The 114,586-nt window shown below is 47.6% G+C and overlaps 3 protein-coding genes and 1 pseudogene across 10 annotated transcripts; 2 read left to right on the top strand and 2 right to left on the bottom strand.

Annotated features, from left to right (window-relative positions):
- Positions 1-7,053: 7,053 nt before the first annotated feature.
- Positions 7,054-53,383, bottom strand: SNAP47 (synaptosome associated protein 47). 3 transcript variants are annotated; one of them, XM_084885190.1, is made up of 5 exons: positions 53,156-53,383; positions 45,125-45,668; positions 29,880-30,370; positions 23,854-23,978; positions 7,054-9,746 (listed from the first exon to the last, which is right to left on the bottom strand). In XM_084885190.1, exons 2-5 carry the CDS (start codon positions 45,622-45,624, stop codon positions 9,600-9,602), a joined length of 1,263 nt encoding a protein of 420 aa, XP_084741316.1. In that variant the 5' UTR covers positions 45,625-45,668; positions 53,156-53,383; the 3' UTR covers positions 7,054-9,599. The 3 variants fall into 3 exon arrangements, with proteins under 3 accessions (XP_084741316.1, XP_084741314.1, XP_084741315.1); XM_084885188.1 differs by having other exon boundaries at positions 45,125-45,663; positions 53,156-53,352; XM_084885189.1 differs by lacking the exon at positions 23,854-23,978 and having other exon boundaries at positions 53,156-53,325.
- Positions 46,002-47,583, top strand: LOC311622626 (beta-1,3-galactosyl-O-glycosyl-glycoprotein beta-1,6-N-acetylglucosaminyltransferase 3-like; annotated as a pseudogene). Its single transcript has 2 exons — positions 46,002-46,011; positions 46,801-47,583. The product of its transcript is annotated as a beta-1,3-galactosyl-O-glycosyl-glycoprotein beta-1,6-N-acetylglucosaminyltransferase 3-like (transcript).
- Positions 53,384-53,394: 11 nt separating the features above from the next.
- Positions 53,395-62,293, top strand: JMJD4 (jumonji domain containing 4). The gene is made up of 7 exons (XM_084885191.1): positions 53,395-53,491; positions 53,725-54,029; positions 54,288-54,453; positions 56,333-56,458; positions 56,802-57,048; positions 57,554-57,700; positions 58,009-62,293. The coding sequence occupies exons 2-7, from the start codon at positions 53,765-53,767 to the stop codon at positions 58,306-58,308; spliced, it is 1,251 nt and encodes a 416-aa protein (XP_084741317.1). The 5' UTR covers positions 53,395-53,491; positions 53,725-53,764; the 3' UTR covers positions 58,309-62,293.
- A 15,433-nt stretch (positions 62,294-77,726) lies between these two features.
- ZNF496 (zinc finger protein 496) lies at positions 77,727-114,344 on the bottom strand. 5 transcript variants are annotated; one of them, XM_084885163.1, is made up of 10 exons: positions 113,201-114,344; positions 112,774-112,979; positions 111,266-111,367; positions 110,510-110,889; positions 109,935-110,118; positions 106,718-106,794; positions 86,533-86,665; positions 85,978-86,085; positions 84,890-85,003; positions 77,727-80,154 (listed from the first exon to the last, which is right to left on the bottom strand). In XM_084885163.1, the coding sequence occupies exons 4-10, from the start codon at positions 110,837-110,839 to the stop codon at positions 79,397-79,399; spliced, it is 1,704 nt and encodes a 567-aa protein (XP_084741289.1). In that variant the 5' UTR covers positions 110,840-110,889; positions 111,266-111,367; positions 112,774-112,979; positions 113,201-114,344; the 3' UTR covers positions 77,727-79,396. The 5 variants fall into 5 exon arrangements, with proteins under 5 accessions (XP_084741289.1, XP_084741290.1, XP_084741287.1 ...); XM_084885164.1 differs by having other exon boundaries at positions 112,801-112,979; XM_084885161.1 differs by having other exon boundaries at positions 110,510-110,936; positions 113,201-114,339.
- Positions 114,345-114,586: the final 242 nt, after the last annotated feature.

Genomic DNA, 114,586 nt, shown 5'->3' with positions numbered 1-114,586 from the left:
GTTTTTGTCTTTCAGTGTATGTGATGTATCACATTTATTGACTTGCAAATATTGTACCAACCTTGCATCCCTGGGATGAATTCCGTGAGATGAATTCTACTTGGTCATAGTGTATGATCTTTTAATATATTGCTGGATCCAATTTGCAAATATTTTGTTGAGGATTTTAGCGTTTACGTTCATCAGGGATATTGGCCTGTAATTCTCTTTCTTTGTAGTGTCTTTATCTGGTTTTGGAATGAAGATAATGCTGTCCTCATAAAAAGAATTTGGAAGTGTTCCTTTCTCTCAGATTTTCTGGAGTGTTCTGAGAAGTATAGGTGTTAGTGAAGCAGTCCAGACGGACCGGGCTTTTGTTTGCTGGGAGTATTTTGATGACTGCTTCTATTTCATCAGTTGATATTGGCTAATTCGGGTTTTCTGATTCTTCCTTATTAAGTTTTGGGAGATTGCATTTTTCTAACTATTTGTCCATTTCATCCACATTTTCTGGCTTGTTGGCATGTAGTTGTTCATAGTATTTTCTTGCAATCCTTTGTATTTCTCTAGTGTCAGTGGTCACTTCTCCGCTTTCTTTTGTATGTTATTTATTTGATTCCTCTTTTCTTAGTTTCTTGATGAATATGGCTAATGGTTCATCAATCTTATTTATCATTTCAAAGAACCAGCACTTGTGTTTTTTTAAATTGTTTTTTAGTCTCTCATTTATTTCTTCTCTAATCTTTTTTACTTCATTCTTTCTACTTACTCTGGGCTTTTCTTATTGTTATATTTCTAGTTCATTAAGTTGTAGGGTTAAATAGTTTATTGTTAATTTTTCTTGTTTTTTGAGGTAGGCCTATAATGCTATGAACTTCCCTCTCAGGACTGCTTTTGCTGTGTTCCAGAGATTTTGTGTTGTTTTGTGTTCATTTGTTTCCAGGAAGTTTTTGGCTCCTTTTTTTTCTTTTTTTTCTTTTTTAAATCTTACTGTTAACCCATTCATTATTTAATAGCATACTATTTAGCCTCCATTTGTTTGAGTATTTTGGGGTGTTTTTACTGTATTTGATTTCTAATTTCATTCCACTGTGATATGAGAAGATGCTTGATATTTCAATTTCCTGAAACTTGTGGAGACTTGTTTTGTGTACTAACATGTGGTCTATCTTTGAGAATGACCCATGTGCACTTGAGAAGACTGTATATTCTGCAGATTTGGGGCGAATTATTCTATAAGTGTCAATTAAATCCATCTGATCCAGTGTGTCATTTAGAGTCAATGTTTCCTTGTTAAGTTTTTGTCTGGAAGATCTAAACAGTGAAGTCAGTAGGCTGTTAAAGTCTCCTACTATTACTGTATTATTGTCAATCTCTTCCTTAAAATCCTGTAGAAGTGGGTTTTTTTTGTTTTTGTTTTTGTTTTTTAATATATTTAAGTACTCCTACATTGGGTACATGTATGTTTACCAGGTTTATATCCTCTTGTTGGATTGATTCCTTTAGTATTAGGTAGTGACCTTTATTGTCTCTTATGATGGCCTTCACTTTGAAGTCTATTTTGCCAGATATAAGTATTGCTACTCCAATATTTTTCCCATTTGCATGGAAAAATTATTTTTCATTCCTTTACTCCCACCCTGTATCTGTCTTTTGTCCTCAGGTAGGACTCTTGTAGACAGCATATAATTGGGTCATGTGTTTTTATCTATTCAGCAACCCTATGTCTTTTGAATAAGCATGTAATGCATTTACATTTATTATTAAATATTTATTGCCTTTTTAATTCTGTATGCATAGGTTTCTGTCTCCATTTCTTCTTCTCGTTACAGCAGTCCCTTTAGCATGTCTTATAATGCTGGTTTGGTTGTGATGTACTACTCCTATAGCTTTTTTTTTTTTTTTTTTTTTTTTTGTCCAGGAAGTTCTTTATTTCACTATTTTGAGTACTAGCCTTGCTGGATAGTCATCTTGGTTTCAGATCCTTGCTTTCCATTACCTTGAGTACTGCATGCATTCTGGCCTGTAGAGTTTCTGATGAGAAATCAGGTATCAGCCTTACTGGAGCTCCTTTGTAGGTAACAGTTTGCTTTTCTCTTGATGCCTTTAAGATTCTTTGTCTTTAATTTTTGGCATTTTAATTATGATATGTGTGGGTGTGGGCCTGTTTAGGTTCTCTTGCTTGGAACTCTCTGTGACTCTTGAACTTGTGTGATAGCAAATGACTGCATGAGAAAGATGACCTCTGCAGCATGAGGGGATGTCTCAGCACAGGATATTGGGGTGTCTGTTTTCTGAGCTCTAACCTTTGAGCACTCCATCCTGGCTTCTTCTCACAGAGCTTCAGTCCACTCTGCCCTCCCTCTGCTGGAGCACAAGGTGATTGACTGCACAGGGAATTTTGTGTGTGGGCCCTTTAAGAGGGTTCCTTCATTCCTAGCCATCTCTCCCTGGTGGACAGTAACCCCACTGCTCTTCACAGCCAGATATGGGTATCCTCAGTTCTGGTGTCCTCTGCTGGGGGCCCCGGCTTGGGGATTAGACCCCAGAGTTCTCAGTGGCAACCCCCCACAGTTGAGATATCCCTCTGGAACTTCAGTTGCTGTCTGTGGAACCCAGCCAGCCCTTTCACACCTCCACCCCTCCTACCAGTCTCTATCTATGCTGTCTCCACTTTCTGTTTTCAGTTACCAGGGTTCTTTCTAGCAAGTCTTCTGTTGATTATTGAGGAAATTTTTCTGTATTTTAGTTGTAATTCCAATTTGGTCCTGGGAGCATGTCTGTGCAGTATCCATTTACTCTGCCACCATTTTAAAATCCCCTCTCCTGGAGTTTTGCACTCAGTCTTGTCCACACTGAGTCTCCAGCATTTATCAGTTATAGTTCAGGGTTTCCTGCCCCAGCACTGGTTCCCCAGGACATTTCTGCTCATGGGTTTCTCTCTGGAAAGTTGTGATTTTTTTATAGGTTCACCTGGAGTTTGTCCTATGGCCTCATTTCTTAAAGGATCAAAGAAGAGTTGTTGATTTTCAGTTTGTACAGCTTTTCACTTGTTAGGATAGAGTGCAACTTTCCAGATCCTCATATGTCAGAACCAAACAGGAACTCGTGCTCTTCCTAATTTTCATATTTTTTCCTCTTTGAAGTAGGAGCACCCACCTCTATATCTGGAAATAGTTCATTTTTCTGACTTCACAAAGTTGGAGAGGAATTCTGCCCCAGGATGAACTCTACTATCACCCATGTTGGACTTAAGAGATAAAGCTGATGATATATAGGTGAGATTTTTGGACAAAGATCAGATGTGTAATAGTTGAAGATTTTGGAGATATTGGAATGGGATAAACATATTTCATATGTAGGATGAATGTGAATTTGGCAAGAATAGAGTGTCGTAGATGGAATTGTGCTCCCCAAAATATATATGTCCAAGCCCTAATTCTAGGAACCTGCAATTTGACATTACTTTGAAAAGGTGTCTCTGCAGATGCACTAAGGTTAAGGTTCTTGAGATGAACAGATCATGAGGAATAATCTGTTGGGAGGGGAGATTCTGAAGTCAGTGGAGAGTGAAGAGCTGAGATGGGGAGACCTCACCATGCTGTGGGGTCTGTGCATAGTGAGGGCTGTGACTTGGAGACTCCATCATGCTGTGGGGTCTGTGTACACTGAGGACTAGGTGGCAGGGAGACCTCACCCATGGTGATGTTCTTGTGTTGGGAAGTGTGATAAAACAGAGCTGAGCAGGCAGTAGGCTGAAGGCAGCCTCAGGCCAGTCTGAGATGCCCGATAGGTAGAGTCTATTTTGCATGATCCAGAGGTGAGAGCTTGGATGAGATCCTATCACACACAGCTGCTGCCCTAAGGTACCAGCACCTTAGGTGATAGGATGTGATAGGGTGTGTGATAGGATGGCAGCCACAGCTTCAGGATGAATGCCCACATCCACAGGAGCCCTGGGTGTGCAGTAGTCTTTCCTTATGACCACACACTCTAGCAATGCACACAGTATGAGGCTGCTGGTTCAGGTATTTCTCTCATTTTGGTTTGTGTTGGAGAGACCAGGACACCCTGTTCGAGGGCATCTTGATCCACCCACCCACCAGTCCCCCCATATAGCTCCTACCTTGTCAGGGCCATGTCCCACGTGGATAAGATCACTGGGAAGAAAGGCATGTGTGAGTTCAGCAGGCAGCTCCCACCTCTGGTAGGAAACCAGTTTACTCTAAGATGGTCCTTGAATAGGTGGTTTGTATCTGTAGACTCTGGTATGTATGTGCACACTAAGCAGCTTTGGCCTGTCCTGGCCATATCTCACAACCTGGGACTCTTTTCCTTCTCACCAGTGTCTACCCTGCAGGCTCACTCTCCTAAGCAGTTGTGACCTAGCGTGTAGATAGAGGACAGAAGCTGCCAGAGACTCAAGCCAGGACCCTGGGCAGGTTCAAGTGTCTGTCCTCTCATCTGTAAGTGGAGTAAACAGATCTCTCAACTGAAAACCTTCTGAGCATTGGAGCAGACATGAACATCTGACTTTCAGATGAAGCACTTAGCGGGTACTAGGAATGGGCCCTGTCTGACCCGCTCCCATCATCCTCTTTTCTAATCTTCACTCCCTAGCAGAGCGTCTTAATGCTGTTGTCCCACATTCAAACCAAACCACCCTGTGGAGCAGTGGTCGCCAGTGGTGGTCCATAAGGTCTGAAAGGTTGGCAGCCGCTGCTCTGGCGCATCATATCCATTGGAAACTGCATCCCAGGGACCTCCTGAGGCTGTTCTTTGTGTCTGTCCTCACCCCCAGGGGGCAGGAGCCCAGTGATAGCTGCTCCAGCTCCCTTTTCCAGGGCATCTGCCCCAGAGCCTCAGGATAAGGGTTGGCCTCATTAACAGCAGCTGCATGTGCTGGACATGGAACAAAACGAGCGCTGAAGCAGTGGGGCAGTTGGAAGTAGGATGAGGAAACCCCCCAAGGGAGCAGCCTCAAGTTATTGGTGCACATCCAGGGACACCCACCAGGCCCAAACCCTCCTTTGCATCCAGCTGGGTTTCTGCAAAAATACTATGGGCACGAGCCCTGTACTCATCTAGGAAACACGACCTTGCTTGAGCAGAAGGCACACTTCCCTCCCCTTGATGTTACCAGGCCAGGGAAGTTTTCTGCCATTATTTCTTCAAACATGTTCTCTATCCCTCTCTCCCTTTCTGCCTTTTCTGGCAAACATGCTATTCGAATTTCATATTGTTCTACAGCTCCCTTAAGCTCTCCTTGTTTTTTGTTTTTTTTTTCTTCTTTATGGTTCTCTGAGTTTTTTCAACCTTGTCTTCTAATTCACTGATTCGATCCTCATCTTCCCCTAGTCTACTGTGCATTCCTTCCAATGTGTTCTTTATTTGTGCTGTGTCATTCTTTATGCTTTCATAGTTACTATATTTTTCTCATGCTGTTGAGCATCTTTACTTCTGAACTCTATATCAGATAAATTTCTTATCTCCATTTCATTTAGCTCTTCTTCTGGAGAATTCTTTTGTTCTTTCATTTGCAGGTAGTTTCTTTGTCTCCTTTTGGCTGCCTGTTTGGGTTTGTGACTATGCATTACATAGATCTCCTTCTCTCAATGTCTAGTGCAGGACAGCATAAAACACTGTTTCTGACCAATTAGATCAGGCAAAGCCTCAAAGCCTCCAGAGACCACCTCTGCCTGCAGACTGATAGGAAGGGGCAGAGGTGGGAATAAGAGATGGTGAATAAAATTCAAGGGCACTGAGGAGCAGATGCTGCTTAAGACTCAATGGGAGACCGTGCTAGAGGATCTTGTGGCACTGGTACCTTAGGGCAGCAGCTGTGTGCGATAGGGTGGCAGCCACAGCTCCAGGATTAGTGCCCACATCCGCAGGAGCCTTGGATTGTGGAGTTCGGGCCATACAGCACAGCCTTGAGCCAGTCTTGCTCCTAGGTCCTGGCCCTGTAGCCCATGTCTCTGTGTCCGGGCTCAATGGCCTTCACTCTAGAAACTATACATTGGCCTCTGTGGCTCTCCCAGCGGCAAGCAGCTCCTGGTGCCTGAGAATGGATGCTTCCCCACTCTGCCTCACAGGCCTGCTTCTCACTGCGGAAGCTGAGGAGAGGATGAGACCAAATGATCCTCTGGGAAGCAGGACCACCCTTGCCTTCAGAGGAGCTGGAGGACCAGCCCTGTGGCTTTTCACTTTCAAAATGAATCAGGGAAAATTGCCTCCTCGACAAGCCCATTGCTACCCCACATTTCCAAAAGGATGCCAAAAGCTGGAAACATGTGGATGTGGAGATCAGTTGCAAATGTGAAACCTAACTACAATTTGGGTGTCTTTCAAGTTTTACTAAAACCTACAGCTAATAATTAAACTGGCAGCAGTGAAAGGGGAGGGGGCTCCTCCCAGGTGAGGCCGTGGGGCCTTGGAGGGGCCTCCTTGTAAAGTGGTCTCACGCCAGGGTAAATGCCTCAACCAATACAGCTGCCTCCTGGAGGGCATTTCACCCAACCCCAAACCAAGTCAAACCCCCACCCTGATTGCATACAGTCGAGTTTTCTGTGGTTTTTGGAAATAGCTCAAGGACTGATGGTTTTTTGTTTTTTCTTCTCTCCTGAAATTTCTGTGTGCTGATGTGGGGCATCCAGGGAAGATCACTTGTGAAAACCAGCACGGGCCTTTCCTCGTCTTGCCCTCCTCCCCTCCCCCTCCACTGTGCCCCTATTCCACGCTCTGCCTTTAACAAGAATGGGACCAAATATCTGCAAAGCTCCGGACAGCTAAGCACAGCCAGAAAACCCGCAAACCTGGATTGGCATTGGCATTGGCAGCAGTGTCCTGCCGAGGGCTCAGGCCGCTCTTCAGTTTGGGGCTAAGAAGGGCAGTGAGTCGCCCTCCAGGACAGACATTGCTGAACTGTGGCTGTAGCCTTGGAGATCACACCTGCTGGGCAGGTGAGCAAGCACAGCAGCCTGCTCCCCTGTGGCCTGCTTGTCAAGGACCTACTTGAATTTTTGCTGGTTGAAAGAAAATCAAAACAAGAATAACATTTTGTGACACGTGGAATTCCAATTTCCCAGGTAGTTTTATTGAAACCAGCATACCCATTGCTCACAAGTCCAGGTCATCTTCACATAAACAGCAGACCTAAGATGTCGTGACAGGCACCAATATGGCTCAAAAGATGAAGCAGTTTCTTCCTGTACTTTTACAGAAAGTCTGCTGACCCCTGCCCTCAGCTAACAAAAGAATCGTCCCCCTTTTTTATTGATTTTTAGAGAGAAAAGAAGGGAGAGGATAGAGAAGAAGGGGAAGGGATAGAGAGAAACATGGATGAGAGAGAAACATCATTGACTAGCTTCCTCCGGGACATTCCTGAGCCTGCAATCTAGGCATGTTCCCTGACCAGGAATCAAACTATGACCTCTTGGTTCATGGGTTGACGCTCAATCACTGAGCAACAACAGCGGGGCAGAATCTGCCTTTTTGATGAAATGTCAGAGCCGTTTCATTTAGTTGCATTCAAAGGACTTGCACTATGTCTACCTTTATAGAGAGTAACTGAGCCCACATTAAGTTTTAGGAACTGCAAACACCTTACAGGATGACAACCATCTGACAAAATACAGGGTAAAGTGCAGACAGATTTTGGTGCAGGAATGATGCATGTAGAAAGCTCAGCCCCGCACACAGGCCCGACGTCAGTGTCAGCGGGTAAGCTCCAACTCGGGAGAGGGAAAGCAGGACCGGAGACACCCTGCTCTATGCCGATGAATGATGATGATGGTGGCTCCAGAGGGTCTAATGGCCTGATCCACTCGGTGGGAGCCATCAGGACACGTGCTACCTGGATGCAAGAGATCACCAGGCTGCCTGCTGACCTCCTTTCTCCGGTCTAGCATCTGAGCATCCTAAGGCCCACTCCCCTCATGTAATTCCCTAGGGTGGAAGAGTAAGGTGAAGACAGTGCACCAGGTGAGGGGGACAGTGAAGATGAAGACAGAGAACTGGCAGTGGGAGCACTGAAGGTGAAGTTGCATTGCCATGGATGTGCTAGTCTAAGGAATTGGAATTTTGCTACTAGGTGGAGGGGCAGGGGAGGAAGGGGGTGTCAAGAAAGATTCATGCACCTGGTGTGGAGGGGCCAGGAAAAGGGGGAGTTAATGCATCTGGAGTGGGAAGCAGTGAGAGGTAGAAGTGAGCACTTGGGTGGGGAGCAGGGGCTGTGTGAGTTCTTAGTGTCAAGGTTTTTGGTGCTTTTGCCTCAGCTTGGTGACTGTTAGTGGGTTTAAATGGGTAGGTTTCTGTGTTTTGGCCTCGAGTCATCAACTCAAGAAGGATTTTCTGCTACTGGAAGGTTCTAAGTGCCCCAGGAGGGAGCATAGCCCTGCAACACCCTGACCTTGTACTTCTGGCCTCCAGACCTGGAGAGCACACTCCTGTTGCCGTACACTGTGTGGACTTGCTGAGGTCCGCTCAGAGATCTAGCACTGCCCAGGGCAGTTCCCTGAACCCACCCAGGACCCGAACACAGCAGCACAGGGCCTGAAGGCGCCGTCCCAGAACTGCAGACACTCAAGATTTAAGGAGCCTCTCTGTGGACAGCCTCCCAGGATGCTCTTCAAAGCGGTCTGTGAGGTGCATGATCCTCCACTTTCCCCTCATCCCCCAAGGGGCCCGCTCATGGACTCCAAACCAAGCAAAAAGCAGCATCAATGCGTATCTTCACAAAAAATCCTAACACTAGCATTTTTCTTTTGTTTCTGGATAGAAATGGGGCAGTAAAAGCAAAAATCAAAACCTTTTAAACAGGCGCAATATTTACTATTTTCACCTTTGGCTAAAAACTGGGCAGTGAAATAGTATTTCAGGAGTTTACTAGTATATGATGAACTTAAGGTATGCTAGACTCTCAGCTTGTTCGAAAATGAAAATACAACCAAAAACAAACTGGCCTGCCCACCAGAGAGATGGAACAAGTGAGGGTGGTGGGTCGCTTAGCGGCCCACAGAGGGGAGCAGGCTCAGGCATGAGGGACTGTGCGGATACAAGGTACACCTGCAGTGTTTAGACCTGCAGTGAGAAAAAAAGCAGATTTTATTCATGGAGGCTTACATCTTTCTTTTTTGCCCAAAAAGCGTGGAGAAAGGCTAATAATGCAGCTCCTGGGGATGCTGGAGACCTGGGATAAAGCCATGCAAAGGGGTCCCTCAGTGCTGGGTGCAGACCAGCCTCTGTATGGAGAGCCACCACGCAGCTGTGCAGGGCTCACCAGGGCTCAGCCACGTGCTGGATGGCATGGGTGCTCCTGACGCACCAGCAGCTCGAGGGGCCTTGGTGGGGTGCTGTTTGCTGTGTCCACAGGCGGAACTCCTCTCCTGCAGCTGCACCTTCAGGGCCTGCAGAGGACCCCTCCCTCCATGGCTGCCCAGAACCTTCACAGCAGCCTTTGTCCTGAGGCAGGTATGCCTCGGAGGCAGGACCACAAGTTTTCTCTGGCCCTGAGAATGGCCTCCTGTGGTCGTAACCGGAAGGCAGCATGCAGGAGTTGAGGACAACATACTGAGATGCGATTCTCATCAAAAGCTCTCACCTCCTCCCTCTCTGTCCTTCTAAGTCAGTTTTTTCATTCGTCGATTGTGCTTGTCAATGGTTAAGGTTGCCCGGTCCACGGCAGTGGCGATGCCATCCAGGGCCTCGTCCTGTCTCTCCAACTCTGCCTCGGCATCCAAGGCAAGACCCTTCAGCTTCCCAAGAATCTGGAGAGAGGCACAGAGACGGGAGGGGCTTACTTTCCTTAAACTCTCACAATGGACAATACTTCTTTCCACCATTCTTATAATGCTTTAGGAATTTTGTAAGTCAGTGGGGATAACCCACCCTCTGTCCCATGATGGAGCCAAGCCAGAGCTTGGGTGTGGGTCTCAGCTCGGCTCTGCTGCTGACTGGAGAGCTGTTGGAAGATGATGCATTTGCCCCTGGCCTTGCTCCAGGCACGGGCAGCAGTCTGACCTCAAGTCCCTGAGGCATTACTGTTCCAGCCCACAGTATGCTGTGTCACCGGTGCCTTACCACATCCATGAGGAATTCCAGCGGTAGGAGAGGGGCGACAGACATAGGAGAACCAGAAAGCTGGGCCAACAACTAGGATCCAAGTTCCAGCTCCTGCCCAATCATTATGTTCATTACCTGTTTGCACCCAAGTACCTAACTGAACACTGAAGCTCAAAAAACAATATGTAAAAAGAAAAGCAAAATCCTTTTGTCTGTGTGTTTGAAATATTTCACAAACAAATACAAAAGGCAAAATAGAACATAGTACTAATAATTCAAATCACATAGCACAACTCTCCCAACCCCCCACTCCATGCCCAGAGCCTGTGAAACTGAGAAACAAGGGAACTAACCAGGAAGCACAGGCCTGGGCTCCAGGAGGTAGAGAGGGACCAGGGTGAGGACACGGAGGGCACAGAAATGCCGCAAACCACAGCAATGCCACAGGGGAGGCTGGTGGGCGCCCACAGGGTGGAGGCTGCACTGAGGGCCCTCCCCCCCTTGTGACTCATGCATGTCAGCCTTCATACTAGTAAGAGTGGTAAACCAGTAAGAGTGGCCATTTTATCACAAGTCTACTGAGACAAACTGCATTGTGAAATGTACTTTAACTATATTCTTACTTGAGCCTGGATTGAAACATTTAATATTCTCAAGCTGACAAAAGGAATAGTTTTAAGAGAAATTATAATGACCAACTACTTGCTATAAATGTTAATGCCTCTTTTAGGGAAACTTTCAATCACTGGTTAGGCCAAGCAGCAGGCACACAGAATAGCAGTATGAGAGACTGTGGAGCCTTGCTTGTCCCAGGGGATCAACTGCCATGTCACATAGAGATGGATGTCAGCAGTTGTCAGCCTGGACGACCACCCCAAAAGACCCCAAGTCCAATCCTATATAATAAAACCCTAATATGCAAATCAACTGAACAGTGGGACAACTGGTTGCTATGAGGTTGCACTGACCATCAGGGGGCAGACACTCAATGCAGGAGCTGCCCCCTGGTGGTCAGTGCACTCCCACAGGGGGAGCACCACTCAGCCAGAAGCCAGGGCTCATAGCTGGCAAGCACCACAGCAGCGGTGGTGGGAACCCTGCCTCCATAGAAGCGCTAAGGACCCCTCAGGGGATATCCAACAAAGGGTCCCGGACTGCAAAAAGGTGCAGGCTGGGCTGAGGGAACCCCCCCTTCCCCAGTGCATGAATGTCATGCACCAGGCCTCTAGTATGTTGACAATACATCATGCCCCACAATGACATCAGCCCTGGATCCCACCAGGTGGTCCAAAGTGAATGACCCCATACAGTGTCAGGAGGCAGGGATGGTACCTGGGCTGTCACATGGCAGCTCTACACTAAGAATCACAAGAATGCCTGATCACCTGGCCACCACCCACTGCCTGGGGGGTCTGCTTTGTCAGGTTAACAAGAAACAGAGTCAAGGCAGAATGATGGCTAGAAGGATAATAAAAGCAGCCAGGAATGAGGTTACAAATGTGAAAACTATGAGGTGCTGTGTGGTACCACAGCCAAGCCTCAGCACACTAGGCTGCGGCGCCAGTGCCACCCCATCTGTGGAAGGGACAGGGACGAGCAGAGCTGAGGTCATCTATGCAGTCACACATAGGTTGGTGGCAGAGGCAGGACTACCCCAAATCTCTCCAAACACAGCATCTTCACTGGATCTTTATCCTGAGACACAGTAGATCATAACTGGGCTATCCAGCCAGGCACCACCTTTCTGCACCCTCTGGGAGCTGGTGGAAACTCCATCAGTTGAATCACTTGAAAAACTGGACAGCGCTTTGGAAAGTATACCAAAGGGTCAACCGGCTCTGGAGGGGCTGGGCTGAATGACTAGTACAGGAGGTCTTTTCCATCTCTCATTCAAATGATCTCACAGGGCTGAGGCCCAAACAGCGTACTAAGAAAATCAGAGCTCACCACCATGTCATGCAGGTCCTTTCATGATGTTTTCTCTCGTCAACTATTCCCTCCTAACTTACCTCCATTGTTAGTGTGAGAAGAAGACTACTCTACCAGATACTTGTACAAAATGTCCATGGAGATTGGCCTTTGCCGCACATGTGCAGCTGGTTTGAAACCCTGAGGTCTTTCTCCTGAGCTGAGTGATCAGGCTGCACAGATCCCTACAGCTCTCTCTGCACCCTCTGTCGTTGTAAATCATATCAAAGTGTGGTCAAGTTCATTTCCAGTTGAACTGTCCTTCAGGCCCTGGATTGTAAACAGCCACTTTGTGCTGTGCTGTGCTGAGCTGAGGGTGGAAACAGGTTCAAAGCAGGCAGCCACAGTTCCCTTCAGTGCAGATCAGGACAGAGAACTTAGAGAAGAGTCCACCGAAATCCACGTCCTGACCAGGCCTATCAGATAAGCACTGTGGCGCCTTCCTTCCACCCCAACAACCACTCCTACAGAAAATTAAATGGGCTTTAGAGTGTGTACACAGATTTGTTTTCTGTTTCCTCATTCCCCAGTCATCCTATATAAGGCTGAGTTATGGGGCCTGGAAGTGTGCCCTAACTATCCTTTCTCTGTTAATTCCCAAAGTCACTCTGCTTCACACACTAGGCTGAGGGTGCTGGGTGACTTGTCTGTTTCCTAAGCTCTCAGGATGCATCTCCAGGTATAACCTTGACATGACTGTCACACAGATAACAGAGGTCACATACCAGGACACTGAGAGAAAGAAAAAAAAAATCCCTAAAGAAAATGGCAAAAGAACTACCACCAGGATTGGCAAGCCATTAGCACACCAACGGAGGACTGTACCAGCTCAGAAAGCCCTCAGCAAAAGTGGCAAGAGGTCCAGTCTAAGGAGAGCCACACTTTTAATTTTTAAAAATTTTTAAACAGTCAAACTGCAGTTAATATCTCCCATCTTGAGTAATTAAGTTCTTAACCAAGTTGTTCACAGAAAATAATGTCATGGTTGTCAAACAAAACTTCTTCCATTCTTGACCTGACAACTGACAAACGAGAATGAGCGAATATGAGTCAGTTTACCGCTTACCTCGCCGTGTTAATATCTCAGGAAATTGTGCTGTGAGTACTCTCTGATGAAAAAAAATGATTTGGTTTTGGAATGAATCACTTTTCAAAAAGCCTTCTGGCCCTGGCCAGTTGCTCAGTAGTCAGAACATTGGCTCTCAGATCAAAGAGTCATGGGTTCAATTCCCAAAGGCACATACTTTGGTTGCGGGTTCAATTCCAGGCCCCAGTGTGTGCAGGAAGCAATCAATTGATGTGTCTTTCTCACATCAATGTTTCTCCCCTCACCCCCACCACCCATCAACCCTCCCTCCACTTTGTCTGCAATCAATGGAAAAAATATCTTCAGGTGAGGATTTAAAAAATTAAATAAAAAAGCCTTCTGGAACTAATTAAGCTCGAGAACCAAGATTCCACTTACATTTTAAAAACTAAAAAATGAGTGTAATTCATTTTAATAATATGTTTTATTTAACCAAATCACCTTCAAATATAAAATTGATATAATTATTAATGAGATATTTTATAATCTTTTTTATATGAAATCCTAGCAAGCTGGTGTGAATGAGAAACAAAGGAAGTAAGCATGTGCTATATATACACAGCACATCTCTACTTGGACCAGCCATTTTTCAAGTGCTCAGTAGCCACATGTGGCTAGTGGCTATTGTGTCACATAGCATTGTACCACATTGCCAGGTGACAGTCCCTGTGTGTCCTACATGTCCCTCAGCTGGCCACTTTCCTTAGGAGGATGAATCGACTGCCTCTTTCCCAGTCCACAATTAAACAGTGGCAAAAGCAAGAATATCTACTTCCCCGAGTCTATGTTTAAGCAGCACAGTAATAATGGGCGCATACCATTTATTTTGTGAGCAAGAACAGCTGACATGCCTAAAGAACTTGAGCATTTTACTGAGTCTGTAGTGCAAACAAGGGCTGGTTCCTGTCAAATTTTTTGATTTGGAAAAAGTCTCCTGGAGGATGGCCTTACCTATAGCACACATTCTATGCAGCCCGTTGAGACCCTTAGATACTCTACCAAAAATGTACTTGAAATAAATTTTTCAAAAATACTAGAGAGATCTTTACAGCTACTAAGTGTACAAAAATAATTCCTGAGTAAGCCTCTAAATTACTATACCTCAGAATACTGGCCCTGCATCTTTTTCCTTTAACACAGGGATTAAAGTAATTAAATGTCATTGCATGCATTCCATATAACATAGGATGGAAAGAATGGAGAACAGGAAGACTGGCCAAACCTTAAACACAGTTGTTACTTCTGTGGCCCAGGATGACAAGCTGTCTAGTCATCTACACAAAACACTGCCAGTCTCTGAATATTAGCTGGCCTCTCAGATGGGCCCTCACTGGGTTCTGAGTCTAAGACAGGCTCAAAGTGAACTCTTCTCCGAGTCCATGTGGCACTGATAAATAAACCAGGAGCCTTCTCTCCAGCCTTATTCATACTTATGTTGAACTATATGGTTTAAAGGACATTGAGTTTTACAAGAAAATAACCTTATAAACACCAAAAAAAATACACAGTGCATTTAGTACAGGAAGACACAAAAGCACATGTGCCAGCACTGCCCGGGCACAGGGTCATGAAGAAAAAGGAGCACTCGGGTTCCTTAGCGTGAGGGTCACAGGCGCCCACAGAGCCAGTGCAGGAGGCTGGGCCCGCCCACCAACGTCAGTGATAGGGGTGGGCCAGCCAGGAAGACTCGGGCAGAAGAGGGAGGCACTGCGTGGCCCAGGGCAGAGCAGACATTACTAGAAGGGTAAGAAACTCTACTTGGGTTACACTCTCTGGCACCTCCATCCTCCAACACCACAGATCTCAGGACTGCAGCACAGGCACTGACTGGGTTAACATAAGAACAGATATGGAGGCATTTTAGCCTTCTAACCATTTTCATTTTGTTTCTAAAAATAAAAAATAAGTTATGGAAAAATAGCTTACCCGGTAGAGCAGGTCCACTCACCAAAACAGACGTGATTACACATCTGTGCCTCACCAAGCCAGCAGAACCTGAGCTCTGCTGGGAGCTGCGCCCCTGAGGGGCTGAGGCATGTGTGTCACTGAAGCAAGGGAAGAGCATGGTGCACAGAAGAGAGCCTTGACATTCTCAAAATACCTACAAAATTCCAGTTGTTGTCTCAACTTACAGTCAGGAAAAAAAAAAATAAGTTTTGCTCTACTTCATGATAAAAATCCAGGATTCTGAGTATTACTATATTAATATTAAAATGAGTTTAGTATTAGTTAGATTGTCTTCCCTCATCTTGTTATTAAGCTGACTCATTGCAAGACTGTGAATTTTCTTGCAGTGAGAAATTAGCAACCATTTAAGAACAGAGCTGGGATAAATCAAGCTGTCTGCAACTCCAAATAGTTCTACCAGTTGGGGCCATTAATATGCTATAGAGAAGGGTAAGAGGGAAAAATTGGCTTCTAGCACAGCTAAAGCTTTGGAGGCTGTAAAGAACATTGTGGGCTACAAACTGTCACATTCAACACTCATAGACCATCCCCCACCCATGTCCTATCAGATCCCCCTGCTGCATTCCTGGGCCCCGGCCCAGGGTTCTCCTGTGGGCCCCCTGCGTGCTCCCTCCCTCATGCCCCCTCAGGCAGAGGGTAGAGCTGAGCATAAACCCGCTTGATGAATCAGGGCTGCAGCTACACAGCAGGGAGTGGTCAGTCCTCAGTTATAAATGGCCTCTCCAACTCAAACACAGGTGAGCACCTCCCATACTGGAAGGGGTCCTGGGAGCCAACCTGCCACCAGACCCTAAACAGAGCTTCCTATGAAAAGAACCAGGTTTTTATGAGAACAAAGAATCCCCACCAAGTAAGACACTCAATTAACTGAAGGTTCCTCTTACATGTGTAAGTAAATGCCTCAGTGGGGCAATTCTCAGAGTATGAAACATATGGAAAATGTATTAAGTTTGTGACTTTTTGGTGCTGACAGGGTCACAGTCAATCAAAGCCCTACTGACATGTTTGTCTAGAGCTCACGAAACAATTCCACCCCACACAGTGCAAGTCTCCTCACCTCATCTCTACCCAGCCTTGAGGAGGAACCCTGTCCTAGAAAATGCGACAGGAACACTAAGCAAACATGCAGCTTGCCGAAGGCCACACAGCTAATGTGGCAAAGATACTCTCTGGCCACCTCAAGCCAAGTCTCCAACAAATAGTCCCCAGACCTCGTGCTATAGATGGGACAGACAGACATATGCCGCTGAGGACACAAGGTTAAGTATTCTCCCGAACACTAGCTCACAAACCATACGAACCAACTTCCCAGCATGAATTAAAAACCACCTAATACCTGCTATTTTTAAAAGTTAATAAAATGACATTGGTAATGGATAAGACACCCAGACAAAAGAGCAGTAAGGAAACAGAGGACATAAACAACATTGTACATCAACTGGACCTAATAGATATGTACAGAACACTCCACCCAAATCAGCAGAACACACACATTCTTCTTAGGGTCTCCAAGACAGACCATGGTGGACCACAAAACAAGCCTCAGACATAAAAGACTTAATAAAAAGTAAATTCCCTTGGCACAGTGGAATAAAACTAGAAATATAGAAACTAAAAAATTCACAAATATGTATAAACATATTCTTTTTTAAATCCTTGCTTGAGGATATTTTTTCCATTGATTTTTTTAGAGTGGAGGGAGACAGGAGGAGGAGGAGGAGAGAGAGAAACATCGACATGAGAAAGACACATGGATTGGTTGCCTCCTGAATGCTTTGGAACAGGGCCAGGGATTGAACCTGCAACTCAAGTATGTGCCCTTGCCCAGGAATTGAACCCGAGACCTTTCAGTCTGTAGGCCGATATACTCTAACCACTGAACAAATTGCCCAGGGCTAAATTAACATATTTTAACCAACAGGCCTAAAAGAGAAATGAGTAAAATTCTTTGAGACAAATCAAAATACACCATACTAAAATACTAGCAAACCAAATCCAGGGATTTATCCCTGAATACAAAGGTAGTTCAATGTACGATAATCAATCGATGTGATAAACCATGTTACTAGAACACCATCTCAATTGATGTGGAAAAGACACCGATAAAACCCAACATCCTTTCATGACAAAATCAGTCACAAAATGAGGAACCAAAGTAAAACTGTGGACACTCAATGCTCAGTGAAGCCACCTGGCTGGTGATCACACTGATGAGCCAAGAAGAGTGGCACAGCAGTTCTACTGGGGAGGGCACAAAACTCCAGGTGGGCCCCTCCCAGACTTCACCCCAGATGTCTCTTTAATTTGGCTGTTTCCAATCTGCATCCTTTGTAATAAGAAGAGTGAGCTCCTAAATTCTGTGAGTAGCTCTCACAGAACTATCAAGCCTGTGAGGGTTTATGGGAACCCCCCTAGATTTGTAGCCTATTGGTCAGAAGGTGGACCCCAGTGCAGCTGATGTCTCAAGGAGGAGCAGTCTTGTTGGGGGCCAGGACCACTGTGGGATCTGCTCTAACAATGGGTAGTTAGTGCCAGGATTGAATTGCAGTTCACTAGCAGGGCTTGGGACCAGAATTTCATCAAAGGGCATTATCAAGAAAGTCAAAAGACAACCCACAGAATGAGACAAGTATCTGTAAACCACAGATTTGAAAAGGATTTAATATCTAGAAAATGTAAGAAACTCCTACAACTTAAACAAAGAGACAAACAGCCAATTAATAAAGGGGAAAAGAACTTAAATATACATTTCTCCAAAGAGGACATACAAAAAGGGCCAATAAAGCCATGAAAAGATGGTTGACAATGTCAGTCACCAAGGATGTGCAAATCAAAACCATGAGATGGCTCTTCACATCCATCAGGATGGCTATAACAATTTTAAATTTTTCAAAAAGGAAAGTAAGTGTTGGTAAGGCAACATTTTGAATGTAACTACTACTACTGAATTGTACACTTAAAATGGCTAAAATGGCAAAATTTGCATTATGTATATATTTTACCACAATAAAAACCATGGTCATAATATATATAATACATATTCATTACATATAATCCTATCTATTGTAATAAAAGAGAAACATGCAAATTGGCCATACCTCTGCTACACCCACAAGCCATACCCACCAGCCAATCAGGAGCGAATATGCAAATTAACCCAGCAAATCTGGCATTGACCATGGAGCTGGAGCAAGCAGGAGGCTTGGGTTGCCCCCAGCAATGAAGGAAGCCAAGCTTCCTGCGCGCCCTGGCCGGCCCTGGCCTCCAGTCAAGGCTACAAAGTTTCAATTATAGAAGATAAATAAATCCCAACAAAGATAGCAGTGGCCACTGAGTTGGAGCCAGCCAGAGGCTTGGGTTGCCCCTGGCAATGGAGGAAGTCAAGCTTCCCACCCGCCCTGGCCTTCGCTCTAGGCTACAAAGTTTCAATTATAGAAGATAAATAAATCCCAGATACCAGGGCTTCCACATGGGTCGCTGGGGGGTATGGTCAGCCTGCAAACCACCACAGGCCCCTCGCCCAGGCTACCCCCACCCTGATTTGGGACACCCTTCAGGGCAAATCAGCTGGCCCCTACCCGTGCACCAGGCCTCTATCCTATCTAATAAAAGAGTAATATGCAAATTGACCATCACTCCAACACACAAGATGGCCACCAGGGAAAGGCAGCTGAGAGGGACCAGGCCTGCAAGGAAGGGCAGTTGGGGGCAATCAAGTCTTCAGGGGAGAGCAGTTGGGGGGACCAGGCCTGCAGGGGAGGGCAGTTAGGGGTGACCAGGCCTGCAGGGGAGGGCAACTAGGGGCAATCAGGCTGGCAGAGGAGCAGTTAGGCATTAATCAGGCTGGCAGGGGAGTGATTAGGGCCATGGTTGGCAATCTGCGGTTTGCCAGCCACATGCAGCTCTTTGGCCCCTTGAGTGTGGCTCTTCCATAAAATACCATGGCACGGGCAAGTCTATTTTGAAGAATTGGCATTAGAAGAAGTTTAAGTTTAAAAAATTTGGCTCTCAAAAGAAATTTCAATGTTGTACTGTTGATATTTGGCTCTGTTGACTAATGAGATGCCGACCACTGGGTTAGGGGATGATCAGGTTGGCAGGCAGAAGCAGTTAGGGGCAATCAGGAAGGCAAGCAGGCAAGCAATTAGGAGCCAGCAGTCCTGGATTGTGAGAGGGATGTCCCAGATTGGAGAGGGTGCATGGTTTCTACCCCTCCCCGTGCATGGTTTCCGTGTACTGGGCCTCTAATATATAAAATAAATATATATAACCATCCAAAGCCAGGCACTCAATAACAAAATAATCAAACAGTTGATTTTAAGATTTGAGGATCATTTAAGTACAGACTGAGAAGACAGGAAAATTCCAGGAAGAACAAGTTATCCTTTTAATCATGCCCCCACGTCCCACCCCTGCAGCCATGCAACTGCTTTAGAAGAGGCTCTCCGGACGCTGGTACGGTCTGGAGTCTTGGAGGTCCTTATCTGGAAGGTCCCTCCCTGTCCACAGTGCCCAGGGCAGAGGAGGGACAAAATGCATCCCAAGATTCATGTGCACAGGCATCTGGACCAGGTAGCCCAGGTTTAGCCATGGCTTCTATGTGAGGGAGGCCCATCACACCTGCACAGCCTCTGTCAACTGCAAGGGACACACAGCCACATGCCTGGACAGGCCCTCCCACTCTTAAACAATCACTGCCACAGACAGCATGGGTCTATGCTAGATAGGTGACCACATTCAATGTGTCAAGAGCTCTGACAGCTGTTCGGGGATTTCAGAGGGACCACAGCAGGCAGGGGGTGGGGTGGGGGGTGGGGGGGTTGCATGTCTGCTGTCCTTCAAAGCAGTGCTTATTGTTACCAATGACCTAGTTAACCAAAATTGCAGGCAGGAAAATCATGAATGGATATTTAAAAAGCTTGGCACTTTTGTAATTCAGCTTTCATTTCATCATGGTAGTTTTGGAAGTAGACAGTGGGAACTGGAAGCCAGAGACTCGCCTTTCAGTGGTGGCGGTTGAGACCAGGGAAGGAGCAACTTGCCTGGGTCTATGGGCCAATAGGACAGGCCAGGAAGAGCGCCAGGTCCCTGATTCCTAATGCAGGGCTCATCCTAGGGCACACGTCCTCTTATTAAAATGTCAATGGTGTGTGGATGTCAGAAGTTACTAAGCGCTTTTTCTCAGTTAAATAGAATAGTTTAACATTTAGAAATGACAAAGGATATAATGTAAGAAACATCCTATATAATAAAAGGGTAATATGCAAATCGATTGAACGGCAGAATGACCAGTCACTATGATGTGCACCAGGGGGCAGACACTCAATGCAGAAGCTGCCCCCTGGTGGTCAGTGTGCTCCCACAGGGGGAGCACTGCTCAGCTAGAAGCCAGGATCACGGCTGTCGAGCACAGTGGTGGTGGCAGGAGTGGGCCTAAGCCATCAGTCGGACATCCCCTAGACTATGAGAGGGCACAGGCCGGGCTGAGGGACCCTGCCCCTGTTTGCAAGAATTTCATGCACCGGGCCTCTAGTTTACTAATAATTTACAATTAAAGTAACAGATATGAAATAAGTGGCCCAGCTCACTGGTAATATCTGTACTGGTATCAAATCCATTATAAAAACACACACACACAGCATCATAACCACACCTCCTCCCCCAATTAATAAATGAAATTAATAGTCTGGAGAAGGTTCAGAAGGCACAGGATAAGAAGACAACCTGAAGAGGTATTCAAGTCTGAAATTTTCCCACTACTCCTCACTCAAAAAATCCTCAGTGACTCCAAGCTGCTTACAGGACACACTTCTGACTCCTTGCCTGGCAGAAAAGTTCCATTGTCTGTGCCACACACCCCTTGCAGGTCATCCCTGCCTATCTACCCTGGAGGGTCCCCTAGCCCAGCCTCATTGTGGCCCTCTTCATTGGAAATGACAAGGACATCAGTTCAAGTCTCCTGGCATTGCTGTCTTCAGTCCTAGGGCTCCCACAGCGCCTTCCCTGCAACCCATCAGGGTGGGAGCCTGCCCCAAACCTCCCTTGATAAACCAAAATACCAGACTCGTGCCAGATTCTCGTCTGGTTCTTTCCTGGTGAAAGAGGGAGGCAGGAAGAAGAAAGACCAAACGCAGGACAAAACAGAGGAGTTGATAGGTTCAGAAGTTACAAAGAAAATGCCATGAAACCGAGATGCCCTCAGAGGAAGCCAAATGTGGTTTGGTTTTGTCATCTCCAAATGCTGCCTCAAACATGTGGCAGTGACAGACTGAAATAAAGAGCCACCACTCTGAGGCAGGGGAAGTCGGCCCATCCCACATTAGACAGGAATCAGGGCACTCTGCCAAGCCCGTCCCAGCCAAACCACGCTCTCCAGCCCCCACAGGGGTCCTCTTGCAGTGACGCAGCCACAGCCACCGCAAGGAGCTGCCGCCCCAGGAAGTCAGGCGCACCATCTCTCAGCACCAACTGCAGTTTAAGTCACCAAGACCCATTTCACATGACTCTAACAGCATTTGTAGCAGAAACCACAGCTGAATTGAGGATGCGTGTGCATTTTTTTTCTCCCCAGAAATTTAACTCATTCCTCCATATGCTTGAGTTTCATCACACAGTGAGATCTCCTCTCTAAATAAGGAAACATGAGATTAACCTCTAAAAGATCACCTCTTGAAACTAGGCTCTCCCTGCAGGAGGGAGAGTGAACAGCTGACAGTAGAAAGCCCTGCCCCTCCTGTAGCAGCCCTGTCCAGGCACTGGCTACCACTTCCTCAGCCCTGAGGCCAGTCCTGACTCACTTGGCCACTGTTGCCAGCACTAATGCACAGGCTCGATAATAAAACTTATTGACCACAGTCAGGACCAACTACACAGAAATGTGCTCTCAGGGGCTGTGGGTGCATTTATCCTGACCTCTCCCATCATTCAAGGTTCTCTCAGATTGCATAGCCATCTTCAGAATTAACAGATAAAACCCCTCCACCCCCATCACAACGTCACGGGTTCCTTCCTCAGCCTCAATAACGTCATGGGGGGAGGGGGCAGCTTCCAGATCCCACCAGCTGAGGCCTATGCTCCCATCCACTCTCAGGAGTGTGGGCATGTCAGCCTTTATAGATCAAGGGCTCACAAGCCTGGAGCAGACAAGAGCCACGTGTTCTGGAAGCAATTAGGAACCTGCCACACTTGCTAGTAGCAGCTATAAAGCAGCATTTCTATGTCATTACAAAAATGACTAAGTTAGACCAGGAGGAAAAAGTGACAAAACATGTATATTTAAATTACCCCACAGTAAAGATGAACACTTTTTTCCCCAAAAGGACTCGATGCCTGGGAAGACACATGTCTGTTACTTTAATTGTGAATTATTAATAAACTAGAGGCCTGGTGCATGAAATTCGTGCACTCAGGGAAGGGGGTCCCTCAGCCCGGCCTGTGTCTGCAGCACCAATGAACTGGTCTCTCCAAAGCAGAGCTGGGTCTGATGGGGCCATAGAGCTATATACTGACCTACAGAGAGCATACTGCTCACCCCGGGGAAACAAGTCAGAAAGATACAAATTGCAAAATGCTGATTTCAATGAATAAACTGCAAAGGAAAAAGAAAAGATGACAGAGGCAAGCTATGCACTAAGGTGTTTCACCGGGCCCTGAACTACAAATGCACAGCACACTCCTGAAGTAGGATGACAGGGAGATGTCTGATGACAGGAGGAATTACTTTTTATTTTTTCTTAAGGTAAGCATGGTATGACATTGGTTTTTATTTATTTATTTTTATTTTTCAAAATATATTGTCATTGATTTTATTTGATACTTGTTTATTGTTACTTTAGGTAAACAAATAATTTAATATTGCTTCATAATGATATATGATTCTATTTATCCAATGTCCAAACTTTTTAAAAAATATATTTTTATTGATTTCAGAGAGAGGAAGAGAAAAGGAGAGAGGGATAGAAACATCAATGATGAGAGAGAATCATTGCTTGGCTGCCTCCTGCATGCCCCCTACTGGGAATTGAGCCCACAACCCAGGCATGTGCCCTGACATTCAACCACTGGCCGGACATAATGTTGGTTTTTTAAAAACAGTTATCTTTTAAAGATACATACTGAAATATTTAAGAATAAAAAAATAATGTCTATGTGTTTGCTTCAAAATTATTTACAAGGGTAAAAAAGCCATTTTATTGCCCAGCAATAAGATAGGGAAGACAAATTAAAAGTATTTCTATCAAATATTATTTAAATTTAAATTTTCTGGATACATAGTAGCCAGTCTCTTCAGAATCTAGTTGAGTACTTGAGATGACAGAACAAATGTCCTCAACTGGACGCGCGCACACACACACACAGCACACACACACACAGCACACATGTGTACAGACAAAAAACAACTCACAGCTCACATACAGTACACATGTGCACACGTACACAACATAAATTCACACACAGCACACACACGTACATCCACAGAGCACACACATGTACACATGTGTACCAACTTAGCACATGTACATATAGCCCATGTGTGTGTCTATGAGCTCTCATACACACATGTGTATACATATGTGCATGGGTGGAAGAACAGGAAGGCTGTGCTGTCTTCATGCTCAGAACACAAGGACTCGGGATGGGCACTTTCTTTCTCAAATGGATGTCTCAATTGGGTGTCTCAGTAACTCCTATGGGTGAGAGGCAAGTACAAGCCAGGGAGAATCCCTTTCAGGCAGAAAAGAGAAGAGAGTCACCTGCAAGGGAGGATGGAGCCCTTAAATGCACGTTACCTGTCTGAGTTCCTGGGTGTCCTCCTCAGAAATGAGTGGCTCGCTCATCTGTAGCTGAAGCAGCCTGCCCTCCTGGCTCCCCGAGGAGGCCTCTCGGTGCCTGTCGCAGTCCACGGGCCTGGACGCTGAAATGCAAGCCAAACAGTAGTGACATCTTCCACAATGCACACAATGCACACAATGCAGAAGTACTCACGACTTTACAAAGATGGTTCCTGCTCTCTGGGCCAATGGCATCTCTCCATCTGCAGGCTCTGTGCCTGCTGGTCCCCTCCCTGAGCCTCTGCTAAGCTGAGCGGCTGTGGGGCCTGCCCAAGTCTTGCCTTCCACTCCAGGCCAGGGTGGTTTCCTTAACCCACCCCAATCTCAGTGAAACACTGTAAATGCCTGGGGTGTGGTTCTATAACTGGCTCTAAGAAAGATCACTACCCAGGAGTAATTGTTTTCTTTATGAGAGAAGACTATAGATTTAAACTTTAAGATAGTTGTTGAATCCTCAGAATCCCTCAGGATGCTCTGGGTCTGGAGAGCACTGGGATGGCCAGCTGACCGGCCAAACAAAGGTAAGTGTGGAGCCACAAGGGAGGGAAAGTCTGAGAGCGCAAGGCCAGGCACTGCTCAGAATGTGTTTCCGCTCAAACAGCACCTGCCTGGCTAATGGCCCTGAGGAGCGGAAGGGCAGCCTGAATAGAGGCTGCTAATCAGGTGGCTCACAGCCTCTCCCGCGGTGTGCCACCTGTCCTTTATTTAAAGAACTGCCTCCACTTGTACCCTGGCTCTGGGAACCCAGATAAGGGCATCACTTAGAGTCTGCTGCCTACTCTTCTGCACAGACCACCTCAGGTACACAGTAGTTACTGATTAGGATGCTGGAGAGGAGAGCAGGTGGCAGAAAGTGCACAGATCTGAGAACCAGCACCAGATGCTGCAAGAGGCCTTCTCTGCTTTAGTGGAATGGGGCAAAGCAGGGTAACAGGTGACCCCCACCTCCTTCCTAGCGCCCTACTGGGGGTGAGCAGAGCTGCGTTCATCAGAGTGGCTTGGAGCAGCTGCTAAGGAATGGAGAAGCAAGTCTGGCTCAGTAAGGCTCTCACTGGGCCTGATGGGCTGAGGCCTAGCTGGTGGCCTTCAGGACACACCGACTGCACAGGCCTCTCCTTGGTGGGAGAGGTCAGCCACCCCCAACTTGCACACAAAAATGCCCCCGCTATTCTTTTTTTTTTTTTTTTAATTCTTACAAGAAGAGTGCCTGCCCTCAGGATAAAAGCAGGTTGAGAAGAGACAGAAAGCAGGTTTCTCAGGGTTCCGGGAAGAAAAGGGCCCAGGCCAAAGGAGGACACTCAGTAACTCAGACAGAAAGAAAAGGGCTCAGGCAACAGAGGAGGAAGTCCGCTGGAGGCAAGACCGCAGCCCTCCCCCAGCCCATCTCTAACTGTACGAGCGAGAAGCGCATCCCGTACAGAGCCACCACACCTGGACCACATCGCTAGGTCTGGAAAAGTCGCACAAGACAAAACATTACTGCAAACCACGCACTCGAGTATCTGCTGTTTTAGGCCATTCTTTAGGAAAATGCTAGTTGGAGCCCTTCTAAACAATGTCATAATTTGTGTTCTACACTTGCTAAAGCCCCACCCACTCCAACATCCTGGGGGGCTTGTTCATCAGAATGGTCCCCATTGTTCCTATGTGGTCTAGTGTCCCTCACTGGGACGTCACATATGAAAAGTCCTTTTCTAAAGTGTCAGTCAGCAGCAGAGCACGGTCAGAGCTGGGTTGGAAGCTATCATGGCAGAACAGAGGGCGTGTCCTCTGGTTATTATGAGCCTAAAGGAGAGGCCTCCTTACGCGTGACAGTAAAGCCTTACCTGTGATGTCACAATGGCAAAGTGCATCTCATAGGCCTGTGAGAACAGCAGTTCTCTGGCCTCAGCATGCACCTCTGCTCAGTCTGTCCCTTACCCCATCCCCAGCATGCTAGCCCCACCGTCTCTCCACCCCACAGGTCCTGCACTTGGCCCTTCCATCTGCAGCAATCCCAGTGTTATTCCATTTGCACACCTTTTAATGAACTTGCTTGGAACTGCCCTGCTGTTTATTTTTTCAGCATCACTCCAGGATCTCTGACTAGCTTCTGTGATCAGGACTGTGCTCTGGTGTCCATTTTACCACCTATAGCTATATTACTGACAGAGGCATACTCTTTTTGAATGTTTAGCCAAAGACTATTATTTAAACAACCGGAAAGCCAAAATGGAGGATATTTCTTCCTAGAACATACTAAGTCAGAGATGTTTTTCAGGACAAGCATGGGCTCAGTGGGGTCCCGCCCAGCACAAGGCTTTGGCCACCCCCAGTGCTGTGTTGACACTGGAGCTATTGACTCAGTTACCTCAATGCTTTGAAATATCTTCTGAGAAAAATTAATTTGGTTCAGTATAAGATGGTTTTTGACTCTAAAGTCATTAATTATCTCTTTTAACCAAACTGAGCACACATTGTTCCAGCTAAAAGGAAACTTACAGATGATTTCACTTCCCAGGAAGGAGGAGACATCGAGGAGGACCTGACTGGGCAGCAGGGGCGGCACCAGAGGGCAAGTGTGAGGCGAGATTTCCATGGGTGAGTGAGCGGGTGGCCAGGTGTCTTCAATTAGGTGGGCAGGGAAGGGCTCTCTCCGAAGGTGACAGCCAGTAAACAGCAAGGACAAAAATCAGTTCCAGAACCCTTAACGGTGCCAGGCATGGCCTGCTCTGCTGGAGAATAATCTGTGGGCTTCCTCCCACACCTGTCACTCCAGGACCATGAGACAACCTGGGAGCATGCTACGACTGCTAAGAACGATCAAGACCACCAAAGCAAGGAGAGTCTGAGTAACTGACACAGTCAAGTAGGGTGCAAGGAGATGCGCTGCCTAAACGTCATGTGGGATCCTGAAAGAGTAAAATGTAAAACAATCTGGATAAAATATGGACTTTTAAGAATAGCAACGTATCTATATAGGTTCATTAGATATGACAATAAAGGACACCAATGTCGGGTGACAAGAGTGTGGAAGACATGGGAACTCTGAACTACCCTTGTAATTTTTCTGCAAGTCTGATACTATTCTAAAATTTGAAAGGTTATTTAAAGATACTATGCAGAAAAATAGCACTTTGCAACTGCTCTTCCCTAAGGTGGAAACTGCCCACCTGTGTCATTCAGGGCCCTCACCGCTCCACACAACACATTACCTCAGAGGTCTCTGGAAAGTTCTACTCACCCAAGGCAAATACCTGTCTCCTGTTACTAGACTGCCACCTACTGGCCACATATTTTACCCAAATACCTCATCAAGGAGAGGAATCCATTTCTGAGATGTCAGTCACTGTTTCCACCTCCACTGTCTCTGCAGTTTCCAGTGTGGAACAGCAAAGACAGAGGTGATGGCAGACACAACACAGGCGACAGTGTGAAATTCGCCCTCATCACTAGGCTTGCAGAGGACACAGAAGTTTCTAGCAAGTCAGATGCCATCTCGCTTACTAAACTCAACATGCTGGCTCCTTCCAAACGCATCACTTCTCATTACCTGAGCCTCTCCAAACCCACAGCTGTAAGGTGCATCTACTCTGGGAGGTAGGGTGGTCTCGCAAAGGGAGAATGGAACTTCTTGTTCAGAGCAGAAGAAGACACTCTGCAGGGATCCCGCCCACCCGGAGGCTAAAGTTAGCACTGAGATGAAAACCCATCTGTCAGCTCATTCCACACACATTGGATCCATTACCGTGAGAAGCCAGGCCACAGCTATTCAATCCAACCCTGATCTAGGTGTTTATGGGAAGGTGTTTGTAGTGTGGAGGGAGAAGGCCTGTAATCATGGACTTTAGGTGAGGGAGACTGTCCTAGGTGATGTGGTGAGCCTGATACAATCAGTTGAAAGGCTTTAAAAGCAGACCTATGGCTCCTGGAGGAGGAAGATGATGCTCGGCCTGTGGTCAGCAGACTCAGCCTGTGCCCAAGAGGTCCAGCCTGCCCTCCCTGACGACAGGCCTGTGGAACTTGCACTCACCTATCTTCCTACAGTCTGCCTGTGACAGCAGAGGCCCTGGACTTGCTTCCTGCTCCTCTCCAGCCCTGTCTGCCACCTGGGCTCTAGCGTCAGAGCTTCCCATCCTACCTTTCGTGGGGTCCCTGACAGCAGGCCCAGAATTTTGTGCAGTGTGACCTCTGTGCTACACACAGCGCGCTCGCATCTGCTATCTCATTCATTACATTCTGTGCCCTATTTTCCATCAGAAACCCCATGCACAACAACCCACCAAACATGGTGGAGCTCCCTGTGACAAGGAGGGTTGTGGGTTTTATTTAGCCTTTTTTCCAAGACTATAGGTGCCGAATACCATGCCTGGCACTGCAGGGTTCTCAGCGCTGGCGGAACTGGGGGCTGATGGTTCTGTGTCTTGTCCCTACAGAGCCTCCTCCTCCTCTGCTGAGGCTTCCCCCAGGGGAAAATGCAGTGGGTGACTCAGTCAAAACTTGGGACATCAGAGCAACTGCCCAGCTGGGCTTGTACGTGGCCTTGCCTGACGGGCCTCTGGTCAGGGTCTCGCGTTGGCTGCCACAGCCCACCATTCTTGGCTTTTTTATGGGCCAGCTTCTGAGTCCTGCGTGAGTGAGGAGCCAAAGAAAAACCAGAAATGCCAAGAAAGTAAGTTTTTAAATTAAGTTTTTACATTACCATTTCTAACATTTTGGCTCTTATGAGACCAGATCTAATACCAAGTATATATATTTTTGAAACTCGAAGCCATCTAGAATAACATAAACATATTCATGTATTAGGAAAATAGGTTACATATTAGAATTAAAATCAATCACTTAAGAGAAAGAAAAAAAGGAACCAGAACAGTAACAAATATCACTCTTACTTTAACAGTCATGAAGGAATCAAAGATACTTTTAAAAAAAATGACATTAAATACAGAAGTAATATTATCTATAATTCTAGTATTAGAAAATATCAGAATATTTTATGACTTTAGGATTTCTTAAATGGGGCTCAAAACAAACTTAAGTGGGGGAAAATGGTGGATTTGACCACAGCAAAATTAAAAATTTCTGTAATGGAGGCTGGCAGCCTGGGAAAGCACTGGCAGCCTCTCAAATCAATAAGGAATGAAAATCTAGAATATATAAAGAACTCTTGCAAATCAGACAAAACAGCAACAGCAACAACAAAAAAACACACAGAACAGGCAATCCACAGAACAAACCTGTGGGATTAAAGAGCAAATAAGCATCAGATGCTCTATCTCACAATCAATGAAATAAATTAAAATACCATCAAGATGCCATAGAATACTGTAGAATGGCAAAACTGAGAGGTCAACTTATCCCATGCTAGGGAGGACACTGGGACCCAAGAACTTGGAGATGTGTGGACATGTAATACATCTGCATGTCCTGCCCCCCACACTCCTTCCCATTGGCCATGCCAGTTACACCCTTCACACCCCAGAAACCTGCAAGAGAACACCTCAGAGAAAACAAGTTTTTCAGAATACCTCACGCATGCCCCATAAACTACCCAAACTATGCTGCATAGTTTTCAAAGATTCTGATATCTGAACACACCTGGAAGGTGGTCTGGGAAGACCTCGATCAAATGTGAAGGAAAGCAGGAGTGAGGCTCAGTAAATTACTGGTGGGAGGAATGGAGACTCAGCAAACCAGGTGGGGGCTGCTGCTAAATAAGGCCCTGAAATGCGAATTCTCAAATCAAATAGAGGGAAGAGTGAAAACACTTAACTCAGACCTTCTCTTTGTTCTGAAAGGGTCATCAAAACCCTTTCTGATCTACTTGGAAACCTCTAAGCTTTCGAGTGTATGATAAACCGAAGTGATTTGAGATTCACAGGTGGCAAGTACTAAGGAAAATGGTCTAAAATTATTTTTATTTACAATGCACCATGTTAAGTACACACCACAGGCAGACTGAGATTTCCCCAATCTGTGCACAGGCTGGGCTGATGGTCACTTACCTGCCTGCCAAACTGAGTAGCCCTTTTCTGCTGGGGAGGAGGTTCCCGTGCTTCTGAGCATCAAGGCATCTTCTAAAAACTCGATCTTCTTGCTGAACTGCATCTCCAAAATGGGGATAACTTGTGGCATCTTGGCAGATATCAAACGAAAAGCTATGTCTGGCTTCCCAATGAACCGCTGGCGGATGCTGACTTCATAATGTGTGTGAACCTTAATGTCATCTACATCCTCTCTTTCAAATCTGTGCAACAGCAAAGAATTTGGGCCATGGATTTCCAACCCAGAAACAAGGATGGTGAGCCTTCCTGGTTTAACGTGCGATTCTGTTCCCTGGGAAATAATAGCAGGAATTCTGATCACTATTCCTTCTTTTCCAAGAGCTTTGGTACTAGCCATGGAGGAACCTGCCCTGGAGTTTGTGTCTGATGGCATCTTCCAAAGCTTGAAGTTAAAGGGCCACCAAGAAGGAGATTCCAGTTCTTTCAGCAACCTAGAAAACGAAACAAAATACAAAAAACTAGGCCAAGCAATTTTTAATACTTTTTAAAACTGCTTTAGCCTTTATAAAGCACTTGTATCATTTTATAGTTTTATTTTCCACAAATACTCAATGAAACAGAACAGAAATGGTTATCCCCACATCTTAAGAAACCTAGGCCAGTGGTCGGCAAACTGCGGCTCTCGAGCCATATGCAGCTCATGACAGCGGTTTGCCGCTCTGTTGACTAATGAGTTTGCCAACCACTGACCTAGGCTAAAAGCCGGAGAGGAGGGGCAGCTGAGTGCCTGGCTGGCGTTCCCTAGCAGGAAGGAGATAAAAGCTCTGACTGTGCTGAACCCCAGACCCGAGAGCGCTGAACCCCAGTTCTAGGCCAAACCCTGGGGACCCAGGTTCAAACAGAGGGAGCCGGGGCTGTGAGGCAGAATCCCAAGGGAGCGGCGAAAGGCAGAGCCCCCGGAGGCTCGCACATTGCACGCAGAGGACGGACTGTAGATTCTGCTGCTAGATTGCCCTGCCAGGAAAGAGACAAAGGCTCCAGACTGTGCTGGGCCCCAGTTCTGACTGCTCTGAACCCCAGTTCTAGGTCAGACCCCGGGGACCCAAGCTCAAACAGAGGGAGCTGGGCTGTAAGGCGGAACCCTGGGGGAGCGGCGAAAGGAGGTCCCAGAGGCTCACACATTGCACACAGAGAAGGGACAGTTGGCTGTGCTGCAGGATTGCCCTGGTGGGAAGGAGACAAAAGCTGCTCTGAACGCCACCTCCAACTCCACTTCCAACTGAACTGAACTCCAGTTCTGGGCTAATTGGGGGAGAGCCTAGACAGTTTGGTAGCAGGCGAAAATCGAGGGCACCTCACTCTCAGAGGTGCTTGCAACGAGTACTGAAGGACCCTGGGGATTACTGAGACTCAGGAGCCGCATAAGGCGGGGCTGAAGGAAGCCAAGGCTGTAGGCTCCACCCTGAAACCCCGCCCCATCAGGGAAGCTGAGAAAATGTCGAGACAAGGAAATAGATCACAAACGAAAGAAATGGAGGACAAAAAGCGACTGGATATAGAGTTCAAATCTACGCTTATAAGGTTTTTCAAGAATTTCCTAGAAAAGATGGATAAGACCTATGAGGATATGAAAAGAGATCAACTAGAATTAATAAGGAGTCAAGAAGAAATGATAAGGGATCAACAAGAAATAAAGAATACATTGTCTGAAATAAAAAATATTATACAGAGTCCTAAAAACAGAATGGAAGATCGCAAGAATAAAGTCAAAGATTTGGAACATAAAGAACCAGAAGACACTCCTCCACAGAAGTTAGAAGGCAAGAGAATCCAGAAAATTGAAGATAATGTAAGAAACCTCTGGGACAACTTCAAGCGAACCAACATCAGAATTATGGAGGTCCCAGAAGATGAGAGAGAGCAAGATATCGAAAACATACTGAAAGAAATAGTGACAGAAAACTTCCCCCACCTGGTGAAAGAATTAGACTTACAAGTCCAGGAAGCGCACAGAACCCCAAACAAAAGGAATCCAAAGAGGACCACACCAAGACACATCATAATTAAAATTCCAAGAGCAAAAGACAAAGAGAGAATATTAAAAGCAGCAAGAGCAAAGAAGGTAGTTACCTATAAGGGAGCACCTATACGACTGTCAGCTGACTTCTCAACAGAAACCATGCAGGCCAGACGGGAATGGCAAGAAATATTCAAGGTGATGAATAGTAAGAACCTACAGCCAAAGATAATCTATCCAGCAAAGCTATCACTCAGAATCGAAGGCCAGATAAAGAGCTTCACTAATAAAAAAAAGCTAAAGGAGTTCATCACCACCAAACCAGAATTATATGAATTGGTGAAGGGGGTTCTTTCAGAAGAGAAAGTAAATAAAGATAAAAATTATGAACAACAAATACGTAACTATCAACAAGTGAATCTAAAAACCAAGGGGAAAAAAAAAAAATCTGATGAACAATATTAACTGTTGAATAATATAGAATCAGAGGTATGGAAGGGGAGTGAACTGACGATTCTTGGGGGAAAGGGGAAAGGGGGATGTGGGAAGAGACTGAACATAAACTGTGCACCTATGGATGAGGACAATGGGGGGTGGGGAAAGGGCAGAGGGTGGGGTGGGAACCTGGTGGAGGAGAGCAATGGAGGTGGGGGGGGGGAAAGAGGAACATTTGTAACAATATGAATAAAAATTTATTTTAAAAATAAATAAATAAAAATAAAAGGAAGATAAATGATCCAATTAAAAAAATGGGCAATGGACCTAAATAGAATCTTTTCTAAAGAAGTCAGAAAGAAGGCCAAGAGACATATGAAAACATGCTCAAAGTCACTAATTATCCGAGAGATGCAAATCCGAATGACAATGCGGTGTCATCTCACACTTGTCAGAATGTCACAAATCATCGCCGAAACCGGTTTGGCTCAGTGGATAGCACGTCGGTCTGCGGACTGAAAGGTCCCAGGTTCGATTCCGGTCAAGGGCATGTACCTTGGTTGCGGGCACATCCCCAGTAGGGGGTGTGCAAGAGGCAGCCAATCAATGATTCTCTCTCATCGATGTTTCTAACTCTCTATCCCTCTTTCCTCTCTGTAAAAAAAAAACAAAACAAACAATAAAATATATTTAAAAAAAAAAAAAAAAAAGAATGGCAATCATCAACAAATCAACAAATGACAAGTGCTGGTGAGGATGCAAAGAAAAAGGAACCCTCATGCACTGCTGATGGGAATGCAGACTGGTGCAGCCCCTGTGGAGAACAGTGTGGAGTTTCCTCAAAAAACTAAAAATGGAACTCCCATTTGACACAGTAATCCCACTTCTAGGAATATATTCTAAGAAACTAGAAACACCAATCAGAAAGGATATATGCACCCCTATGTTCATAGCAGCACAATTCACTATAGCTAAGATTTGGAAACAGCCCAAATGCCCATCAGCAGATGAGTGGATTAGAAAACTATGGTATATCTACACAATGGAATATTATGCTGCGGTAAAAAAAAAAGGAATTCTTACTATTTGCAGCAGCATGGGTGGACCTGGAGAGCATTATGTTAAGTGAAATAAGCCAGGCAATGAAAGAAAAATACCACATAATCTCACTCTTTTATGGAAAATAAAGAACATTATAGCCTGATGAACCAAAAGATAAATACAGAGGCAGTAAAGTATGGAAAATTTCTAGTTCAATTCCCAATTCGATTCCCAGTCAGGGCACATGCCCGGTGGCAGGCTCAGTTTCCCAGTGTGGGACGTGCAGGAGGCAGGTGATCAATGATTCTCTCTCATCATTGATGTTTCTATCTTTCTATCCCTCTCCCTTCCTCTCTGAAATCAACAAAAATATATTTTTAAAAAATAGCTCACAAAGAAATTGAATCTGTAATTAAAGAGCTTTCCACGGAGAGTGAGAGTGAGCTATGGTTTAGGTGGCTTCACTGATGAGTTCTGTAAACATAGAAAAAAATAATAATCATATACCAACTCTTTCAAAAACTAGAGCAAAAAGTGAATGCTTTGCCCATTCAGTTCACAAGACCACTCTAATTCTTACTCCCAAACCTGGAAAGGACATTATAAGAAAACAAGAAGATAGCAATATCCCTCAGTAACACAGATGCAGAATTCCTTATGAAAATATCAGTAAATCAAATCTAACGATATATAGAAAATACTACCTAATGATTAAGTGGCATTAATCCCAGGATACTGATATTGGTTTAACATACACAAATTAATCATTGTATCTCACTGGTGGAAATCCAGAGGGAAAACTAAGAGTTTCACAAAAGATGCAGAAAAGGAATCTGCACCACCCTCCTGCTGATCTGTGATCCAGTCATTACAGGTGGGTCATTAGCTTCATAGTGTTAACGACCATTTGCATATTATATCTTTATTATATAGGGTATTTGTTTGTTTGTTGGAAAATATACTTAAATTTTTAAGAAACAAAGACATTTTTAAAAGAGCTTTGATGGGAGATATAACCGTTCTGGGCTCCCAGTCCACATCGAAGACCAACAATATATATTTTAAATGCCAACTTTTCTAACAAAAAAAGGTATGAGGAAACCAAAATGTGACCTATACACGGGGGGGGGGGGGGGGGGGGGGGGGAGACCCACAAAAAAGCTAATCAATAAAATCCATTTCGAAAGCATTCATATAGTGTAATTAACAGATAAAGATTCAAAACACTTATAAATATTCAAGGAATTAAAGGAAATCAAGCTAAAAGGATTTTTAAAAAACTATGATGATGATGATTCATCAAATAGAGCCTATTAATAGAAAGAAATTATATAAAAGAAATCGAATGAAAATCCTAAAATTAAAAAGTTACAATAACCCAACAGAGAGTCCAGGAGCACATGGTTTTAGTGGTGAGTTCTACAAAACATTTAAAGAAGAATTAATACCAATTCCTATCAAACTTTACCAAAGCTAGAAGAGGAGAAAGCAATTTCAAACACATTTCATAAGGTCAGCATTACCTTGACACTAAAATCAAACAAGGCTACAACAAGAAAAGAAATTTTTAAGCAAATATTCCAGGTGAACACAGATGCAAAAACCTCAACAAAATATTAGCAAACCAAATTCAACAATATGTAAAAAAGATTATATACCATGACTAAGTAAGATTTATTCCAAGACGCAATGATAGTTTGACAACCAAAAACCAATCAATGTGACATTTAACGTGTTAACAAAATAAATAATAAAAATCATATGATCAACACAATAGATGACAAATTATCAACGAAGTGGCTATGGAAGGTTTGTACTTCTACATATTAAAGGCCATATATGACAAAAACCACATCTAGCATCATAAGCAACAGTAAAAAGCTGAAAGCTTTTCCTATAAGATCAAGAACAAGATAAGTATGAGGTATGAAATATATAAAACTACTTTTATTCATTATAGTATTGGAAGTCCTAGCCACAGCAATCAGACAAGAAAAAGAAATAAAGAGCATCCAAACTGAAAAGGAAGAAGTAAAACTGTTTTCATTTGCAGATGACATGACATTATATATAAAACCCCAAAGACTTCAACAAATAACTGTTAGAATAAACAATTTCAGTAAAGTTGCAGGATACAAATTAATATATAAAAATCAGTTGTTTCTATACACTAATATCAACTATCAGAAAAAGAAATTAAGAAAACAATCCCATTTACTATTAAATAAAAAATAATAAAACACCTAAGAATAAATTTAACCAAGGAAATGCAACACTTGTACAATCAAGACAATAACACACTGAATGTAAAGATAAATGTAAAGATATTCTGTGCTCATGGGTTTAAAGAAAACAGTAGTTCTGCTCTTATCTGCTCTGATCACTGCAGAAATTTCCTTTCTGTAGAGATCAGAAATGAACATTCATGAGTTTTAACCTGTATGCCAGACAACTGGATATGCCCTCAGCTTTATAATAGATCTCTAATTGGTAAATCTAAGCTGTAAAGGAGGATGAGGTTAAAAACAGTGACAGAGTAATTCGATGCTGCAGAGACACGATTCCAGGACCAAACTGGAATTACAAATAAAATACAGAAAAACTTCCTGAATAATTAAAGGAAGACTCATTGGAGGTTAGCCCTGATAACCAAAGACTGAAAGTGGAGGCTGCATAGAGACTGGTAGGTGGAACAGATCATAGCTGGGGGTGGTGCCCCTGAGAACTCTGGGATCTGATCCCTAATCTGAGCCCTCCAGTAAAAAACCAGAACTGAGAAGGGTAGCCACATAGCATCTAGCTGTGAAAAGCAGCAGGGTTGCTATCTGCCAGGGAGAGACAGCTGGAAATTCAGATACCCACTCAAAGGGCCAAGGCACAAAATCCCTGTGGAGCCACTCACCTTGTTCTCCAGCAGAGTGGACTGGAGCTGTGTGAGCAGAAGCCAGGATCAGAGACTTTGGGGTTAGAGCTCAGAAGGCAGACACCCAGGTTTCCAACACTGAGTCATTCTCTTATGCTACAAAGGCCATCCTCATGCAGACATTGGCTGTAAAGGCAGCCTTGCCTGAGGGGATAACAGTTGACACACCCTATTGGAAAACACCTTGCCCTTAGTGGGGAGTTAAGGAGGCCCATTAAGAGACCAAGAATAACAATTAACCTCCAGGCAGAAGCAATTGCCCAACCCTATAGAAAACAACTCTTGCCGCACCCATGAATTATTGCCTGAGAGCAATTCAAAAAAAGAAAATCCTATTAGTTGAAGGTGGTCTCCAGAGGCTTTGAGTTTTTGACTGATCTAATTAGTCAGAAATAGCATTTGACACTGTCCTGCACTAGAGATTGAGAGGAGAAGCAGCTCTACCTAATACATTGTCACAAACAGGCAGCCAAAATGAGGTTACGAAGAAACACCCCCATATTGAAAGAACAAGAGAATTCTCCAGAAGAAGAGATAAATAAAATGGAGAAAGAAACTTATCAGATATAGAGTTTAGAATAATGATGGAAAAGATGCTCAACTGCATGAGGAAAAATACTGTCACTATGAAAACAGAAATTAAGAATGACACAGCACAAGTAAAGAACACTTTGGAAAGAATACACAACAGATTAGGGGAAGTTGAGGATTGAATCAGTGAATTAGGACACGGGGTTGAAATAATCACTCAGAGAACCAAAGAGAAAAAACAATTGAGAAATGGAAGCCAGCTTAAGGGAGCTGAGGGACAGTGTGAAATAATAATAATCCTAATATATAAAAAGCAAGGGGCCATCATGACTGAAACAACCAGACAGATGATCCAACAACAGGCTGTGTGAGGCAAGCAGGCAGAGGCAGTTACGGTGATCAAGCTGGCGGTGATGGGGGGGTAGGGGGGCAGTTAGGGGCAATCAGGCAGGCAGGTAGGTAGCAGTTAGGAGCCAGTGGTCCCAGATTGCAAGAGGGATGTCCAACTGCCGATTTAGACCCAATCCCTGAGATCAGACCTAAACTGGCAATCGGACATCCTCCAAGGGGTCCCAAATTTCGTGCACCGGGCTTCTTGTCTATAATAATACAAGTGTAATATGCTAATTAGACCAGACGTCCTTCTGGACAACCTTCTGGACAAAGCTGGGACTGCAAGGGAAGCCTGAGCCCTGAGTGCTGGCAGCTGGAGGGAAGCCTGGGTCCTGGGTGCTAGAGGAAAGCCGGTACTGGCAGCTGAGGAAGGAAACTTACTCTTGCACAAATTTTGTGCATCGGGCCTCTAGTATTCACATAATAGAGGTGCCAGAAGAAGCAGAAAGGGACAGAGAACCTGTTTGAATAAATAATGGCACAAAACTTACCTAATCTGGTGAAGGAAAAAATTCAGGAGGCACAGAACATCCCAAGGAAGAAGAATCCAAAAAGGCCCACGTCCAACACATCATAATTAAAATGCCAAAAATTAAAGACAAAGAGAGAACATTAAAGGCAGCAAGAGAAAAGCAAAACTGTTACTTACAAAGGATTTCCCATAAGGCTAACACAAAATTTCTCATCAGAAACTCTACAGGAAAGAAGAGAATGACATAAAGTACTCAAGGTAATGAATAGCAAGAATCTGAAACCAAGATTACTATACTCAGCAAGCTGTCCACCTCAGAACAAAAGACACACAGTATGAGAGTGGAGGGATAGAAAAAATTCTCCATGCAAATGAAAAAAAAAAAAAAAAAAAAGCTAAAAGCTAGGGTAGCAAAACTCATATCTGACTAACTTTAAAATATAAGCCTTCATAAGAGACAACAATGGTCACTATATAATAATAAAGGAATATTACTCTGGTAAACATATGCACCTAAATATATATAAAACTTCTAGGAAACTTTAAGGGATAAATCGACAAAAATAGTCATAGTAGGGAAATTTAGCACCCTGCTGACTTCACTGGATAGATCTTTCAGGCAAAAAATTAACAAGGAAACAGTGACTAAAGCAGCAGTCACCACCAGTTGGCAACCACTGCTCTAAAATATACACTGGATCACATGGATTTAATTGACATTTACAGAACATTTCACCCAAAACTGCTGAATATACATTCTTCTCAAGTGCACATGTAACATTCACAAAGACAGTTCACATGTTAGTACACAAAACAAGTCTCTACAAGTTCAAGAAGATTGAAATCATATCAAGCATCTTCTCAGATCACAGTGGAATAAAATGAGAAAGCAACAACAGTAAAAACACCAAAAAGCATTCAAACACATGGAGGCTAAATAGCATGTTATTAAACAATGAATGGGTTACCAACGAGATCAAGAAACAAAAAACTTCGTGGAAACAAATGAAAATGAACACACAACCATCCAAAATCTCTGGGACACAACAAAAGCAGTCCTGAGAGGGAAGTTTATAGCGCTACAGGCCTAAGTCAAAAATCAATAAAAATTAATAATAAATCACTTAAGCCTGCAACTTAAAGAAATAGAAAAAGAACAACAAGAAAAGAAGGGAGGAAATAATAAGGACCAGAGCAGAAATAAATGAAAAAGAGACTAAAAGAACAATACAAAAAAAATCAATGAAACCAAGACCTAGTCTTTGAAAGGATTTAAAAAAAATGGATGAACCATTAGCCAGACTCATCAAGAAACAAAGAGAGTAGACCCAAATAAATAAAATCAGAAAAGAACGTAAAGAAGGAACCACCGATACTACAGATACAAAGGATTGTAAGAAAATACTATGACAACTATATGCCCAACAAGCTAGACATGTGGATGAAATGAATTCCTAGAAAAATACAATCTCACAAAACTGAATCAAGAAGAATCAGAAAACCTGAATAGGCCAATAACAGCTGGTGAATAGAAGCAGTAACTAAAAAACACCCAGCAAAAAGCCCGGGTCCAAAAGGCTTCACATGGGAATTGTACCAAAGAAGAACGAACACCTATACACCTCAAACTATACCAAAAAATCCAAGAGGAAGGAATATTTCCCAACTTTCTTTGTTTTGCGAGACCAGCATTAGCCCAATTCCAAAAACAGATAAAAATACCTCAAAGAAAAGGAATTATAGACCAATATCCCTGATGAACATAGATGCTAAAATCCTCAACAAAATATTAGCAAATTGGATCCTGCAATATATTAAAAAGATCATACACCATGACCAAATGGGATTTATTCCAGGGATGCAAGGCTGGTATAATATTCCAAATCAATAAATGAAATTGAAAGACAAAAATCACAAGATCATATCAATACATGCAGAAAAAGCATTTGATAAAATCCAGCACCCTTTTTTAAAAAATATATTTTATTGATTTTTTACAGAGAGGAAGAGAGAGGGATAGAGAGTTAGAAACATCAATGAGAGAGAAACATCGATCAGCGGCCTCTTGCACACCCCCACAACCAATGTACATGCCCTTGACCGGAATCGAACCTGGGACCTTTCAGTCCGCAGACCGACACTCTACCGCTGAGCCAAACTGGTTTCGACCACCACCCGCCCCCCCTTTTTTTTTTTTAACAAAAACTCTCAGTAAAGTGGGAATAGAGGTATCATACCTCAACCTAATAAATGTCATATATGACACACTTACAGCCAACATAATACTCAATGGCAAAAACTAAAAGTGTTCCCCTTAAGAACAGGAACCAAGACAAGAATGTCTGCTTTCACCACTCTTATTCAACAAAGTACTGGAAGACCTAGCCACAGCAATCAGATAAGAGAAAGAGATAAAAAGCATCCAAATTGTAAAGGAGAAAGTAAAACTGTCATTATTCACAGATGGAATGATATTGTACCTAGAAAACTCTAAAGACTCCACCAGGATATTATTAGATTTAATACATGAATTTGGCAAGATAGCAGGATATAAAATTAATATTCAGAAATCGATGGCATTTTTATACACCAATAATGAACTCTCAGAAGGAGAAACTAAAAAAGCAATCCCATTTACCATTGCAACAGAAAGATACCTAGGAATAAACTTAGCCGAGGAGGTAAAAGACCTGTACATGGAAAACTATGACATTGAAAAAAGAAATACAGGAAAATACAAACAAACAGAAATGTATACCAGGTTCATGGATTGGAGGAATTATATAATTAAAATGTTTATACTACACAAAGCAATCTATAGATTCAACGCCATCCCTATTAAAATACCAACAACATACTTCACAGAACTAGAATACTCCAAAAATTTATATAGAACCATAAAAGACTCCAAATAATTATAGCAATCTTGAGAAAGAAGAAGTTGGAGGGATCACAATACCAGATACAAAGCCATTATAACCAAAACAGCCTGGTACTGGTACAAGAACAGGCATATAGACCAATGAATTAGAACAGAGACCCGAGAAATTGACCCACACCATTACAGTCAATTAATATTTGACAAAGGAGGAAAGAACATACAATGGAGTCAAGACAGTCTCTTCAACAAATGGTGCTGGGAAACTGGGCAAAGACATGCAAAAAGATGAAACTAGACCACCAACTTACACCCTACACATGAATAAACTCAAGATGGATAAAGACTTAACTGTAAAGCATGAAACCATAAAAATCTTAGAGAACACGAGCAGTAAAATCGCAAACATCTCACGTAGCAATATGTTTTCAGATATATCCCTTAGGGCAAAGGAAACTAAGAAGAAAATAAACAAATGAGACTGCATCAAAATAAAAAGTGTGTGCACAGCAAAAGAAACCACTATCAAAATGACAAGGGAACCAACTGTATGGGAGAACACATTTGCCAGTGATGCATCCAATTAGGGGTTATAAGGAATTCATATAATTTAGCAAAAGGAAGTCAGACAATCCATTTTAAAAATGAGCAGACAACCTGAATAGACATTTTCCCAAAGAAGACATACAAATGGCCAAGAGACACATGAAAAAATGCTAAAAGTCACTAATTATCAGAGAAATGCAAATTAAAACCACAATGAAATATCACCTCACACATGTCAGAATGGCTATCATAAAAAAATCAACAAACAACAAATGCTGGTGAGGATGTGGAGTTTATTGCTGGTAGGAATGCAGATTGATGCAGCCACTATGGAAAACAGTATATTATAGTTTCCTCAATAAATTGTAAACAGAACTTCCCTTTGAGATAGCAATCCCACTTTTGGGAATATATCCTAAAAACCCCAAAACACCAATGCACCCCTATGTTCACAGCAACGTTATTTACAACAGCTAAGACTTGAAAACAGCCCAAGTGCCCATCAGTAGATGAATGGATAAAAAAAAGCTGTGGAACATTTACACAATGCAATACTATGCAACTGTAAAAAAGAGGGATTGCTTATCCTTTGGAACAGCATGTATAGACCCGGAAAATATTATGCTAAGTAAAATAAGCCAATCTGAGAAAGACAAATATCACATGATCTCTTGTACCAAAACCCATCTTAGTATCTCAGTGCAGGCAGGGGTTTTATAAAGGCACAGAGCACTCACTGCAGCAGCAGGCATGGGAACCTTATGTCTTCTGCTAAGCCTCACTTTACAGAGGTGCAAGGTCTCAAACAGGGCTATTCTTCACTGAACTGGTTATTATATAACTAGTGGCTTGGTGCACGAAATTCGTGCACATTAAAAGGGGATTAATTAGAGGAAATATTTTAATATTGCTATTTGCCCTTTCTCTATAATAGAAATGTCAGAGATGAAAGACTAGTAAAATGCATATGAAAATCTTCCTCCTGTCAGAGTCTGAGGCACATCGTGGGACCCAAGAGTCAAGTCCCCACCCACCTGAGGCACCTCAAAATTGTGTGAGACCCAGTCTGAGCCGGCCTCACCCCTGTCAATCCCCGCTGGGCAGGGGATACAGTCTCAGGTCCCCTGTCAAGCCCCGACTGGTAGGGGCACAGCCTCAGTCCTCTGGCCTGGCGCTGGGTGGGGGGGGCGCAGCACTAGGTCCCCCAGCATACCCGCAGGTCTCCTGGCCCAGTGCCGAGGTAGGCAGAGTGACCTGAGGTCCTCTGTCAAGCCCCACCGGGCAGGTGGCACGGCCTGAGGTCCCCAACCCAGACCAGGGTGGGGTGCGCACCTTGAGGTCCCCTGTCAAGCCCCACCAGGTGGGGGGCATGACCTGAGGTCCCCATCAAGCCCTGCCAGAGGGGAGGGGGCTGCCTCAAGTCCCCATCAACCTGTTGTGGGGCTCAATCTCAGGTACCCTGTCAAGCCCCGCTGGAAGGAGGGCAGAGCCTAAGGTCCCCTGGCCCAGCACCAGGAGGGGAGCACAGCCTCGGGTCCCCGGAGCCGGGGTGGGGGTCATGGCCTAAGGTCCCCTGTCAAGCCCCACCAGGCAGGGGGCACAGGTTCAGGTCATCTGACTCGGCCCAGCACCATGCAGCCTCAGGTCCCTGCCGATTGCTCCTCAAGGTTCGTTATGGGAACTCGGCTTCCCCTGTGGGCACAGCTATCTTGTGTTATGGAAACCCCACCTCCGCTGTGATGGTGTGATGGTCAATTTGCATATTCCCTCTTTATTAGATAAGATAATAGAGGCCTGGTGCACTGGTGGGGTCCCTTAGCCTGACCCATGCCCTCTCAAAATGTGGGACCCCCTTGGGGGATGTAGTAGTGCCAGAAGCAGCAGGTGGCTGGGGAGGAGTGCTGCCATGGAGGCAGGAGAGGCTTACGCCACCACAGTGCTTGCCAGCTGTGAGCTCGTCATCTGGCACCCAATGGTCAGCTGAGCGGCACTACTGCCGAGGGAACGCACTGACCACTAGAGGGCAGCTCCTACATTGAGCATCTGCCCCCTGGTGGTCAGTGCACATCATAGTGACTGATCGACTGGTGGTTCAGTCATTCCGTCGCTTAGGTTTATACACACACACACTCACACACACACACTGAGTGGCCAGATTATTATGCTCTCTGAACATATAATAATCTGGCCACTCAGTGTATATCTCTATAATAAAAGGCTAATATGCAAATTGTCCCCTCAACCAGGAGTTTGACCAGCAGGAAGGCTGGCCGGCCAACCACCCATGTCCCCTCCACCTGGCCAGGCTGGTCGGACCCCACCCATGCACAAATTCATGCACCGGGCCTCTAATTGAGTGGCCAGATTATTATGCATTCAGCAAACATAATAATCTGGCCGCTATATATATATATATAAATTAATTAGAGGCGTGGTGCACGGGTGAAGTACGTTGGGGTGGCCTTCGGAGATCAGGCCCCAACTTGCACCCCTAGCCTCACAGCCACACCAGGCATCCCACCTTGGCCTGGCGCTGCCCCCTCACCTGCTGTATCATCCTGCCTGTGGGATGATTGGTCAGGGCCGAGTCCCCCACACGGTTCCCTCAGAGCCTAGGAGCCTGGTGGCAGCCCCGCTCCCACCACCACCATTGGTCACCATCTGTGGGATGATGGGCAGGGTGATTGGGCCCCAGCTCACACCTACCTTGGCCTGGTGCCAACCACTCACCTGCTCCACCATCCCCCCACAGACCTGCTCTCATTGGGGCCCATGGGGCGGGCAGCACCTCCACTGCCTCCTGCTGTCAGTGCCGCATCACCTACACCCATCATGTTTCCACACCACCCTCTGGTGGTCGGCTCATGTCATAGCAAGCAGTTGAACTCCCGGTCTAATGGTGGAACTCCTGGTCAAACAAGGACCCGAAGGTCCTTTATAATAAAAGCCTAAATGCAAATTGACCAAACAACGGAACAACCACCAGGGGGCAGACACTCAACACAGGAGCTGCCCCCAGCCCACGGACCCCAGGGCAGCCAAGGCTAGTGCTAGTGGAGGACCCCCGATTGTCCCTCCAGTCACCCCACAGATTGGCCCTGATCGCTGGCCAGGCCTAGGTACCCTACCTGTGCACAAATTTCGTACCCCGGGCCTCTAGTAATAATATAATAGTGTAAAGATATTATTTTTTAAATGTCACATTACTAAGTCATGAGTTTATTATTTTACTCTTTAAACAATAATACTTTTAATTTTTTTGCTTTAAAAAACATGGTTAATAGAACATAACCCACGAAAATAAAACCTCTTTGGGGCCTCAATTTTTTTTTTTTTTTTACTGATTTTTTTTTTTTTTTTTACTGATTTTTTTTTTTAATATATTTTATTGATTTTGTACAGAGAGGAAGGGAGAGAGAGAGAGAGTTAGAAACATCGATGAGAGAGAGTCATCGATCAGCTGCCTCTTGCACACCCCCTACTGGGGATATGCCCGCAACCAAGGTACATGCCCTTGACCGGAATCGAACCCGGGACCCTTCAGTCCCCAAGCCGACGCTCTATCCATTGAGCCAAACCGGTCTCGGTAGGGGGGGGGCCTCAATTTCTAAGAGAGAAGAAGAGCCTCAAGACCCAAGTTTTGAGAGTTGCTGGTCCAGCAGCTCAGGTGGTAACTTCTGGAGCCAAAATGCTTCTGTTGAAAGCTGGCTGCTCCACAGCCATATAAAAAAAATAAGCTACTAAAAAAATAAACTGTTAATAAACCTAGTGTGTGTGATCTCAAACAAATTCTTTGGCCTCTCAGACTCAGTTTCTCTCTCTTCTTGGCTTATCTGGTGATTGAATGAGGTATCCTCATTAAAGACTTACACTAAATCTGGCAACAGTTCTTTTACTGTCTATATGCCCAGAGCATCCAGCCCAGCATAACTGTTTCCTGAATGTGTATTAAATATGGGATATGGAAGACACCAAAAGAGCAGCTTACGGCTGCAGTACTTTTCTCTACCTGTCAGCCACATCCAGGTCAGACTCCATATTGTCCAGGCTGCTCGTTATGCTGTCCAGCTGCTCACCCTGGTAGTGTAGGACTCTGGCTGCATCTTCTAGACGCTTCTGGGAACAGGCCATCAGACCAGTCAGCTCCCTTCCCTTGGTCATGGTGGAGGAGGATGCCTCCACAGCAGCTCCTGGCTGAGACAGCAGCAACTCTCTCCAGAAGTGTTCGATGATATGGAAAACAACATTCCGACTAGGCTGCAAGGAACTGAACCAGTGCTTGACATGGTCCTTTTCCAGGATGGTGACAGAACTGAAGATAAAATTAGAAGCTTCTTTCTTGATCTCAATTATATCAGCAAGAGGAAAGCTGACAAGAAAGTCTCCAGTTTTATCAGTCAGAAATTTTAGTGAAAGTGAAGTTAACCAAAGTTTTCCAGGAACCCATCGCTTCTCAAGTTCCAAATAATAGGAGCATGGCCAGGTGTGGACGCAGAGGTCTCTGCTCATCTGGTTCCTGGGTCAGTCTCCACCAAGGCCAAGACCACTCTGCTCTGGAGGAAAAGGGACAAATTAGTGGGTATGTTGGGCTAAAATGTGTCATCACACTTGACCTAGAGACACTAGGACATCAACGGCGAAAGAATGGTTTGGATTCAGAACAAACCTAAGACAGCAGCACATAACAGGATCCTTGCCTAGCAAGAGCTCTCACACATGTGATGAGGTCTTTGTCCTGCTTAGCAGAGAGGACATGGCCCCGTCTCAGACTTGTGTTCTTCCGAAAGCCCCAGGGTCCCTGAACTCTATGCCCACCAGAGCACGCCCCACTCAGACCAGAGTCCAGAGCTGATGTAACTGAAGGAAGAAAACTGCTGGAAACCACTATGCCAAGAGGTGTGAGGACCTCTATCACTACACATTCTTTACAAGTTTCTAACCTAATGAAGAGTCTCCATTTAAAATTTTTATAAACTTAATTTCACAGAGAAAATATTAAATTGATAAGAACAGATACTACACTTTATCTTAGCCAAAAAGCCAAAAAGTGATCACAGAGAAAATAATCTGACAAACTTTTCCACTCTTATAACCCCAAATAGTTTTTATAGAGTTCCATACAATCACGGATGTGTGTACACTTACAGTTTTACTAGAGGCCCGGTGCACGAAATTTGTGCACAGGTGTGTTCCCTAGGCATGGCCAGCAATCAAAGCATGAGCGTCTGGCATGGAAGGGCAGGTCCCAGCTGACCTTTGGGCCCTGGACAGCACCTGGGCCCCTGGGTTCCTATGTACTCCCCTCTGCCTGAGTCACCAGGCCCCCCGCCACCATTGTGGTCGTCTGTGGGGCAATCAGGCCCCACTTGCACCCACCTTGGCCTGGCACTGCCCGCTAACCTGCTCTACCATCCCGCCACAGTCCCGCTCTCATTGGGGCCCATTGGGGTCGACAGTGCCTCCACTGCCACCTGCTGCCAATGCCTGCGTCACCAACACTCGCCATGTTTCACACCGCTCTCTATTGGTCAGCACACATCATAGGGAGTGGTCGAACTCCCGGTCAAGGGGGCAATTTGCATATTAAGCTTTTATTATCCTATATAATAGTTAATATGCAAATTGACTATCACTCCAACACACAAGATGACCATCCCCATGTGGATACAAGATTGCTGCCACAAGATGGCCTGCAGGGGAGGGCAGTTGTGGGCAATCAGGCCAGCAGAGGGGGGCAGTTGGGAGGGGTGCAGGTGGACCTAAACAGTATGGAAGACTTTCTCCAGAGCTCAGGGCTATGGAAATACTTCCTAAATACATGCGGAACAGATTGCCCTATAAAGACCAATGCCAAGATGGTCCTGGCCCTCGAGATGGTGAATGGGAAGAACAGTATGGAGTAGGAGATACCTACCGAGTACAAAATATCTCACCGGCAATATCACTATGAGGCAAAAGACACAATATACATAACCAACATGTATGTATATGGAAGATGAAGGATCCTCCGCCTAATAAATTTACCTTTGTTCATGGGAAATGCCTACATTGTGGCTTCTCGAAGCTTTGTCCAACAGGTCTTCAAGAACCCCAAAGCCTGGCAACTGATTGAGTGGGCAAGGTAACTACAGCCCCAATGAACACTGGACCACGCTTCAATGTGCCCCATGAATGCCTGGCTCTGATCCTGACCACCCCAAGTTTTACCTATCAGACATGGCTGCCATTGCCAGGCTGGTAAAGTGGCAAGGTCATGAAGGAGACATCAGCATGGGGCACCTTATGCACCTTGCTCTGGAACCCACCAGCGGTCTATCTGCATTTATGGCATTGGGGACCTTCATTGGATTCTTCAGAACCATCACCTATTAGCCAACAAGTTCAACCCAAAGGTGGATGATAATGTTCTTAAGCTTAGAATACTTACGGTACAAGGCTATCTGCAGACTGAACTCTGAGATACACTGAGAACTGCTATCTCAGATTGAAATGCGGGGCAAGAATAGGTGCAAAAATGCCCAGAATGTGCTGGGACAGTGTGGGGTGGGAGGCCAGGTCTCTGGAATCTATGGCATCCCGCAGGGTTAGGGTGCTGCTATTGGAGTGTGGGTAAGTAGATCTGCTGCCTTGCAAATTGCTATCCCTAACTTAGCTGAACACTTACTTAGCTCTCCCCATTCCCAGTAGCCTCTCCACTGACTTTCTCATAGAGTGAGCTAACTGTTTGGGAGAGCTAGGGAGGGAAGTGTGACAGGGGACCTTGGACTTTAGTTAAATGCTTGGTGTCCAGCTTTTCTATTCTGTGGAGATGCCATTCCTAATAATTATAGACTCGGTAGTGGGGAGGGGAGTTTGATGGAAAGAGGGCCTTCTTTTATACTATTAACTTAAAAATAAATAGCTCCTGATTCAAACTTCTACCTCCGCTTTCTGTTTGGGAAGCCAGAAATAAGACAAAAGTGTAATACTTTTTTTCATTACTATTGGTGGCATTTAAAATCCCTCGTGGCTGGGCAGACTCCCCATTATTCCAAAATGATCATGGCAGGCTGTATAAGTAGCAAATTCAAAAAAAAAAAAAAAAAAAAAAGTAGAGGTATGGAGCTGATGTTTTCATTATTGAAAGCTCTCCTCATGTTGTTTACATTGCCAGATTCATGACTCTTCTGTATGGGAAAAGGCCGGGTGATTTAACCAATCTGACCATTATATCTTTATGGGGAAATTACAACCCTAATTTAGTTGGCTTCACAGCCAAAGCTTAATGTTCTATAACAAAGATAATAGCTAGTTTAGGTAAGGTTATTATATAATATTTTGTCCAAACTGGAACACTTTTAAGGGAGGGAAGGCAGCTATACTATTAAAATTATGTGGGAAATAAGAATAAACTACAACTGTTTAGCTAAACCAGGAAATCGGGTTATTTCCCATTTACTAGTAGGCCTTTTGAGAGAAAACTCTTTTAAGTATGTGAATGAAAGAGTCACTATTTGTGGGTCTCTGGCTTATACGTTTCCTCATGAGGAGACAATTACGTACGTGTGTATTTGCCACCACTCCCCCAAAATGTTACCCAGGGAAACAATGATCTCTGAAGCCCCAGAGATAATTGTCATATTGGTAACACTCTTCTGTGATGGAAAGGGGGTACTACATAAAAAGAAGCATATCTTGTTGATCTTCTGCATACAATGTGCTTTAGAAAAGTGATTTAAATACAAATTAATTTGTATAATTTGGAAGAAAAAAAAAAAATACAGACAACAGGGAGAACCAAGATGGTGGCATAGGTAAACGCCTGGACTTTCCGCCTACCACAATCACATCAAAATTACAACTAAAATACAGAACAACCATCATTCAGAACCACCTGAAAGCTGGCTGAATGGAAGTTCTACAACTAGAGAAGAAAAGAAGAAAGAAGAAAGCACATCGAGACTGGTAAGAGGGGCAGTGACTTTTTTTTAATCTGTAGGGAGATCATCTCTGCAAAGGCCATCATTGAGACCAGGGGATCTCAGCTGCAACCAGAACGCCAGCCCCAGGTTCCAGAGCTGGGAAGAGAAGTCCAGGAACTTCAGGCTGAGTGAGGTGGAGGCTGTGGGAGAACCACGTGTTCCTTTTAAGAGGCCAGCACACAAACTTACTTAGAGTTGATCCCTCTGAGCTCCAGGCTGGGAGACTTTGGGAAACCCAAACACATAAGGGGAAGAACTGTAGTGTCTGGCATTGGGGCAGGAACTCGGGGGTGGCTTTCTCCCAGATGGGGGTACTTCCAGAGGTCATTGTTCCTGTGCTGGTCCACCCCATTGCAGAGATGGCTGGCAGCCATATCTGAGTTTCCATCAGCGTGACTCACACTTCTCACACTTCACTGAACCCTGGAGATTCCCTGAGGCCCCACCCTAACCAATTTGCAGCCCCACCCAAGCTGTTTGTAGCAGCTTTTCCATATGAATGGCCTGTCTGGCTCAGACTTTGCTAAAATCTCTCAAACAAACTGCAACTGGCATCAGCATGTCCCAATAAAAGGCCCAAGACCCAGCACTAACAAAAGTCTGCCTTGCTTCACAGCTGGGCCTCATCTGGGCATTTCCAAACCCAATACAAATAGCAGCTGTCTGTGGATCTTTCTGTAGCTCCTGCTGGGTAGCCCCAGGCAGTGGCTGACTTTGCACATCTCTGGAGGACCTAAAGCCAGTGCATAGCTTTACACCCTAACAGATTACAACTCTACACAAGCAATCAAGGGGCTGACTCAGTGAGTACCACTGAAGCAAGTCCTGCTCTATAGGGGTGTCTCCTGCACAGCAGCTCTTCCACTGTAGTCACAGCTGGTTCTCAGAGCCAATTGGCCTGGAGGTCAACTCCTCCCAGTGACCCAACAGCAATCAAAGCTCAACTACATAACAAGACTGCCCACACAGGGGTGTACCTAGAGTGCCCAGCTCAGGTGAGGCTGAGCCACTGGGCCCTACAGGACACCTAATACACAAAACCACTCTAAGAATTCTAAGAGATATTTCAGCTCTGCCTAATACATAGAAATAAACACAGGGAAGCAGCCAAAATTTGGAAACAAAGAAACATGTTACAAATGAAAGAAATGGAAGCAAACAAACTAATGGATACAGAGTTCCAAACAATGGTTATAAGGTTACTCACGTATCTTAATGAGAGTTTCAAGGGACTCAAAGAAAGCTTTAAAGGACTTAGTGAGATTTTCAAGGATCTTAATGAGAATGTCAAAGACAGGTGAGGATGCACGGCATGCTCACAACCCTGGTCAACCCTGAACCTGCTGCTCCAGGACACTGAATGGCCTCTGTCCCAGTGGCATCATCTCTCCCAAATTGGAGCCTCATCATGGAGCCCTCATCAACCACAGCACTCACCACAACTCCTAAGAGCCTATCAATGTGCTCACATGAGGGACAATTGGGTCTGCATCCTGGAGAAGCAAGCATCATGCGGAGAGTGCCTTGTGCACAGTGCCAGCACATCCAGGCACCCAGGGAATATCTGCTGAGTGAATCCCATGCCCTGTGGAAACATCAACTGTCCACTGTGGACTGCTGTCCTCCTTCATGTGCTGATGCTGGTCCAACACATGAGTTCTGGAGTCCTTACTTGGTCCTCACCCGCTGTAATCTAGAATCTACATCTTCTAGTGAAAGTCTTACAGACTTGCATGGACCCTGAAAATAGAGCTGAAATGGGAAAGGAAGGTCATGGCAAGGCTCCCCATGGATGTCCAGAGCTCATCAGCAGAGTGATGCTCTAGGTTACTGGACCACACTTAGGATGCACGGCATGTAGTATAACATCTCTTTCAGCTCTTGCATCAGAACTGTGCCTACAGTGAAAAAGTATCAAGTAAACACCTATTTTTAGTTAAATTTCCAGAGTAACAGAACTAGCAACATTTTACACACCTTCCAATAACTCCTGACCACAAGAAGGCTTAGAGTCTGAACAGTGGGAGCAGTGTCTCCAGGTGCCATGGCCAGCCTTTTCCATTACCTTCATCTCCTGCTCCTCAGAGGCACCCACTTTCGACCTGGGAGTTCCAAGTGCTGTTTGGATGTTTTACTGTAGCAGCATGGCGTATTCACAGGGCGTGCCCCATCTTTCTAGCTCCTCGGAGTAAATAGGACTTTATGTAATTCCCACTGCATTTCCTACAAAAGTAAGCACTACAGAGTGCTTACTTTTAAACTCCCTCCTGCTGTTTTCTCGCTGACCCTCTGAGGGGTGTGTCGCAGGGAAGTACCCACCCCCGGGATATGACTCCCCAGGATGTGACCACAGTATGTCTGAGTGGGGCCCAGACATGTACATTTCTCACCAGTTCCAGGTGATGCCAAGGCTGCCGTCTAGTGGCCTCTGAGGGACACTAACTTGCTCTCACTGGTTCTGTTGAGACTCAGTGGTGGTGACACTGCTCGTGCCAGAAGGTCACCATGTGGGTTAGGGAAAATACAACACAAATGCCTGGAACAGCCAATGCTCAAAAAAGGGCCCATCTCCTACCTTGAGGGACAATACCAGGGAGCCTGTGGACCTGCTGGTGCAAAGCCTCCACTTTCTTAGGAAACTTACTCTCAACCACACACCTTCAGGAGCTGGAGTGCTCCCAGGCAATACCCAACTGAATTTCGTTCTCCCATGAGGCAAACTTTGACCTAATCTTTATACTAGTATACTTATGAATACTTTGCCCCTCTGCCCTTCCCGAGATCCACAACTGTGTGAGTGTGCAGGGAGGGAGAGAATACAATGGAATAACTGATCCATATCTGGAATGATAGCTCTACATCAAAACAGAAAACATGGTCCTCTCTGGATGGGGTTATGGGTGACTCTTCTCCATTTAGCCTTCCCCTTGTGTTCTCACTGTCTGCCCCAAACTAACCAGCCCAATGAAGAATGCCACGCCTTAAACACACAGACAGATGGGACAGATGACACACCACCACCCACTGCTCCACTTGCCACACAATATCCACCCCCAGTCCCATTTCTCCCATGTTCTTTTTTGTTGTTGTTAATCCTCACCCAAGGATATTTTTTCCATTTTTTTTAAAGAAGTAGAAAGGAAGAGGTAGGTGGAAGGGGAGAGGATGGGGAAAGAGGGGAAGGGGGTGGAGGGAGGGGGAGGGGGAAGGAGGTGGGAGGAAGGAAGCTGGGGAGGAGGGGAGGAGGAGGGAAGGGGGAGAGGAGGGGAGAGGAGGAGAAGGGAAAGGGGAGGTGGAAGGGGAGGAGGAAGGGGGAAGTAGAAGGGAAGGGGGAGGAGAGTGGAGTGGAGGAGGAAGGGAGGAAGAAAAGGAGGGAGGATGCATCTTTCCCTCCAGGAAAAGAGGTGAGAGAGGTGTTATTTGCTTTTTCTTCAGCCTAACTATGTTGGAAATGTGTGAAGTTCTGCCCAATTCTGTTCTCTCTTGCTGACGCTCCACATACATGTATGCAATCTGACAAGTTCACACAGTAAGGAGTCCGGTTTGTTTCTTTCCACGCTGAGGTGGGTAGGTTTGTGAGGGTAGGACTGATTTCTCCGATATGCCGAGACGTGACATGTCACCCCCACCACCTTTCCACTCGTGTCCCTCCATTGTAGGCCTGCGGTAAACGCAAGCTCACATCCCCATCACTGATCACCACACCCTCTTCAGGTCTTCCCATTGCCCCACAATCCCTCCTACCATCTTCCAGGCACCTACCAGCCCCTCCAAGTCCCCGCTCTCTCTCCAGCCCCAGCCTCCCTCATGCTTCGGGCCTCCCCATCCCCCTAGGCTCCCATCATCCCCTCCAGGTCCCCACGGCTCCTCTAGGCCCTTCATCATCCCCTCCAGGTTTCCACCATCACCATGGGCCCCCATTATCTCCTCTAGATCCCCACCATCTCCCTTATTCCCCGTAGGCCCCCACTGTCCTGTCCAGGACCCCAATCATCCCCTTAGCCCTTCACTATCCCCCTGTACCCCACCTTTGGCCCTTCTGTCGTTTTTCTCAGCCCGGCCCGCAACCCACCACCTACCGCAGTCCCCGGGGCCCTGGGAAGAGGGGGGTCCTCACTGCCAGACAGACCAGGGACGCGCTCCGGAGTCTCGCTTGAGGCGCGAAGATGAGGAGACTCGGGCGGGCGAGGGGCGGACCCGGAGCCGGTCGGGGGTTCGGGGCTGCCCAGCGGCCGCCGCACCTGCGCCGGGAGGGCCGCGCCGTGCGCATGCGCCCAGGCCGCGCCCGCCGCGCCGGCTCCGGCGGGAACTCCGCCCCGGCGTCTGGGTTCCGCTCGGCGGCGCCCGGCGCTGGTGTGCGCCTCGCGGTCCCGTCCCCGCCGCGCGGTACCCCCGGCTTCTGTGCGGAAGGAGTTGTACGAAGTGCTTCCCTTCACCTCCCGGGTTCACGCGCAAGGCAGTGGGAGGCCCGAGGCCGGCTTCCGGCTTCCGCCCTCTCCCGGCGGCCGCACCGGCACCGGCACTCCGTCCTCCGGAGCTTTTCCCCGCCCCAGTCCCAGCCCCAGCCCCTCCGCTCTCGGTAGACCCTCTCCTCCCCTCCGGATCCTCCCCACCTGAAACTTCCCCCTTCCTCTCCCTCTCCCCCCAGCAGCCCCGCACGCGCCCCAGGATGCGGAGCGGGGCTTGGCATGGACCGGGAGACGCGCGTGTTCGCCGAGAGCCATTTCCGAGGCCTCCGGGGGCGCCTCCCCAGCAAGGTCTCTCCGACCCCGGACCGTGTGGACTTTATCGAGAAGCCCGACTCCTTCTCCTACACGGACTTCTTCAAGAGTTACCTGCTCCCCAACGTGCCCTGTGTTTTCTCCAGCGCCTTCACTGAGCACTGGGGCTGCAGGAAGCGCTGGGTGACGCCCAGCGGGAAGCCCGACTTCGACCACCTGCTGCAGAATTATGGTAAGGACGGAGGGCGAGCGCAAGCACAGGACCAGAGCGGAGTCCTCTTACTCTCCTCCTGCCAGTTTCCCTTAGGTCATACCTCCAGGGGCGCAAATGCGGGTAGCCACTGAGGGTTTGGGGAGAAGGCATGAGTGGGCTCCCAGAGGCATTCATGCGGAGACGGCCTGAGCACCGAGCTGGAGGGGTGGACAGGATCGGAGACCATGAAGAAGCTGGAGGACTCGGAAAAGTATGTGCCTGACCCTCCCGTTTCAGGAGATGTAGTTGTGCCTGTTGCAAACTGCGGGGTCCAGGAATACAACTCGAACCCTAAAGAACACATGCCCCTCAAAGATTACATCAGCTACTGGAAAGAGTTCATCCGGGGAGACTGCTCCTCTCCACGGGGCTGTCTCTACCTCAAAGACTGGCACCTGTGCAGGTAAAGGTGTGGTGCAATGGCCGCGGCGCTGCTTTTTCCAGACTTGAGTGAGCCCTGGCCGCACACAGGGGATCGCCTCTTTTCCCCGGTTAGGAATTTTAATCCGTACTTGTAAAATATCCAGCTCTGCGGCACGGTATGGCCATCCCATGGTGTGCACGCAGTTGGCGGCTGTGGAGAAGCGGGATTGGTGGAGGTGCAGGTGGACTCTGGGAATTACATCTTTGTCACATTTGCTCAGAGCTGAAGGCTCCACTTCCCTCTCACTGGCAGCACCCAGCCTGCCTCCCCCTGTTCAGATGCCCCCTGGAATCAGCCTCCCTTTCCAGCCCTCTCTCTCTAGGTCCAGCCTGTTTGCTGCCAGTCTCCTGGCTGGCTGCCTGCCTGCCGGGCCCTGCACCCCACTTCTAGGCTCACTCAGGTGCACCTGCTCTTTAAGCTGTGGCCCACCGGCTGAAAACCTCATCACTGCTGAGCGGCACCAGCTCTCTAAAGAGGACTTTCTTTGCTCCCTCCTGCACACTTCCACCTGGGGAGCTCAAACGCTGCTGCCCCGAAAACATCTCCCTCTCACTGTGGTGACCACGTTCTGAGGGGGTCTTCTGATTTTGTTTCCATTTCCCCCACCCAGGGGCATGCTTTCCACCAGCAGAAACCATCCTAGTCAGACTCCCCTTAGTTAACTAATGTTGGACGAATGAGTGCACAAATTGAATTCTTGTTTTGCTGATGTGGAAACTCAGGCTCAAAAAAGTAAAATGAGACTAGAGCTCAGGCCCATGTGATTCCAAGACCACTGCTAGAGTAACGAGGCATGCCAGCACCAGCCCCCACCACAGCACCCACAGCATGTCCTCAGTGTTCCTGCCATAGTTCTTTGGATTGGGCATGGAACTTTCTGTGTAGACAGTGGTTAAGGTGTGACCAGACACTGACTCTGGCCCTCAGACACTCATAGGCCCTGATGCTTATGCAGTGTGGGTATGAGCTTCAGATAAGCAATGGGGGGAAGGGGGGTGTTTGTCGCTTTTTTGGTGTAAATATATCCCAAGTATTGCATGGGGCACACTTATACTAAAAACTTTATTGTTTGTTTGAAATTGGGTTTTGACTGAGTGTTCTGGCAACAGTAAAATGAAAAGAGCAGAGAGGCCTGGGCTGGGCAGACACAAGAGGCACTGTCTGAGCAGGGCTTGTGAACGGGCAGGAGTCTGGGTGCACAAGGCCTGGTGCTGGGGGAGCTCCAGGTGGTTGGTGGTACTGGGTTCTCCTGGCTGCTGACCAGGCATGATGTGTGAGCCTGCCTACATTCTCCCTGGGCCTGGGTTAACATGCTCCTGTGTTTGAGAGCCCGTGGTCGGGTTGTGGGGTCCACCAGTGGAGTAAGGATTTGAGAGACTGAGGGTGAAGAGGACCTTGGTGTTCAAGGCAGTCCTTGGGCGAGGGCCTGTGGCCTTGTGTCTGCTCAGCAGAGTCAAGGTCACTGGTGTGGGGTGAAAACACCAAAGCAACCCACAAGTTTGGAAAACAGTGTCACTCCATTGATGCATTTAGAACCCAACTCTAAAATCCAACAGTCTGAAATCCCAGACCATGTGCCAGAGGGCCCAGAGCACGTGGGTTCTACCTCCATGGGGGGTCTAGCCCTGTCACAGCCTCCCCTGCCATCTCATCTACTTACCACCCTGGTTCAGGTATTTGGGCAAGCCCAGCTAGGCGCATCTGATGGTCAGACCGGGGCTGGGTCATCTGAGGTGGCCCCACTCAGCCCGGCAGTTGGTGCTGGCCCTGGAAGGCAGCTCAGGGGCCCTCATATCAGTGCCCATTGGGTTTGGGAGCGTAGAGATGGCAGCATCCTCATGTCGCTTGCTCTCTGAAGGTACTCCTCTGCCGAGGACTTATTCACCCTGCCCGTGTACTTCTCATCCGACTGGCTCAACGAGTACTGGGACACCCTGGATGTGGACGACTACCGTTTCATCTACATGGGACCTGCTGGCACCTGGTAACCGTGTGCCCGCTCCCACCCACTGCCCTGCACCCTGGCCCTGGCCACTCTCCTGAACCATGCTGCACTCTCTCAGAGCCTCTGGGAGATTACCCTTGGCCAGGCCATGGAGTCAGCTGCCAGGTCTGGCATTTCCAAACCCATTTCCTTCTTTATGACTCTGCTCAGAACTGGTGTCCCTCCTGCGGGATATTCTGAAGTGGGGAAGGTCTGGCTCACTCCTGGGGCTCACAGATAGGTGTGAGAGCTGGGGACCTAGGGCCTCTGAGTGTGGCCAGTCTATTTGGAAGAACCAAAGCCCACACCCAGACCACGAGACACCAACAGGGACTTTCCACAGGTCGCCGTTCCATGCTGACATCCTCCGCTCCTACAGCTGGTCTGTCAACATCTGCGGGAGGAAAAAGTGGCTCTTCTTCCCACCAGGACAAGAAGAAGCCCTGCGGGATAGCCACGGTGGCCTGCCCTATGATGTGACCGCCCCTGAACTCCTGGAGAGCCACCTGCATCCGGTGCTGGAGGTCACGCAGGAGGCAGGCGAGATGGTGTTTGTGCCCAGCGGGTGGCACCACCAAGTCCACAATCTGGTAGGGTGGGCACACCCCGCTCCATGTGCCCAAGAGGCAGTCCAGGCAGGCACGGAGACATGCCGTGGGGTTTACCAGGCTGGCCTTGACCCCCTTTCGCCTGGGCCCCTCAGCCTGCAGGCTTTTCCTGATGCTTCCTGAGGAGAGAGGGCTGTGCCGTCCCTGCTGGCTCCACGGTTGGCTCTGCCTCTGGGAGAGCCCCGGTGTGTGACCAGGCCGGCCACAGTGAGGCTGGGCCCATGTGTAGGCATGTTGACCCCACTCAGCACAGCTAAGGGTTCCCTCCCTCCCACATTACTTTCCCCAGGGGCCCTGGGGAGCCCCACCTTGGACTGGCTATGGACTCAGGTGGTCCCAGACTCGGTTCTCTCTTGCCTGCTGACACCCCCAGGGAGATAGGAGGGGGAGCCTTTTTCAGCTGAGGAGGGCTGGGAGGACCTCAGGATGGGGGAGGGGACACTGCCCTGTGGGCTTGTGAGGACATCCTGCAATCTGCCTCTTCCAGGAGGACACTATCTCCATCAACCACAACTGGATCAATGGCTGTAACCTGGCCAACACATGGCGTTTCCTGCAGCAGGAGCTGTGTGCCGTGCAGCAGGAGGTCAGCGAGTGGAGGGACACCATGCCAGACTGGCACCACCACTGCCAGGTGGGGTGTTTGGCCCGGACAAGACTGAGGACAGGGAGGGGCCAAGGCATGGGAGGTTGGCGGGAGCTCACCAGAGACAGGGCTGCAGTGGGAGGAGGGGTGGCTGTCTGGTCTGCTGGGAAGAGGGTCAGTCTGAGGCTGAGGCAGATCACCGGGGCTCAGACCACTCCATCACTGGCTGGCCCCCAGGTATCTGACTCCATCCTCAAAGACTGGTCCATGGCTTTGGATCCTGGACTCTGTCCACAATCAGCAGAAACTTGCCTAGAGTTGCAGGTGAGCTCATTGGCCTGTCCTCTCTGCTCCAGGTCATCATGAAGTCCTGCTCCGGAATTAATTTTGAAGAATTTTACCACTTCCTCAAGGTCATTGCTGAAAGGAGGCTCCCCTTAGTGAAGAAGATAGGCCCTGGTGAAGTGCGATGCAGTGAGGACTCTGGCCTGGGCCCCCAGCATGCCATTTTTGACATCAGCCGGATTGCTGAGGTGCTGGCGTCTGTGGTGGTCAACCCCGACTTCCAGAGAGTGGACACGAGCAAGTTTTTGCCGCAGCCTGAGGACCTTCTACAGCAGCTGCAGGAGGCCCTGGCCACCACAGACCCCCTTTAGTGTGCCATGAGCGTTAGTTGGCAGCCTGACAAGGACCCTCGAGGCCCTGCTCCAGGGTCCCTTCCAGAAATAAAGCTGCATCCTCTGTGTGGGCTGGGACATGTGGCCTCCCAGATATGGTTCCTGCTCTTAAGGGCCTGCTACTATCCTGGCATCCCAGACTCCAGTGCCTGTCCAGAGGGTCCAGGTTCCTTGTCCTTGTGAGGCCCAGCAGGACTGGGGACTCAGATCTGGTGAGTGGGTGGGTGCGGAGTTGTTGGTAGCTTGGAGCTGTGGCAAGGCTGTGGGTATGCTGGAATGTGAGCAGCATGTGGCTGATTTTTCTTGGTGTCCCTAGCCCTCCCTTAGCAGAGACCAGCCCCAAGCTGTTGGGCAGCACAGGGCAATGAATTGTCTCACAGGCCCACTCTACAATAGCATCACACACACCCCAAGTCCATGCCGATTCCTCTGGAAGCAAGCCCCGGGGGTGGGGTAGAGACTGGGGCCCAAGGCACCTCCATGCTGCCAGGCCTGTGTCTCTATCCCACATTCGAACCACTGTTTAAATAGCTCCCTCCTTCCCTCCACTGGCCCTTGGCCCCCTTGGCAAGGTCCTGAGCCAGAGAGGTCATACTGGTCTGAGCTCTAGGCCAAGCCTTCAGGTATCACAGGCACTGTATTCAGAGGACACTCAGGCCCCGCTGGCAGTAAGTGGCAACTCAGAACACCCGTTGTCTCCCTTCTGCCTGCTGCGGCAACACCTTCTTCAGAGACTCCATTCACCGAGAGCCCTTCGCTCCCAACCAGCAGTAAGAGGGCCCTGATTGGGGTCTACCTCAGGCCAGATGGAGCCCAGGCCTCTTCCACACCTTGCACATCATTCTGCACCATCCACCTACTTGTTGCATACTTTGCAAACTGATTCAACAACCACTCTGCACGCTCACTTTCCATCCATTTCCCCACCCTTACACATCTCTTCTGTGCCAGGCAAATCAACTTGCACATTTTAACCTGTGCATGCTTATCTGCACCATCCAACTTCTACCACCCTACCACCGCACACCTGTGTGTCACTGTCATGGTGTGAGTGCTCTCCAGGGAAATGAAACCAAGCTGTCTGAAAAGAGATGGGGCTGGTGAGTGCGAGTCTGCAGAGAAGGCTGGACTCAGGCAAGGTTTCTGTGTTGCATCTGGAGGCAGAATTGCTTCTTCATAAACCTTGGTTCTTGCTCGTAAGACCTCAACTGCTTGGACAAGGCCCACCCACATTATGGCAGGGTCATCTGCTTTATTCAGTCTGCTGAGTTACGCATGAATCTCCTGTAAAAACCTTTGACAGCAGTATCCACCCTGGTGTTTTACCAAGTGGCACTGTGGCCTTGCCACATTGGCATATAAATGTGACCAGTGTAATCACTGTTCATTTGGACTCGGCAGTCACTGCTTCTTCCAGCACCCACTTCTGAACACGCCCACACTGACATTCAGCAGTCTCCTTGCACAGTTACTGCGGGCAATCCAATGACCCCTGTGGTGTCCTCACCTGTCCGCATGCTCTTCCATTTGACTCTGTCAGTACAATTCTCTGAGTGTTGTGTTTGTTTTTAGTCCTCACCCAAGGATATTTTCCCATTGATTTTTAAAGAGAAGGAAAGACAGAGAAATACTGATGTGATAGAAACACATTGATTAGTTGCCTCCTGCATGAGCTCTGACCAGGGCTCAGACTGGGGAGGAGCCTGCAACCAAATTACATGTCCTTGACCAGACTCGAACCTGGGGCTCTTTGGTCTGCAGGCTGATGCTCTATCCACTGAGCTACACCAGTTAGGGCTCCTGGGTGTTTTTCAACCACTGGTTTGCCACAGCGTGTGACTTCATGTCACTGTGCAATTCTGCAACCATCCTTTGCACATTCATCCTATACCAACCAACATCCACTATTTGCATGCCCTGTAACATTTAATCACTGCACACTGTAATTAATAAGTCACGGTCTCATTCTCCAATCTCACACTTTGCACACCCAGAGTTTGCCATTCACAGTCAACTTTTACCCACTCACCATGTGCAGCTCAACAACCAATCTGTGTATGCATCTCTCTCGATCCAACTTTTCCTCCAGCATACCCCCTGTGGCATTTAACTGCTCTTCTAGTGCTCACAGACTCACTTTGCACAGCCACCGGGTGCTGTTCAACAGTGTCTTGTTGCACACTCCCTGTGCAAGAGCCACTCTGAACACTTACTGGTTACCAACCACTATTCACCATTCTGCTCTTTCCAGCTCCCATCCTGTACCACTGTGAGCCAGTGCTTGCACTCACTGCAAGTCAACAATCACTGCATGCATGTCAATTCAGTCTTTCCTTGCACATTAGCACTACACTATCCAAGTTCCACTGAGCCATCAATAATCACCTCACAATCACTGGTTGGACAATCGCATCATTTTGCTCTCTCCTGTGTCTAATTGCACAGTCACTGGGCCCTGCACAAGGTGACAACTGTAGCCATCATGGGGGAAGGGATAACAGCTGCCCCACATTTTTTAAAAATATGTTTTATTGATTTTTTACAGAGAGGAAAGGAGAAGGATAGAGAGCTAGAAACATCAATGAGAAACTTTGACCAGCTGCCTCCTGCACACCCCCCACTGGGGATGTGCCCGCAACCAATGCACATGCCCTTGACTGGAATCAAACCTGGGACTCTTCAGTCCGCAGGCTGACGCTCTATCCACTGAGCCAAACCAGTTTCAGCTGCTGCCCCACATTTCACCCTGCTCCTGCCGTTACAAGCTGTATATTCTGGAGCTGTTGGAAAAAAGTAGGCTAGAGCAGTGGTGGGCAAACTCATTCATCAACAGAGCCAAATATCAACAGTACAACGATTGAAATTTCTTTTGAGAACCAAATTTTTTTTTATATTTCATACACAATTTTTTTTGTTTTTTTTTAATTAAATTATTATCTGTGTACATATTTTAACATTGCCCGCCCCCCTCCCATACATACCCTTCCTTCCAAAGCCAAATTTTTAAAACTTCTTTTAATGCCACTTCTTCAAAATAGACTCGTCCAGGCCATGGTATTTTGTGGAAGAGCCACACCAAGGGGCCAAAGAGCTACACGTGGCTCGTGAGCCACAGTTTGCTGACTACGGGGCTAGTGGCTCCCTACTGGGTCTGCTGTTAGCCCTTGAGCCCTGATCCTGGGGGAAGCCCCAGAGAGTGCTCACGGAGCTCAGGACGTGTCTCCCTAGGGGTGGAAGCACTGCAGTGTTAATTGGTAATGATGTGTTCCTGCTGCCTGTGGACATCAGTCCTGCTTGCACCTCCTCCCCTGCCCACCAGGCTACATCGTTCAGCCCACCCACTGCAAAGGTTACACCCCATGACGTAACCAAAGCGCATTCCTCAGGGCCCGCAGGAGGGGAGTGAACACTGTGCCTGATCTGAGGGGGTGGGCGGCTAGGGGCTCTCTCCCAGGACCATTCAAATCTAGGTGAAAGGCCAACTGCAGGGCCCTTGGGACAGGGTGGAGTCCTGCCCGCCTCATTTTCTTGGCTAATAATCTTCCTCTGGCCTTTTCCTTCCTACATTGTATGTTTTAATCTATTTTACAATTTTTCCCATTTAGCGCTGATGAATTCCAGTTTGACCTTAAAAACTACAGTTCCCCAATTGGCAGTCAAAAGATACCTACCTCAGCAAGAGAAGCAGAAAGTGTTCCTTTTTCCTCAAAGTGTAGAAAGGCAGCCACTGTCTGGGGCAGCAAACGATATTTTTAAAGACGCCCAATTTCAGGGGCTGTGTGAGTACCTTCAACCTCTAATCCCAGGAGTTCTGCGGGGCTGTCTCTGCTCCTGGCCCGAGTTCACAACACTGGACTGAACTTGACCTCTAAGGAAGTAGGACTTGGGCATGTGCCTCAGGTCCCGGGAGGGAGCTGGCCCTTCTCCCACCTAAAATAAATTAATGGTTCTGCAAAACTTACAAGGAATGAGTCTGATTTAAATTAACAGGAAATGAAGAGCAAAACCACAACTTCCAGGCTATAGTAGAAACATACTTCAATATAATACTCAAATATAGCTTTCACTTTTTACAACAAATACTGTAACAAGTTTGTGTGTGGTTTTTTTTGTTTGTTTGTTTGTTTTACCTTTTATATAAAAATCCAATCCTACCTCCTCTGAAATCTTCCCTTCCCATTGACCCTGCCTCTTGTGACCTCAAAGTCCTCCGTGCCTGGCACTTGCAGGGAAGCCAGAGAACATCAGTGGGACTTAGCTGTCTCCTATTCACCTGGTGAAGAACCACTTATGTGATGGGCGGTTCTCTCCCAGAGGACAAGCAAGACTTGATGACGGGATCTTGGCAATTCCATGTGCTGACAAAGGCTAGAGAGGTGAGAGGCTGGGCCAGGACCCTGGGAAGTTCACAGGCAGGTGATGTAGACATGAGAACTGCAGTCTTCAGACCTAGTGGGTAAGTGCGTGCTCTGGCTGCCTGTGGGCCTAGGTGACAGGGACCAGCCTGTACCTGCAGAGGGATGATAGGGGGGTGCGGGGAGTGGTTAAGAGCAGTTCCTTAGCTAAAGACAGCTAGTCTCTGGTTCCCAGAGAGCAATAGGCACCCAAAGCAGCAAGTGAGCCCTGGGAATCCAGGTCAGCCTGCCAACAGTCTGGCATCATACACAGCCAGAACAGAGGTCCAATGGTGAGACGAGTCTGGAAGTGGCCTGGGCTGGGAGGTGCCTGGCTGGCTAGGGCCGCTGTTTAGCTAACTGCTGAGCCACACCCTACAGAAGTGGTCCTGAGGCTGGCAATTGCCAAGAGTCAGAAGATGCCCATTGTGAACTAAAAAAATAAAGCTAAAAAATATTAGAGCAGAGGCGAATAATAGAGAACAGGGAGAAAAAATAAAGCAAATGTGTTCTTCTGAAAATGATAATAACTACAGCCAGAGGTTGGGTCTCATCCTATCTCTGGATCCAGTGCTGGAGCTGGCTAGAGCCCAGGAGTGCATGCTGAGGCAGGCCCTGGCTGTGGACCTGGTGCTGGACCTCTGCAGTAGCTGCTAGAGCTGGTGCTGCAGCTGGCATGGGAGGTAGTAATAGGGCTGCCTCTATCTCAGGTTGTTTGCAGACCTGGTGCTGGACCTGGTTCTGGTGCAGGTGTTAGAATTGGTACTGAGACTAGTTCTAGTTCAGGACCTAGCACTGGCTCTGCCTTCGTAGCTCATTCCAGAGCCTCCTGATGCAGAAGCAGGCACTGGTGTGGACTCGAGCTGTGGATCTAGTGTCAGAGTTGGTGTTGGAGTTGACTCTAGCTCAGAATTTGGTGCTGGCTCTGGGTTTGGAGTTAGTTTTAGAGATGATTCTAGGTCTAGAGCTGTTGCTGGAGCTGGCATAGGAGTTGGTGACATAGCATCTCTATCTCTAGAGTTGGTGCCAGAGCAGGTTATAATGGGAGCTGATGCAAGAGCTCGTGCTGAAGTTGGCCCTAGCTCTGGTTTCACTTCAGCTCTGGCAAAAATGGTAAGGCTGGCTCTAACTCCAGAGAAGGTGCTAGAGCTGCTTTAAATATGGCGCTGGAGCTGGCCTTAGCATTGTAGCTGGTGCTGAAGCCAGCTTTGGCTTTAGAATTTGTGCTGACGCTAGAGCTGACTCTACCTCTGAAGCTGTACTAGAGCTGGTGCTCATGCTAGCACTGGTGCCACAAGTGGCTAGTTCTAGAATTGTTGGCAGAGTTGGTGCTGGAGCTGGTTCCACCTATGCTAGAACTTGCTGTAACTCTGGGATGGGCACTGTCTCTGCATCTGGAAGTGGTACTAGAACCAGAGGTGGCTCTGCTCAAGCTGGTGCTATAGTTCCAGCTCTGGGGCTGATGATGGCTCTAACACTGGAGCTGGTGTTGGAGCTGGCAATGCAGCTGACACTAGCTCTGGAGCTTCAGGTACAGGAATGTTCACCAACATGATCATCTTTCCATGAAACTTTTATAAGACATAAAACATCCTCTTGCCTTAAAGAGAAATCCCAGTGCCACATCCAAGTAAGTATTCCCAGGCTGAAGTCCACCACTGAATGGATTCCAGCTGCTCTGCCCCTGTTTGTATGGCCCAGCCCAGTCCCTCATCACTGCAGCCAACCACAGTCCTCCTCAGCCTCTGGCTCCGCCTCAGTGTTGGGCATTGTTTCCCGTCTGAGCCAGACAGGTTAAACTTTACATAGTCCACAGCATCTTGGGAAATAAAGCATGGACACTGACAGAATTCCCCCAGGACTGATCCAGCCAATTGCCAAGAGTGAAGGATAAGTCAGGAAGACGTCACAGCCAGAGGAATCCCCAGTCGCAGGTCCCCAGAGCAGCACTCACAACCCCCCGCATCTCACACAGCCTCGGCTGGGAGGCCAGCCCTTCCATAGGGCTGAAAAGGCCTTCTGAAACAGGAAACAGACAGGTGCTCACTGTCCTTCCCCCACCTAGAGGCCAAGGTGGCACTGGGAGGGCTGCTATCCACTTGTCCAACCAGCATCTCCCCAGGGAGCACAACACTGGGTCCTCTCCAAAGCCTACGCCTGCTTCCAGTTTCATTCTGGGGTTCCCCCAGACGCTGCCAGCTCTGGCACTGGTAGCAGAAAGCCTGGCCTTTGAGAAGAGAGTCACTCAAATACTTCCTTCCAGGCAGTTGGGGCAGAAGCATGGGCCAGGGCCTCACCTCTGCTGTCCCAGCCCATCCTGGTGAGGGTGGGGCCTGGATGAGCCCTCAGCAAGTGCACTGGCCAGCAACACTGACTCCATCACAGACCTCCACTCCCCAATCTCATATCACATGAGCCCTCTTTGGGAAAGAGTTCTCAGACCCTGGAACCTGGTCATAGAAACTGTGAGGTAAATAAGCTGTAAGCTGCTAAGCTTGAGGTAAGGTTGTCACAAAGCAGTAGACAGCACACCCTGTTTGGTGCCATTGGGAAGTGGTTCCCTGGGTCCTGGAGTTCAGAAGAGCGGCCTGCAGGCTCCAGGTGTAATGAGAGGAGCCTCTATCCCTTCTCCATCCCTCCTCCCTCTCTCCTCTACCCCTCATCCCTCCTTCCTCCCCTCCATCCCTTCTCCCTTTCCCCTCTCCTCCATCCCTCCTCTCTCCTCACCCCTCCTCCCCCTCTCTTCCATTCCTCCTCCCTCTCTCCTCCATCCCTCCCTCTCTTCTCCATCTTTGTCTTTGCTCCTCCTTTCATCCATCCCTCCCTCCTGGTCATCCTCCCTCTCCTTTTCTCCTCCCATACTCCTCTTACTATATGCCCTCCTCTCTTCCTTTTTCTTTCTTCTTCCCATTTTCTTCCTTCTCTCTCTTCCTCTATCCCTCCCCTCCATCCAAATCCTCCTCCATTCATCCCTCCCCTTGCTTCCCTCCCACCTCCCTCCCTCACTCTAGCTTTATATTTCACAGCAGCACTTGTCCTTTTCCTTCATAGGCATTCATTTCCTCGCTTTTGACCAACCAGATTGTGAGTGCCTGGAGGGCAGGTACCACCCAGTAGTTGGGCACCCAGGATGTAGAGCCCTCCCCACCTCTGAACAGCCCACATTGAGATGGATGCTAATGAGAAGAAACACCAGGGCCTCCCCAGTCTCTGAACCTGCACACTGAAAGAGAGGACACCCCACCCAACTTTGCTTGTCAACACCCACAAGAACTGACGGATCCCAACCCCTCTCCGTGGACGTTAGTGTTGTTTCCAGTTCCCTGCTATTTCAGTCAATGCTGTGAATGTCTTGATGTCTTGAAAATACATCTTTGAAAATTATTTCTGTGTAAACTCTTTAAGATGAGCACTGCCAGGTGATGGTGTATGCCTGTGGAATTTGGATGGGCCTAGCGCAATGTTCTTACAGAAGGGAGGGTCCTTTCACATGTGGGGGATCTAGTGGGGCCTCTGCTTTCTCACATTGTCCGGTCTGCTGGTGACGATGCTCTCCCCACAGTATTCACATGTGCATGTGTGCCCATGGGGTCAGGCACCTCTGACATACTGGTCATATGTGCTATCTTTTGTTGGAATTGCATGTATTCACTCTCTGTCCTTATTACAGCATTGACTTTTGAGGATTTTTTTGCATCACAGGGATGGTAAGCCTTTCTCTGGCCTTGTGCTGTGTAGAATACTTTTGTGTTTGTGGTTTATTTTTTCCAGCTTTCTACATTTTTCTTGATTTTGTTTGGCCACAAGAAGAGCCAGCCTTTTTCTGTCTGTCTTCTGTTCTTGATGTCACACATAGAACAGTGCTGTTTACCCTGAGATATTGCACATATTTATTTAAAAGGCTAGGTTTTATACATTGTCTTTAATCCATCTGGTATATTACTTTTAAAAAATACTATTTTCAATCAAAGCAGAAATAAAAATTACTGAGTTCCTTCAAAAATATGTGGACAGACACAAAAGGGGTCCTATTGCATGATTCCATTTACAGGAGACATGTAGAATGGGCAAAGAAACAGAGACTGAAAGCAAGTTAGGGGCTGCCAGGGGCTGGGGGTTCGGGGAGGAGGAGGAAGGAATGGGGAGCAAATTCTTTTGGTACAGAATTTCCTTTTGGGGAGATGAAATATTTCACACTTCCATAGTGGCAACGGTTGCAGGGTATTATGAATATACTTAATGTCCATTAATTATACAATTACAATGATAATGTGAAAACGTTATCTTTAATTTAAAATCTAGTCGAGACCGGTTTGGCTCAATGGATAGAGCGTCGGCTTGGGGACTGAAAGGTCCCGGGTTCGATTCCGGTCAAGGGCATGTACCTTGGTTGCGGGCATATCCCCAGTAGGGGGTGTGCAAGAGGCAGCTGATCGATGACTCTCTCTCATCGATGTTTCTAACTCTCTATCTCTCTCCATTCCTCTCTGTACAAAATCAATAAAATATATATTTTTAAAAATAAAATAAAATCTAAAATATGTCACTATATAAAATGTAAAAACAAAATTTTATAAAACCTAACTGCAAACAATAAAAGGAGAAGGGAAGGAAAGTTCTGGTCAGGATGAGGATTAAAGTATAGTTCAGGAAATGGTGCTGAGTGGCTCTCCAGGGCTGGCCCTCCCTGCAGGGGTGCTGGGTCCTGTGTGGGCTCCAGGTCTCCTGCAGTATCGTCTCCAGATGCCAGCTCTTGCCCCAGAACTGCAGATGCAACTGGTGTTGATATTGCCGGCAGCTCTGGAGCAGCTGCTGGAGGTGGACAGTTTCCAGGACCTGCAGGTGCTTTTGATTCTGCCCCTACAGCTGGCTCTCAGGATGCACAGAAGCTGAAGCTGGAACTCGGATAGATCTCTGAGCTAGTGCTAGGCCTGGAAGAGAAGAAAAGCTTAACCCATCTGCCTGCCTTTCCACATGCATTCCAAAATCAGAACATCTTGGAGTCTTCTGGAGAAGTCACAGCCCTGGAACAGACAACCGGCTATCTTCCCTGGCTGCAGCCCGCCAGGTAGGTGGTCTAAGGCCAGTCTCTGCTTCTGGCTCAATATCAGCCTCTGGGGCTCCTCCTTATGTGTCTGGCACTGACCCTTCCCTTGTGCTCACAGACACCTCCCACACGCTTTTCTCCCTGACAGACTCTGCCTCCATGGGGTCAAAGTGATCCAGATGAGTTACCAGAAGTCAAGCAGGATGATCTGGGTGCTGGCTGACACAATGTGTTAGGTGTAATCAAATAATTGAATCGATGCCCCCTCCCCTGGGAACTGACCTTTAGGCCACTTCACAATGGACATTCCCTTTTGCTTAGCCCACATTCCATTTCGCTAAAATCACATTCCACTTTCTACGGCCATTATCCGTCCCCTCTGCATCTTCTTCAGATCCAGACCTGCCCAAGAATGCTCTGCCCAGAAAAAGCCCTCCTAGAGTCCTTTAAAACCTCTAACTCTGCCTCTGGGCCCTGGCGCCATTTTGGGGCTCAGCCCATCTGGTATCCAGATGACCTACTACATTTATAGTCCCTTACCAGGTTGGCCTCATGTGTTACTCCTTCAGTGACCCTAACAGAATGTATTACACCGAGACCCTGGGCCAGGCCCTGAAGTGTGGCCTGGGCAAGGCCTGGACTGGTAAACTTCCCTGGGTATTCCCTGGTCCCAGTTCTGAAAACACCTTGACTAAATTCATCCAGAGCCTGGACTGGCCCTTGTTGGCAGGTGGCTCATTGGCTCCTCACTTCAGGTGGGACAGACATCCCTGCCGACCTGCTCATCAGCAATCTGCATGGAGCTCTGTGACAGTGCCTGGCAGCCATCCTTGGAGCACAGAACCCTGCCCGGCCATCACCACTGTTTGTTCTGCTCACCTGACCTTCTATTCCCAGATTAGGCACAGAACTCTACCCTGGTGAAGTGAGATTCACCTGTAGGGCTTGGGATAAATCTCGGGCAGAAGGGTGCCCCTCTGCACACCACATCCCACCCAGCCAGTCTTGCCTGGGGTATGATTATGACCAGCCCACCAGGCTTCTGAGCTCTCCTCAGCCTGCTCCTGCACAGAGCGTGCTCTCCCTATGTGATCCCCCTTACATACACATATGTAGGGGGACAGAGGACTGCCAGGGGGAAACCACAGTGGTGGTCTGGCCTGGCCTGGTATGCCCTAGGCCTACCTGTGCTACCCTCGTTCACCTCCATGGAAATGGCTAGAGTTGTCTGGTGTGAGCCCTGGCCCACCAACTACAGCAGAGGAAGAACTTCTCACAACATCCTTTCCTGGGGTCACAGTCTCAGAACATAAAGATGTAGCAAATGAACATGTTGCTCTAACTCCAGCACCTCCCAGTCAAGGGAGCTGGTGCAGTGTTCTTACAGAATGGAAAAGGGCCTCTCTAGAACATGGCTATCTGGTTACCAAGGTTCCAAGTTCTGTTGGGCTCTGTCATCAAGAAGTAAGGTCACTGCCTGGGGTTCCCTACCTGGGCCTCCTCCTCAGACCAGAGCTCCCAATGACCTCTCTGGTCTGGTGACTGCTCACCCTCCACCCCACACCATGTCCATATACAGAACAAGCTGCAAACACAATGCTGCTTTCCCCCTAAATATTTTAGTGTATATTTTCTAATATTTTTTATTTTACATAATCATGGTAAAGTGAGCCAAACAGAAGAGTTAATACTGGCATGTCATCATTATTTAATCCATAGTGTTTAATTTGCAGGATTATTCCATTTTTACCAATTATCCTAATAATGTCCTTTATAGATCTTTACAACTCCTCCCACACCCTGTGTAGAATCTAATCCAGGATTACACATAACATTGAGTTGTTACATCTCTTCAGTCTCCTTAATCTGGAACAATTCATATTTTTTACTTTAATGACATTTATATTTTTAAAGACAAATAGATTATGAATTATGTATACCCTGTTTCCCCGAAAATAAGACAGTGTCTTATATTAATTTTTGCTCCCAAAAATGCACTAGGTCTTATTTTCAGGGGATGTCTTATTTTTCCATGAAGAAGAATATGGTACATATTTATTGTTAAATGAAAATAAAGGAAATTTATTACTTATATACGGTACGGTAGTACGGTAGTTGTCAACACAAACCAGACAAACTGTGAATCCTACAGTATCAAGAATTTACTCATTTATTCAATGACAATCATGTCATCATCTTCTGGAACATCATCATAACAATCAATTTCTGAATTTCCTGGTGAATTTATTGTGACTCCATTTCTTTCAGAATCAGAATCTCATGTTTAGCCTAGGGGGGGGGGGCTTATTTTCAGGGGGATGCCTTATATTTCACTCAGAAGGAAACTTGTAAGTAGGTCTTATTTTCGGAGGATGTCTTATTTTCGGGGAAACATGGTAGTATACTATAGATTATGTATAGAATATTACAGATGATGTAAGAATGCATGAGTCTAAAGTAATAAACACAAACATAAATAAGGAAAGCTCTCTTTTCAGTAATATGACAACTAATAAAAATGTAGAAAAAAATGACAGAATTAGAGTATTACCAATTTTGCAACCATTATGGTAATAATTGATTCAGGCATGAATTATTAATGAATAGTAAAACTAGCAAATGAAAGTTCAAAGAAAAAATATATGACTTTAAAATATTGCCCCACTATTAGGTATCTATCTATTCTATATAATTAAGAGGTAATACACAAATTGACCCTCACACCCTCACACAGGATGGCCGCCCCCATGTGGTCAAAGATGGCCACCACAGCAGGGGTGGGCAGTTGGGTGAGACCAGGCCAGCAGGGGAGGGCAGTTGAGAGGGATCAAGCCTGCAGGGGAGGGTAGTTGGGGGGGATCAGGCCTGCAGTGGAACAGTTAGGTGTCAATCAGGCTGGCAGGGGAGTGGTTAGGGGGTGATAATTCTGGCAGGCAGCCAGCAGTCCTGGATTGTGAGAGGGATGTCCAACTGCCAGTTTAGGCCCGATCCCTGCAGGGGAGGGCAGTTGGGGGTGACCAGGCCAGCAGGGGAGTGCAGTTAGGGTGACGAGGCCTGCAGGAGAGGGCAGTTAGGGGTGACCAGGCCTAAAGGAGAAGACAGTTGGGGGCAACCAGGCTGGGAGGAGAGGGCAGTTAGGGACAATCGTGCTGGCAAGGGAATAGTTAGGTGTCGATCAGGCTGGCTCAGGAGTAGTTAGGAGATGATCAGGCTGGCAGGCAGAAGCGGTAAGGGGCAATCAGGAAGGCAGTCAGGCAAACAGTTGGAGCCAGCAGTCTTGGATTGTGAGAGGGGGGTCCATTGGGATCAGGCCTAAACTGGCAATTGGACATCCTCCAAGGGTTCCCAGATTAGAGAGGGTGCACGCTGGGCTGAGGAACACTTCCTCCTACCCCCCTCGCACAAATTTCGTGCAGCAGGCATCTAATATATATAAAAGGCTAATATGCTAAGTGTCCCTTCACCTGTCTGACTGATTGCTATGACACGCACTGAACACCAGGGGCCAGATGCTCAATGCAAGAGCTGCCAAGCTGCAGTGATTTGGCAGCGGTGGTTCTCACGTGAGGCACCCTGGAAACCAAAGGGAAGGGAGCCTGATTTCTTGTGGCCATGAGTTATGTTGTTGCTGCGGGCACTGTCACCCTGAATCTGGTTTACCGCACACTTGCATTTGCATTCCACACCCTGTAGGACAGCAACTTTGCAGAGTGCCCTCTCCCATTCCAGGCCCCTTGGGGAATGTCGAAGAACTGGTTTCAGCCTGATCCTTGCAAGCCAGGCCTAGAGACCCCACCTACTGGAGGGATGCCGCTCACTCCGGTTTTTTTTTTGTTTGTTTTTTTTGTTTTTTGTTTTTTTTAATCTGGGGGAGATAAGAGATCAACCAAAGGACTGTATACAGGCATATACAAGTGGAGAGGGAGGGCATGTATAGGGGGGAGAGCAATGGTTTCAAATCCCGTCAAGAGCATGTACCTTGGTTGCGGGCACATCCCCAATAGGGGTGTGTGTAAGAGGCAACTGATCGATGTGTCTCTCTCACTGACATTTCTCTCTATCACTTTCTCTTCCTCTCTGTAAAAAAAAAAATCAATAAAATATATTTTTAAAAAACAAAAAGAAATGTTTGCTTTTTAATGACAAACTTGCTCAAATAGAGGGTTGCTTTAAAATTGCATTATTAAAGAACACCACTAGGTGTCACTGTGGTTTTACCAGTTGCACAAGTTTATCTGCTTTAGTAAAGACTATCAAAGTCCTTTGTGGCTTGCCTCTTTACTTTGATACCTCTGAAGACAGATACATTTATCCAAGTCCAATAAATAGCTTCTGAGAAGCCTACAAGTTAAATAACAATAGAAGCATTGGAAGAAGAGGCAACCAGCTTACATTAACACCTGTCTCTGGCATCACAAATGACCATTGCTGGATCTGTCTTGTTTCAACAGTGTTTAGACGGGAACAGACCCAGGGATGCTCCTTCTTCCAGCCTCCCTCCACCCTCCTGATTCTTATCTAGTCACCACCTTCAGAATCACCTCTGGGACCAGCCAACACTCCGGTTTTTCTTCTACCTTAACTCCTATTGTGAGCTCCCAAATTCACCAGAATTATTCCACCAAGGTGGAGGCTGCAGTAAACCACTTGGCCAACCTGCATCTGCGAGCCTCCTATACCTACCTTTCGCTGGGGTTCTATTCCAACCTTGAGGCTCTCAAGGGCATGGGCCACTTCGAGTTGGCAGAGGAGAAAAAGCGCGAGGGTGCTGAGCATCTCTTAAAGTTGCAAAACAAGGGTGGCGGCCACATTCCCTTCCAGGAGGTGCTGAAACCTTCCCAGGATGAGTGGACAAAACTCAGGACGCCATGGGAGCTGCCCTGGCCTTGCAGAGGCACCTGAACCAGGCCCTTTGGGAGCTGCAAACCCTGGGTTCTACTCGTGCAGACCCTCATCTCTGTGACTTCCTGGGGAACCACTTCCTGGATGAGGAGGTGAAACTGATCAAGATGGACGACCACATTACTAACATCCACAGGCTGGCTGCACACCCCCTCTTCAGGCTAGGCTAGGCAAGGTGAGTATTTCTTCAAATGGCTCACCCTCAAGCATGCCCAGGAGCCTTTGGAGCCCCGAGGCCTTTGAGAGGCCTCTCTGCATCCCCTGGTGTCTCTGACTTTTACCCGAGCTTCTCCCCAAAACTACTAGCCATTCTCTTAACCACCCTGAAGCCCTCTCCATGCATTGGATTGAATGAAACAATAAAGCTTTTTGCAGGAAAAGAAAGAGATTATTACTTAATTACTTAATTAATTTTCCGGAACAAACTTGCCCCAGGATGGAGCAGTATGCCTGGGATGAGGAGTTAGAAAACGTGGGTAGAGTGTAGAAAGGCTATTTCAGGGTGGGCTGGGGAGAGAGCAGAGTGGGTAGGCCAGATTCAGGAGCGGTGTGGGCTGCCACCTGCCAGCGCTCAGAAGGGAGGGCCAGGTCTGGAGGAGGCTGCCAAGGAGGGATGGGAAGGCAGTTGTGGGAGAGGGGGACTTCAGGCAGAGAAGGTGGGAGTGAGGGAAACCTGCAGTGCGTGCACCCTTCTATAAAATTGTCTTCTGGACTCTGGGGCCTCCATTTCAGGCTTCCCCCGCTGCGACCCACTCCTGAGCCCTGTCCTGCCCCAGAGTGCAGGGGGGGCGGGGGCGAGGTGGCCCTTGCGTCCAGGACTGACCGGTGGGACGCGGGCACCCTAGGAGGACTCCGTAGGGGGCACCGCTCCCTCCCCAGGCGGTTTCCAGTCCGACTCGGGCCTGCTCGGAGCCAGCTCCTCGCGGTCGGTTGTGCAGAGGGCATCTTGGGCTCCAGGGAGCTGCCGGCCTCCGCGGCCCCGGAACACTGGGACTGGCTTTGGAGGGGCCCACGTCCTGCCAAGGACGGTAGGTCCCCGGTGGCGGGGCTGCTCTGGGGTGGCCGTCCCCTGGGGACTTGTGAGGAGCCCGCGAGCCCCAACCCCGATGGGGCAAGAGGAATGCTCTTGGTTTGCAGGTCCCAGAGCGGGCCCCTGGGCGGCGGTGTCACTGCCCTTCCCGCTGGCAGATCCAGGGAGGTGCCGGCTGGTTTCTGGGGGCTGCTTGGAGGAGTGTCCTTCCCTTCGCTTTGGGGACTTGGGGCGGGACTAGGAGCTCCGGGCTCCCATGTTCCTTCCCTCCTTCCAGTTGCAGGCGGACTCCCCAGGCGCGGGGGCGCGGAGCCGAGCGCACCCCTGTCTGGGAGAAAGTCACCCCTGAGTTCTTGCTCCAACACCAGCCAATTCAGTTCCTTTGCATATGTCCCTGGATCCCCTCAAGCTGCTGTCCCAGCACTGGATTTCAGAGGCAGCAAGTTTGAATAAGTTTGTGCGCCAGTCCTTTAAGTGGAACTGCCTTGGTCTCCAACAGCCTCTGTGTCACTCAGCCACAATCTCTGCTTGCTTTTACAGCCCAAAGTAATGAGGACTTCTCTTCTCAGCTCTGGAACACCAGGCTGGGTGTTTGTTGTGGGGCTGGGACCCTTTGCTCCTCACAGGGGCCTCCACAGCCAAGATATTCCTCCTGACTAAAAAAACAAAAACAAAAACAAAAAACCAAAAAACCAAAACCAAAACCAAACCACCAAAAAACAAAACAACAAAAACACCACACATGGTCCGTTCCATATCTCTGTCCCACCTACTAGTCTTTCTTCTTTACTTTTCTAGTTGTAGGACTTTCAGCCAGATTTCAGGTGGTTATTTCATGTTAGTTGTTCTGTATTTTAGTCGTAATTTTGATGTGGTTGTGGGAGGTGATGAGTACTGGTGCTTACCTATGCCACCCTCTTGGTTCTCTCCACATGCTGTCTCTTGCACATTACTCATTGATGTTTCTCACTGAGCCACACTGGCCAGGCCAAACTCTTGACATTTTTAGTTTTGGCCTTCTGCAGCATCAGGTACATGGACCTTGGGCCAGTAACACATCTGTACACATTCCTTCCCAGTTGTGGGACAGGATTATTTATATAGATAATCCGGACACAGGAGTCGCAAAGCTGACTGGTGGGTCCCTCTGCAGTGCCCCGAATATGAAGCTACATGTCCTTAAGGAGGTGTCCACCAGCTTTGAATAAAATCCCAAGAACCAAGGCCACGTTGGTCTTCTAGTTCCTAATTGTGTAATTTCCTTGGCTGCCTCAAATTGCAGCTTGTCAAAAGTACTAAGGAGAGCAGGAATTCCTAGGAAACTCACATTCCAGGGTACATGCAGTTCTCACTGGGCTTTTAGCTCCACTTGCTTTGGACACAGCAGCATTTCTGTGACACCAGAAATGTGTCCTGAAGTGAACAAGGCCTGGTGGGCTGCAGCCAGCACAGAGGGGCCACAGGGGCAATGAGAAAGATGCCTAGACTTGGGGTTCGATTTCCTGGAGGGATGCAGGTGGGAGGCAGCTTGAGTCTCATGGCAAGGCTGAGAGCTGACCGCACCCTAGTACACAGAGGGCAGGCATGGAAGCCCTGCCTTTCGAACACTCGTTCCCGACCTTGCCCAGTGCATCCCTTCCTTTTCTGCTGTTCCTTGGTTGTATCCTTTACAATAAACACCATAAGGTTGACGCTTTCAGTGAGTTACTGGAAGTCATTATAGTGAATAATCAAACCGGAGGGGTCTTTAGAACCCCCGTTTGTGGCCATCTCAGCATTAGTCTGTATGGCCCCCAAGACACCTAACTGGCATTTGAAGTGGGGTATCTTGTGTAGGCCTTCACCTTCAACCTATGGGATCGTGTTCTCCCAGATCATTAGTGTCAGACATTGGCATGAGGATAGCACAGGCTTTGCTTGGCACCTGGCCAAGCTGGCTTCTAAAGTCCTGCTCTGGCAGGAGCCAGTGCCTCTTAGGAAGACAGACCGGACAAGGTATGCCTTATATGTCACATAACTAGGTCCTGTTTTCAGGCTTTGTAAACAGGAACACAATGATGACTAGTAGTGGGGAAAGTGTTGAGAGATGCACCAGGTATCTCCTCCTGACCACATGGGTCTGCATTCACCCTCTTTGAGCCCCAAGACTGCCCACCAGCCACCTGGCTGACTTTGTTATAAGACAGAGTGTGTAAGCCAGAGGTCTCTGCTATCAACAGCAGCAGCTACATGAAATTCCCCACAAGATGGAAGACTGCCGTAAGAACGTTGGGGCCCCTGGTCCTTCTATCTTGGTGGCCATCTTATTTTATTTATTTATATTTTTATTGATTTCCAAGAGGAAGGAAGAGGGAGAGATAGAAACACTAATGATGTGAATCAGTGATCAACTGCCTCCTGCACACCCCCCACTGGGGATCGTGACCTGGGCATTGGAATCGAACATTGATTGGAATCGAACCTGGGACCCTGCAGTTTGCAGGCCAACACTCTATCCACTGAGCAAACAAGGTAGGCCTTAGTGGCCATCTTTGCTGGAGCACCTAGTTTCTGTGCAAATCTGGTGAATGCACATCTGTTAAGACTTTTGGCTTCTTGAGCACAGATGGTTAGCGAAGCCTTTAGATCATGGCCACAGAGTGTCATCCCAATACTAGCCAAACCATTTTAGAAAAATGGGAATAACCAAAAGGGAGACCAAGATAAATATGGTTTACCTATCCTCAGCACCTACGCCCTCCCCCAACTGGGTGGGTCAATTTTGCTGAAAATGGAAAGTGCTGGTAAAATTTCTGCAAGTTTATACTCTTTCTCAATTTTTTTCTGGGAAACACTTTCAAAGGGACCCCAGCTTAATTTGGACGGAGTAGACTTACCCTGACTCTTCAGATGTGCCTTTTCTGGCCTGCAACATTTCCCAGGCAAGTGTCCCAGCCCCTCCATATTTTCACAAGATGTGGCAACATAAGTTATCATCAAATCCCCTACGTTACACTCTGAACTCTGCTTTTGGCAGAAAAGGGAAAACCATCTTTGGAGAAAAGTGACATAGACCGATCTCCAAGGCAGGCGTGGACTCATACCTTCTCACCACTGGTACCGTCACTCAGCTAGGGAGAGAGGTTGGGAGACAGGATATAGGACAATGGTGAGGTCAGGTTAACCAGCTGTAGTGTCACCAGGAGTACAAAATACCCCTGGTGTAGTGACTTCCTCTGTCCTTTGGACAGGGGCCAGATCAGGTGAGCAGGCCATCTATTTGAGGCCTAAATGTGCCTCAAGGTGGAGTCTGACACCCAGAGGACTACTTTCAGCATCCTTACTCCTCAAGCTCACCTTGTCAGGTCGATCGACTATTTCAACTGTGGCGCACATTACTTTTTAAACTAAATGGAAAGTGTAACATGAATATTAATTCAGCAAGTTAATTTTTATGCACTTAGGAGTTTGTCGAAACAATGTCCAGAAATCCAAGGAACAGGGAGGACAGATGCTTCTCAGATGTGGGGCCTGTACTTCCATAGTAAGGTGGAGATGTAGCTCACTGCCTGCCCATCCCCCAGGGAGGGAGTCAGTGGTCAGTTCTCCGGTGCCTAGAGAAACAGGATACCCCACGGGCCTCTTGAAATGGTTTGAACTGGGATTTGAACTCCATCACCCTGGAGGGCTTCTGAATCCTGAGTGATTGACCTTCCAATTAGGTAGGTACTAGGTATAGGGAGTCAGTGAGTGGGGGTTTCTCCACAGTATTTGGTGGGGTCTCAAGAAACAGTTACAGCCCATTGGTGTTTTTCTTATTTAGGATCTAGTTTTACAGGTAAGACACAACAGTGAGTGGGGCAATGTTCCTCCATTTCACAAATGTCTGAAGCAGATTGGGAACCACCTTCCAGCTGACAAGCCCTTGAGCGTAAGTGCATGAGGGTGGGGCAAATGTATAACCTGGCTTCTATTTGGAATTTCCTCCTCAATAGCCTTAAAGATTCACTTTCCCCCTTTTCCTGGCAGATCAATAAGAGGCAAATTATTTAGAAATGGAGAGCCCCAATATTTATTTTTTGTTCAGGGTATGACCTGACAGTTTTTATTTATTGCATTTACTGCTCCTTGGGATGCAGGGGTGTCTACACAGGCACAGTAATCAGAATTATAAAACCTGTGGCTCTTCCATAGGATTTGATGGCATCTCGTGTGGCAACAGAAGTGACAAGGGGCCTGGCTGCCTGCTGATGGACAAATAACACAAAATGTCCATCTGTGCTCTCCCCACATTGAGCCTGGCCGATGTTACCAGTCTTCCAGGAACAACACCATGGTTTTCGTTGCTTGAGACTACACAGCCAACCGTCACTCCCAATCCAGAACTCCAGGCCACGCACTTTCAAAGCTATGCTGCTTCCAGTGGATGGACAGCAAGCCAACTGCAGCTTCTGTTGACTCATCTGTTTATCAGGGATGACCAGATAATTGCAAGACTATCTGCTGTTGTGGATTGAATGGTCTCCCCATCACCCCAGATTCATATTTACGTCCTAACCCCAATACATCAGAATGCGGCCTTTCCTAGAAATATGGTCATTGTGGATGTTACTAATTAAGACAAGGAACATACCAGAATAGGTATGGGGGCCCTGATCCAATATGGTGTCTGTATAAAAAGGGGAAATTTGGAGACAGGCAGTGCACAGGGACACCACATGAAGGTGAAGGCAGAGACGGGGTAATATCTCTACAAGGAACATCATCGACTGCCAGCACCACCAGAAGCTGGGGGAGAGGTGTGGAACAGAACTTCCCTTCCAGAAACCAGCACACTGACCCCGTGACATTGGACTTCCAGCCTCCAAAACTGAGGCAATAGGTTTCTGTTGCTCTAAGTCACCCTGTTTTCGGTATTTTGTTAAGGCAGCCCTAGCAAATGAATATGGACAGTAGACTAAGTTACTAGGTATGGAAAGCCCAACCTCCCAGGAGGTCGTTTCCACTGCCCCTCATCCAGACAACAGAACCCCTCCTGGGGCTGGCTGAGGTCCACACTCCCGGACACACTGGGGCGGGCAGGGGAACTTAAGTGCCTTTCGAAGGATGACAACCTCTTCTACCCCACAACCATCTACTGGGGCCTTCACGTACAAAGGAATGACATTTGAGCAGAGTGTGCAACAATTTAAAATGTGGGTATGGCCCTCAGTGAACTCTAATAAGCAGCTGCCATGGCAAATAAAGTATGGCACAGTTCCCTTCGCAGGCTGCCCAGAACAGCGGGTGCTCTCTGGGTCAGCTGGTGACACGGCGGGATTGGTGAGCCTGGCCTTGCTGCCCACATGCACTCCCTGCCTTTTTCTAGCCATTACCACGCCCACAACTTCTTGCTCTCAGCTGGGAAGTACAGTTACCCTGGGACCTCCAGACAGGGGCAGGGGTCCAGACAAGGCAGCATGGCAGTGTAGTGAGTTGGTGGCAAGGGACAGACCCCAATGGTCACTGCATTGGGGCAGTCCGGTCCCTCAGGCCGCCTGGGAAGCACTGGACGGGGCTCTCTTCTGACCCAGAAAGGCCGGGCGGGTCCAAGCTGCTTATGCACCTCCCTCCCTGCTTTTTGGCACAGCAGAGACGAAAGAAATGCTCCGTTGATCACTATCTCGTTTCTACCTGAGAGCGAAGGGGGGGAAGGTGAGGTCTGCCCAGGAGCGGTCAGTAGGAGTTGAGGGCCTGCTTGGAGCGGCGCTTCATGTGCAGGCGCTGGTGGCGCAGGAGGTCGGAGTTGTGCAGGAAGCTTTTGACGCAGTAGCGGCACCGGAAGGGCCGCGCCCGGTCCTTGGCGTGCACAATGCTGCGGTGCCTGGCCAGGTGTTCCGGCCGCTGGAACAGCTTCCCGCAGTCACAGCACCGGATGCTCACCCGGGCCCGGCCCTCGGCCGGTGGGGCATCGGGCTCCCCGCCGGGGGACTCCGCCGCCCCCTGCTCACTCCCGATCGCGGGCTGGGGCTCGGTCGGTTCGGTGTGGACCCGCGTGTGGCAGAGCAGGTGCGAGTTGAGGCGGAAGCTCTTCCCGCAGGCCCCGCAGCGGAAGGGTTTCTGGGCCTCGTGGGCCTCCAGGTGCCCGTCCAGGTCCTCGCTGTCACTGAACAGCTCCCCGCACACCGAGCACTCGTGCAGCTTCTCCCGCTCCCTGCGGCTGCGCAGGTGCCGGATGAAGTTGACCCTCCAGCGGAAGACCTTGCCGCAGTTGGGGCACACGTAGGACTTCCCGGAGGGGTGCACCTCGCCCCCCGCCGAGAGGCCATTCTGCTGGGGCACGGGGGTGCCGTTTTGCTTCCCCAGGGGGCTCCGTGTCTCCTCTGTGCAGTAGGGGCCCAGCTGGGAGTCCTCATCCCCAGAGCTGGACAGGACGATCTCGATGGTCACCTCCTCATCCAGGCTGCTCTTAGGGGGCGGCGGGTCACCTCCGGCTGCAGGAAAGCAATGTGGAGGCCACTTAGAGTGGATGACGGAACAGGTACGACGTTGGGGGTTATGGGGGAAGAGTGAATGCATTTTGAATGTGAGGACATGAACTTAGGGGACCAGAGGGCGGAGTGCTAAGGCAGAAGTGCATCTCCTAAAAATCCCTATTATGCTTAAGTCATAACTCCAAATACCTCAGGATGTGACTATCTTTGGAATTAAGGCCTTTCAAGAGTTAAGTTAAAACACGATCACTGGAGTGGCTTGTAAGCCGACTGGCATCCTTCCAAGAAGATATTAGGACACAGGCATGTGGAAGCTCAGGGAGAAGACAGCCAGCTACTGGCCAAGGAGACTTGCTGCAGGAGGTGCCCCTCCTGATACTAGACCTCAGACTTCCAGCATTTTGAGAAAACCAATTTCTGTTGTTTGAGCCTCCTTAGGAGACTAATACAGTGCATACAGGATGACAACCCCTCAAATCAGCTGAAGTGACAAAAATAAATGCAATTTCTAAAAGGGGGCCTGTGGGCCACAGTGCTCCTGTGGGCCATTTACACAATGTTAGGAGTTGTTACTAGATGAGGTGGGATTTAGCAGTGTGCCCCAAACACCAGAGAAACAGTGAAATCAGGGAGTGATGACTATAGAAGGAGGTGTGTGTGTGTGTGTGTGTGTGTGTGTGTGTGTGTGTAGGGGGAGGGGGGGCACAAACACTGAACCCCACAACAGGTACTCTGATTTTTTCATTCTGCCCCTGGGGCTCCTGAGCAGAAGTCGCTGACCCAGGGTCCACCGTGACAGGTCATGGGTGTCAGACTGAGGGTCTGAACGTGGGCTGGCAGGCCCAGGTCTGGGCTTGACTCCACATTGCCAAGCCATCATAGCTTGCCTTTTCTATGAAGTCAAAGTTATGAGTCTGAATCTGTTGCCTCTTATTTGCACATAATCCCTGTTTTCCTTTCCTTTCCTTTTTTTTTTCTTTTTTTAATTTTATGTATATTGTTTCAGCACATTTGTTTTTCAGTTTTAAAATACAACACATTTATTAATCTCTTTTTGGTTTTATATCTTATAAGAAAGCTTCCCCATCCTAACATCATAAGAATATCCTATTTAATAAAAGACTAGTATGCAAATTAACCATCACTCCACTACACCCACCAGCCACTCAAGAGCAAATATGCAAATAAACCCAACCAAGATGGCTACGGCCACAGAAAGCAGGAGGGTAGCTTGGGTTTCCCTGGCAATGGAAGAAGCCAAGCTTTTCGCCTGCACTTGCTGGCCTACGCCTCCACTCAAGGCTACAGAGTTTCAATGATAGAAGATACATAAATCCAAACAGAAATGGCAGCAGCCTCAGAGGAACTGGAAAGAGGAGGAGGCTAGGGTTTCCCCCAGCGATAGAGGAAACCAAACTTTCTGCACACCCTGGCCGGCCCAGACCTCCGATTGGGTTGCCAGGGGATGTGGTCAGCCTGCAAACCACCACAGGCCCCTTGATCAGGCCGCCCCATGCCCCAAGGGAACTCCCACCCTGATCCAGGACACCCTTCAGGACAAACCAGCTGGCCCCCACCCATGCACCAGGCCTCTATTCTACCTAATAAAAGAGTAATATGCAGATTGGCCATCACTCCAACACACAAGATGGCTGCCCCCATGTGGACACAAAGATGGCCACCACAAGATGGCCAGCAGGGGAGGGCATTTGGGAGGGAACAGGCCTGCAAGGGAAGGCAGTTGTGGGCAATCAGCCCAGCAGGGAGGGCAGTTGAGGGGGACCAGGCCTGCAGGAGAGGACAGTTAGGGGTGACCAAGCTGGCAAAGGAAAGTTGGGAGTGACCAGGCCTGCAGGGAAGGGCAGTTGGGAGGGACCCAGGCCTGCAGGGGAGAGCAATTGGGGGTGACCAGGCCTGCAGGGGAGGACAGTTAGGGGTGACCAAGCTGGCAAAGGAAAGTTGGGAGTGACCAGGCCTGCAGGGAAGGGCAGTTGGGAGGGACCCAGGCCTGCAGGGGAGAGCAATTGGGGGTGACCAGGCCTGCAGGGGAGGGCAGTTAGGGTTGACCAGGCCTGCAGGGAAGGGCAGTTAGGGGCAAACAGGCTGGCAGTGGAGTGGTTAGGAGGTGATCAGGCTGGCAGAAGTGGTTAGGGGCAATCAGGAAGGCAGGCAGGTAAACAGCTGGGATCCAACAGTCCTGGACTGTGAAAGAGCAGTCAGACATTCCTCGAGGGGGTCCCAGATTGGAGAGTGTGCAGGCTGGGCTGAGAGACACCCCCAACCCCATGCACGAATTTCGTGCACCAGGCCCCTAGTATTTTTTTAAAAATATATATTTTATTGATTTTTTACAGAGAGGGAGAGAGAGGGACAGAGAGCTAGGAACATGGATGAGAGAGAATCATCGATCAGCTGCCTCCTGCACACCCCCTACTGGGGATGTGCCAGCAACCAAGGTACAACCCTAACTGCCCTCCCCTGCAGGCCTGGTCACCCCCAACTGCACTTGACCGGAATCGAACCCGGGACCTTTCAGTCTGCAGGCCGATGCTCTATCCACTGAGCCAAACCGGTTTCGGCTCTAGTATTCTTTATAATGCCTTAGTCTTTTGTTTTTCAAATCTGGCTTCCTAGCCTCCCTGCGTCTCTCCTCAGTCCCTCCAGCTCACAGGGAACCATCCATCATCCATCCCCAGGCCACACAGCATGGCCACAGGCTTCAGTATCACCAATCCTCCGATTGAGCTCAATTCCCCTGACATGTTTCTCTTTCTCCTTTAAATTTTTTTCTGTAAAATAGAGAGAGGAATCCAATTGTCATTTGGGGTTATGGTTGAGGACTACACATGATTTAATACATATGTAGGCACCCATTCTGTATATCACGAGGCTGCTATGGGCAGGCAGAGGCCAGAGAAGGCCAGAAGTGCACATGTGGCAACAAGCATTCATCTAGCCCCACTGAAATGGCCACCCTCATTCGGGGAAGGGGCCATCCTCAGCTACGCATGGCCACTCTCAGCCTGTTGCACGCACCTGAGAAAACCAGCGGTGAGGGAGCTCAAAGTTTTGGGGAAGGGCCTATTCTCCTTCTGGATCTGCTGTAAACGTAAAACCCCTTTGTCTACACGTGACGGGTGAACAGAAATAGCAGGAGCCCTGCACAGAGCTAGGTGGAATTACCACAATACCAGACAACTCTTTTTTCCCCTCCCTGAATCTTGGCTTCACCCCAGAATCACCTGGAGAATTCTTTTTTATTTTTTAAATTCTTTATTGTTGGATTATGTATGTCCCCCTTTTCCCCCCACTGACCCTCTCCTGCCGGCCCCCAATCCCTCCCCAACACCAGGCCTTCTGCACTTTACTGCTTGTGTTAAGTATATATGCATACAAGGTCTTTGATTATCTCCCATCCACCCACCCTCCCCCACCTTCTCTCTGAGGTTCCACACTCTGTCCCATGCTTCCATGTCTCTGGATCCACTCTGATCATCATTTTCTTTTGTTTATTACATTCCATATATGAGTGAGATTATGTAATAAATATCATGTCTTTCTCTGGGTAGCTTATTTCACTTAGCATGATACTCTCCAGGTCCCTCCACGCTGTCTCAAAGGCTAAAAGATTCTTTTTTACAGCTGCATAGCATTCCATGGTATAAATGCACCACGCCTTTTGTTATCCACTCATCTACTGATGGGCACTTGGGCTGTTTCCAGATCTTAGCTATTGTAAATTGTGCTGCTATGAACACATGGTGCATATAATTCTTTGCCAGACAACTCTTGCTCCAAAAGATATCTCAGGTAAAAGACTGTACGTGAATCAGTCCCCACAGCTGTAGAAAGTCTCCATCACACAGTGGGTTTAAGTACTATGAACCAGAGACTAATATAATATTGTATGTCAACTGGAATTTTAAAAAAGAACAAAAGAAAACAAAAAAGGACCAGAGACTCGGGTACGGTGTCTGGAACAACAACTTAACCCCAAGGACATTAAAGATGGCCACAATGCCCAGCTGGTGTGGCTCAGTGAACATCAGCCCATGAACTAAGAGGTCACTGGTTCGATTCCTGGTCAGGGCACATGCCTGGATTGTGGGTTTGATCCCCAGTATGAGGTGTGCAGGAGGCAGCCTATTGTCTATCCCTCTCACTTAAAAGATTCCTCTTTCTCTAAAAATGAATAAAAACATATTTAAAAAAAAAAGACGGCCACATTTCAGTCTTTGCCTCTGGAGGTGGTGACTTTTACCAACATGACCCTATGAGGCAGGTGGAGGACACCCCAGAATCCCTTTTGCAGGCATGCCACACTCCTGCTCTTTAGGTCCAAGGCTTTGCCCAGGACTCTGGCTTCTGTGCTCAGGGAAGAAACACCCCTAATGGCCAGCAGCGCTGTGGTGTACCTGCTTCAACCTGCCAGGGGGAGGTCAGGAGGGGAGGGTCTTGGGCAGGAGCTCAGCTGGGAGATCCCAGCAAAATGGAACCCAGCACAGTAAGCTGACAACTCACAGGAGTGGCTGGTCAGCAAGGACCTCGAGAGTTCAATCCCTGACCCTACCCGCACCAGCAAACATGCATGCACACACCATACACGTTCCCACTTCAACACACCAGACACCATACACACAAAACATGCACATACCACACAGCAGATACCACATGTACACATACCACGCGCACACATATGCTCACATATGTATCATACACCCCAGACTCTCTTTACCTGGGCAGGTGCTCTGAGCAAGTGTCGTCTGCTCGCAGGCCTGGAACTCTGGTCCCTGTAGCTCATCCTGTTTTCCTCTTTCTTCGGCCTGGAATGGCTGGACACTTGGAGCGTCTTTCCAGAGAAGAAAATGGAAAGGTGGTTTTGTCATGCAGCTGTGGCACTACCTGGAGAGGCATCCATGAGCCAAGGGCAGCACTGAACTCCCTTCTCGGGCAGCCACTCAGTCAATGTTTGTGGAGCAGATGAATTTGTAGGCAAAAAGATTGTGAAGCTATAAGGAGTTAGCACGAGTCCTGAATCTGCCTGTCCACCTGCCTGTGAAGAAGTGACCGCCACCCTATGGTCATTCCACTTCTGTGGTGGGATTCCCACAGGCCCCGGGCCCCTCGCAGACCCTGCATAAACAGTCTGCACAGAGCCTGCGGGGCTGCCAGCACAGGGAGCTGGTCCCCCTGAGGCCCTGCGTGCTCGTCCAGGTGGGAATGGAGACCACACGTGACTGCACTGTGCCAGCTCTAGGTTCTGAAGGGGAAGGAGTGGGGGCTGCTGTTGAAACCATACAAAGCCTTTAGTCCTGAAGGAGCAGTGTCTCAGGCGTCATGGCAAGTGGTTAACAACTTACACCAAGCCCAGATGGGGGAGTGGGAAATGCTGCCGCCAATGCTGTGCTGTTGTAGGCCAAGGCCCAGCACCTGTGCCTTCGTTTCCCCACACTTCGCCTGTGGTGAAAGGACTAGAGAAGGAGACACCTGGAGGTCCTGCACTGGTGCTCCTTCTCCACCTGACCTCTGGAGGATGGCCTCACCTGTGGAGGGGCCGCTGGCCTGTCAGCACAGCCCAGGCGCTGTTTATAGCAGAGAAGGACATTCCCACTGTGTCCTAGTCCCTGGCTGATGAGTGTGACCCCACACCCGCAAAAAAAAAATAAACCTTCATTCTTTCTGGGAGAAGTCATGGAGGAGGCAAAACATGCTCTACTGAGACAAGAGCCTGGGGTTGCAGAGGGCTGGCAGGGAGCGGCCCACCTCTGGTCAGCACCACCTACCACCCTACTCTGTCCCCCCAGTGGTGGAACCATGACTCACCCAAGTAGGAGACCTGGGTAGCACCCTTGCCCTGGACGTCCTGCAGCTCGGGAACACACAGCTCGTTCTCCTCACCCTGAGAGAGGTCCTGCTGGGCTGCTGGGTCGTCTGTTCACAGAAAAGGGGGGACGACACACACACACATTCCTCAGTGACCCGGAGGGACACAGGCCAACCCATGGCGGTGACAGGGCCATGCAGGGCTGCAGAGAGGCTTGAGCAAGCAGAGGGCGGGGAAGGGCACACTAGTGGGGGAGCTGTGGGCTTGGGGCAGCTGTCAGGCCCGCGAGGTAGAAACCCTGAGCTTCAGAAGCCATAGGATCAGAATGATCGAAGGAAAGTGGGTGCACGGGAAGCTGTTATGTTTGGTTTCGAGTGCAGAACAGCCAGTAGGCCTGATCTACATGTGACAGCGGCAGGGGAGGATGCCTCTACTAAGAGCCCTCAGAGTCGCTGTGTGCAGGTGACCTCACGTTAGGGATGGAGGGTGGTCGGCAAATTCAGACGTGGGCCCCCAGTTCCCCGGCCTCGGGAGAGGGTGCAAGGATGTCCTACCTGGAGGCAGTGAAACCCCACAGTCCTCTCCGATGATGAACTCCCCGTAGAAGCCAGTCTGCGCAGGGTCTAGAAGGGACCAGTCCTCTTGCGAGAAACAGAAGATCACGTCCTCCAAAGGAAAAACCCGTTTCTGAAACCACAGAACAGGGACGCCTCAGTCCAAGGACAAGCTAGGGAAGGGTCGCTGCAAAGAAGGGAGTGAGCTGGGGCTGAGGACACACCCTGTCCCATGTGTGCACGGAAGGGAGAGAGCAGAAGGCTGCTCTCTAGCTCTCACCTGGGATCCACCTCCTTCCTATCTCGTTTCGCCGAACGCAAACCATGGGGACTCTGGTGGCCAAGGTTGTGGGCAGGGCACACAGTCCCAGGCAGCTAAGGAAGACCGAGACACCACCAGGTTCTGTCCAGCAAACACCACGCCATTTCTAGAGCTGTCATCCAAGTTCTCACTGCAGAGATTCACCCCCTGATATCGACTAATTAATTCTCTTGTGTTCAAATTTCTGCTTTAACTTGGCCTGCCATTCCACTTTTTCCTGTGCACAGCCTACAAAAATGACTTTCCCACTGATTTCTTCTCCATTCATCTCTTCCACAGCCGTATCCTCATATGTGTGCATTTTAAAATTTATTCTTATTTACTTCAGAGAGGAAGGGGGAGAGAGAGAAACATTAATGATGAAAAAAGAATCATTGATCAGCTGCCTCCTGTGCGCCTCCCACTGAGGTTCAAGCCTGCAACCTGAGCATGTGCCTTTTACCGAATCAAACCAGGACCCTCCGTAGACCGATACTCTATCCATTGAGCCAAACCAACTAGAGCTATCCTCATTGTGTTTTGGGTTTTTTTGTTTGTTTTTTTTTTAACTCACAAAGCCAAAGCCTTTGGATTTCCCATTGGGATCTCTCATCACCGTGACACTTAGGGTCTTTCCAAATTGGCTGAATAGCTTCTTTAGTCTCTCATCACCCATCCACCTCTTCCCCAAAGTTTTTGACATACATCTTAGTGAACTCCTTTGCTTTGCCCCCAAGTTTGGCTTCCCACTCTTTTTGAGACTTGAATCTGCCCACAGACACTTTGTTGTCATTGAGGAGCGTGCTGTTCATCTTCTCGGTGGGCCTTGTCTGCAGCCTCTTGGGTCTCGAAGTGAACGAAAGCATCACCCTCAGAGCCATTCTTGTCACACACCACCTTGCAGGTCAGGATGTTCCCAGAAGTAGAAAAAGTATCATAAAGTGCCTTGTTATCTATAGATTTCTTCCAGGTTCTTGATGGAGACATTTTCCACACCAGCTTTTCTCAAAAAGGGATCCCTTTGAGATTCCATGATGCGGACTGGCTTTCCCTCAATCACAAGTTCACAGGATCCCGGGCCCGCTCAGCACCAGCATAACTCAGTGAGCAGAGGTGGTTCCGTCGTGCAGACCCGGATGGAAGCCCAGGCCCCGCAGGCTGAACTTCTCATGCAGCACGTCCCAGTGCAAGTCACCCCCACACAGGGAGGCCCCCGGGTAGCTGCTGGCGGCAGCGGTCATCTCCCCAGTCCCTGTGGCCCCACGCCCTGCCAGGACTTCTTATAGGGACCACTCAAGACAAAACGGGTTCTTCCCCAGTCGGCGTGCAACCTGCTCACGGGTGGCAGGGCAGGAGGGACCCAGGAGTCCTGGGCGGCTCATTTGAGACTGCAGGACTGCAGACAAAGGCTCTCAAAAACAATATGGCTTTCCCCGCGAGTTTGTCATTTTCAGCTCCAAATTTCCAAATATCAATAAATGTATTAAAATAGGGACTTTCCTCCAAATTACAAAAATTCTTAAAGAGCCAGCCAAACGGTACCCACACGGCCTCTGGGATACGCGTTTTTCTTCAAATACAGGCCTTGGGCTGCTGGCAGTTTAAGATTACAGCTGGGGAAGAGGAATGCAAAGTATTTGTCAGCATGTAAGCCTGGGGGGCCGAGTGCACAGCCGCCTTCACGCGGGCCGCCGCGGGCCGCCACGGGCAGCCGGACACATGGTGCTCGGGGAGGACGGTGCGGGGCTGCCACGAGGCGCGGGCGCAGGGACAGCGCGGCTTGCCACCCACTCCCGGGTGCCATGGAGGCGGCTGGCAGGCCAGAGTGTGCAAAAGTGACTTTCCCGTAGGTTCCAGGAGGATTCGATTTTTCTTCTCTCCACATACCGCCCCCCACCACCCGCCCCCAGATTTTAAAGCATTTTTGAGTTTTTTTAAAATATATTTTATTGATTTTTTACAGAGAGGAAGAGAGAGGGATAGAGAGTTAGAAACATTGATGAGAGAGAATCATCGATCAGCTGCCTCCTGCACACCCCCTACTGGGGATGTGCCCGCAACCAAGGTACATGTCCTTGACCGGAATTGAACCTGGGACCTTTCAGTCCACAGGCTGACGCTCTATCCACTGAGCCAAACCGGTTTCGGCATGAGGTTTTGTTTTGAATGTTTTCTCTTTTTTTTTTCTTGAGGCCAAACGAAAGCAGCAGAGGCTGCATCAACGCAGGGCGGAGAGCTTAAAATATATTTATATCGATTTCAGAGAGGAAGGAAGAGGGAGAGAGAGGTAGAAACATCAATGATGAGAGAATCAGGTTTTTTTCTTCATGATCTGGCTAACGGTTCATCAATATTGTTTATCCTTTCAAAGGTTCTGCTCTTGCTTCCATTGATTTTTTGTATTGTTTTTTAGTCTCTCTGTCACTTATTTCTGCTCTAATCTTTATTATTTCCTTCCTTCTACTTACTCTGGGCTTTATTTGTTCTCTTTCTAAATTCTTTAAGTTGTGGGGTTAAATAGTTTATTATTAATTTTTCTTGTTTTTTGAGGTAGACCTGTAGTTCTATGAACTTCCCTCTCGGGACCGCTTTTGCTATATCATAGAGATGTTGTGTTATTGTGTGTCCATTTTCATTGGTTCCAGGAAAGACAAAGAGAGAGAACCCAAATAAATAAAACCGGAAAGGAAAAACAGTGAAGTAACAACTAACATCACAGAAATACAAAGGATTGTAAGAATATACTATGGAAAACTACGTGCATACAAGCCAGACAATGTGGATATAAGAGATATTGAATCAGGAAGAATCAGAAAACCTGAATAGGCCAATAACAACTGAAGAAATAGAAGCAGTAAACAAAAAGCTCCTAGCAAAGAAAATCCCTGGTCCAGGTGGCTTCACAGGGAAGTTTTACCAAACGGTCAAAGAAGAACTAACACCTATCCTCCCAAACTATTCCAAAAATCCAAGAGGAAGGAACACTTCCAAACTCTTTTTATGAGGCCAGCATTATCCTAATTCCAAAGCCAGATAAAGACACTACAAAGAAAGAGAAGTACAGGCCAATATCCCTGATGAACATAGATGCTAAAATCCTCAACAAAATATTAGCAAATCAGATCCAGCAATATATTAAAAAGGTCATACAAGATGACCAAATGGGATTTATTTCAGGAATGCAAGCCTGCTACAATATTCACAAATCAAAAACCAGATACATCACATAAACAAACTGAAAGACAAAAATCACATGATCATATCAACAGATGCAGAAAAAGAATCCAACAAAATCCAACACCTACTTTTGATAAAAAATCTCAGCAATGTGGGAATAGAGGAATCATATCTCAACATAATAAAGGATATATATGACAAACTTATAGCCTATATCATACTCAATAGGCAAAACCTAAAACCATTTCCCCTAAAGACAGGGACAAGACAGGGATGTTCTTTCACCACTCTTATCAACACTAGAGGCCTGGTACAGGAAATTTGTGCACAAAGGGGTGAGGGGGAGGGTGCACCCTCCCAGCCTGCACCCTCTCCAATCTGGGACTGCCCAGTAGGATTGGGCCTAAATGGCCAGTCAGACATCCCTCTCACAATCCAGGATTGCTGGCTCCCAACTGCTCACCTGCTTGCCTTCCTGATCACCCCCTAACCACTCCCCTACCAGCCTGATTGATGCCTAACTGCTCCCCTGCCAACCTGACACCCCTAACTGCCCTCCCCTACAGGCCTGGTCAACACTAACTGCCCTACCCTATAGGCTTGGGTCCCCCAGAACTGCCATTTCCTGCAGGCCCGGTCGCCCCCAACTTCCCTCCTCTGCTGGCCTGGTCACTCCTAACTGCCCTCCCCTGCAGGCTTGATTGCCCCCAACTGTACTCCCTTGCAGGCCTGGTCCCTTCCAACTGCCCCCCCCTGCTGGCCATCTTGTGGTAACCATCTTGTGTCCACATGGGGGCAGCCATTTCGTGTGTTGGAGTGATGGTTGATTTGCATATTACTCTTTTATTAGATAGGATAGTACTGAAAGTCCTAGCCACAGTGATCAAACAAGAAGAAATAAAAGGCAACCAAGTTGGAAAGGAGGAATTATTTGCAGATGACGTGATATTATACATAGAAAACCATAAAGACTGCAAAAGAAACCCACTAGATTTAATAAATGAATTTGGCAATGTATCAGGACACAAAATAAATACCCCAAAACTGATGGCTTTTTAATACACCAAAATGAATTCCTTGTAGAAATATGGTTACAGGATACATAAACAAGCAATCAATTTACCACTGCAGAAAAAAAAAAAAAAAAAAAAATTACATTCTTAGAGATAAACTTAACCAAGGAGGTGAAAGACTTGTACTCGGAAAACCACAGGACATTGAAAAAATAGATAGAGGAAGATATAAACAAGTTGAAAAATATACCGTGTTCATGGATTGATAGAAGTAACATCATTAAAATGACCATACTACCAAAGGCAATCTACAGATTCAATGCAATTCCTACTATAATACCAACAGCATATTTCACAGATCTACAACAAATACTCCAAAAATTTATATGGAACCAAAATAGGCCCCAAAGAGCCACAGCAATCTTAAGAAACAAGAACAATTGAAAGAATCACAATACCAGATAGGAAATTATATTACAAAGCCAGCATAATCATCACAGCCAAGTACAGCCATAAGAGCAGGCATATAGATCAATGGAACAGAACAGTGACTCCAGAAACCGACCCAAGACACTATGCTCCATTAATATTTGACAAAGGAGGCAAGAGCATACAATGGAGTCAAGACAGTCTCTTCTATAAATGTATTGGGAAAATTGGACAGATAAATGCAAAAAAATGAAACTAGACCACCAACTTACACCATACATAAGAATAAACTCAAAATAGATAAAACACTTAAATGTAAACTGTGAAACCATAAAAATCCTAAAGAAATCAAAGGTAGCAAAATCTCAGACATTCCTTATAGGAATATGGTTACAGGATACATCTTTTAGGGCAAAGGTAACTAAGGAGAAAATAAACAAATGGAACTATATCAACATAACAAGCTTCTGCACAGCAAAAGAAACCATCAACAAAACGAAAAGGGAGCTCAGTGTATGGGAGAAAATGCTTGGCAATGATACATTTGATAAAAGGTTAATATTGAAAACACATAAGGAACTCCTGCAACTTAATAAAAAAGACAATCCAATTTAAAAAATGGGCAAAGGACCTAAACAGACACTTCACTAAAGCAGACATACAGAAGGCCAAGAGATGTATGAAAAAATGCTCAAAGTCATTGACCACCAGAGAGGTGCAAATTAAAATGACAATGAGGTATCATCTCACACCTGTCAGGAAGGCCATCATCAACAAATCAACAAGTGCTGGCGAGGATGTGGAGAAAAAGGAACCCTAGTACACTGCTGGGGGGAATGCAGACTGGTGCAGCCATTATGGAAAACAGTATGGAGTTTCCTCAAAAAATTAAATATGGAACTGTTATTTGACCCAGTGATCCCACTTCTAGGAATATATCCTAAGAAACACAAAACACCAATCAGAAAAAATGTATGCGCCCCTATGTGCATAGCAGCGCAATGTACAATAGCTAAGATCTGGAAATAGCCCAAGTGCCCATCAGTAGAAGAATGGATAAAAAGCTGAGGTACGTTTATACCATGGAATACTATGCAGCTGTAAAAAGAATGATCTCTGAAAGCTATGCATATATACTTTCATGCTTAGCCCATAGACATGGGCCACAGGGTGGTGAAGACCAGGTAGAGCCTGGCAAGAGGGGAAAAGGCGGACAAAATGGAAGATATTTGTAATAATATCAACAATAAAAAATGTATTTTAAAAAATTAAATTTAATTTAAAAAAAAAAAAAAAAGGACCTCTTACCCTTTGAGATAGCATATAGGGACTGGAGAGTATTACGCTAAGTGAAATAAGCCAGCCAGAGAAAGATAAGTATCACATGATCGCACTCATATGTGGAATCTAATTAACAAATAAAATGATGAACAAAATAGACCCAGATAAGTAAAATCATGGGACAGAATGAGGAATCTCAGAGGGATGTTGGGGGAGGAGGGATGGAGGGATGGAGGGAACGAGATCAACCAAAGAACCTGTATGTATATATGCATAACCCATGGACACAGACAATAAGGTGGGGAAGGCCTGGGGAGAGGGCAGGGGTAGGTTAGAAGTGGCCAATAGGAGGGGGGAGGGGGGGAAAGAGGGAAAGGGAGCACATGTAATACTTTCAACAATAAAGAATTTAAAAATAATAATAAAGCTATAGAGAGACAGAAGAAATCTATAGATTATACTCAAGTTTTATAAATATCATATTAAAAATTACCTAGGAACCCTGCCCTGGCGCTCAGCGCTGTCAGGAGCTCTGGAAGGACATGACTCAGCCCAGCATTCCCACCAAAACATGTGACTTGAATCTCAGCAGGAATTAAACCGTACTGAGGTCCAGTCTTCACTCTCCAGGATTCCTGATGCCATGACAAACATGGACACCCCAAGGAGGAAACACTGGAGCCAGGATAAGGAAACGAGAAGCACAACCCTGCTATATGTGATTTAGATGTTAAATTTCCAGTACGTGACACACACAGTAAGTCCCTACTTAACGTTGAGGATAGGCTCCTGGAAACTGTGACTTTAAACGATGTATAAGGAAACCAGTTTGATCAGGGGCATTGGCATAGACTAGACCAAGTTCCGGTGGCATATTTCTGGTCACAAAAAAAAAACCAAAAACCACCAAATTTCTATATGAAGACCCAAAATACTTCTCATATCAAACACGGAAATAAATGTGAGCTATACAGACAGTTAAGAAAGATTGATAAGAATAATTAAGAACATGACTTCCCCACACGCTGATTCAGGGTCGTGGTGGCCAGGTGGAGCCTCTCTGGCAGCTTGGCCCTGGCAGGACCCACGGACCCTGGACAGGATGGCCTTCTAGTCCTTCCATCGCAGGTACTTACACCCGCTCACACTCAGCTACGAGGCAGACGCACCAATTGCCCTCATGCACATCTTTGGGACAAGGAATGGAGTCCCCGGAGAGAAACCATGCAAGTGTGGGGAGAACGGGCCAACTCCATACGGCATGTGAGTCACCCTGTCCCCGGCCAGAAATCGATTTTCTCTCCACATCAACGTGATGGCTGATGTGGCTCAGTGGTTGAGCATTAACCTATATGATCCAGGAGATTAAGGTTTGATTCCCAGACAGGACACATGCCCCGAGTTTCTGGCTCGATCCCCACTGTGGGGCGTGCAGGAGACAGCCGATCAATGATTCTCTCATCACTGATCTATTTTCTTTCCTTCCTTCCTTCCCTCCTTCCCTCCTTCCTTCCTTCCTTCCTTCCTTCCTTCCTTCCTTCCTTCCTTCCTTCCTTCCTTCCTTCCTTCCTCCTTTCCTTTCCTTTCCTTTCCTTTCCTTTCCTTTCCTTTCCTTTCCTTTCCTTTCCTTTCCTTTCCTTTCCTTTCCTTTCCTTTCCTTTCCCTCCTTTCTTTCCTTTCCCTCTCTCTCTCTCTACCCCCCCTTCCTCTCTGAAATCAATAAAAATATGTATTTTTAAAAAGAAGGGGAAAAAAAGGTACTGAACGATACAACTTACTCGAGAACCTGCTGTATTGTGGTTAGGTAAGCAACCATCCTAGCTTTTAGAAAATATGCTTCCGTATGACGAGAGAGACACAAAGTCTCTGAAAATTTCAGGACAAAATGTATGCAGAGGCAGGAGGTGAGACAGACCGGGAAGGGGAGAGAAGGAATATACAGAAATTAAAGTAAAGGGTATTTGGAAATCCCTGTCCTATTCTTATAATCTCCCCAAGTTTGAAATTAATTCCAAAGGAAAATAATGAAATACAGGTAAAAATGCACATTCTGCCTCAGCTGGTGTGGGGTGCAATTTGAAAAGCTGCATGTGAAGGGGTCCCCAATTGGCTTTGCTGGTAGCAAGAGGCAAGTCTGGGGAAGCCGGCCCCCGGGACAAGTCCCTCAGAGTGGAAGACAGGGCCTCGGAGAAAATAATTTGATCTCGAAAGGGATCAAATATGCCCCCCCAAAATGAGCAGGCTTGGCAAAAGACTGTTTGAGCTGAAGCGAACAGAGAAACAAAGTCTGAATGTCCCTTGATGCAGGAACACCGCTTCCCCTTCTCCCGGGAAGGGCACAGTGACTCTGGATTAGCAGAAAGAAGTCTGGGTTTTTATCAGCCCACGGCAGCATCACAAACCACTAAATAAACCTTATCTTCCACAGTGTCCACGTATATTTACCTGCCCACAACTTACTGCCCCTTGAAGCTCAAATTCCTTTTCCTTTGTCTTGTCATTTCTCCATGAAAATGGTATATAAGCTCTGACTGCTGTTTCGAGATTTTCATTTCATTTCTGTCAGGCACCCCATAGGCACATGAAATCAGTCTTTTTTTCTCCTGTGAATCTCTCTTGTCAGTTTGCAGGGCCCCGGCCACTGAACCTAAGAAAGTAGAGAAAAAGAGTTTTTTCCCTCCCTGACAGTCCCTTAATGAGGAAAAGATGCTAACTGCCACCACTGATGAAATATGAGAGGAATCTGGGCCCTGGGACAGCACTGGGAGGTGTCTGGCTCTGCAGTTCCAAGAAAAAATTGGCAGCATATATTATCAAAAGAAATGTGGGTCCTGTTTCCCTTTGACCCTCGCTGGTGTCTGCGAAAACAGTGGGCAAGGATGTTCACAAACTATGGAAGCAAACTGCGTGCCAGCACAGGCCAATGACCCAGAACGCCGACACGGCCTCAGGAGGACACCCAGGGAGCTTTGTGTCATGTGGGGGAAGCTTACACTTGGAGAGAAGCATAAAAATAGGGCCCAATGATCTACAGAGTGACCGCAGCAAGACCCAAATCCAGAAGAAAGTGCATGCAAACATTTCTTCTGAGGGAACTGGGACATGCACCACACTTTCACTTTCTAAATCGTGCCCATATGTCACAATGGGAGACTGGCTGGGGGAAAGCCTGCTGCCTTCTCAGAGATGGGGCAGGTGTACTTTCTCCGGCTCCTTCCACTAAGGACAGCTCAAGCCCTGACAGCCAACGCCTGGGGTCCATGGCATTGAGGACCACGGTTTTCTTTATGCCTCAAATAGCAAAAGCAGGAGCTGGCAATCCAGAAATACCAGCAGGCACAGATAAAAATAAAACCCAACAAAACCTGTTCACTCAGCCACAGAACCAGGAAAGCGCAGTAGAGTCAGACAGACAATAACTGCTCTACTTCCACCAAGCACCGCACAACCACCCGGGGAGCCCAGACTTCCCCAAACCAGGCTGCAGAGGGGTCTCAGGAGGACCAATGGGGAGCCAGGACTTCTGTCCCTGCAGGCCAATGGCAGCCCCTGCCACACACACACACACACACACACACCATCAGTGAGCTCCCACCTCCGCTCAGAAGCCTCCGTCAGGGACAATGAAGAACACAGAGGAATCACAAACAGGAGGGAAAAAAGACCAACAGAGGTGAGCTGTTAAGAACCATGTGACAAGAAAAGAAGAAGCCTCGATAAAAATGCTTCAATGAACAATTACAAGCATACTAAAAATAAAAACCCTCCGCAAAGACATCGTCTCAGCAAAGACAACAGAAGATCACAAGAATAACAAATGGAACTGCAGGGACTGAAGCCACAACACAGGCATCCCGGGCTGACTGTGCTGCACGGACACGCCATTCTGTGCAGGGTGGAGGCTGGAGGCACCTATTTCCACCATTTGCTCACTTTGTGCTTCTGTGGCACATTTTGGTAATTCTTGCAATAATTTAAACGTTTTTATTACTATGTTTGTTACGAGAATCTGTGATAAGTGATCTTCGATGTTACTCCCATATCTGCTCGGGGCATCACGGATTGCATCTACTGGCATATAAGAGGGTGAACATCAGCAATCAAGGTTGTGTGTTCTGACTGCTCCATCAAGGGGCTGCTCCCATCTCTCTCCCTCTCTCCAGGCCTCCATGTTCCCCTCAGACACAATAATGAAATTAATCCTATGAATAACCATCATTCAGAAACCACGTGAAATTGAGCTGAATGGAAGTCTTACAACTAAGGATTTAAAGAAGCCACCTCAAGACTGGTAGAAGTGGGAACACGGAACAGGTTGGTCCCACACCTATGTGTGGGGGATAAAAACTGGAAGGGATCTCAGCTACAAAGGTCATCCCTCAGGAGAAGAGGTCCCAGCCCCACACCAGCCATACACTAGGGTTCCAGTGCCAGGAAGAGAAATCGTCATAACTTCTGGCTGTAAAAACCAGCGGGGATTGAGGCTGAGGGAGACAGAGGACTGCTGGAGTCCCAACCAGTTCCTCTTAAAGGGCCATGCACGGACGTACACAGGCTCACTCCCTCTGAGCTCCAGCTCTGGGACAGCAGCTTGAAAGTACCAGAGACATACAGAGAGGAACCGAATTGTCAGTCATTAGAGAGGCAGCTTTCTCCAAACAGAAGTACTGGCAGAAGCCACTGTTCCTTTTATAAGACTGCACTCCCCACAGAGCCCACAGGCTAGCGTGCACTATATCTGAGACTCCATCAATCTGGCTTACCCCGGAGAGTCCCTGGAACCCCACCTCACCCAACTTGTGGGTCCACTCAAGCTGTTTCCAGTGGCTTTTCCATACTAAGGGCTTACCTTGGCTCATGCTCCAGACATTCGTGAAATCTCTCAAATAGCATCTGGCCTCAGTGCCCCATACCTCTTGATAAGTGGCTCCATGCCTGGCACAAGCAGCAGCTAGACTTATATCACAGCTTGGTCTCTGAGTACCTCCAAGCCCAGCACAAGTAGCAGCCATCTGCAGATAGCTTTGTAGCTCATGCTGGGTGGCTCCAGGCAGAATACGGGCAGAAGCTGACCTCGGCCAGCACCTCCTGGGAGGCCCCAGAGCCAGCTCACATGGTAGAAAGCACCACATAACCACCTCTACGACTGATACACTAAAGGGGCAGACTCCATCAGCACCAGAGACCCACTGAAATAAGTGCTGCTATGTGAGATGGTCCCATGTACACCTAATCCTCCAAGGAAGAAAGAAGCCAGACAAAAAAAAAAAAAAAGAAAAAAAGAAAAGAAAAGGGAAAACTAGCCAAAATAAGCTGATCTCTAGGCCTCTTGCACCAAACAGACCAAGTTATGAATGCAAAGAAAAAATTCTTGAGGTAAATTAAAAGTGATACTCCAATAAACACACAAATGGTAAGAAAGTGAAATCCTTATTACTAATATGGAGAGTTTTAATGGTCTGGATAAAATCCCAATCAGCCACAATATTCCCTTAAGCCCAAGCCCAATAATAGAACAAGACCCTAACTCTCTTCACTTCTATGCAGGCTGAGAGAATGAGGCAGCTGCAAAAGAGAAGTTGGAAACTAGCAAAGATTGGTTCATAATGCTGGTTTGGCTTAGTGGATAGAGCGTTGGCCTATGGACTGAAGAATCCTGGGTTCAATTCCAGTCAAGAGCACATGTCCAGGTTGTGGGCTTGATCCCCAGTAGGGAGTGTGCAGGAGGCAGTTGATCATGAATAAAAATACAATGTACATACCATAATTTTTTTAAAAAAAGTTATTGCTAAAAAAAAGCAAGCCATCCTGTGAGATCTCAGTGAGTAATAATGTTGTTGCTTGTGGAAGGCCTTGCCTCGATATTGATGAAAACGCAGTAATATGAGGTCTACCTGTGTCTGCTATTTAAACAAAACTCACTTCAGCCCAACCAGTGGCTGAGCGTCGACCTATGAACTGGACGTCAAGGTTCAATTCCTGTAGAGAGCCGCCTGAGAAGGCACAAACCACTACAGCTCATCTACTATGAAGTAGATAGTATGAACAGCCCCCATGAAGGATGTTGAACCTGTAATTAAAATATCACTTCCAGCCCAGCCAGTGAGGCTCAGGGGATGAACATCAACCTATGAACCAGGAGGTCACAGTTTGATTCCTGGTCAGGATACATGCGATCAGGGCACTTGCTCGGGTTGTGGGCTTGATCCCCAGTGTGGGGCATGCAGGAGGCAGTCAATCAATGATTCTCTCTCATCATTGATGTTTCTTTTCTATTTCTCCCTCTCTCAAATCAATAAAAACAAGAAAAAAAATAAATTTAAAAAATAAAAATAAAATACCACTTCTGCTAAACCCCAGTTAAGTCTCCCAGCTCATAGATTTCACTAGAGAATTCTACCAAGTCTTTAAAAAACTAACACCAATTTTGCAAAATCTGTACTAATAAAAGGGTAATATGCTAATTAGACCGGACATCTTCTAGACAAAGCCACAGTGGTGGGGGCCAAAGCAGAGGTAGTTAGGGCCAACCAGGCAGGTGGGTAAAGTGGTTAGGAGGGATCAGGCAGGCAGGCAGGCGAGCAGTTAAGAGCCAGTGGTCCCCAATTGTGAGAGGGATGTCCAACTGCTGGTTTAGGCCCAATCCCTGCGGACATCATTTGAGGCATCCTGGAATGGAGAGGAGGTGAAGGCCGAGCTGAGGGATCCCCTATCCCCCACCCCCACCCCCACCCCCTGTGCATGAATTTCATGCATCAGGCCTCTAGTCTCTTATAATAAGAGGAGTGGACACTTCCAAATTCAGCTTATGAAGCTAGTATTACCTTGAAACCAAAGCTAGACAAAGGCAATAAAATAAGCACTGATCAATATCACTCCTGAACAGATACAAAATAATAGCAAACAAAACTCAGCAATAGGTAAAGAGTTTTTATACCATGACAATAAGGGAATGCAAGGCTGGTTCAATAATTAAAAATCAGTCAACATAGTCAGCACATTAACAGCCTAAAGAAAATTCACATGTCCGTTATCTACTGAAACAGAAAAGACTTTGATTAAATCCAACCCCCATACACAATAAGAAACATCAGGAAAAAAATTGAGGTGCTTCATCTTAAGAAAATTTACAAAAACTTATAGCTAACAGCATATTTAATGGTAGATAACATTTTACCCCTAAATGTAGGAACAAGGCAAGGAAATCCTCTCACCACTGCTATTCAACATTGTGTAGAGGTCCTTACCAATGGAATGAGGCAAGGAAAAAAAAAAAGGCATAAAAACTGGAACAAAATAAAACTGTCCTTATCTGCATATAACATGACTGTCTACATAGAAAATCCAGGTCTCTATTTAAAAACAAACAAATACACATTAAAACAAAAAACAAAAAAAAACAACCCTTCTTAAAACTGATATATGAATCCAGCAAGGTCACAAAATATAAAATAAACATACAAATATCTGTTGTGTAATATCTTATACTAGAAATGATTCTATTTTCATCAAAATTAAAAATATAATACCATTTGCAATTGCTTAAAAAATGAGGTACTTATGTATAACAAAAGATGTATAGAACTTGTGCACTGAGAATCCCAACCAGTGATGAAAGAAATCAAAGAGAATGGAAAGGCGTATAACATTCAGAGATCACGAGAACCAGATAGTAAACATGTCAATGCTCCCTAAATTGACACACATGTTTAACAAAATTCTTATCAAAATCTCAGTGGGACTTTTTGCAGATATGGGCAAGATTGATTATTCTAAAATGCATAGAAAAAAGCAAAGAAATGAAAATACATAATTTTGAAAAGGAAGAATAAAATAAGAGGAGCCAGTCTACATATAAACTGTGTACTATTAGTGCAAAGAAAGACAAATACATCAATGCAACAAAACAGAGAATCCAAGAATAACCCACACAATATGCTCAACTGATCTTTGACAAAAGAATAAAAGCAACTCAGTGGAAACAAACTTTTCTGCCAAGAAAGCCGAAGCAATTGGACATGCACTAGCAAAAACAAAACAACAAAACAAAAACAAACTGTGACTTAATTCTCCACCTTATACAAAAATCAGAGCTACACACTTAAATGCAAATGGACCACAGATTGTAATCATAGGTTGAATCTATGATCACCCAGGTACGTAATTGTTGGGTTAATGTATTTTGGACCAAAATGTGAAGTGGATAACTAACGGAAAAAAACATAGAAAACCTTTGGGATCTCAAACTAGGCAAAGAGGCCTTAGACTTTATACCAAAAGCATGATCCTTAAAAGAAAAAACTGATTAACTTAACCCAAATTTAAAACTTTTGCTCTGCTAAAGACTCTGTGAAATGGATGGGATGAGAAGAAATATTTACAAAACATACATCCAACAAAGGATAAGTATGCAGACTATATAAAGTGTTTTCAAAACTCAACAGTAAAAAAAGCAAAATGGACAATTAGAACATGGACAGTAGTATGGTGAAGGCCTGGGAGAGGTGGGTGTGGGGTGGAGAGAGTTAATGGGGAAAAAAAGGGGAAGACATCTGTAATACACTCAACAACAGAGATAAAGTAAAAAAAAAAAAAAAAAAGGGCAAAAGTCATGGAGACCTTTCATGGCGAGGATATAGATTACAGATGAGCACATGAAAAGATGGCCAACTTCATCAGCCATTAGAGAATTCAAATTTAAGTCCAAAGGAGCTATCAGCATGCATCTATCAGAATGGCTAAAATAAAAAATGGTGAGAGCCAGCCAATGAGTCTACTTATCTGAACGTGTTTCTGCAGAAATTTAGACAAAGCTGGCAATAGCAAAGCCATGTTACGAGCCTTAAAGACATTGAAGTCATTAAGGTCCCTGAAAATGGCAATAAAAAAATCAATTAATTAAAAAACAGTGACATCGTCACTGTTTTGCAAGGATGTGGGGAATATAGTGGAAATGTAAAATGGTACAGTCGCTCTGGAAAAAGGTACCAGACAGCCCAACAATTGCATACCTGGGCAGGTGTTCCCAGAGAAATGAAAACTGATGTTCACACAAAACCTGTACACAAATGTTTACAGCAGCGTTATGCAAAATGCCCTAAACCAGAAACCACCCAGATCTCCTTCAGCAGGTGGATGATTCAACAAACTGTGGTACATCCATACGGTGGGGTCTTTCCTCAGCCATAAAGACAGAATGGACAACTGACACATGCAAAACACTTGTTGAAGCTCCACAGAATTATGCTGATTGAAAACCATCCCCTGCAAGATTGGTATAATATCTGGAAATTAATAAACATTATACACCAAATAAACAAAATGAAGGATAAAAGCCACATGTTTATATCAATAGACACAGAAAAAAGCCTGGACAGCATGGCTTAGTTGATTGAGTGTCAACTTATGAACCAGGAGGTCAAGGTTAAATTTCCAGTCGAAGCATATGTCTGGGTTGCTGGCTTGATCCCCAGTGTAGGGGGCATGCAGGAGGCAGCAGATCAATGACTGTCTGTCTCTCATCATTGATGTTTCCATTTCTATTTCTCTAAAATTAATAAAAATATATTTTAAAAAAATAGATGCAGAAAAGAAAATAGATGCAGAAAAAGCATTTGATAAAATAGAGCACCCATTTATGTAAAAACTCCCTACAAAGTGGAATACAGGGAATATACCTCAATGTAATAAAGGCCATATATGACAGACCCAGAGCCAAAATCATACTCAATGGCAAAAACTTTAAGTGTTTCCCTTAACATGGATGTCCACTTTTTAAAAAATATATTTTATTGGTTTTTTACAGAGAGGAAGAGAGAGAAATAGAGTTAGAAACATTGATGAGAGAGAAACATCGATCAGCTGCCTCTTGCACACCTCCCACTGGGGATGTGCCCACAACCAAGGTCATGCCCTTCACCGGAATCGAACCTGGGACCTTTCAGTCCGCAGGCCGACGCTCTATCCATTAAGCCAAACCGGTTTCGGCTGGATGTCCACTTTTACCACTCTTATTCAACATGGTACTGGAAATCCTAACCATATCAATCAGACAAGAAGAAATAAAAGACATCCAAATTAGAAAGAGAGAAGAAAAGCATATTATTTGCAGATGATATGATACTGAATAAAGAGAATCCTAACTATTCCACCAAAAAACTACCAGAACTGATCAATGAATTCAGTAAAGTAACAGGATACAAAATATCCAAAAATCAGTTGCTTTTTTTTTTTTTCATCACCAAAAAGTATGTATTCATGCCCTGACTAGTTTGGCTCAGTGGATAGAGCATCAGCCTGCGGACTGAAGCGTCATAGGTTCGATTCCGGTCAAGGGCATGTACCTTGGTTTCGGGCACATCCCCAGTATAGAGAGTGTGCAGGGGCAGCTGACCATTGTTTCTCTCTCATTGATGTTTCTAGCTCTCTATCCCTCTCCCTTCCTCTCTGTAAGAAATCATTGCAGAATTGCTGAGCCATGTACAAATTCCTCAGTTGCAATAATAAATTATCAGAAAGGGAAACTAAGAAAACAATATCATTCACAACTGCTTAAAAATAAAATAAAATACCAAGGAATAATTTTAACCAAAGAAGTAAAAGACCTGTACTCAGAAAATTATAAGACACTGAAGAAAAACTGAAGATACAAATAAGTAGAAGCATATACCATACCATGTTCATGACTAGAAAGAATTAACATATAATTAAAATGTGCATACTATCGAAAGCAACGTATAGATTCAATGCAATTCTTACCAGTATATTTCGTAATACTAGAACAAATATTCCAAAAATTTATAGGGAACCACAAAAGATCCCAAATAGCAATAGCAATCTTGAGAAAAAAAAGAAGCTGGAGAAATCACACTACTTGATATCAAGCTCTATTACAAGGCCATAGTAATCAAAACAGCATGGTACTGGCACAAAAATAGACATATAGATCAATGGAACATGATAGAGATCCCCAAATTAAACACACACCTTTGGGTCAATATTTGACAAAGGAGCCTGGCTGGCGTGGCTCAGTGGTTGAGCACTGTTGGTAGGAATGCAGATTGGTGCAGCCCTATGGAAAACATTAAAAATGGAACTGCCTTATGACCCAGTGATTCCACTACTTTGGGGAATTTAAAAGAAGAAACACAACACATTAATTCGAAAGAATATTTGTACCCCTATGTTCATTGCAGTGTTATTTACAATAGCCAAGATTTGGAACTGTCCATCAATAGATGGGTGGATAAAAAGAGCTGTGGTACATTTACATAATGGAATACCACTTGGCTCTTGGCTGTAAAAAAAAAAGGAAACCTTACCCTTTGTGACAGCATAGATGTATCTGAAGAACATTATGTAGTAAGTGAAATACGCCAATGAGAGAAAGACAAGTACCATATGATTTCACTCATATGCGGAATCTAATGAACAAAATGAACTAACGAGCAAAATAGAGACACTTATAGATAGAGAGCCAGCTGACAGCAGGGGAGGGGGAGTTCTGGGGGGTGTTTGAATATTAGGTGGAGGGATTGGGCAAAAAAAAAAAAAAAAAAAAAAAAAAAAGAGAAAAACTAAAAAACTTATGGACAGGGACAATAGTGTGGTGACTGAGGAGGGATAAATGGTGACGGAGGCTTGACTTGGGTGGTGAACACACAATAGTGTACAGATGATGTGTTGTAGAATTGTGCACCTGAAAACCCTGCATAATTTTGTTAACCAGCGTTACCCCAATAAATTTTTTAAAAAGTCCACACCCAAATGTGACATACTGTATGAACCCACTTACTTACTAGTAATGTTCTTAAACAACACTATCCGATGGTTATCAGAGACCAAGGAGAGGCTGGAGTGAGAGCACTGGGTGTGGCCGAAAAGGCAATAGGAAGGATGCTTCTGAAAGCAAACGTTCTGTATTCTGTGTGTATTGATGTCAGTATGCTGCTTATGACATTGTATCTACCAGCTTGTAACACTGTATTGCATTGTATCTGTTATTTCTTACATCTGAGGTGAATCTATGATTACCTAAGATAAATAAATAAATAAATGCACCTAAAAATTTAAAAAATGCACCCATATTCATAGCAACATTATTCAGTGGCCAGAAGGTGAAAGCAACCTAAGTGTCCATCAAAGAATGAAATGCCCTGGCCGGTGTGGCTCAGTTGGCTGGACAGCGTCCTGTACACCAAAAAGTTTGCTGGTTAGATTCCTGGTCAGAAATGTCAGGGTTATGAGGTTAAGTCCCAGTAGGGGGCCTGCAAGGGGCAGTAAATCAAGGTCACCCTCTAACAATGTTTCTCTCTCTCTCCCTTCCTTTCTCTCTAAAAATCAGCAAAAATATTTTATTTTAAAAAGAATGAATGGATAAGCACAATGGGTCATATATAGTACACGCCACAAAATATCATTTAGCCTTCACGAAGGAGAAAATTCTGACACATGCTACACATGGATGAGCCTTAGGACATTCCATCGAGGGAAGTAAACCAGACTCAAAAGGTTCCACATGTGTGTGCTCTTTAGAGTGAGTGGGGTGGTGGGTGCCAGGGCCAGAAGTATGCGGGAATGGGGAATCATTACTGAATGGGTGAGGAGTTTCAGTTTGGAAAGATGAAAAAATTCTGGAGATTGGTTGGGATATACTTAAGATTACTGAACATTTAGCCAGGACCGGTTTGGCTCAATGGATAGAACGTCGGCTTGGGGACTGAAAGGTCCCGGGTTCGATTCCGGTCAAGGGCATGTACCTTGGTTGCGGGCATATCCCCAGTAGGGGGTGTGCAAGAGGCAGCTGATCGATGACTCTCTCTCATCGATGTTTCTAACTCTCTCTCTCTCCCTTCCTCTCTGTACAAAATCAATAAAATATATTTAAAAAAAAAAAAAGATTACTGAACATTTAAAAACACCACTGTACATTAAAAATGGTTAGAATTGTAAATTTTGTTGTATGTATTTTACAATTAAAATTTTTTTTAAAAAAAAAGCCCTGAAGAATAAGCCCTTCAGGATGGTGACTTAGTGCATTGGGCAGAAGCAATCTCCCACAGAGTGATCAAGAGCACTGATTGATCAGAATCTGTCTCTTCTGCTCACTGTGGCATCTACAGGGACCTGGTTAAATCCAAAGGTGAACAACCGACACTCAACACATACTATATTCGCAGCATCACTTTGCAAGTTGTACTGGTCAAAGCTATCAGCACATGCTGTGTTCTGGGGGTACAGCTCCAAGGGAACAGACAACCCCCCCACTCCACATGCCCAGCCAATTCCCTCTCGTCCTGAGCCGAACCCCCTCCCACGTATCAAGTCCTGCTACTTGGATGTGCAGAGAACAAACTGTCTACTGTCCTCCAGAGAGTCTTCCTTCCATCTGCTGAGAACTAGTAACAACAGCATTCACCCCCTTTCAGCACCAACATCCTTGTAATAACTGAATTTCAGGTCAGCCAAAGGAAAGGGTTCATTAGGGAAACTAAGGGGGTGTGGCGAGAAACCACAGCCCCAGACAGAACCTGGGATGGAAAGGGGTGAGTGAAGACACCTGCCAGACCAAAAACAGCTCCAACCTGGGAAGGACACCCCAGAAAGAAGCTTTCTGTGGAAACCCCCTAACAGTCCTCCGCATGGCTATGCGACGGTACCAAAGAAATCTCTATCTCCCCTCCCCCTTTTCACTGGAGGGGACACCAAGATGCCGAGAAGAAGAGAGAGGGGGACTCCAGGACATCTGTTGTCCACACAGGCTCCCAAAGGTGCCGGCACTTCCGGCAGAGCGAGCAGCCCGGACTATGGGGCAGGAGGACGGATGGAAGTCACATGAACTCACATCGGCCCTCTTATTTTTCCTAGGCTGGGCTGAACAGCCTGTGTGGCAGACAGAACGCTGGCCGGGGTCCTGGCAAAGCTTTCCTGCAGCTGACAGAGAGGCAAAGTGGGGTTTTCAAAGGTTCTTGCAGAAGTCACTCACCAGGGGCAGCTGGAGAGAGGTCATCTGCTGTCCATCCCTCGAGCTCACTTCCTGAAGGAGGGATGGGTCCTGAGGAGCTGGAAGAGATGAGAAAAGGGTGCCTCTTTTCTTACCTGGGAGGATTACAAGATAACACAGAGAAAAAACTTCGGGCAAACTACAAGATTTGTGACTTTGCTTTCAAACACAACAAGGGGGACTTTGACAGGGAATGCCTGGGCTTGAGTTGGCCCTGCCACCGAGTCACAATGTAACTCCCCACAGATGCAGGGGCTTCGACTTCATGATCCGAAATATGGGGAAAACAGAGGTTAGAGCTCCGAGTCAAGGTATCAGTAAGAGCTGTCAGCAATGAAGATAACTGTGGGGCTCCAGGATCATAGAAATGTCTGCACCTGGAAGTTTATAAACTGTAAACTCCAGAAGACTGTGTCCCTGTTAGGTTTTGTTACCCCCAACACCTCCCCCTTCCCCGGGGAGGAAGCACTTGTTAGGCCCACTAGAAAGTGCAAAGTGTAGCACTGGGACCACCTCCCTCAGCCTGATTTTGAGGCCTGGGGGGCAGGGGTTGGTATTCCAACAGACTTCTCTCCCTGACTGGCTCAGGCTTTGTGAGCAGCGCCACATACCTGGCCCCAGGCCCAGGGTGCAGCCACATGAAAATAAGTTATGTTTCAAAAGGTGCTCCTTTCACAGAGTAAGACGTGGAAAGATGCACTATCGTCTCTCGGTCTTTTGAAGGCTGATCCTGGTCACATGTTAAATCAGCCTCAGAGCTAGCACAGGAGCCAGCATCTCTCACTAGGACGCAGCAGGGAACGGTGTAACTATTTAGAACCAGGGCCCGATCAGGAGGCAGAGCAGGGGCCAGCGGAGCCAGCAGGGACACGGGGGTCCCCGAGGGAGGCAGCGTCCTCGCTGTGCTGGGGAAAGCTCCAGCAGGTGGTGTGGATGTGAGGGGGTTCATGCTGCTCTCGCACACCTGCCAGCTTCTGGGGGATGAATGACAGCCTCTCCCTCCCTTTCCCACGGGACATGAGTACACGGACACTTTTACAAATCACCGTGGAAAGCTTTATCCTTTAAATAAGATCTAGCGTTTTGGGAAGATATTTCAAGATCAGGAACTACTTTTACTGGCGGCTCATCCCAATGACAAATCACTTTAAGTCTTTAAGGTCTTCATCATGGCTCCTTTGTCCACTTATTATTGCTCAGGGAAAAGGGGGGAGCTGAGTCTTTGGACCAGAATCCCATCAGTGGTAACTGGCTTGCCTCTGAACTTCCTCAAGAAGCACCAGCTTTGGCTGGGGCAGCGACTTCTGAGGGCATTCCTGCCACCCACACCTGCATACCCCAAGCGGCCTGCACATGCACTGTTTATTTGGACTAAGGGTTGCTTCCCTTAAGCTTGTCGGTAGACTAAATTTTGTCCCCACCAAATTCACACGTTGAAGTCCAAAGCCCTATGACCTCAAAACGTGACTGTATTTGGAGATGGGGGTCTTTCAAGAGATAATTAAGTTAACATAAAATTTTTAGGATGGGCCCTAATCCAATATGACTGATGTCCTTATAAGAAGAGATTAAACCCTGGCAGGTTGATGGCTGGTGTGGCTCAGTGGTTGAGCATCAATCCATGAACCAGGAGATCACAGTTTGATTCCCCGTCAGGGCACATGCTAGGGTTGGGGCTCGAACCCCAGTAGGGGGCATGGCAGGAGGCAGCCAATCAATGATTCTCTTCATTGATGTTTCTAACTCTTCTCTCTCCCTCTCTCTCTCTGAAATCAATAAAAAACATATTTAAAGAAGAAAAAAAAAAGTGGCGGGTTTGATTCCTAGACAGGGCACATGCCAGGATGCAGGCTCAATCCCAAGTAGAGGGCATGCAGGAGGCAACCAATCAATGTTTCTCTCTCCCCATCCCTAAGATCAATTAAAAAAAAATTTTTTTAGTTAAAATCGTAAATTTTATATAAAAAAGAGAGCGATTAAGACACACAAAAAGGACAAACACATGAGGTCATAGGGAGATGATGGCCATTCACACACCAAGGAGAGAGGCCCCAGTGAACCAGCCCTCCTGACACCTGGTTTTGATCTTCCAGCCTCAGAACTGGAAGCAAATGTCTGTTGTTTAAGCTGCCCCGCCTGTGGGACCTTGTTCAAACAGTCCTAAAAAAACTAGCACAACTATCTTAACTTATCACCAAGGGGAGGCTGAAGAGTTTGATTTATAAAGAAGTCAATATAGCTTAACCATTAAAGAAATTTAATATGCGCTTTTTAAAAAAAAAACAACTGAAAAACTTACAATGTTAAGGACTACCGTGAATCTCCAGAATATTCTCTTAAGAATACTCTCTCTCCTGGCAACCTCCCTGCTTTCATCTGTTATTTGTAGCACAATGCAGCAGCAAGTCTGCCTGAGATAACCCTCACACCAGAGAGGCCCTTAAGCCCAGGACAGCACAACTTCCCATAGGATCACTTCATCTGAAAATCATGACTGCCTCAGGCCCCCTGTTTAGAATGTTAAGGGATATAATCCTTTAACCCCACAAAACCCAATAAGGGTAATGATCTCCCCCCTTGGGTGGACCAGGAAACTGAGGCTTGCAGAGTTTAGAAGCATGGCCTGGATTATAGCGAGAGAATTCAATGTCAAGTGTACCTGGTGCCAAAACCACCTGCCTGAAGCCACCAGCACATTTTGTACAGATATTGAGACATGACTAGGTGATACTCAAGCCCCAAACCCCTGTTCCCTCTGAGAGTATTTCTGTATTTCCTTGCAGCATCATAAGAAGCCTGAGATCTTTTGCTGGGAAAGAAATTCAGGGAGACAAGGGGATATGGTCACACTCGGCTCCTCACACAGCCCTACTGGGACAGCCAACAGTGCCCGGCTGTCCCCACAGAATGACAAAGCCCAGAAATGCACCCTCACAGAGAGAAGATGGTGCAGCTTCAAAGAGAGCCCCTTCCAACAGGGTCTGCACTGGGAGGCAGAGGCCCCTCTGAGTGAACGGGGCACCATGAAAAGAACAGACACCCTCAGGAAATCCTGATTCAATCACTCTAGGGAGGAGCTCAGACCTTGAACGTTGTTTATGGCTCCCCAGGAGATAGAACTACTGAGGTCAAGAGCCACCTCTAAGGCACAAGGTGGGGTACAAAGGCCAGCCCGCCCCCTCCTCCCCAGACTCCCTACCTGGGTCCCCGCTGAGCTGGCCTGGCAGTCGGCTTGGGAGCCCAGGGCCCTGGGGCAGGGCCACTGGCTGGGCTTCCTGGCTCTTTGCAAGGTGGCTCTGGGCCTCTGCTGGCAGCCGCTCCTGCTCCTGGTCCAGAGGGCCATCCCCATCGTCAATCACCACGGGGTCCTCACAGTGCTTGAGCTGCAATCCCAGAGAGAGCTTTTCAGGACTCACGGAGGGTCTCCAGCCAGCAAGGGCCAGAGGCTGTACAAGCTCCCTCCCTTGGCCTCCTGACCATCACCTCCACAGCAGATCACCGGAGTGAGCTCAGCCCAGGCCTTGGGCAGGGCGGTGAAGGGGGAGGACTTATCTTCCTAGTTAGAGCCTTTAAGGGAATATAATCTACTCTACTGAGAAACCAACACTCACATATACTTCACCAAAGCAGGAGTTCTGGAAAGACTTCCTCATCCCTGCTAGGGGACGGAAGAGGTGTGTGTGCGGGGAGGGGAGTGGCCCCTCTCTACCCTGCTGACTCTTACCCTCTCCTCCCCGCAGCCTCCGGCCAGCCCAGAGCAGCCGCTCCACTCACCCACTGCCAGGGTCTCCCCGGCTCCCTTTCCAGCGCCTCCACAGCAGCCACCGCCTGCTCCCCGCTCTCCGGCTCCTGGGCGCGCACCCAGCCCTGGATCTCGCGAGGCAGAATGGCCAGGAATTGCTCCAGCACCAGCAACTCCAGGATCTGCTCCTTGCTGTGCCGCTCGGGGCACAGCCAACCCCGGCACAGGTCCCAGAGGCGCTGGAGGGCCTCCCGGGGGCCCGCCGCCTCCTGGTAGCGGAACCGGCGGAAGAGGCGTCGGGAGGACTCGGGGCTGGGAGGCTCGCCCTGGGGCCCAGGGCTCTCCCCCGGTGGGCTCCTCATTTTCCTGGGCTCCTCACTTTCCTTCGGAGCCAAGACTCGGGGACACAGGGCTGTGGGCATGATGGGATTTGATGGGGGTCAGCAGCAGAAGACGACCCTATTTCCAAACAGAAATCACTGGATTCAATACTCTGGTCTCTTGTAAGTAGGTGTGGAGGGTGGTGATGGGGAAAGGGACAAGGCCCGGAGACCAGCCCTTGGGAGAAGCCCCAGGACATGTGAGGAGGGTCAGTGTGACTGGTCCTTATACAAATGGAGAGAGGGCACTGCCACCCCCCTCAGCATCATTGCAGGGTCCCCTGACAGACAAGGCAGGGAGTCCGGGAGAAAAGCGGTGGCTTTCACTGTGACAAAGACATTCCGAGCATCCCAGGGCAATGGCAGGGCTACGCTCAGGAGAGAGAAGCAAGTAAGACCCCGTGGTACCTTCGGTGGCCAGATCCTCCCGGAGAAAACCCAAGAGGGCCGAGCCAGGCAGGCTGCTATCTCGGGGTGTCTGAGCCAAAGTCACCGCTCCTGCCTTGAGACCTTTACAACACGAGTTGGAAAGACAAAGACAGATGTTCCAGTTAAGAACCGTGAAGGCATGCTGAGGAGGGCAGCCCACCCTGTTGGTGGCCAGCTGGGTCCACACAGCCAGCCCAGCCCAGCCCTGACCACAGTCTGCACTGGGACAAGGGTAAACATGGCCGAGAAGATACCCAGGCAAGCCCTGGCCAGTGCAGCTCAGTAGGTTGGAGCGTAGTCCCATACACCAAAGGGTGGCAGGTTCAATCCCCAGATGGGGTGTGTAGGTGAGGCAACTGATCCATGTTTCTCTCATCAATGTTTCTTTTTTCCTCTCTTTCTCAAACCCATCAATAAGAACATATCCTCAGATGAGCATTAAAAAAGCAACAAAAAATGGGACAAAAGTGATAATCACACCCCAGATTCCAGGAGAAAAGTAATGCTGTGTGTTTATAAATACCAGTACTGCCTGGCAGGTGTGGCTCAATGGTTGAGCATCTACCAATGAACCAGGAGGCTCATTCCCAGGTCAGGGAACAAGCCTGATTTCAGGCTGGATCCCCAGCAGGGGGCGTACAGGAGGCATTAGATAGATGTTTCTCTCTCATCAATATTTCTCTCTAGCTCTCCCTTCCTCTCTCTAATTTAAAAAATAAAAATAAAAGAGTAAACACTACTCTGATACTATGGGACCCAGAGAAAGTCCCTTCCCTTCTCTCAGGCCGTGAGACCACTGGTTAGTCAGGGGACTTCCATACTCAGATTGTATGAAGCGCCCCAGCTCAACCTTAACCCCCAACAGCTGAGGGTCCTACGGGCCCCATGTGGCACGCAGGCCCCACTCCAATTTCACGGGAAGACCAGAGGAACCGCAAAGCCACGGAATGGCAGTCAGAAAAACCAATGGAAAACAGGCTGGCAGAAAAGGACTCAAGTCCGGCTGGGCACCTTAGAGCCTGGCCCATGGCCACCTTCCTGCAGTGCCCTTCCTGCATCTGGAACCAGCCCCACCGCGCCGAAGTCCCTGAGCTCAGCCACCAGGGCCTCTGGCTTCCCAGGTCGGCCCCAACCTGGGGTACCCAGGCCCTCCCCACCCCCTTGCCCTCAGCCCTCAGCCCTCAGCGTGCGCTGGGACCGGCCCTAACCAGGCCGGGGCGGTCCTCTTTGTCACCCAGGCCGGCACCTGGGGCAGGAGGCTCGGAGTGCTGCCAGATGAATGAACCGACCTGGGATTCCCGGGCAGCGGGCGGGGCGGGGCTTACAGCAGCTGATGGAGGCGGGACCGCGCGGGCCGGCGGCGCGGAGAGGGAGGGCGTTCTAGGCCGGGGAAGCGCTTTTCCCCGCTCCCGCTCCTTCTCCCGCTCCCGCTTCCCTCCCGGCGCGCACGCACCCGCGCGCCTCCCGGGCAGAGCCCGGCTCCTCACTCACTCGCTCGCTCACTGGGTTCGCACCTCCTCCCCGGCTCTAACTCCGATCGCTCCGGCCGCGGCGCCCGGCTCCACAGCCGCTGCTCATCCTCCCCGGCCGCCGCCTCCCGGCGTCCTCCCCGCGGCGGGCTCTCCGCTGGGCCCGACTCCGTCCCTGGGCGGCCAAGCCCGGCTCCCGCTCATCCAGGAACGCACGGCCCCACCTGGGAGGGAAGCGGGAGAGAGGCATGCAGGCGCCTGAAAAGCGATACCGCCCCGTCTCCCCGCCCGCGGAGCCCCGGCGATGGCTCCGGGACGGGGGCGCGGGGCCGGGATGGGGGCGCGGGGATGGTCCGGGGCCGCGGGGCCGCGAGTCCGAGGAGCCCGGGGCCGGAGAGGCGGCGGGAGGGCGCCGCGCGGGCCGGAGGGGCCCGGCCGCACTCACCGCCGCGCCGCGTCCCCGCCAGCCGGCCGCGCAGGCTGGGCCGCCGCTGGAGCCGCCGGACGCGGAGGAGAGGAAAGGCCGGACCCTCCGGCTCCCTCCCCTGGGACACTTCCTGCTCCACTCTAGGACCGCGGAGGTCTCGGCGTCTCAGTGGTTCGCTCCCCGCCCCCCCTCTCCCCCCCAGGCCGAGGTGTGCGCAGGGGTGACACCCGACACCCCCAGCCCGGCCCGCGCGCCGCCCCGCCCCTCTCCTCGCGCGTCCGGGCCCCGTGGGCCCCGCCGCCCGGCCGGCCTCCCCGCGGCCCCGGCGCCGCACGCGGGGGCCCAGGACACGGCCGGCTCGAGGGCGCGCAGGGCGGGAAGGCTCCCGGGCTATCCTCTCTGCTCTCCCCACTCCCGGGCCCCGGACTAGAGGATGCCCGGAAGGGCAGATGGGGGCCAAGCTGCCGGCTGGAATGGGGAGAGGAAGCCGCTCCATTTAGGAATCCCTTGTGACCGCCCCCGGATGTCCAGAGCCCGTTCTCAGCCAGCTGCAGCCAGCCGCTGCCGAGGCCAGAAGGTCGAGGGAGACGCAGACCCCTCCCCCACCCCCTTGGCCTCCTCCGCCTTGGGAGGTCCAGGCGTCAGTTTGCGCCTTCTGGGGGTGAAACAGATTTGCGGAGTTTCAGTGTAAGGAAGGCTGCCCGCTGGAGGACAGGGCTGGGGGTGCGCGGAGGCCCCGGGAATCTCCCACCCACAGCGGGTGGGGAAGCTTGGGGCTCTTGGTTCACAGGGAGCCCGAGGCGCGGGGAGAGGTTAGAAGGCTTTGGAAGTGGCAGTGAAGCGCAAGCAGGAATCGGCCTTCGGCTCCCCCAAACACTACCCTGTGCTGAGCATAGCAAGGGTCAGGAGGGACCTTCCTGGGTCATCCTTAAGCTTCAGATTCCCGTGTTTGAGAGAAAGAGCTCCTCGGGTCTCAAACCTCTCCCCCATGAACCTCACACCAAAGTTAAACTCTCCCACGGAACAGAAGGCAGAGAAAAGTCTCCATGTACCAGAGTCACTGACTGCAGACACCTCTGCTTTCTGTCAGACACTCTTAACTTCCTTCCTTCCTTCCTTCCTTCCTTCCTTCCTTCCTTCCTTCCTTCCTTCCTTCCTTCCTTCCTCTTTCCTATATTTTTATTGATTTCAGAGAGGAAGGGAGAGAGAGAGAGAAACATCAATGATGAGAAAGAATCAGTGATCCGCTGCCTCCTGCACGCTCTCACAGGGTATAGAGCCAGCAACCTGGGCATGTATCCTTGACCTGGAATGGAACTCAGGACCCTTAAATCAGCAGGCCCATGCTCTATACACTGAGCAAACTGGCTAGAGCAGTGGTTGGCAAACTCATTAGTCAACAGA

This window comes from Pipistrellus hanaki (assembly GCF_964339955.1).
Source record: "Pipistrellus hanaki genome assembly, chromosome: 5".
Taxonomy (NCBI): domain Eukaryota; kingdom Metazoa; phylum Chordata; class Mammalia; order Chiroptera; family Vespertilionidae; genus Pipistrellus; species Pipistrellus hanaki.
This window is presented reverse-complemented; position numbering and strand designations above follow the sequence as displayed.

What these genes read in the sequence shown, in the direction of transcription:
- SNAP47 (XM_084885190.1), bottom strand. Translation starts at nt 45,624, where the DNA reads ATGAGCAGAGACCTCTGCGTCCACACCTGGCCATGCTCCTATTATTTG. An exon ending in CTACTCAGTTTGGCAGGCAG is followed by an intron (nt 23,979 to 29,879) that starts GTAAGTGACCAT and finishes CTTGCATTTCAG; the next exon opens with CGTCCAGGCCCGTGGACTGC. An exon ending in ACACCCAGGAACTCAGACAG is followed by an intron (nt 9,747 to 23,853) that starts GTAACGTGCATT and finishes GCCTCTCTCCAG; the next exon opens with ATTCTTGGGAAGCTGAAGGG.
- JMJD4 (XM_084885191.1), top strand. Translation starts at nt 53,765, where the DNA reads ATGGACCGGGAGACGCGCGTGTTCGCCGAGAGCCATTTCCGAGGCCTC. An exon ending in AAAGACTGGCACCTGTGCAG is followed by an intron (nt 54,454 to 56,332) that starts GTAAAGGTGTGG and finishes TGCTCTCTGAAG; the next exon opens with GTACTCCTCTGCCGAGGACT. An exon ending in ACTGGCACCACCACTGCCAG is followed by an intron (nt 57,701 to 58,008) that starts GTGGGGTGTTTG and finishes TCTCTGCTCCAG; the next exon opens with GTCATCATGAAGTCCTGCTC.
- ZNF496 (XM_084885161.1), bottom strand. Translation starts at nt 110,899, where the DNA reads ATGCCCACAGCCCTGTGTCCCCGAGTCTTGGCTCCGAAGGAAAGTGAG. An exon ending in CGGGGAGACCCTGGCAGTGG is followed by an intron (nt 110,119 to 110,509) that starts GTGAGTGGAGCG and finishes CTGGGATTGCAG; the next exon opens with CTCAAGCACTGTGAGGACCC. An exon ending in TACCCAGGTCTCCTACTTGG is followed by an intron (nt 85,004 to 85,977) that starts GTGAGTCATGGT and finishes TTCTCTGGAAAG; the next exon opens with ACGCTCCAAGTGTCCAGCCA.